Source organism: Oculina patagonica, chromosome 11 (assembly GCF_052425735.1).
Source record: "Oculina patagonica isolate OP01 chromosome 11, crgOcupat, whole genome shotgun sequence".
In the NCBI taxonomy this organism is placed as follows: Eukaryota; Metazoa; Cnidaria; class Anthozoa; order Scleractinia; family Oculinidae; genus Oculina; species Oculina patagonica.
Window position 1 is genome coordinate 14,294,714 of NC_135768.1, and position 143,222 is coordinate 14,437,935.

Sequence of the window (143,222 nt, forward strand, 5' to 3'; positions counted from 1 at the left end):
ATTCCCCGGGGAATTAATTTTACCAGTGAAGTAAGCCTTACATGTTTGTCTCAGTGGTTTTCCTTCAGATTTCAGAAATCTTCTAGATGACACAGCTTCAAAAATACATAACGCTAAAAAGTCGAATATTTCACACTTAACATGCTAGTTTTAAGACCAAAGGATTTGTTTGGTTACCATTTGTAGCAGATTTAAAGCTTTCAAAACATTGCGTGATTCTTGCCTATCGTCATCAAAGCCTTGTGAAAATGAAACTTGCCAACGCCAGCACATTCCAGGACACAAACGTAATGTAAATAAATGTAAATTCTTGCCCGCTAACTCGTATTTTTCTTTCAAAGCATGAAATTTTAGTATTTTCTTTGATTCAAACGCTTCAAAATACTTCACGCTGAATTTTTGAAGTAAAGACCAAAGGATTCGCAAAGATTTGAAAGGTAGCTGATAATAGCTTTGAAAAATTACGTGACGCGAGGTCTAGCCGATCGAAAGTGAAACTTATCATGTCAGCACATTCTTTTAAACCAACGTAATTGTATTTATTATATGGGGGAGAGTGTTTTACTGGGAACTAAACCACTCGTAGATTCCATACGCCACTCCATCCGGGACCCGAGTGGCGTATTTTCCGTATGACACTCTTGCGAGTGACATATCGCTCATTGACGTCACGATTCGCGCCATTTCTATTTTGCTGAATGAACTTGGTTTCGTGTCGTTTGTTGTAAGCAAGCATCGAGCCATCGACACGAAGGTTTAATTTGTTTAACTAAGCAACGAAAAAGAATGAGTTTTCCAAAAAAGTTAAGAATGAGTACACGAAAATAAAAACCTTGACGATTTCAAGGTTTTTAGAGGGAATTCTTCGCAAGGGATTTCACCATTGCAAGATGTCGTGAAGAAGAAAACAAAAGCAGTTGAAAACTATCGATCGGCCATCAAGACTTTGCCGCATCGGATTCAAGTCAAAGTCAGTAATGTTTTCAGTTCTTACGTGTTTATATCTAGTTGACAAGTATTTTGTTTGATCGGAATTCTGTTTCTAGCACGGGTGCTTTGTATTTTCTATGAAGACGAACGCTGATTTGTAAAACTGGCTCGATTATTCGAAAACAATGAAATAAAAATCCGCAACGTCAACTACATCTGGTCTCCATATAATAAAAAGAACATTACACGTTGGCTCAAAGATATGAATTTTATGTTCTCGTGGCAAAAACGATATCCCACTCGTTCGCTACGCTCACTCGTGAGATATCGTTTCTGCCACTCGAACATAAAATTCATATCTTCTCGCCACCGTGTAATATCCTCTATTTATTCAAAGATTCTGTCCCGCTGAATTATAATTCTCTTTGAAAGCGTCGTAATTTATCATTTTCCATGAGTCAAACGCTTCAAAATCGAATAATTCACACTTAACAGTCTTTGTAAAGACAAAAAAGGAGAAAAAGATCAGAGGATACGCAAAGTTGTCAAAGTGAGAGTTGTCATGTCAGCTAGCACATTCTTTGACAACAACGTAATGGTATTGGGAATTTCCCTAGCCTACCGAATGACGTAAGCGTTACAAGTCAGGGCATGTTTGTGAAGGGAATTTTTCTTCATATCTCTAAAATCCTTTCAATGGTACAGCCAAAAAATAGATTACACTTAAGAGAGAAATACTTCACAATATATTTGTTAAGTAAAGACCAAAGGATTCCCTTTACATTACGTGACTCGATGTCTAGCCGATCGAAAGTGAAACTTGTCATGTCAGCACATTCTTTAACACCAACGTAATGGTATTTATTCACAGATTCTGGCCCGCTGAAATATATTTTTCTTTCGAGGCATGAAAATTTAGAATTTTGTTTGAATAAAACGCTTCAAAATCGGACATCTCACGCTAAACATGCTTATTAAGACCACAGCATTTGAAAATTTCCCATTAGTAAGTGTTTTCTAGCTTTTAAACCTTGCGTGACCCCAGCCTGGCCGAGCGGGGGCATCAGTCTGGTCACTGAGAAAAAAAAAAAAAAAAAAAAAAAAAAAGGACGTGCAGAGCAAGAACTGCGCAGCGCAGTTAAAAAAAACCGCTTGCAGAGCAAGAACTGCGCAGCGCAGTTAATAACTTTTCTATATCCCTGTAAATTTTTAGTCGAGTTGCCTTTCAAAAGTTTATGATGTAAAGCTTTTTAAAGCAACACCGTACCAGTAATTCTATGTTCATGGTCAATGTATTCCCCGCGATCTCAACTTTGAAACAATTCGAAGGATGCATATGCGTTTCGTATGCGTAGCTGTAGGTTGCGATTGTGATAAGCACATGTGAGCGGTAATGGTGAATGAAAATAAAATGTTGAAGTATATTTTAAAGAAATGCAAGGTAGAAAGTGAGATGTGTAATTCCAAGTAGTTTTTTAGATAGGCAAACAAAACAACCTTGTCATGTTATCCTCTAACGTAGGTCTGGCAAACTTTCCCGAACTTTTCCTATAAACCAAACCCGAAAGTGTTTTCCATGTGTCTTTAATTAGCTTTTAGTATTCGCGCTGTTGATAAATTTAGGATTACGAGCGTTCTGGCTACAGGCATTTTACCCAGCCACAGCTGTGATTGATTTTGAAATCTCTTTTTATCATTTTCGTTACTTTTACCTCTTCCTTCGAAGTGCCTACATGGCTTTCAAAAACACCCGGTTGTTTCTTTATTCTATGTCGAATTTTGGAAATACCTAAAGCAATTCAGTACAATAAAGACTGGTGTGAAGAAGTCTTTACTTTTCTGTTTATCTTCCTTATTGGCCCAGTTAATGTATATAGAAACAATAACGACGTATTTATTTGCAGTAAACAGTGAAACAGTTTCTCTAGCTGATCTATCAACAAAAGATTGTTTTCGGACTTAATAGTCTAGTGGGTTAGTACCAAATTTTGCGGAAATCGTTACACACTGGACAAAAGCACCAAACTTGGTATACAAAGACCTTTGAACATAAATTTTCCAAAAATCCAATGCTCCAAAAAATCGTCTCACTTGGAGGGCAAAAGTGACGTCATTTTTTACGTCAGACAGGCATTTTTGGGTGTTTTGTGTAATATGACAATGATTGGAATTTAGTAAGGGCTTCTTGACTTTCATGAAGACAAAATAAGCAAAACAGTTTGATAATCCTTTATAATAACTGTCAATTAAAACCACGGACCTGTTTTGAAAAAAGTTGTTTCGATAAACAAACTTCAGCGGATGATACTTACAGACAAACTAGATAAGAACAACCGACTTGGAAACTTGTGTGTGACTGGCATGGTTTACTGCAGCATGCATGGTACGTAACATTGAATTATGAATTAATCTTTATTTCAACACGGTAAAATCATCAGGACTTAAAATTTAAGCTCTCCAAACATTTAAGCTCTCTTTAAGCAAAAATGTACAAAACACAGAATTCAGTGAAACGTGCCGCAATTGTATGGGGAAAAGTTCCTTATAGTGCCTGGAGGATTGCATATCGAGAAAACGATGCGAAATGCCCTTGGGGCTCTGTTGCGTGGTACTGGTTGTTTAAATGATTTGAAGAATCGGCGGATTGGTTTTTGAAAGCAACGCATATTACTCAGACATTACTAATACATTATAAGGCGAGGAAACTAGTGCAAGCTCACCTTAATCAACAGGAGGGTTTTACGAAAAGCTGGGGGCAAGATTACAAAAAATGGCGACACGCAACGACAGTCTTGACAGAAGCATGTGCAGAAACAGAAATAGTTCTGTTGGCATTTATACATTCGCACAGAGAACGAGACAAGAGTATCTTCAAGACCTAGAGCATCTTCAAAAACTTACGTCCCTCTTCTTTGCTTTAGACAACCAGGTCAATTGCAGTCGCTGGGTTAGTGTCCAGCATTTTCAGCATGTTATGAGTCATCCAGGAAACATCTAGGCGGCTTTATGTGCTCGTAATCAATCAAGCCCACGAACAGAAAAAAAAGCCAGAGCTTACGGAGAACCCACCCCGTCTAATAGTGCACTATCAAAGAATCTGATTGGGAAACGACAATACAATTTAAACGTTACGTAAAGAAGTACTGGTATAAAACCACGAAATAAATCACCCGACCATTAAGAGGAATTGACTGCCATTATTTACCACAAGTCTTTTGTCAGCAAATCGAATCAAAGCAAGCGGGCATAACGTATGCCGGTATATCAGTATCCAGCAACGTAAAGGCGACCTTAGCATATTTTTCGCCTATAAAAACCACGCTTTTCCACCTTTTATACGATTATGACAATTTGGACGTCGAGTCTACTCAAAGTAACGCAAGATACCGGGGAAACCGTGTGAATGCAGGGTTGAATGTGAAGTGTTTGATGGTAACGTCCTGATTTACAATCCTAGCCAAACGTTACACAATTGTTTTCAGAGTATTCAGAACAAATCTTTCTGCCATTTCTCAGGCGGGAACTGAAAACTGTCAATTGAGTGGAGGTAGTGTAGGATCGCTGTCTGTCAGAGAGAGCGAGGAATGGCACAAAGGAGAAATATAGGCCTGGTGCTCAAGTAAAAGTTAGTCCCCTATAGGAAAGAACTGGAATGCCCTCTTCGCGATACCAAATACAAAGATGAGTAGTTAAACTTTCTTTCAAAAGATGGGACTCGTGTAGAATGAGAACACTCAAAAGAAAGGGGATGGCACTAAAAGTACTTCGGTAGTTGCAAAGGGTAGCGACAAATTGATGATGGACTTCACTTATAAACATGTATAAAGAAGCAGATATCAGAGAAATAGTTTATTTGTTTGACACTTTTGAAAATGGGCAGAGCAAAATTGAAATTTGAACAGTGGACACGGATATTGGTATTGGTGTTGTTGCACTGGTTGGCCAATTCATTAAATATACAAGGGACGTCTCCGCGAGTAAACTGGCATATCGGTGGCGTTTGGAATTGGTTCACATTTTTTGAGAAGTCAATTACAATTCTGTGGAAATGTAAACATGGAGCAATCAAAGTCAATTCCTGCTTTTCACGTCTTTTGTTAGGCTGCGATACAAATTTGCCTTTTTTGTGAAGCCTTTCCTTACTTAAAACAAAGCAAGTTCGTTACAGTTAGCTGTTCTTCAGCACACTCAGAAACTAAAGAGAGATTGACAGTACATATGTAAATAGAAAACCGAATTACAATAACATTTTAAAAAACTATTTTTTAACAGGAAGTAATTTGTTTTTCATGATGCTTTGCTAACAAAATTTAAAGAGCTGCATACCAGGCTGGGGTTTTGGCCGTGTGTACAGAGACACGGCCTAATAAATTCTTCACTAAAAACCTGAAGGTGGAAGTGGAAAGAAAAGAATTTGCAAGTCAGCGCGTGGCAATTCCGGAGGAGGCGGGAATAGCGTTCAAACAGCCCCTTAAAATCAAGCTGTTCCTCAAAGTGTAGCTGGAGTGGGCGTTTTCCGTCAATTTGGTAAAAGTATCACAAAAAAGGTATCTTAACACTATCCAGACCAGGGGGGCGGAAAGTGCCTGCGCCGACTTTGAACGTTTATAACTTTTTCAACATTCAACCAAACACTGCCAAACTTTGCAACTTTATCTAAAATATATTTGGAAATAATGTGATATGACAGGTTGTTGTGTCATGTTGAGAGATATGTTTTACCAAATTTGCAATTTTTTTGTTTTTATAGATGAAAATTAACTTTAATGCAGTTATTATTACCTTTTGGGCATTTTTTGCACCATTTTATTGGTTTTCAGTACTTTTTAGTAATTTTTAACGGTTTTCTTACGTTTTGGAAAAATTTTCAAATCCAAGATGGCGGATCGAAGATAACAAAAAAGTTGTCGACTTCTGTGATGACGTAATTGTCCTTTCTCGCGATCCATGTTCTTGGAGCATTGGATTTTCTTAAAGCCCATGCTTCAAAAACTACGTGTGCCAAATTTGGTTCTTTTGTCCGGCGCGTAACGATAATTTTGCTAACCTGTTAGACTATAAGTAGCTTGCAGGTAGCCAAGCTTTTCAAGGCCAGCTGCTACTATATTGGCTATTTTGTACTTAACAAGCGCAAAAGGAAAAAAGTATATAAAAAAAGAAAAATACAAAAATGAAAATTAAGTAAATAAGTAGAAATAAACCAAAATGTTTACATTTAGCACAAGTCGATTATAGAGACGGTAACAACTTATACGGCAAATAAGGACAACCTTTTTCTTTGCATCGACAGACAAAAAGATTGAGAACTTTTTCAACGAATCATACCGACAACTTTTAGAAAACATTTTAAGGGTGATCATGACGTCATAGAAGTCACCACGTCAACAGTACAACTCTGTTTAAAGACCCCCCAAAACAGAGTTTTCGCAAATTATCTCGAAAACTAATTCGGTGACCTATTATTTTGTCTCCCGTTTTAGAAAGCAATGATAATACCCTTTCAGATAACACAAAGTGCAACCCTTTCATGTACCCTTGGTGGGAAAATGGTATGCTGTCACATACCTGCAGTAGGGATGCTACATTTATTTTCTTAATTTTATACTTGAATAACCAACCTCGGTCCCAGAATGACTCCTTACAATACTTAAGTGAAACAACCATTTGGTGCGGCTGTTCGAGACATTTATGAGGAGTACCCCTCCCACTTCAATAACCCCTTAAAATACTTAATGTATCGACCGTTCGGTGGGCTTGTTCGAGATATTTTCAAAGGCCGTTTTAAATGCATAGATAACAGTTTGCTCTAGCTTCTTCAGTAAACTCCAACTCGTGAACTTGGCGGAGCCAGCTCCTATAGTCCATTTATTATTGGAAATGCCCTTCCGGAAAGAAAACCACCGGTCGAAAGCAATTCAATGAAATAACGCTTTTAAAAGACGCAGAAAGGCGAATAAAACGCCACACACGAATCGATTAACATTTCATTTAACTTAACTGAAGTATTCGGATCGAGAAAAGCCTAAATATGTTTTGTTCAGTGCTTCATTCATAACCGCCATAGATTTCTTTAAATTCTATAGTTCGTCGATATCGTATGTCAACAGAGATTTAACTGCGAACGCATAGGGTGGTCTGCCTGTGCTTTCGCAAGGGAGAGCCATCCCCGGAGTAATCAGTTCCACTCTGGGGGTCTCAATGGGGTGGTGGCTTTTACGGTTAACAGTTAAAATTTTGGCATTTTTACGGCTAACGGTTAATTTATTTCCATAACGGTTAACAGAAGCTAAAAGTTAATTTCCATTGTTTTAAAAAGTTAAAAATTAATTTCCATTATTGAAAAACATATTTTAGGTCTCAGGGCCATTCTGGGACGATGTAGTGACTAGTTTGGTTTATTTTATATAATTACTGACCGATATTTTACGGCTGACCGATATTTTACGGTTATTCTAACGGTTAAAATTTACCAATTTTTACGCCTAACGGCTAAATTTTTGGCCGTTTTGCGGCTAACGGTTAACCCCATTGAGACCCTCCACTCTGGATAAAATCCTCGCGCTCTCCCCCCCCCCCCCCGAAAAAAAAACATTGCGTTCGCTCAGAAAAAAAGGTCTATGTCATGAAAATTAAACTAACAACTAAGAGAAGTTTTACGCGTGGTGATGTGGTACTTTCAATAGAAACGGAAAATTTCAGGAAAAATAATGGAATATGAAATGAATACGAAATTATTTCATCATCGATCCAGAAAGGAATAAGTACATTTTAAATAAAGAGAGTATTTTAACATACTTTCTGACGAAATATTAAAGTTCGCATACAGTCATTTATCCTCCTTTGTCATAGGACCCTCATAGGGTGAAGTACCCCACGTTTTTAATCAATGTGAAAAGGTTGTATTTGAAGTAAAACCTACACAAGAAAGCTTGAAGGAGTAGAACGATATCAGTATGCCGGAGATAAAGTGTGCGTCTTCAAAACTGAAATACAGCGCTATTTTTCAATTTTCTCCAGAAAACAATGTCAAATGAAACGAGAGGAACTGGGCACTGAAAACGCTAAATTATTCCCAGGCGGCCTTCCCAGGCCTTTGCATGCAATATGGCGGTCGTCTTCTGTTTGTGTTACCAGACGTTATGCCAGACGAACGCCTGTTTCTTGGAAAGAAGGTTTGAAGGGTCGCCATTTAAACTTTGAATTTACGTTCCAATACTTGTGGACTTAAATGGACGAGGTTTTGCTACCAGGGCAATGTGCGAACATGACCGTCATATACAAACTTACGCATGTAAGTTTTCAGTGGTGATAAAAGATGAGTCAAAACAGAAACTCTCAGATCACAGAATTTGTGGATTTTATACGAGAGGGAAACTTAGAGGGAGTACAAAGGATCCTTTTGGAGAATGGCAACAACGATGAGTCGAATCCTTTGTTGAAGAAAAAATTCGGACAATTCAAGGTAAGACAATTAATTTTAAAATTTTAAATTTTAGTGACTCGTGGAAATATTAAAAGCACTGAGTACCCTATCGTGTGTATCAGCTTGTGTGCAGACGCCGGGAAGGAAAATGAGTGCACACAGGCTAGGCTAACGAAACAATTTTATATTTACTGTGTTATTATTAGACGTGTACTTTTTTGGCTAAATAGTGTTGTGAGATTCCTACAGTAGATTCCCTTGTGACATTTCTCAAAAGCATTTGAAGAGCTCCCGATAAGAACGTCCCCTGGACTTTCTGGCTAAATCGAACGTTATCAAAACAACTCCAAATTGCGCATGCCGGTTTGTTTACGTGTGCTAAACACTGTCCTGTGTTGCATTTGGCTGGTCTTTTCTTCGTTTTTCAGAAATAATGTATGCAAAAAAGGCATTTTGCAAGCTTACGTTCTCCCAGTCAGTTAGCAGTCTGAGTTTTCCAATGCATCACGTGTACATCTTTCCCTGCAGGGTTTACAAGCATGTCCTCCACTCGCTGCCTGCCATGTTTCTTGTTGATTTGAGTAGAGTAGGACTGGATACTGCATTGTGACGTAAGGTCACATGTTAGAGGCGGAAGAGTTTGAATTGAGCGAAATGGCGCTTTTGAAAGTAAAACGAAGAAGTTTATAGTTTTAGCTCAAGTGCGGCTGCCAGGTGGTTAAAGGACATCATTAAGTCTGAATACCCGTAAGTTTACAGCATCGCTCGAAGAACTGAGGGATGTTCCTGCCTTTGTTTTGTACAACAGCGCTGTTTAGCGCTTCAGAAGAACGTTGCACAAACCAAGGTAGTTTTGAGCCTGGCAGCATAAAAGCCTAAAACAAAAGTTTCTTGCCGGCAACTTTGTCAATGCGAGTTTTGCAGTGTCCGCTTGGGTGCTGCCGCGACAAAGTTGCCGAGAAGTGACCTGGTTTAAGACTTAAAAAAATTCTTTATAGGTTTGGCAGGGGACGTTCCCTCGCAAAAATTTTTTTCTGTACCTCATTAAATATTCATCAATCAATAAATCAATCAATCGATTCGTGCCTTAGTTTATCTTGTTTTCGCGGGATTTTGTAGATGTGTGATGATGTAAGGAGTGGAATTGAGCGAAATGGCGCTTTTGAAAGTAAAACGAAGAAGTTTATAGTTTTAGCTCAAGTGCGGCTGCCAGGTGGTTGAAGGACATCATTAAGTCTGAATACCCGTAAGTTTACAGCATCGCTCGAAGAACTGAGTGATGTTTCTGCCTTTGTTTCGTACAACAGCGCTGTTTAGCGCTTCGGAAAAAACGTTGCACAAACCAAGGTAATTTTGAGCCTGGCTGCGTAAAAAGCCTAAAACAAGAGGTTTCTTGCCGGGAACTTCGTCAACGCGAGTTTTGCAGGATCCGCTTGGGTGCTGCCGCGACAACGTTGCCGAGAAGTGACCTGGTTTTAGACTTTAAAAAATTCTTTATAGGTTTGGCAGGGGACCTTCCCTCGCAAAAAATTTTTCTGTGCCTCATTAAATATTCATCAATCAATAAATCAATCAATTGATTCGTGCCTTAGTTTATCTTGTTTTCGCGGGATTTTGTAGATGTGTGATGATGTAAGGAGTGGAGATAGAAGTGAGAGCAAGCCGGCGGCACTTAACTGAAAGCAAAACTAGTATAATGTGACAACACGAGCAAACGTATTCAATCAACAATCAGTCTTTATTTCACTTTCAACTCAACTTACAGCTAACGGTAACAGATTACAATAGTCTTGCCCGAAACAACAAAAAGCAGCTAACCGCAGGCAGACTGCCGTGAAAGCTAGCCGCTTGAAACGCTAATGCTAACCCTAACCCTTAAACTTGGGTTTAGCTTTTTAGCCCTAAATTTGAAATGAAACCCTAGCGTCAGACCCTAACCCTAACCCTTGGGGTTTAGGGTTAAGCTTTTTTCGCTAGGGTTAAGCTTAGGGGTTAGGGCTAGGCCTGTAATCCCAAAACTTTAGCTGGTTTCATTGTTTTGCGGAACAAAAGGTTTCCTTTGTTTATCGTTTGTAAAAGAAAAGTCAAAAAGACGCCGCACCAGCAAAAACCTTGTCTTTTTGCATGTGTAATTTTTCAAAAACGAACGAAAGACCAGCCAAATGCAACAAAGGACAGTGTTTAGCACACGTAAACAAACCTGCATGCACAATTTGGAGTTGTTTTGATAACGTTCGATTTAGCCAGAAAGTCCAGGGGACGTTCTTATCGGGAGCTCTTCATTTATGCTTAAGTATTCCAAAGTGCTATGTTATTGACATGAATAGTTTTTCCCAAATCACAGGGTTGATGGGTTGGGGGTTGGGGGGGGGGGGAGGAGGATGTGAGCCAACTTGATGGCATTCCCCAAGGGTTGGAGATTTTACTAGTCAATTCCCCTGGGTTATATTTTCACCAATTTTCCTAGTGAAAATGCCATTGAGTCCCCTTGTTTTACCTTGAGGATGTCAATGTCACAGTGGCCTTGTTCTTGCTATTGTACATTGCATAATGGACTGGAATGAAATGGCTGATGGAAATACCGTGTCCAAATAAAGTTATCATATCGTATTGTAGAACCGTGAGTAAACGGGATGAGTAGTGAGAAGTTAAGCCCCCCCCCCCCATTCATACCCTGCAGACTACATGTACTCCTAGATATATCATAACATCTTGACAACTGGTTGACTCTTGATAACAGGCCCTATTCCACATTGTGTTTTACAGGAAACAGCTCTGCACCTGGCTGTTAAATATGGCCATGAAGAAATCGTCAAACTGCTGTTGGAGAATGGAGCTGATATCCATGCTACTAACTTGGTAAGATATTTTCAAAAGACTGTTGCAAAGCAAAATTGTTTTGTTTTTGGTTTGAGATTTTCCAAAACTAATTTATTTTGTTAATTAATTTTTGTTAAATGTAGGAAAATTTTTCTTAACTTTGGAAAAGTGATAGATTTTACAAATTATGCTTTCATGATGAACACAAATGTAATAACCATGCAAAATATAATTCTTTTCCAATTGATCTTCGTACAGTTGTAAAAGGACTATTTTCTTGTTGTTATATCATGTTTAATTACTTCTTGAGATATTAAGTAAAATACCATGAATAGTGTTGATAATTTTTAGCAAAATATATAGTTCATTTAATTTGCTTTCAATGCCTGACACTTTCCTGCAACTTTGATGACATCAGGCTGCATGTGCGACTGGAAGGGAGTATACATACCTAAATGGGCCTCAAAATTATAGCCTGCCTGACCATGAATTCCAGCCTTTGCTTTCTCCAAAACTAGTGGACAGTGAGCCCCAATGTGTAAATAATATACATTTAAGGGAGGCACGGTGGCCTAATGGTTAGCGAGCTTGACTCCGAGTCGAACAGCCCGGGTTCGAGACCTTGCCGGAACACTGCATTGTGTTCTTGGGCACTTTACTCTCACAGTACCGGTGAATTTACTGCTGGGGTGTAACCCTGCAATGGACTAGCATCCCATCCAGGGGGGAGTAGCAATACTCCTAATCGCTTAATGCTAAGGAAACTGGGATAAGCTCTGGCTGTATGGGCCACTTAGGCTCGGACACAGACTTTATACTGACATAAAATACACAATGAGTGAAATTATGAGAATTATTTTTTGTGCTTCATTGGTAAGTACTACCATAAGTTCACCAGTACTTGTGAGCAAAATGCAACCCGGCCCCTGATCTCATTGCTATCATTGGTACAGACTTCACCTTATCTCTAATAGTTAAACGTATAATGCATAAAGCTCTCTTGGAACTGCCTTATAATTATACTATTTCTCTTGGAACTGCCTTATAATTATACTATTTTTTTCAGCATTTGTGCACTGTCCTACATACTGCTACTGATGGAACTGAAGGCATTAACATAATCATGTTAATTCTCAGATGTAATGGTGTCAATGTTAATGCCAGAGATGGGGTGAGAAGCTATATTTAGTTGCTTAGATAAATGCATGTGTAACAAATTTCTAAGGATTGATCTGATATGATCTAATCAATGCATTGACTAGGGGTGTTGGCCATTGAACACACTACCAGTGTGTCAGCTGGTACTCATCTAACCCTTCATCTAAACAATTCAGGAATTTGAACCCCGATCAGCAATACCAGTGCAGTGCTCTACCAACTGAGCTATCAAGCCAACTGGGAGCTGGTCACTTTGTGAGTTTGTAATATACCTGTATCTAGAAGATGAAGAAATGGGAGTACAGAGATGGTGTAATTATAAGAATATCATCAATACAGGGTACAGTTTAGAGCTAAGCATATCATCATTGATTTTCTTCTGTTACAGTATGGAAATACTCCTGTGAAGCTTGCAGCAGAGAAGGGAAACAGTGATGCAGTGAGGTTACTTATGCAGAACGGAGCTGATGTCACCATAGCTGATAATGTAAATAATGCACCTATCAATGTTAAGCCGCTGGAAGGGGGGGGGGGTTGGGAGGCCGGGCATAGGCCGGCATTTGAACTTATCTGAGACTTTCTGTTTAAATGCCCAACCCCAGGGCATTTGTGGATGTTCAAAAGAGTCACTAAACTTCAATAAAATGTTGTAGGAAAGTAATTAAAATGGTCAAAAGTCCCCACTACGGGCAAACAGTTGCTGTCAAATCCCCTGCCTATGCCTGGCCTCCCCCCCCCCCCCAGCGGCTTAACATTGATAGGTGCATAACTAAGTAACATGTTAATCACATTGTTATAGGATAAAGGATCGAGTACTCTTTGTGGGTGTTTCATGCCTGAAATGTTCCAGGTTGCATTATGAAACTTCATAAAATGATGCTAGAACTGAACATGCAGAGCTGGAAATATGGTAACTGCAGTTGGACTACTTACTAATTAAAAGTGGTGTTCAAGTTACAGGTCAAATTTAAATTCAGGTTAAATTTTTTTAACCTAGTAGGTTATTTTTTAACCCAGGTTAAATCTTTTTCACCTAGGATTGCTTTTTAAGTACTAGGTTTCCCAAATTTTTTAAACTTAAGTTCACTTCAGTTGGTAATTCCATAAGGATACTGTTTCAGTTATTTTTAATTAACATTAAGAATAGGGCCACTGCATGTACTCAGTGATTAGGGTTAAGTCCTAATAGTTTAGTGATTAGGGTTAAGATGCGCTTATTTCAAATGGTTAGCTTTCATGGAAGGTTAGGGCTACATGTACTTCACGGGTTTCGTGTAAAGTTCTGGCTACAAAGTCGTGGCAAAATTTTGCCGAAGTGTTAAAGCGGTTCTTTTCTTTTTTTGAATGTGTTGAACTGAGTGAGTGAACTGAAGTGTGGAAAGTTTAGCATGGTTTGTTCTGACAAATCTTTACTTGTCATAGTTTACGATTTTCGATTTTTGTTTCGTAATAAATTTTCCTAGTTCAGTGGATCATAGCCACTTTGATTATTTGATTATTGATCAGCATGATTGGTCATTCGTTTGATATCATTATTGTAGCAGCAGCTAATAAATATTTGTAGTACTGATATATCAAAGTAAAAGAGCTGGAAACTCTTGTAAACCTCCTTAAATGGCACCAACTCAAGAATGGTTAGCTCTTGAATTATTTTAAGTGTAGCAGTGATATGTTGTATAAAAAATTATGATTTTTATCATAATGTGACTTGGACTTGAATCAAGCTTGGATTTGACTCATCCAACTGATAAACTCGATTCCTTATGTGTACAAGTATGCTGTTTGCAGGTCAAAATTTAAACTAATTCTACCTTAGGCTAATAAATTTAGACTTCTAATTATTTTGGTGAATTATCATTCACTTTAATTTGAATATTTTAATAGGGGGAAAACACAACTTTACATGTTGCTGCCAAGAAAGGCCATGTACAAGTGTTAGAGATGTTGCTGCAAAAACTTGTCAATACAGGAATCATTGGAAAACAAAACAAGGTACATACATGTACATAATAATAAAATTAACAATGTTACAGAAACTGTATACATGCGTCTTAGGTTTTGTTTTTCATGGTGGTGGTGGTAGACATTGCCAGGGTCACTGCATTGTGTCCTATAGTGCCAACTGGGGATTTAATCAGAAATGCTTTAATTAAAACACTCTGACTGTGTTATTTTCAACGTGCCTCCCCTCACCCTTGGAGGAGTTACTAGGTGCTAGCAAATTGTAATGGCAACCAGTAACATATCTTGTCATAAGCCTGCATTGGTGAATTATACAGATAAGGGAGAGCTGGATATGATCTACGATACAAAACACAATTCATTATTTAATATGTTATTAATAATAATAATAATAATAATAATAATAATTAATTAATTAATTAAAATACTTCTTTTATAGGACAAAAACACTCCTCTCCACTTGGCTGTTGAAAGGCAAAATCGACAGGGTGTTGCAATGTTGTTAAATTTTGGTGCCGCTTCTACGATGGATGTGAAAAATGAGGTACAGCAAAATTCATTACTGTACTTGTGAAATCTTCTACAATTGATACCTTGGGACTCGGGTAATAATGGTATCATACTTATGTGCCTAAATGCCTCATTAATAATTTATATATTCCTATAAACTTGTAAATTCTTTGCACATACCAGGTATTTTGAACATCAACACAAATATATTTTAGCCAAGCGTAAACTTCAGTATAACCACTTTTTGAATGCCATCCTGATGATGTTACAATGCGACGTCAACTACCAACTGATACTTTTTGACTCAATACCTGTAATTGACATTTTTGTGGATAAAGACATTTATTTCATTATACAGTACAGATATCTTTGTTAGTGTAACGGAAGCTTTCTCTTTATAATCATATCATTTTTTGGCATCACAGAATGGCCAAACCACAGTTGATCTTGCAAAGGATCATGAAGACAAAGTGATCATTGACTTTCTGAAAGATCCTAAAAAGGCAAAAGAGGTCAGTTTGTTTGATTAGCATATTGAGACTTTCCATACTACTCAGTCTCTCTCATTTCCTACAATTCTCCTTGGAGATTTGTGTCTATAAGCAGAACACCTTGTTTTCTTGAAACTGGCAACTTTAAGAATAACTTTGAATGACCTATCAATATTATAGAAAGCCAAATTGCATTGAAGTTAATAATTATACTGCAAAAAACCAATTTCATGGAGGAGAAGGGATCTTGTGCTTTACGCAAATAAACAATATGCCATCAAATGAATGGCTGTCAAAATATGACTGTCCCTACCATGGTCACTTGTTCTAGTTAAAAGTGAAAAAAAAGAACACTTTCACAACATTTCAGTGGAAACTTTTCAAGCAGGAACAAAGGCCACTGATGATGGCCAACAAAACCACAAAAGAAAGAGAAAGAAAAAGAAAACGAAAAATGCAAAAAACCAAAAAGAAAAAGAAGTGCCTGCACATGTCTTAACGAAAAAACCCGCAACTGAGGCATTTTCCTCAAAGTGAAAGGGAATGCTAGTTTCCAACTTCAAATGAAGCTTTAGGCTGTTTGGCTGCAATCTCCTGGGAAAAGAGCCAGAAATAGGAATGTATAGTCATGTGCATTTTTGTTGAAAATTATCCTAGGTGTCAATGGGAAAGGCAAGGCATTATTTTTCCTAAGCTGCATGACTTTGTCTTATCATTTGCTGCATTCTTAATATCTGCTTTCTTGAATTTGCATTTAGCAGAGCATGGTTTGTAACCGGTTTCCAGATTAGTTATCTGGTGATCTTTGAACCAATGAAAAGAAAGCAAAACTTACCATGTAAATAAGTTGTGTTTTTTTTATTAACACCTAAATTGATGTCTGCTTTGTTATCCATTTTAGTGGTTCCAGGAAAAGCCCAAGCCACTGTGTAATCCACTTCAGTTGTTCCAGGAAAAGCCCAAGCAAGCTAAGACCGCATCTAGACCTGCACAGCTAGCAAGAGGCTTTTCTGTGGAGGCAGATAGTTGTAAGTGGTTTCTTAGGGCCTGTTTACAAGCAGGTAGGGTAACCCTAGTGCTAGGGTTACCCTAGCGCTCGCACATTTCTTCTTTTTTTCATCGACGTGTTTACAAGGCAGCTAGGGTTACTCTAGCACTAGGGTAACCCTACCTGAGCGCTAGGGTTACCCCAGCACCAGGGTAACCCTAGCGCCTTGTGAACGCTCTGCTAGGGATAACTCACCTATACCTGGGACAACTTTATTTTGGCTCCAAGAAGCTAAATATGTTTAAAAATACCGACAAAAACAGCGAATTGTGACCAAGAAACATCGTGTTCATTCACAATTATTTTGTCGTATTTTTGCACTGGAACGGAATTATTTTCGAATAACAGCTTCTTACGACAAAATTTTACAAGGGTAACCGAAAAGTAACCGATGTAAGTTGACCCGGGTAGTAGAGTTACCCTACCTGTGAATTTTTGCTTGTAAACCCGGGCTATCTTCTAACCCTCTTGCTAGGGTAACCCTAGCACTAGGGTTACCCTACCTGCTTGTAAACAGGCCCTTAGCCTGTGTTGGACGTTTGTGGTAATACCTCATTTCTTATTAATTATATGGTTTTTTATGCTATTTACCAGAAGGTTTTTGAAACCATGATCACTTAACTCCATCTTGTCTCATAGTTTGGTTGGTACATCTATAGCATTGGAAGATCAGGTTCAGACATTAAAGGTTCAAATCACAACAAGTTCAAAGGTTATAATTTATTTCATGCTGATCATGTGATTTTCATTTCCTTGTGAGGATTAAACTCCCTCTAGGTATTTAGAGGGCTAGCACAAATATATCACTACTTTTAGCTCTGGTTGGCTGAAAAGGACTGGTTCTCACTAGTAACGGAATGTTATAATCAATTTCTGACGTTACCAACCAACAGCGAAGATTGAGAGACGTACTCCATCCCAGTGCACCATTCCTCAGTGTATAAACCTTATTTGACAACCTATAGCTGTTTGAGTTGTGTGCTTTTTGTTTGTAAGTTAACTTTTTGAATGACTGGAAATAAAATTAAGTTCTCTTTGAATGAATCTGCGTTCAACTGAAGTTGTCATTTGCTTTAACTTACAGCTGCTAATAATCCATCATATCAAATGACTTTGTCATGGCCACAAGAGTTAATGCAGCATCTACCTCAAAACAGTGAGTGTTGTAAAATAGATCCACAGTGCATAAAGGTGTATCCTATGGCCTTTTTTGTTGCGTTTGAGAGAACCTCAGTAAATTTCAGTGGTGCCCCAATGTAACAAACTTAATTTGCAGGTAAAGAGAAAAGTAAAAGTAACATCAGTTTATTTTAACTATGTCAGTTTGCTCGGTATGTACAGTACATGTTTTTAATAAAGTGTTGTCCGACCTGAAGTGACCTCCTGATAGAAGCGAATGGTAAACAGTAAAATTTGTCCCCTTAAATTCGGTGATAAGCCAATAACAAAACATGCAGTGTCCAATGGCAATCTGTTTTGTAACAAATAATGAAGCCACCAATGTGACATTTTATGATAGAAATACCAAAAGCATTGTATAGCTAGTATTTATAAATATTTATCTGTTTCAACTTTCCCAGTTCACGTCAATGCAAATCAAGTGATCATTAACCAACAATACTCAACAACTGTCAATGGTGGTGAAGTTGCTGTAGGACCTGGAAATCAAGTGGTCAATGTACAAGATCCAACTGCTATGTAAGTAACTCTAGTTTTGAAAGCATGAAATGACTAGGAGTATTTCTACTCTCTCTGGATGGAAAACTATAGTTCACCCTAGGTTATCTCGAAGCTAAGTGAAATTTCAAGGTCTTCTAAAAGATCCGAAAAGAAACGTGTGCGAATTTGTTAAAGATAAATTTATTTGGAGAAACCAGTTATTTAATTTGAATCTAAAATTGTTAATTCAAGAACATGACAGCTCGGTGGCGACAGGAAGACGCCAATCGTCATGTTTTGCGTTCATTTCTCTTTTAAAATGTTTTCATCCAGTATATCCTCTTTAACTGTTAATTCACCACCACAATTAATGCAAATTTGATTGTCTGGTTGTAAGTCCAATCTCTTAAAGAGACAGTGTCACAAATATCTTCTAAGTTTTCGTGTAAAATATTCTAGAATTACTAGGATGCACACAACAAAACAACAACAAACAACAACAAAAGATAGGCATGAAATATTCTCCAAGATGTAAATAAACCGCAATCTATGGTTTCTAAGAAATTTTCTTCCAAGTAAAACTGTCAAACTTGAAAACGTCGGTCCGATGTTTTCAAATTTTAGGCCACGTTTTAACAATTTCCAGGACGTGTAAAATACGTTTTAGCAAGGTCAGGCCATTATGAGTGGATTTACAATTCATACCAACACCTTCATGGAATTTTCAAATTGCACAAAATCGTGGTGATACTGCCCCTTAAAGGATCGTAATAGACCCTTAATTGCCCATTGACGATAAACCGCTATCTTCACATTACCTTACTGTAGCAAATTCAGATCAACACTGAAGTCATACAAATGCCGAATCTGATCATCTAAACATTATTGACTGAAAACAAAATTCTCATAAAGGGAATTACAGAAACTGTATGACAAACAGCCAGGAGAATTTTGACTCTGTCACATTTTATTTTAGTGCACGTTCATGGGCTCCACATGCACTATCTGGTGAGAGTCATTATGAGGTAAACGTGACCGGTGGCAATGCAAGTGTGGGTGACTATTCTGTGATCAATGTGAGCACAGGAACACCCAGGTAAGGAATCGTAAGTGACTGTACAAAATAAGATTACTTTAAAAATACATTTGCCAGCCTGCTATGTGTTTTCTTGTAAACACAATTTTATATAAAATGGCTGTTGTGAAGTCTGGATTTGACCAATCATAACAAACACTGAAAACACAAAGTCGTGTAATCCAATAAAACAATCTAGCACAAACGTGCTACCAAGCGTCTAGTGCGGAAAAATGCGCGTGAGTGGTTTTGGTGTACTTCTCACTGCATGGCTGAAAAAAAGGCAGCATTTATGCTCTGATTGTTTAGAAAGATCCCTAATTGCCGGGCTAAACAAATAATAAATGATCCGTGCAGCTAACAATGAAATATGAATGTTTATTTCTATCAGAACCCCAACCAATGCATCAGCATCCTTTCCAGTTCGAGGGGAATCACCAATGGATAAATTGGATACATCACTGCCCCATCAGCCAGCTCAAGAAGAAAAACCTCCAACGGATAAATTAAATGCCTCCATGGCCCGCCTGACTCCAGAGGAAAAATCTCTAACGGATAAATCAAATGCATCATTGCCCCACATGATTCAAGAGGAGCCTCTCACGGAAAAAGCAAATATGTCACCATTATATTCAGTTCCTGAAGTAAGTCCTGCTTAAAACACCTGATGGACCGGTTAACAGTTCTTGCCCTGGTGAAGAGCTGTAGTATACCTCATGAGTATTCAAACTAAAACTGAAGGCAATTTAATACTTGCTGGAGATAACAAGGTAGCTAAAGAGGCTGGGCCTGCCAGGTGGTGATCGAAAGAGGCTACAGAAAATAATGGGATCTGCTAAAGATACTGGAGCTGTGGAAACACAGCAACCAGAACTGTTGGATCACGGAAATATTAAGCTTAGGCGAGCACTGTTTGTGATGTTTGTAAGAAGTAATTTAGTGATCTGTAACATAATGATTAAGTCTATTACTAATGATAGAGTTCATGATAAAATGATAATGTTAATATTTACGTAACCTCAATTGATCTACACTATGAAATTCATTGCAGCTATTCCAAAAAAAGGTGAACGCGCCTAATTCCTCATCTGCGCAGCAAGGAAGAGGTGGTTCTGTAGCTGTGGAGGCAAATAGTTGTAAGTGATTCCTTGCCCTATGTTAGACGTTAAGGTAACTCGTAATGGTTTAGATATTCCTTTCTTTGGCATTCTATTGCAGCTACACTAATAATGGTGAGGTTAAACTATTAGTACAACTTTACAAATCAACAAATTGAAATTACTGTGAGGTCAAAATTTGTTAATTATATGCGCTGTCCTAACAAGGATTAAACTCCCTGTATTAATATTTAGCGGGCAAAATTTTTTTACAAGCAAATATTACTAGAATTATTTTTTTTGCACCTCTGACTGGCTAAAAAAAGACCGATTTTCAATAACAAAATATAGCTTGCATGTTTAATTTAGATATATTAAAAATACAGTTGATGTTGTATTTTAATTCCCAGAGTCGACCTCCTTCAAGCGCCCAGCATTTAGAGAGACGCCCCATCCATCATTAATCATCTTGTATAAGTTTGCTCTTTATGGCTTTTCCAGGTCAGGCGACAGGAAACGTGACCAGTCCGCACCAATTCATCACAGCATCAAGAGAAAATGTAGCTATACCACGTGGTAGTGACGTGGTCACGGCACAGCCTTCACTATCTGGTGAGTAATTATGATGTTAACGTGACAGATGGTAATGCAACTGTGACCAGTGTATTACAGTCAAAACAGCACAAGCGTTCCTATCAAGGGTGAATTAATGAATTAATTAATGGCAATTTGATTTCATTCTTTCCTTTAATATTCCATTCTCAAATTGAATATTTCAATGTTCAAACGGCGAGTCGATTCAAAACAAAATGTTGATTTCATATTGCCTGGCTTCGCGCGACAAAATATCCCTAATTTGCATAAAAACAAAAACTTGGGGTGTATTTATTTGCAACATACGCGTATAGCCGTCGCATTTGCTCGTCAGAATTTTTTATTGGAACGAGCAAATGCGACGGCTATACGTGTATGTTCCAAATAAATTTATAAAATACGCTTTTGGTAAACGACATTTTTCCCACTTTCTCTTCCACCGGCAGTTATTTTGTGCTCTTTTAGTGCACTTAAATCTCTTGCCTCTCTTTTGGTATTATGAGAGGGTTGAAAAAAGCGAGTGATGAACAAAACTTAATGGTGAAAAAAAAACACTCTGTGTGACATTTGACGGTTAACCAGTTGCAGTCGAAATTTTGCAAATTTTTGCCAAATTCCCCCGTGTACGTCGCGTGCAGCCAGAAAAAAAATCCAATCAACATTTCAGATTTGAATCGAGTCCTCGTTTGAACACTGAAATTTTCACTTCAAGAATGGAATATTGAAGCAAACAATGAAATCAAATTTCCATTAAAAAATTCATTAATTCACATTTGATAGTAACGCTTGAGCTGTTTTGACTGTAATACTTTTTTGTTGTCCACCGGGGAAAATATTAGGGTTGCATGGAAATTTAACAAAAATTAAACGAATAAATTCTAAAAAACTGAAACTGAAAGACTAAAACTACAGATATACATGTAAGAACTCTGTTGCTCGAAACAGCTCAACAGACCGTTTATTACCAAGGTTTTGTTTATTCTTTTGATGGAACTAAGGCGACTTACCTTTGTAGGAAAATAACAGTTTGGGGTGATCGCTGCATGTTCCAAACTCACCGACAACCCGGAGGTGGGGCTTTCCATTACAACAACAAGTTACTACAAACTGTGTACCATTCGAGTAAAGAGGGAAGAAAATCGTCAAACTCTTGAACCTTTTCACCCGTTCGACATTGTTTATAAAAACATTCTTGACTAGTAAGTAGTATAACACTCTCGTATATAACTCAATTTTCCGCAAAATGTTGCATGACATGCTATCATTTTTTTCAGTTGTACCAATTGCAGTTGCATTCTTATTTGTTGTAGTTCCTCCTGAAGTTCTTACACGGGGCCCTATTGCTTTGGAAGTTTATAAGAATGCACTTGCTGAAGGTGAAACCTGTGTCAAGAGGGTGCCATTAATGTTGATTGGACAAAACCAGGCAGGAAAGACCAGCACAAAAAAGTCGTTGAAAGGTATATCTTTTAACCCAAAGGAAGACAGCACGGTAGGCATTGATGTGGATCCTTCTCATTTTAAATTGTCTAACGAAATTTGGAAGGCGGGGGAAAAGAATCAAGAAGCCAATGCTGAAAAGGCAATTTCCTTTGAGCACAAAACAGCTCGGTTGATTGTGGATACGCTGAAGGAGGAAAAGAAAGCTACTGAGAAGAAAAGACGACATGTTACAAGTGGAAGAAGCTATGATTCTCCAACGTACGATTCTGCCATCAATGACATGCCAACTTCGAGAGAACTGCCACAATTGCCACTAAGTGAGTCATCAAAAGGCCCAGATCAAAGTCAGACATTTAAAGATCAAGCAAGATGGACTCGAGAGGACTTTGACGTTTTCACTCCACCAGAGCAAGAATTCGAAGAAATCGCAGCTTTAGCCGAAAGGTTACTTCAGGATGATGGGTTGGAAAATGGAGATGTCTATTCAGTATTGTGGGATTTTGCTGGACAGTCAGTTTACTATGTGACACACGTACTCTTTCTAACTGCAAGAGCCATTTATTTTTTGGTTTACGACCTCAGCCAGAATCCACATGAAAGAGCCAAACCTCTGGTGAAACAAGGATGGTATAAGAAATTCCAAGACATGTCTGATCTGAAAACCAATTTAGATTACCTAGATTTGTGGATGACTTCTGTGGCTTCCCTAGCCAGTCAGGATGAAGACGACATTGGTCCTAAAGCGGAGTTGTTGCCAAAGAAACTTCCTGCAGTTTTCTTAGTGTGTACTCATGCTGATACCCCTCATGGTGGTGGTGATCCTCACGAAATGGCCAATGAAATATTTGGTTTTCTAAAGAAGAAACCATACGGTTCCCATTTGCATGATGTGTTCTGTGTGAATAACACTAAATCTGGAAGTGAATCTGAGTGTCCAGAAGTCATGCGTCTACGAGAGGAAGTACTTGCTGTTTCTAATGAGTTACCATACATAAATGAAGCAATTCCAATCAAGTGGCTGAAATACGAAAAAGCTCTTCAAAAATTGGGGAAAAAGTGGATCTCCTTTGACAGCGCAAAACACATCGCATCAAAAGTGTGCGAAATTAATGGCGACGAGGAGATCCGGACATTGTTGAACTTTCTGCATGATATGAGAATTTTGATCCATTTTGATGACACTCCAGAGCTGGATAACTTGGTGATTTTGGATCCTCAATGGCTGATTGACGTGTTCAAGAAGGTGATAACCGTCAGGCCCTATCATTGGAAAGAAAAGAAATTTGAAGATCTATGGTGTAAACTTGAGAGGGAAGGAATCCTTGAGGAGAACCTCGTAAAACATGTATGGGGTAATTTAAATCATCAGAAAGGAACTGTTGGAAGCCTTATTGCCATCATGGAGAAATTCGGTTTGCTGTGCCCTTTGCCTTCTTCAGATGGCTTGAACAGCAAACAGTATCTGGTGCCATCTATGTTGAAGTCACATCCAACAGAAGCCATCATGAAGTTGACTGCATCTGCCCAAACTCCTTCTCTCTTTATCAGATTTGACTCGGGTCAAGTTCCTCCAGGCTTGTTCAGTGGTATGGTGCTTCAGTTCTATCAATGGGGAAAAGAAGAAGTTTTGACAGGGAACCCAAAGTTGTACCACAACTTCGCCAGGTTTTTCATGTCGGGAGATCAACTCGTGCTCAGTCAGCTTTCTGTGCCATTCCTCATCCATTGAAGTTATTTCTCATAACGTTGAGTTGGACGGTTGTCTGCTGAAAAGGACCCTGTCGACAGATTTCGCCTGTAACACCGCAGATTTCACTCATACACGTGCTCTGCGTAGGCAACTCGGTTTAATCCTTGAGTGCATGCGCAATCAGTTTCGTTGGCTAAACAATATGAGATATCAAATGAGCGTCATCTGCCCAGTCTGCTGTGAAGGAGGTGCAGTTGTGTACTGCGACAGGCATGACGTGGAACGTTGTAAGCAAGAGGAATGTCTCCACTTCTGGTCCGAGTCTGAGTTGTGTGATGCCAACCGAAGCATCATTTGCACCGAGTCTGCTTCTGCTCAGAATATCACTATAAATGCTAGGCTTTGGGCACCATGGTTTGCATCTCCAGATGAACAGGTAAAGAACTTCAGCCTTTCTCTTTTTTGTTATTCAACTTCACTTGGTGGAGAAGAAATAACGTGCGATATAAAGGATATAGGATAGGATTTGAAGGTTTTACATGCAATGTAGTTGGATAAATAGATCTCTTATAATTAGACTGTTAAGTGAGCTATAAACACTGTGAACAATGTTGGAGATAGATATTTTGCATATATCCTGAACCCTATCTTAGAATTTGAAATATATATAGTCGTAACGTTGACAGTTTTAACAGTTGAAGGCACAACTTTTTCTGAACGGCCTACGACCCTTTTAATTGCCAACGAGACAGGCGAGCGAAAACGCGAGCCTGTCTCGGCGGCAGTATATAGAGCCGTGCGTAATGTGAGGGCTATGCGGAAAAAATCTCAGAATCGTTCAGCTCGATTTTCGTGTAATCCGGTTCCGGTAGTGATATTTTTTTGACCATATTAGGATGTAGGCGGAAGTTGTCGAAAACACAATTTCCGATGTTTTCAGCCAATCCGTTCAGCAGAATCTGTTCAGCACGTGCACACTTTGTTGTAGTTTGGCCAATCAGCGCGCTACTAATTTGTTTAGCACGTGCATGATGCATTGGCAACTAAAATTCCCAGACAAGATGCGTGTCAGATAACAAAGAGGTTTCAAATCTGTTCGCTTCAAAAAGCCAAAATTCCCGAACTAGAGATTGAAATACGAAAGAAACTTGAATTAACCTTTGTTTAGAATTTAATTTCATTTAAGATGAAGGCAAGAAATGCTTTACAAAGCTTCAAAATTTCCAAAGCTTCGAAAATTTCGAAGTCATACAAATTTGCATGCGTAATTAAGTTAGGTCGGGCTATGAAAACAACAGGGAAACGAATTTGGTGTCGTGGATTTTATCGATCAGAAGAGAGCTATTTAGAGTTTTTTTTCGTTTCTCGAATTTATAAAATAAATGCCCTATACTTCATTTTTTTACTGGAGTGTCTAGCTTTCTTTTCTCGGACAACCGGGCCTTGAATTTTTCTTAAAGCTGTCTCAACAACAACAGTTTAACTTGACATTTGAGACGTCACGCATTGCGCGTGATGAATTATTCTCGGAACGGTGGTAGTAAAATAAAATAAACTTGTTCCATCTTTGGGCACAAAGATGGAACCTCAAATTTGTTGGATACTTACGTGTTGAGTGGATTTAACTGCAGTGTGGAAAGTTTAAAATGATTTGTTTTGGCAAATCTTTGTAAAAGTTTGCTTTTTGTTTCGTAATTTATTTTCCGAGTTCAGTGGGTCATAGCAACTTTGATTAAGACCTTTAGGACTTAAAAAAAAAGCTAACACAGCAGCGATAGCGGCATCGAACAACAATGGCTTGAAACTCTCAAAAACATGGAGTTTAGAAGATTTCTCACTGAATCTTCACTACTTTCACGGTATTATTTTAGAACTTTTTCTCATTTAGCCTTCACAAAATCGCATTTTATTCCAGAAACATTCAAGATTTTCAAAGAAAACACCCAATGTTTATTGATCGGACCAAAATCATAAAGCGTACTTTCAGCCAAACATTTACAATTATCCTCCCTTCTTCTCTCGATCTCCCGTTGTACTCGTTGGCATTTCTACCGATAGGTACCACTAGTTTTTATTTGCTTTTAAATATTTATATTCCACAGGTTGCAATTGATAACTGTGACAGGAGACGTTTGTCTTCATATGAAGGTGAGCGTTTCTGGATCTAGTAGTTGTTTTTCATTCCGCGTTACTGGATTTAGTTCTTTCCTTACCACCTTACCTCCATCCTGCCATCCTTCATTAAGGCAGGTTTTCACTGGGCATAAGCACGAAAACCACAAGCCTAAGCATGAGCGCATTAGAAGAACCAACACACTCATTCTTCTTATGCTGTCCTGACTAGGAAGAAGAACGAAAAAGTTTGTTTTCTTGTGCTTATGCTCATACCACGAAGATTTCAAGTGAGGACAGTATGAGGAGAATGAGTGTCTCCGTTCTTATTATGCCACGTAATGCTAGTGCTTATGCACAGTGAAAACCAACAAAGATATGTGAGGCGCGGTGGTCTAATGGTTATTATTAAAAACTAGCAATGGTATATTGCAATTCCTCCGTTTTGATTGGTTAACAGGCAATGGTATATGAGCTCATATACCATTGACCACAAATTTAGTAGCCGATACGCGTCAATGAAAATAGCTGAGGAGCTCAAATATTGCAACTCTTTGGGCGTTTTTAATAAAACAATTATTCCACTCGCGCTTGTTGGATATGAGATCGCTATAGCCTACTCGGCGCTACGCGCCTCGTTGGCCATCTACCTTCTCATATCCAACACGCGCTCGTGGAATAATAGTTAAGTGTACTAGACTCCCGATTGATCCGAGTTGGAGCCCTTGATGGGGTCACAAGACACTTTACTTTCACACTGCCTCTCTACGCCTATGAGTGGAAATGGGCACCGGCAAACTGTAAGGGCAACCTGAGAAAATGCTGGTAACATGCGATGGACTAGCATCCCATCATCTAGAGGAAGTATCCATACCCCTTCCATAGTTTTCTCCTTGGGTTTGGGAAAGAGCTTAATCACTTCATCGGTTTCGTTGTAATCAGTAACCCAGGCAGCACCCCCTTCCCCTTCGCCAACTGAACCCACCTAACGGCATTGGGGCTCCAGTTTTGCAAAGGCCATAAACTAAAAGACTTCGGTAATCTGAGCATAAATAATCTCTTCGTCCCGAAAATCTAACGCAATACTGAAACATGTCTGAGACATTGAAACTTCATTCTCCTAGCAAATGAAGAAAACGCGCTTGCTGTCCCTGGTGAGGTCCTAGAATCCATTTTGTTGGAGTCAAGTGATTCTAAAGAGGTTGTTAGTCGACTGAATGATAGACTGGAGGAAGTCTCTTTGAAAGAGCCTGATCCTAAGACGAAGGAATTGATTCGTTGGTTTTCAAGGAAAGCTAAAAGTTCAAACAGGCTTGATGTGGTCAAACACTTGAGAGAAATTACACCGGCTGGCACTACAGGTGACTTAATCATTAGCTATCATTGGCCTCACTTAGTTTTAATCTACAAATAAATAAATAAGTTCTTGTGAAAAGTTCTTGAAACAGTAACTAGTGAAAACTAACAAGCAAACCAACTAAGAAATAACACTCGCAATTCTTACTTCAGAAGACAAATAAAAGACATACTGAGATGTATCTATTGTTATTTACCCCCATCGCCCTGTCTCCCCCACCCGACCCCTCTTCCTCTCCCATTAACATTAGGGAGCTTATTTAATAAGCAAAACACAACGGCGATGGCAACGGGAACGTCGCCAAACAAAAGATTTATGAGCAGTTCAAAGGCTCTTTATGGGGCGCGGTGGCCTAATGGTTTGTGTGCTGGACTCCAGATCAAGCGATCCGGGCTTTGTGTTGCATTCTTGCACAAGACACTTTACTCTCACAGTGTCTCCCTCTACCCAGGTGTATAAATGGGTACTGGCAAATTTAATGCTGGGAGGGGGGAGGGGGTAACGCTAAAAATGGACTAGTATCCCGTCCAGGGGGGGGGGGGGTAGCAATACTCATTGTACTCTTATGCTACAGGAAACCGGGGTTGAGCGCCGTAAGGGCCACTAGGTTTGAACGCAGACTGTACTTTTACCTTGCAATGGTTCTGCACGCGCTTTGCCATTCTCAGCAAAGCAACAACGTGAAATAACCAAATTCTGTGTATTTTGGAGAACGTGAATTACCACGGTTTTTTTTTCATATTTCTTTTTAGAGTTGAATGCTTTCTTTATATTTTTAGCTAGTGGTAGTTCTTAAACCGATATAAGATACACTGAATAGATCTTTACAGGAAAATTGCGAGATTCTTAATTAAAATGTAAATTAGTAGATAGTACAACATATTTAATTATGTTACGATAGTTTAACATGTAGTATACGGGGATTTTTTGCGAGTTTCCGTAAAAAATCCGATCAATGAGTGAAATGTTTTCTTTTTTTTCTGGTCCCAAGGTCCATTGTTACCCGAAAGACTTGCCCTTCGAAAAATCCCTTTTAGTCAGGAAAGAGAGCTCACCATTTCATTGAGCGGTAAGATTACAATGATTTCAAATTATCTTTTATAAGATTCCTAAAAAATCGTGATCAATTCCGTTATTTCAGTCAGTCGAGAAGAACTTACCGTAAAAGCTCTATCGAGTACGTCTTAATTAAATCGTGACAAATATGATATCAAAATCAAACACGAGGTGGTGGTAGTATCTTTTTAAACAGCATTTTTTATCGTATCGTAGTTTTAAATTAGTTAGCAGTAAGTTTTTAATAGTGTTGTTTATATCTTCGTTTTTTAATTCTTTTTACGGCTTTTATGTGCATATGTTTGTAAAGCGCCGTAGAACTTTTGTAAAGGCGCTATATAAATTTATTTATTATTATTATTATTATTACTATTATTATTATAATTAATAATAATTTTTTAAAAATTATTATTCTTTTTATTATTATTAATATTATTATTATTGGAAGCTTTAGGGATTCGCCAATTATATCGAAAATTTAATGACCGTTTGAAGCGACATGTTTGACTTGTTAGTTCTCATTTCCAATTATTGAATTATTCGTATTGTGTTTTACAGGGGGAGATGAGTGGAAGATGGTTGCTGAGAGACTAGGCATGACTTCAGCAGAGATCCGCTTCCTTGACAAACGTCTTCTGAACCCAGCTGATGCAATGATAGGTCATGTTGCAAATCTGTGTGCTATAACTGTTGGAGACCTTTATGAATTGCTAGTCGACTGTGGACTGCCTGTAATGGCCGACGTATTATGACCAATCAATTTTGTATAGCAAAACGGTCTGTTCGAGAACAATTCGGGATTAATTGTACGAGTTAAGTGAAAAGATCGGATTCTTTTTTTCTTCCCACGAGTGGCACAGCCAGGAGAGGAAATTGGAAAAAGTCCGATCTGTTCACAAATAAAATTAATCCCTTATTGTGTCGAGAAAAAAAATACCGATTTCCTTTTTATAATAATGCAACCGTAAATACGAGCTTTTGCATCATGCAGATTATCATTTTTATACCAGATACAATGTGCCAGGTGTCCTTTTGGCGTTGTTTCGCTCATCTTGCTTTTGAAAGTCAATGAACACCGTATTTTCTCGTTTAAACGTCGGCTACGAATTAACGCCGGGTTTTCAAGATGAAGTTGTAAATACCCCTCTCAAGCATTTATTTGAGGTATAAAAAGCTGTAGTCGTAATGGCAAGATATATGAATGTCAAAAATAATATTTAAAACCCCTTTCTTAATAACCAGTATACCACCAGGCTCGAATAAACTGCAGGAGTCAAATAACGGCGGGTCCACCAGGCCAAGTTTGAAATAAACGCCTGGGGCGTTTAATCGAGAAAATACGGTATTACCTTTTTATTAAAAGACTTTTTAAAATCTTCCCTTAAATTTGTCGATTGGGTCCGTCAACGTTCATCGTTTTTAGATCGATTTTTGACGATTTCTCAGAAACGAAGCTGCGAGTGAAGCAGACTGGAAATCAATCAGATGCATGTATTTATGGGAGCAGTATTGTAGGTATAAACTGCACATCTTGGGTTGTGTCGTCGTATACGATATTACTACTGCAAGACATCAGAGTTAAAACACTTGTAGACACGTGGCCGTAGCACAGGACAAGGTATAACAGCTGTCAGTATTAAGCATGAAAGGAAATAACCTGATACTTATTCTGCTATCTTTGATTGGCCGAAGAATTATTTCTAACAGTGGATTGATTACTTCTTCGACTTCCACAGAATTCTTTCTAATACCCAAAACTCAGGCACGTATCTATTTATATTTTACATGCTGACTTGTAAGTAGTTTAAGAAGTACTAACTCATTTGTGTCTGTCGTTTCAAATACCTTGTTAGTAACTAATTTTCACTGAGTACTTAGATGCTACAGGGCTGGTTGAAAACTGTGTAGGTAGATGTAAATGCTTGTAGATATGTGTAGATTGTTGTACAGTTTCATAGATGACCGTTTTACAAGAACGTAAGAGATAAGAGTAGACAGTTTTAGATTAAGTGCTTGTAGATAGGTGTATAGACAGCTGTACATGTAGATAGTTGTACATTTGTGTGTGTAGATAGTTGTAAATGCTTGTAGATGCGTGTAGATTATTATAGATAGTTGAAGAGAGTTTAAATAGCTGTAGATACTTGAAAACGCTGGAGATACAATATATTATAATACAGTTATTGTTAGTTGAATTCTACTATTATATTTATGCAAAAGCAGCAATTTTATTGGCTCAACTCTCGCACACTATCAGCGATTATAGTTCACCACTAAATTTTCTCCGATTCTGATTGGTTTAAATTCATCACGTGACGCGATAGTGTTCGTCCGCCGGAGGGCACTATCAGCCCATAGTGCCCGTCGAAGAAAAATGCCCGGATCGATAGTGCCCGCCCGTGACTTTTTTTGTAAACAAGCGTGCCTGCAGACAAAAAACCCAACCAAATTCACTGCATTTAGTGGGTTTCTTGTCTGGTTTTGTTTCGTTTGTTAAATTTCGGCTTTCAATTGAGTGTTTTATCCTGAAAAGTAAAAATAATTCACGATGCTCGTTTTTGTATGTGCGCGCGGAAGAAAATTTAGTGGTGAACAATAAAAACAATAGAGTGTTTCTGTCTCGGAACTATCGGTCTGATAGTTGCCCCTTGGAAATTTGATGTTCTTAAAACTAGCATATTAGCCCGAGAAGCGAAGCTTCTCGGGCTAATATTTGTTTTAAGAACATCAAATTTCCGCGGGGCAACTATCAGCCGATAGTTCCTCGACAGAAACACTCTATTGAGTTTCTGTTTCTGTCTCGGAACTATCTGATAGTTGCCCCTTGGAAATTTGATGTTCTTAAAACTAGCATATTACCCCTCAAAGCTTCGCTTCTCGGGCTAATATTTGTTTTAAGAATATGAAATTTCCGCGGGGCAACTATCAGCCGATAGTACCTCGACAGAAACAATCTATTGTTAAATTATTATTATGCGGCTAACTATTGGCAAAACGCGCAATCTGATTGGCTACACAGGTGCCATCTATTTGTTAATTGTGTGCAGTGACTGAAGGTTGTCTATAGAATGGCCACATTTTCTCGTTTCTCTCAAGTTTTCGAGGAAGCTTAGAAATATTTACTGGATAATTCAATTCCTGAGAAGAATATAGAAAGACTTTCACCATTACACGAGTTCAAAAAGTCAAACCTGTTAAATGAACTGATAGACGTGCGTACACAGCTGAAGGTTTCAAATGACAGTTCACTGAGTCCGCGCGCGGTTTTACTGAAGCGTGAGTTATAATGCTATTTCACATAGAGAGAAATAATTGAAAATCATTATTTGAAGAAAAATGGGTTAGAATTATACGAAAACAATTAGATTATTCGCTCTCGATTTCTATGAAATCCCTCTTTTTTATAGAAAACTCGGGCTCATAAATCTTATTGTTAATTATATTAATGCAATAACAATATTTTACAACAAGCATACAAAACACACCGGTTCTAATGATGAGCGAGAGAACCCTTTCCTAGCATTAACAGCTTTTAAAGTAATTTTGGGGTTTTTAAACAAAAAATAAAAGTAGTTGAGAATAATATTTAAAAGTAAAGAATAGATATGACGTAAGGCATGTAATGCTTAGCAGTTTGTGTCAATTTTTTGCGCTCGACTTGAAAAATGTATTTAAATCTCGCACCTTTGCATTTTTACCCAGTGGCATTTTCATAAAAGGAAATTAAAAAACTCCTTTTCTCTGTCTTGATAATGTAAAGCCTGGTTTTCACTAGCGTCGCAAGCACAAGTGCAAGCATAACAGCTCCTATTTCACCGTGAAAACGGCTTCGACACAAGCAAAAGCACAAGCATAAGGAGCAAAATTTTTTCTTTCCTTGTGCTTGCATTCGTGTGAAAACGAAACAAAGCATAAGCACAAAAAACTGTTTACGTCTGGCTGTGTCTAAAGCACTCATCCCAGATTCTCTCGCGTCTGAGCATTTGAACAAAGTGGCGGAGGCCGCGGTTGATTTTGATAAACGTTTTCCGAGGTTGTTCGGACGAGCATAGGGAATTTAAAGACAAAAACAGAAAAGCGCAAGCGTGGGCTCGAGAAGCAATAGAAATGGAGATGACTCATTTCTTTAAAAATATCTATAACCCCAAATGTTTCGTTTTTTTCCTTTTTTGTAGTCGCTTTCGCCTTCTCAATCACAAGAGTAGAAGAGGCAACAGCACTCGATGCCTGCGAGTTTCTGCCGCCATATTGGCCGAGAGAGCGGAGCCTTCTAACTAGTAAAAACATCGTGTTTTATGCTCATGTCGACGTTCGTTTTCACTTGGCACAAAGTACCTTATGCTTGCGCTTGTGCTTGAGTCGCTGGTGAAACTCGGGTTCTATCTTTGTCATCTCAGAAACGAAATGACTTCGCTATGACTTTTATCACATTATAAAGACAAAGAAATGGAAGTTTTATTTTGTAAGTACAGCGTTATTTAATTTTATTTTTAACGATATTTAGACAGTTTTATTACATTATTTTATTTTGTTTTATTGGAAGGCCAAAGGTTCGTTAGCTTATGCTGAACAAAGGTTCGTACAGTCTGGTTTTGAAACATTAATAAAGTTTCTATATATCAATCTATATATCTATCTATTGAATTTTCGTCTTGAAAAGTCTGCCCAAGTCCCTAAAAACTCTTTAAACTTTTGAATGAGCCTTGAAAATTCCTTGAAATTCTTTCTTTTTCTTTTACGTTGTCATTTTTGGAGAGCAGTTTTCAACGTCCGACAAAAGGGATGTGTAAGCAATAATATTATTAAACTTGTTTAAAAAAACTCATTAAGTGCACATGTTACTTACGGTCAAACATTTGCCGATAAGAGTCCTTAAATGGATTCCGCTCATTCTCTTACCATGGGTAGGCCTTAATATGAAATAAATTACAGTATACTTTGTTTGGCTAAATATCGATTTGTTTTCGAGAAAATCGATAATTCTAAAATCCAGCAAAATTGACGCTTTCGGAGCTCAAAATGTATGCCGAGCTTGTTAGCTTCGCGTCGAAAAATAAAGCACTCTGGGAGAAAAATACCTATTAAATATCGAAGAATAACATCAAATTAGTACGTCGAAAGCAATTTCTGTCATTGAAGTCCTTTTATTTACAAAATATAATTAAATTTATTCGACACACTTTTGATTTAATTCAAAATAGGTCAAACTTATCGCTTTATTTAAGTATGAGCGAAGCGAAATAAATGGCCGAAAATTTGATATTAGACAGATAAATGATTGTTCTCTTCGATACTAAAAGGATTTCCTTGGGAAATGATTTAGTGCGATGCTTTTAGATCTCAAAGTTGCTTAAAATTCGTTAATTTAACCGACCGTGACATTGTTGATCTTATCAACTTTATGTAAACATTCCACGCAAAGGTTAATTTTCCCCATGTGAACTTCATCTGAGTAAAATATAAACATAGACTTGCTTACCGTGGTGTTCGCTGATACATTGTAAATCCTGTTTTCCTCATTTACGACAAAACCTAAGTCCTCGGCGAAGCTGGTTATCTAATTTTCTTGACGCTTGTAACTGATTTCCACGTCTTGAAGTGACAGTTCTTTTCCATGCATTCTTGAAAATAGTCCAGTCTTAACTGATCAGTGTAAACAGGAATACGAAGTACTTTGCATTAAATCAACTTAAAGCTTAGCAGCAGTGGTAGATAAATCGATACGGCCGGCGAATTTTCGTTTCGAAAACCGCCATTTGAGATTTGTCGGCCTTTTGTCCTGCGGTATGCAGATAATTAATTCACACTTGAGTAACTTCCGGCACATGAAATCGACAACCACCGTGACCAGAAAGCACCCTGCTTTTGGTATATTGGTTGAGGCACTATTTTTATTATTTTAATATAAGCTCTGAATGAAAAACTTTTGGGCTGAACTTGTAATTAAGTTTCACTTCAGTTAGCCACGTTCGAGAGAGTTGTTAAATGGTTGCATGAAAGCGCTTTTAACTTTCGGGTCGAAAGTTCTTCTGTTGCGTTGTTTCGCTTTGTTTCATATTTTTTATCCAGTTCTTACCCTTGTTCAGATCCTTGATTAGGCTAAGGCAAAACAGTTGTAGAGTCAACTCTCTCTTATTGAACACCTCTATAAGACGGACACCTGGTGTTGGTCCTTTCCTTGCCGTTTTTTCAGTCATTTTTATACTGTAACCAGCTAGGCTACGTTTACACGGGACCGGACCGGACCAGATCGGCCTCTGTTTACACGGAACCGTTTGGAACCGATCCATGTGTTTACACGGGACCGTTCTGGAACCGGCCCGGAGAGTTCCATAATTGGACCTGCAAAATAGCAGGTCCAGTTTTGGATCCGTCCCGGACCGGTTCCAGAACGGTCCCGGGTATACTGAAGGCCAATCCGGTCCGAAAATCGGACCGGATCCGTTCCGGACAGCAGCAGTGGTAGATAAATCGATTCAGCCGGCGAATCTTCTTTTCGAAAACCGCTATTTGAGATTTGTCGGCCCTTTGTCCTGCGGTATGCAGACAATGTATTTCACACTTGCGTAACTTCCGGCACACGATGAAATCGACAACCGCCGTGACCAGATAGCACCCTGCGTTTTGGTAGAGTATTGGTTGAGGCACCATATTATTGCTATATTAATATAAGCTCTAAATGAAAAACTTTTGGCCTGAACATGTAATTAAGGCTACGTTTACACGGGACCGGTCCGGAACCGTTCCGAACCGAACCGGACCTGTTTACTGTACATGGAACCGTTTGGAACCGCTGCAGGTGTTTACACGCGCGTACGGGACCGTTCGGAACCGGTCTGGAACGGATCCATAACTGGACCTGCAAAATAGCAGGTCCAGTTTTGGATCCGTTCCGGACCGGTTCCAGAACGGTCCCGTGTAAACAGAAGGCCTAGCCGGTCCGAAAATCGTTGCTAAATGGTTGCATGACAGCGCTTTTAACTCCCGGGTCTAAAGTACTTCTGTTGCGTTGCTTCGTTTTATTTTATATTTTTTTGTTCTTACCTTTGCCCAAGTTCTTGATTAGAGGTCAAGACAAAACAGGTGAAAACAAAATCTAAGATGTTATCGTTGGATCCGTCTTCCGTGAATGTTAAAAATATATATATGACCATATCATGTATTGTTGGGGTCCGGCGTAAACAAGGGAAGGTGCCCCCCGCCAGAGCTTGCGGGGAGGGACGAACGCCTCGCCGTCAGGGGACCCAAATGTATTAAAAATATCATAGTCATTATATAAATATTATGTTTTTAAACCTGTTTTCCGGTGTGTTTTTGAGTTGATTTGGAAGCTATTAGGGGAAAGACGGTCCCGATCCGCAGCCTGTTCCTTCGCAAATACGACGGTTGTAATTATAATACGACTCAAGTTTCCAAACAACAAGTGATATAAAGTAATAACTTTATAATCACCTTAATTCTCAATTCCCTAGGCGAACTTCATTAGGAGGGAGTTGTGGAAGCTGGGGTAATCCCCAAAAACGCCGTCCAATGGGTCGTAATTTTGGGGTCCCGATCTAGAACGGGATTTTTAATAATAGACGATATCTAGAACGAGGTATGGTATTTTGAACACACAAAAGTTTCAAAATATCAGCAGCCAAAACGGGGTGACTTGTTTCTAGAACGCGGTATCTTTTAAATGCAAGTCACGTCAGAAGTCCATAACAAACTTCTGATTACGTGTACTTTTCTTCACCTAGCTTTAATCGAATGAAGTGAAAAACACCCTTTCCTTTATTTTTACACCAATATACACCTTGGTGTAAACAGTCATAAATGTTCGGCGTTTTATTATAAATTGTTTACCGTGACTGGTATTACAACTGCATATACATGATATATGGTCCCTTTTTTCCCCACCCATTCCCCACCTTTCCTTCCCGCTTTCATTTCGCCCAATCCTCCACAGGAGAAAGTAGGAGAGCCTGTTTACAGGCTAGACTACACAGAATATATATTTTTAACATTCACGGGAGACGGATCCAACGACGCCATCTAAGGTTTTGTGTACAGCCAACTCTCTCTGAAACGGGTACCTTTCGGGACCGGCTCCAACTCAGTTCGTCTAAAAGAAGTCCGTCTTACAGGGATTTTAACGTCGTTTCAAATTTCCCACTGAAGAAGGGGCAGTAACCCCGAAACGTATGGAAACAGTTATCTATCATCTAGCCCATTTTACATTTACATCTTAAATTATCGTTTACATACACTAGTTATATGCGCTACACAGTCGCACGAGATTTCTGTTAGATATTTCTATGTTACCGTCTCAAAGCCGGTGAATTAGTTACAGTATAAAAATGACTGAAAAAAAACGGCAAGGACAGGACCAACACCCGGTGTCCGTCTTATTGAGGTCTTCATTAAGCAAGAGTTGACTCTACAACTGTTTTGCCTTAGCCTAATCAAGAATTTGAACAAGGGTAAGAACTGGATAAAAGATATGAAACAAAGCGAAACAACGCAACAGAAGAACTTTCGACCCGAAAGTTAAAAGCGCTCAGTCATGCAACCATTTAACAACTCTCTCGAACGTGGCTAACTGAAGTGAAACTTAATTACAAGTTCAGCCCAAAAGTTTTTCATTCAGAGCTTATATTAAAATAATAAAAATAGTGCCTCAACCAATATACCAAAAGCAGGGTGCTTTCTGGTCACGGTGGTTGTCGATTTCATGTGCCGGAAGTTACTCAAGTGTGAATTAATTATCTGCATACCGCAGGACAAAAGGCCGACAAATCTCAAATGGCGGTTTTCGAAACGAAAATTCGCCGGCCGTATCGATTTATCTACCACTGCTGCTAAGCTTTAAGTTGATTTAATGAAAAGTACTTCGTATTCCTGTTTACACTGATCAGTTAAGACTGGACTATTTTCAAGAATGCATGGAAAAGAACTGTCACTTCAAGACGTGGAAATCAGTTACAAGCGTCAAGAAAATTAGATAACCAACTTCGCCGAGGGCTTAGGTTTTGTCGTAAATGAGGAAAACAGGATTTACAATGTATCAGCGAACATCACGGTAAGCAAGTCTATGTTTTTATTTTACTCAGATGAAGTTCACATGGGGAAAATTAACCTTTGCGTGGAATGTTTACATAAAGTTGATAAGATCAACAATGTCACGGTCGGTTAAATTAACGAATTTTAAGCAACTTTGAGATCTAAAAGCATCGCACTAAATCATTTCCCAAGGAAATCCTTTTAGTATCGAAGAGAACAATCATTTATCTGTCTAATATCAAATTTTCGGCCATTTATTTCGCTTCGCTCATACTTAAATAAAGCGATAAGTTTGACCTATTTTGAATTAAATCAAAAGTGTGTCGAATAAATTTAATTATATTTTGTAAATAAAAGGACTTCAAGGACAGAAATTGCTTTCGACGTACTAATTTGATGTTATTCTTCGATATTTAATAGGTATTTTTCTCCCAGAGTGCTTTATTTTTCGACGCGAAGCTAACAAACTCGGCATAAATTTTGAGCTCCGAAAGCGTCAATTTTGCTGGATTTTAGAATTATCGATTTTCTCGAAAACAAATCGATATTTAGCCAAACAAAGTATACTGTGATTTATTTCATATTAAGGCCTACCCATGGTAAGAGAATGAGCGGAATCCATTTAAAGGACTCTTGCCAAGAATTTTCATTTTTGTGTGAAATTTGTGCACATGTCCTCTTAATAATTCATAAAGAAAATACAAAAGAAATTAATGTTTAATCCTTATATCTGATAAAGACACGGCTAAACTTTACATCCAATTTTCTAGGCCAAAATAACCCAAATCTAAATATTAGTGCAAGAATGAGTTGATCTACATCAGAAGATTTTTAAGTCGTTCAATAAATTCGCAGTTAGTGTTTTATCAAGTCTAAAACACTCGGCTGCGCCTCGTGTTTTAAACTTGATAAAACACTGCTGCTCATTTATTTAACATTACGTAAAGTGTTAAATATACCGTATTTTCTCGGTTAAACGCCGGGTCTCCAAGGTGAAGTTGAAAATAGTCCCCCAGGTATTTATCTGAGGTATTATAAGTTGCAGGTACAATAGCAAGATATATGTTTGTGAAAAAAATGTATAAAACCCCTTGCTTAATGAATACCGGGGCGTCAAAAGAGTGGCCACTAGTGGAAATTGAACCAGGAATTCGAAGTGAGTCGATTTGCAGTTTAGGTAAACAAGCATAACATACTCACGGAAGAAGCTTGGATGCGTATGCTGTCATGCGATACGTCTCACACGACGGTATTCCTTACAAATTGTTAGCATTTGATGCAAAGAGTGGTTAAGAATAACGATTAAAATTATTTTATCCCTTTGAATTTGTGATTTATTATTCGCAGAAATTTTAGGCCATTCGGCGGGGAAATCATTGTATAAGCTTACTGTTGTATTAAATGTTATAGTGATCATGTATTTTTGAAGTAATTGCTGGAATTTCAAATGGAATTGAAAGTATTTTCAGATCTTTGTGGAGTTTTACAACAAAATAAACACTGTGTAGTTTTTGGGCGTGCATTTGGGAAATGCTTAAGGTGGCTCGACCCAGGATTTTTCTAACGATACCTACCAACTTTAAACCCATTATACTTGAAGAGCTTAAAGGCCAATGACATATCCATTATATCACATGGATTACCAAAGACTGAACTGCAATATGATATAATTTTTTGGAGATCGGAATGGATATAACGGTGACAGTGACGTCACACAAGTTTTCGCTCAGAGTCGAATTTAGCCCGTTAACGCATTTTCTCTCGAGATCCTCCACGCTACGTATACCTTGGTTGTTTGCCTTTAGCTCTGCGGAGCTTCATCAAAATCTACAAGAGGAGTTTTGAAATATCTTGGAATTTCTATTGTAGATGGTATAATTTATGCGTAAAATAACGATAAGTCTTTATATAAAGAAATTTGCTATTTTTTATGTTTAATAAAAGTCTTTAGCTCTCATTTCTTTTACAAAATGTCCCATATATGAGACCCAAACCGTTAGAAGTAGGTAGACTTACGCGATTTCGAAAAATATGAGAATATATGAATCATAGTGAAGCTCAATGTTGAGCTTTATTTACCATTTCTAAGGCTACTTTCGCGAAAAAAGCGATTCAGATTTTAAAACTCGTCGATGATTCTTCACCAAACTTTTTCAGGGTAGCAATTGATCAGTACACTTCACAATCCCTGAATTTCATGCTCATTGAAAACTTCTAAGGATGTCTAACAAAAACGCAAAATTGAGTAAATAGTGAAGCGATCTCGTTGTTTTGACTAATTTTGTTCTCTGGGATTTCCTATTGTTTAGAATTGACCACAACAGTGAAATGACTACGCTTGGCTACCTTCCGAAAGCTTGAAATGAGAGCTAAAGACTTTTATTAAACATAAAAAAATAGCAAATTTCATTATATGAAGTCAATACTTCTTGGCTTTCCACTGATGAAGGGCTGAGCCGGAAACGTATGGAACTTTGAACTGTTTTAAAGTGCCTATGAAATGAAAACCAAGTTGAACTTATATGAAAGGCCTTTCAAAATGAAGAAAGATGGTGTTTTCCTTTTCCCGATATCTTTTCTCGTTCCAGAGATATTAACGATTTTGTATTATGCAAATTAGATAACTGATGACGTCATAAGTTTGACAGTAATTGGTGTAAAAACACAAAATCAGTAGTATCTCTGTAAATACTAGAGCTAAGTAATTGAAACTTGGCACCAGTGTTGTACCCTAAGAAATACACCACATGTTGCATATTTTGGTGTTGCTATGGCAACACTCTCGGTTCCAGATCTCTTTCATGCGGATATGGCAATCCCGGGTTTTGATCCATTCCAAACCTCATCTCCCACCTTTAGGGTCATTTGGGTATCTAGCGCAATGAGCACAATTCGTATGTTTGGAATGACACCATTTACTTCTTCCTGTAAAGCCATAAATCGTGATATTTGATTCAAAGAAGAAAAGACTGGAACCGAGAATGTTGCCATAGCAACATAAACATATGTACCATGTGGTGTATTTCTTATGGTACAATACTGGTGCCAAGTTTCAATTACTTTGCTTTAGTATTTACAGAGATATTACTGATTTTGTGTTTTTACACCAATTACTGTCAAACTTATGACGTCATCAGTTATCTAATTTGCATAATACAAAATCGTTAATATCTCTGGAACGAGAAAAGATATCGGGAAAAGGAAAACACCATCTTTCTTCATTTTGAAAGGCCTTTCATATAAGTTCAACTTGGTTTTCATTTCATAGGCACTTTAAAGGCACAACTCATTAAGTGAGAACTTTTTTAACTTTGTACTTTTACAAGTGCCACGCAGCACACGGAAATTTATTTCTCCATTTATCATTGATCGCTAAAAAAACTGGGTCGAGCCACCTCAAGGCGCGAGACGGCCTTTCGCACTTCCCAAATGCGCACCCAAAAACTATACAGGCGCCTACTAATACACACGATCGTCTTCTTGACAGGGAAAGATAAACCAAAAGTAGGGGGAGGAGGACGAGAGAAAGCCTGCGGCGCTGTTGTGAGTCAGTGCACTCGACCCTTTTATCTTCTATTACTTGGCATTCGTTTCTCGGTAAACAGGGGCGGATACAGCATTCTTAATGCACAATAACCACTCAAAAGACGGTTGGTTGGAATCTCGCTTTCCTTTTCCTCCAAAACCCCGGATCCCGGCTTTTAAATAAGCCAAATCGCGGATCCCGAAAAACCTATTGGGGTCCCTCTCAGATGGCTTGATCAATTTACGTATTTATCAGCAGATCAAGTGTTGAAAAACCGAACGTTTGATTTTGCTTGATTCAAAATGTTTTGTCAGCTTTCGTTCGGTTATAATTCATCTCATCTTAATCGAACGTTCGATTTGGTTCGATTTGCATTTATTTTTTGGGGGAGTTTGAAGACCGAACCGAATGATTGAGTTCAAACGGGAACGTTCGATGTGATACGCCGGGAAATACATGAAAAAAAGGGGGGGCTGTGCCCCCTCGCTCCCCCCCCCCATCTCCCTTAGATCCGCCCCTGGTTTAAAAGGTAACCAGTTTAATCATCGATCCAGTAAGGGGAATAAGTACATTTTAAATAAATATTTAAACATACTTCCTGACGAAATGTAAAAGGCACCATACATAGGGTGAAGTACCCCACTCTGTAACATGTACTGTATAATTGCATCACTTTTTTTATCAATGTGAAAATGTTGTATTTGAAATGAAACCTACACAAGCCAGCTTGAAGGAGAGGAGTAGAACGATTTGAGTATAAAACTCAAAGTGTGCGCATTCAAAACTGAAATTCACGATTTTTCTCAATTTCTTTTTGGGCCAATGACAAAACGAGAGCACTTACGAGAGGACTGGGCATAGTTTCCCAGGCTTGCGCGCAATTTAAAATGGCGGCCGTGTTGTTTGTGTTATTAGTCAGATGATCGGCTGTTTCTTGGAAAGAACATTTAATCAAGGTTTAAAGGTCGCTGTTAAAACCTTGGATATACGTTCCAACACTTGTGGACCTAAATGGACGAAGTTTTGCTACCAGGGAGTGTACGAACATAAGTTTTAAAGCTGTTGTGCAGAGTAAGCAAATTTCCCATCGTCGTTTTACGTTCTGACGATCAATGGTGTTGAAAGATGAGTCAGAACAGAAACCCTCAGGAAACAGTATTTGTGGATTTTATACGAGAGGGAAAATTAGCCGAAGTCCGGAGGATCCTTTTGGAGAATGGCCACAGCGAGAAGTCGAATCCTTTGTTGAAGAAAAAATTTGGACAATTCAAGGTGAGTGATGTTAAAATTAAGTTATAAATGCAAAAATTAGTAACTTATTATTAAGCATTGATTCCTCTATCGCGGATCTTGTTGAGTATTAGCCTTTGAATTGTGCAGAAAGGAAGTAAGAAAAATAAGTCGTTGGTACACAGGCTAGGCCAACGTAACAATTATTTATTATAACAAGACGTCAGACGTGCATAATTTTGTTTTGGTATCGTTCTGAGGGGGGAGGTACAGAATAGGGAGGAGGGAGAAATGGCCAAAAAAATTAGGGAGGAGGGAGAAATTTTAGCAAAAAATAGGGAGGAGGGAGAAATTGGCACAAAAAAGTAGGGAGGAGGGAGAAATTGGCGCTCCCCCCTCTGTTCTGACATTTTGCTTCACCCTAAGATTCAAGATTCTAGATTTTCACAACAGATTCCCTTTCGTAGCTTAATATAACAGCGTTTATGCTTAAGTATTCTAGAGTGCTATGTGATTTATATGACTAGTTTTCCCCAAATCCCAGGGCTTATCAGCGGGCAAACGAATGTGAGCCAACTTGGGAACATTCCCCAGGGGTTGAAGATTTTTCAAGTCAATTCTCCTGGGTCATATTTTCGCCAATTTTCCTCATGAAAATTCCATCAAGTTCCCCTGTTTTCCCAAGCATGTTAGTCAAATATTGTATAGTGGTCTACTGTACATAGTTCTTGCTGGTGTACATTTGCATAATGGACTCAGCAGCTACGAAAGAATAGGAAAGGAACTGTGTGTAAAAGGCCCAGGGGGCTCTCTGTATATTTTTGCAACCCTCTACTAGATTAGACACCAAAAATCCCTACCCTAACCCAGACTTTTGTTTAGAACTGTATCACTATGAGTGTTTCTGGTCTAAGTTCATGAAATCACTGATCAGTTTCCTGGCAAATGATACCCTATTCTAGACCAAAAATCTCTGGTTCCTATACCCTATCCTAGACTTAACTGCTTGAAAACCATACCCTTCACAGCGGCACATACCTATATAGCTCATATATGGGAGTGTAGTCTTGCTGTAATAATGTATACTAAATGTGTGATTTATGATAGAATTGTAGGGAAAATAACCCCTCTTTATCACCCTGGGAGCAGTTAAGACCCCCTGCTGTCCATTTCCTACAGACTTCTACATGTATATCATGATCTCTTACAATTAAGGGTATGCCCTTGATGACAGACCCTATTTTATTTTACAGGAAACAGCTCTGCACCTAGCTGTTAAATACGGCCATGAAGGAATTGTCAAGCTGTTGTTGAGGACTGGAGCTGATATCCATGCCACTGACATAGTAAGATATTATGATTGCTAATTATATTCAAAGCAAATTTGTTTTGTTTGAAATTTTGCAAAACCAGTTGCTTTTTATTTTTTCTTACATGTATTTTGTCACAGGCTGAAAGAAAGGAAAATAAGTTAAGGTATCACGGAAGGAAAATTGGCGATTTCCTTCCAAGTGAAATTGTGTGCAAACCATCAATGGTAACCCCAATAAAGTATATATTTTCTGAAAGCTTATTGAATAAAGATTGTACTTTTGGATTTTGTATTGATCATATAGACCATAATAAGCAACGTCAGCATTTTGTTTGCAATTATGATGTTGCGCAACATTAGGTTTATTTGAGAACAAATTTACGTGAGAGCCTAAACTTTTATGTGGAATTTGTTCTACATATGTTGGTCTAAAAAACGGTGTCTCAGATTTTTCTTTTCTTGCTCCTTTAATTTTTTATAAATTTTTAAACTTTAAAATGGCGTTTTTAGGGCTTCTTTAGGATTAAAAATTCATAAAAAATTAAAGGAGCAAGAAAAGAAAAATCTGAGACACCGTTTTTTAGACCAACATATGTAGAACAAATTCCACATAAAAGTTTAGGCTCTCACGTAAATGTGTTCTCAAATAAACCTAATGTTGCGCAACATCATAATTGCAAACAAAATGCTGACGTTGCTTATTATGGTCTATATGATCAATACAAAATCCAAAAGTACAATCTTTATTCAATAAGCTTTCAGAAAATATATACTTTATTGGGGTTACCATTGATGGTTTGCCACAATTTCATTTGGAACGAAATCGGCAATTTTCCTTCCGTGATACCTTAAATAATCAATGAAACTGGTTTATAAAATTCCATATCAACATCTTTACCTATTGTAAACCTTTTACATGTAACTCAAAGGGAGGCACAGTGTGGTTTGTGCATGCCTCGAACTGGGTATTGTTGTGCTAAATTATGTTCTCTGTACAGGGTTCTTTTCAGTCTAGGGTTTAAATGGTACCAAGGAAATGCAGTAAGGGCAACCTGTCAAAATGGTGGGGGATAACATGTGATGATGGGCTAGCATCCCATCCGCGTCTGTGCTATCTCTCCCACATTATAATATTATCTGAAGCAAAGCACGTGTAAAGTTCAGCGACCAAAGACGACAGAAGAGGCGATTCTTGTACGAGAACGAAAGTAAACAGTTTTACTAAGTACACAATCTAGCGACCAAACGAAATGTTCTAGCGAATTCGTGAAGCGCGTGTGCAGAACAGCGACCAAAGACGACAAAAGGGACGATTCAATGCGAAAACGAGACTAAAATATCGTCGCACCAGTTTCCCGGCCGAGACTTGCCCCTGCAAAAATCAATCGGGGCGGCCAATTTGGAGCCCATACACCTGCGCGCGCATTACGGCTTGATTCATTCCGCATAACAGTGCACAGGCATACCAACTCAAAAGACACAGGACGCAAAACAGAATTAGGCTTGCGCTCTCCTTCGTCGAACGCAATAATGCTAAAACTTACCAAGTTAAGTTAAATACTAGTTCTGATGAGCTATTTGGCTTCTCTCATTTCCAGTTCTCTTTTTCTTGCTATAACAATTTTTATTTTTTTTCCAGCATAAATGTACTGTTCTTCATACTGCTGCTGATCAAAATGAAGGCATTGACATTATCACATTAATTCTCAAATGTAATGGTGTTGATGCTAATGCATTAGATGGGGTAAGAAACTATTGTGTGGTTCCATAAAATGCCCATACTCCCCCAACAGAAGGGATTGGAATTTCCTAGTGGTGGGAGGTCTTATGAAAAATCCCTTCCATGGGGGAGGTATGGATAATTTATGAACTACACAGTGAACTTAATGGATGGCAACCTTTCTCATAAATAGACCAGTAATGTTAAACCATCAAGATATTAGTTTCAAGTATCTCTACAACAATTAACTCTTGATTTGTTTGTTTCCTAAATTTTGAGTGGTCTTTAATAATGGTTTTGTTTGGCTGTCACAAAGTTAGTTTTTTTTAGTATAATTATTATCAGGTGTTCATTTGCCACCAACGATGGGATGTCCAAATTAAATATGGACATTAAAGAGAGGTCAGAGAACAACACATTACAAGCAAACATATCTATTTACCTTTGCCTTGAAAGTTGGTTCTAAACTTTGTTGTAGAACTTATTGTCTGGATGCTTCAACATGATTGGTCTGTTTATGGAGAAATATCACACACCACTCAGTTTAAGTAGTCGTACCTTTTCCAAAGTATAGAAAGCTAAATTGAAGGTGCGTATGTAAAAACGGCCGCTTGAATTTCTGGCTAAATCGAACTTCATCAAAACAGCTCCAAATTTCGCATGCAGGTTTGTTTACGTGTGCTTAACACTGCAGTCCTGTGTTTCATTTCGCTGGTATTTTCGTCGTTTTTCAGAAATAATGTATGCAAAAAAAGGCATTTTGCAAGCTTACGTTCTCCCAGTCAGCTAGCAGTCTGAGTTTTTCAACGCATTGCGTGTACATCTTTCCCTGCAGGGTTTTCTAAGCGTCTACAGAAGGCGAGAAACCATTTTACAAGCATGTCCTTGACTCGCTGCCGCCATGTTTTTTTGTTGATTTGAGTAGAGTAGGACTGGATACTGCATTGTGATGTAAGGTCACATGTTAGAGGCGGAAGAGTTTGAATTGAGCAAAATAGCACCTTTGAAAATAAAACGTAGAAGTTTATAGTTTTAGCTCAAGTGCGGCTGCCAGGTGGTTAAAGGACATCATTAAGTCTGAATACCCGTAAGTTTACAGCATCGCTCGAAGAACTGAGGGATGTTCCTGCCTTTGTTTTGTACAACAGCGCTGTTTAGCGCTTCAGAAGAACGTTGCACAAACCAAGGTAGTTTTGAGCCTGGCAGCATAAAAGCCTAAAACAAAAGTTTCTTGCCGGCAACTTTGTCAATGCGAGTTTTGCAGTGTCCGCTTGGGTGCTGCCGCGACAAAGTTGCCGAGAAGTGACCTGGTTTAAGACTTAAAAAAATTCTTTATAGGTTTGGCAGGGGACGTTCCCTCGCAAAAATTTTTTTCTGTACCTCATTAAATATTCATCAATCAATAAATCAATCAATCGATTCGTGCCTTAGTTTATCTTGTTTTCGCGGGATTTTGTAGATGTGTGATGATGTAAGGAGTGGAGATAGAAGTGAGAGCAAGCCGCCGGCACTTAACTGAAAGCAAAACTAGTATAAAGTGACAACACGAGCAAACGTATTCAATCAATCAGTCTATCACAACAATCAATCTTTATTTCACTTTCACCTCAAATTACAGCTAACGGTAACAGATTAAAATAGTCTTGCCCGAAACAACAAAAATTAGCTAACCGCAAGCAGACTGCAGTGAAAGCTAGCTGCAAGCAAACTGGCGTGAAAGCTTACTGCACTAAAAGTGCGATCTAAGTGTCGAGGCTGACTCTGATCCTAAACTTAACTTGAAACCTTAACCCTAATCCCTTGGGGTTAGGGTTAAGCTTTTTCGCTAGGGTTAAGCTTTTGCGTTAGAGCTAAGCTTTGGCGTTAGGGCTAAGTCTGTAACCCTAACCTGAAACTCTAACCCCGACCCTAAGGCCTTGGGATGGGCTTTTGCGTTAGGGCTAGGACTGTAACCCTAAAATTTTAGCTGGCTTCATTGTTTTGAGGAACAAAAGGATTCCTTTGTTTATCGTTTGTGAAAGAAAAGTCAAAAAGACACCACGCCAGCAAAAACCTTGTCTTTTTGCATGTGTTATTTTTCAAAAACGAAAGAAAGACCAGTGAAATAAAACACAGGACAGTGTTTAGCACGCGTAAACAAACCTGCATGCGAAATTTGGAGCTGTTTTGATGATGTTCGAATTAGCCAGAAATTCAAGCAGCCTTCAATTACCGGTAAGCAAGTTATATTTCCAGATGAACTTAATAAATACAAATCATACAAAAACAACACTTTTAGTGAAGACAGTTCTAATAACAATTAAAACTTGGCACAAATTTTTGACAAATGTTTTGAGAAAGTTCCAAGCGAAGGGGCTAAGAGGGGAAATTGTACTATCTTCAGGGTTGTCATTAAGGTTTTTTTTTGTTACTTAACATTGACGTTATCACCTGAAGAATTTCGCTCTGTACACAAGTGTAACATAATGCCAATCAACATCTTCATGTATAGTAACTTTTGAGTGAACTCAGCCGTGACAGGTGTTACAGGTTACAGCTCTTATAATGACAGCCCTGATCTTGATTGCTTTTTCTGAAATTTCATCTGTGATGCCAGCAGATCTTCAACCGAATTCAAACAAAATGATGCCCTTTGTATTTTGAATTATCTAGGAAGTAATGTTTGGGCAGGGTCCATAATTTGAAGATGAAAAGAAATTCTACTGGCCCAGCTATTACATTTGTTGAAAACAGTTACTTGTAATTAATTAGAAACTATTGACCAAACATTGTGGCATCAATTAATATGCATGTATTTGTCATTCTTTTGTTGCAGTTTGGAAATACTCCCATTAAGCTGGCGGCAGAGAAGGGAAACAGTGATGCAGTGAGGTTACTTATGGAGAATGGAGCAGAGGTCACCATAGCTGATAAAGTATGTAACAAACTTGTCGATCTCATTGTTCTTGGTTTCTAGATTAGAGTCTGTAGGTATTTCTCAATGCCTGAGATGTTCCCTTAAGAGGGTGGTAACTGAAGGGTATTTTCATGACCTGTGATTGGCACTTTTTATTTCCCGTGAAATGTGACAGAAAGAAGTACGTACTTACGTGCAGTTGCCAATAGGTCCCAATATAGTGACTGAGGTGGGTGGGCAGGGGCAAACTGAATGCAGAATATGCTCAGCATGGCCATTCCATTTCAAGATGCAAAAGCAAACCACAAGGGAAATCTACTTGCCTTTATGGAAGCAACTCAAAAGGTGCACGTTTCAATGGAATGCCCACTGGCTCATGGGAGATCTCCCAGTAAACTATAATTATTGCTTATCTCATTATGATGTAAAAGCTTTATGAACTGGTGCATTCTTAAGCTGGAAATTGCAGTCACACTACTTTCTACACATCAGACATGTCCTCCTACATAAGCCATATGTGTCTTAAATGTAAACTAAGTCACTGTTAGGGTAACAGTAACTTCTTACCTCTAACTTTTTAGGTGAATCATTAAATTTAATCATGAACAATCACTTTGAACATTGTAGGGGGAGAACACTACTTTGCATGTTGCTGCAAAGAAAGGCCACATACAGGTGTTAGAGATGCTACTCATAAAAGTAGCCAATACTGGAATTATTGGAAAACAAAACAAGGTAATTTTTATAGCCAGAGTAAAGTTCTATTCATCCATTCAGGGGGGAGTTGCAGTACATGTACCTGAGTATAATTATATGTGGTTGGCATGTAGCTTCATTATATTAATTATATTACAATATTAATAAGTTAGAATGTTGGACTCCTAGATTAAGACTGACCACTGTGCCTGGCCATGGTCATCATGTTTTATATTATGTTCTACATGTATGTGAAATTTAATAAAATCCACAACATTTCGATATAAATTATGTTGCAAAAGAAATGGGACAAAGAGAAGAAAACCACTACAGAAAGGGGAAGCGGGAGAAAAAGGTACAGGAAGCGGGAGGTTCAGACCCCCCTGCCCCCTCCCCCTATTAAGAACAGATTATCTTGCAATTAGCATGTGTAGGTAAGGACAAATAAGGGAGAGTTGGATGGACAATTCTATGTTACATGTTTTCTGATCTACAGTGGAACCGCAATATAACGAAGGGCCAATGGACTGGCAAAATAAGTTCGCTATAACGTTCTTTTCCATATGCTTTACTATTACTGGGGCGAAGAATATCGTTCATTATATGGAGGACTTTGCTATATAGAGGGTCGTTAAATCAAGGTTCCACTGTACAATGAAAAATTGAAAAACAACTCAAGATGAACTCTATTTGTAATGATTATCCTGTAAATGCTCGAATTAGCGCCTGGGGTGCTTATTTAATTTTTTAAGGCAAGAGGTGGGCGCAAATTGGAAGGGGGGCACTTATTTGAAGGGGGGCTTGTATTTCGTTTATCAATTTTTTGCCTCAAAACGATACTGTCTTTATTTCTAGTGAATCCAAACTGTAACGTAATAACATTTAAAAAGTTCAACAACTAGCAAATTATTTTTTTGTGAAACTTGAAACGTTCTTGAGACGTTTTTAAGCTGCCCGTCAAAAATGTATTGTATTTCAATAGAACAGTTCTAATAACTGGCGTTTTCCATTGTGAAATGTTTTGCATAAAAAGGAAAGCCTGCGGAAAATGTTCAGTTGTCTTCAATTTAAAATGGATATTTCCATTGAGGAAATGAGAAGTAAACCTGTGCGACTTTGAAGAGCATTATTTTTGTTCTATTTCATATGTCACGTTCATTAAAAGTATTGTATATCACATTTGTATTGGTTTCGTATATCAATTATGCAATTCAGCCTGGTGACTGCCATTTAATTGTTCTTAATAAACTTATCCTATCCTAATGAATAATGAACCTAATTTTTCTTGGGGAGGGGGAAGGGGGTGCTTATTCAGTATTTTAAGCTTAAGGATGGAAACTAATTTGAAGCCGGCGCTTATTTGAAGATGGGCGCTAATTCAAGCATTTATGGTAATAATTGCTTATAAAATCTTTTGTTCTCCTTCTTAGGACAAAAAGACTCCTCTTCACTTGGCTGTTGAAAGCAAAAGTCAGCATTGCGTTGCAATGTTGTTAAATTCTGGTGCAGCTTCTACAATGGATGTGAAAAATGAGGTGCAGCAAAATAATTATTATTCACTTCGTTCTAGCTCAGTAGTACAGTTCAATCCTGATTTCTCAAGCAATTGAACCAAAAGCCCTTTCCCTTGATTTGCTTCCACTTAGTCAAACACTGCAATTTAACCCCTGATTCCTTGCACTCCAGATTTTTCAAAGCAATTTTGCTTATTCCTAAAAATTTGACTGTGATATAGACTAATGTACTAATTCATTCTTAATGCAGGTGCATGAACCTTTGTGTGTTAAAGGTAAAATAATTGAAGAGTAACAGTGTATAAAATAAAAGTTGAAAAGTTTAAGAGCTGAGATGAATAAATTTCAACCATCAACCCTCATATGCAACAATAGAGTCCATTAATGCCATAACGGCACACATGCATTTATACCAATATGGAGCTATTTACATTCTCTGTCACTGCTACTTGAGTTTAGTTCCGCTGAATGTGAATATACATATGTTAACCAGCCAGAACTTCATGTTTCAGTGGATGAGACCTTTTTTCTTTTATTAATAATACAATACATAACTGTATAAAGTTGTGCTGACTGAGTTATAATATTATTTTATGATGTATTGATCATTTTTGTGGTGTCACAGAATGGCCAAACTGCAGCTGAGCTAGCGAAAGATGAGGGAGACAAAGAAATCATCAATTTTCTGGAAAATCCTCAAAAAGCAAAGGAGGTCAGTTTGTTTGATCAACATTTATTTTTTTTAATGGAACTCTCCGTATTAATTCTCTCTCATTTCCTACCATTTTCTTTGTTTTTTTGTTTGTTTTAATTTTAATTAAGGTATTTTCCCTAAAGTAAGCTGTTTGTCTGATCAGTTGCTGTGTTTTCATAACGTACCTTTTTTAATTTTATGTACAATTTGGTGAATGTAATAAATTTTTGATTGGGGTTATGATTTCTTTGCACAGTCTGCACTGTAAATTATGTGGATTAGGGGAGCACTGCTTTTAATCAATGACATGCTGTTATAACAAGTGATCACTTGACCAACAGAAAAAGTGAAAAGTAACTATAAAATGATGATTAACCACTGCCTCGCGAATATGGAGGATGGGTGCCTGGGATACCCGGGAGGGCCTCCACTGAGGTCAGCCGGCCCTCCCCAGATAGGATAAAGCTGCCAAGGCTGGCAATCCCAACAAAACAGCCATGAGCCCCCACACACAGACACCCGTCACACTGATTAAATCAGTGGAAAAATGAATTTATAACTAATAAAAAGAAGCAGGAAAGGGAGGGAGGGAGGGGAAAAACTCGCAAAACATCCCTGAAAACCCTCCATTGAACGAAGACCTGACACCACGCTGTCATGTCCGAGAACGCAACGCACTGAGCCTGACAAGAGCTAGTAACCGCTGACCACCAGGACAGCCGACTACCCACTCGTTGTGGTTAACTTGGTTAAATTGCTTTATTTAACTTGGTTAAATCGCATTTAACCTCATTTAACCACTGCCTCGCGAATATGGAGGATGGGTGCCTGGGATACCCGGGAGGGCCTCCACTGAGGTCAGCCGGCCCTCCCCAGATAGGATAAAGCTGCCAAGGCTGGCAATCCCAACAAAACAGCCATGAGCCCCCACGCCAAGCCGAAGGGATCTCTGTGCTGACCACCAGGTCAGAACAGAGCAAGGGGCTCATGGCTGAGAAGCCATAGCCCCGAACACCACCCACATCCCGAGGCACCCATCTGCATGATTAACTGATACAACACTATCACGCCACACCCGCTATAACGCCAAACACGCTAATACGCCACACCCGCTATAACGCCACACACGCTATAACGCCACACACACTATAACGCCACACACACTATAACGCCACTACAACGCCTAACTGCAAACAACTGCAGCATGCTAAACCCAAGCTAACAGGCAGATGTAGAACCCCTAACGCCCTGCTATGCCTGGCAACGGAACAGGCAGAGTGCACTGTAGTAATGCTAGATGCCATGCTATGCCTGACAAAAACAAGGAACAGTAAACCCCCTTGGAGTCCCACTATGCATGACAGACATGACACATCGGGCAAGCTAAAGCTAAGCTAACAGGCAGATGTAGAACCCCTAAATGCCCTGCTATGCCTGACAACGAAACAGGCAGAGTGCACTGTAGTAATGCTAGATGCCATGCTATGCCTGACAAAAACAAGGAACAGTAAACCCCCTTGGAGTCCCACTATGCATGACAGACATGACACATCGGGCAATGAGTAAACATGACCCACACACACGCTAAAACAACACAGGCCACACATGCTATAACGCCACACACGCTACGCCATTACAAGGCCTAACTGCAGCTTGCTAAACCCAAGCTAACAGGCAGATGTAGAACCCCTAAATGCCCTGCTATGCCTGGCAACGGAACAGGCAGAGTGCACTGTAGTAATGCTAGATGCCATGCTATGCCTGACAAAACAAGGAACAGTAAACCCCCTTGGAGTCCTGCTATGCATGACAGTCATGACATGACAGGCAATGAGTAACCATGACACACACCACACACGCTAAAACGCCACACACGCTACGCCACTACAACGCCTAACTGCAAATAACTGCAGCTTGCTAAACCCAAGCTAACAGGCAGATGTAGAACCCCTAAACGCCCTGCTATGCTTGGCAACGGAACAGGCAGAGTACACTGCAGTAATGCTAGATGCCATGCTATGCCTGACAAAAACAAGGAACAGTAAAACCCCTTTGGAGTCCCTCTATGCATGACAATCATTACACGACAGGCAATGAGTAAACATGACACACACCACACACGCTATAACGCCACACCTGCTGCAAACGTTACGCCACTACAACGTCTAACTGCAATAGCTGCAGCTTGCTCCCAGTCATAAACTATGTAAAATATCATTAAACTATATCTAACCCCCCAAGCAGGACACATACTAAAAAACACCATGCTAAACCCAAGCTACCAGGCAAATGTGGAACCCCCAAACACCCTGCTTTGCCTGGCAACGGAACAGGCAGAGAGTAATCAAGCTAGATGCCATGTTATGCCTGAAAAAACATGCAAAAACTGTAAGCTATGCCTGAGCACAAAAAAAAAAAAAAAAAAAAAAAAAAAAAAGGCCTAGATATACGTGTGCCTAAGCTTGCCCACAAGGTACAGGAAACTGTAAACCACTCGAGCCCCAAACTAATGCCTGGCTAGACCTGTAAGCAAAGTAGACCTTATGGAAGCTATCCCCGTGAATGCCCTGCCATATCAAGGCTGAATAGGTAACCAGACACATGCCTGCCTGAGCTGACCTGTAGGCTAGGTAATCATACAGCGAACAAGGAACCCCTAAGCACTACGCACAGTAAGACTACAAGCACACGGACTGGCGCACAGATACAAACGCGACTGCACACCACTAACGGTAAGTGCCAGAGCCCGTCAAAGTATGCTGATAAACACCCCGCCAATACCAAGCTAACGCCAAACAAACCCATTACTAGCTACAGACTCTGTATCTCAAAGTACGCTAATGAATGCCACACCACGCCAAACAAAACGCCTCACCAGCTACAGAGCAGCTAGCTCCTGGTTGTTACTAAGTTAAATAAGTATATAAAAACCTAATTAAAAATATATATATATATATATCCCCGTGAGAGCCCTGCCATGGGAAGGCTGAATAGGTAACGAAGCCTGAACTAAACAAGCAAAGTAACCCCCAAAAATGCTACAACAAACAACAAACTAAAACGGACGACAGTACCCCCTTAAAATGCCCTGCTATGGTTGAACGAAACAAGTAAACAGTAAGCCCCTTAAGATGCCCTGCTATGTCCAAACTAGACGGGCAACAGAAATCCCCTGCTATAAGTCTGCACAAAATGGGAACCAGTAATCCGTGAAGGTACCCTAGTGCCATGCCATGCCTGATCTAACAAGGCACCACTATTAAAAAACATACCATGCGGAGCTCAACTAAGCAGACAACTATAAATCCCGAACTAAACAAGCAAAGTAACCCCCAGACGGCTACTACATACCAAACTAAAAACAGATGACAGTTCAACCCTAAAATGCCCTGCTACGCCTGAACTAAACAGGTAAACCGTAAGACCAGTGTGAAATGCCCAAGAACATATGCCATGCTACTCCTTGAGCTAACACACCCCAGCTGAGGGATCAAAGACATGATAAAGACCCGGGATAAAGATAACCCGCTGCGATAAGTAGACAACAGCAAAACCCGTAACACTGAAAGAAATGTGCCACTACAATGCCTGAACTACAGTAAACATACAACAGCGAACATACTAAAAACTCAATAACAATGCCAAAACCGGCACAGCAAACACTAGCTAAAATGCCAAGCTACCCCATATGAACTAAAGCAGACAACAGCGCACACACTAAAATGCAATACTTGAATGCCTGATCTAAACATAGGCACGCTAAGCGTGCAGGAGTTATTTTTTCAATTTATGGGGTGGCTTGGGGTAAAACTGGGTGATTGTCCTGTTGGGATGGTTTATGCCATGGGTTGAGCCATTTGTGTATGGCGGCCCACGGAGTCACTTTTTTGCACAAAATTTGCTTGCAAACAAAATAACTTTTACGTGCATTTTGATACATCAGAACTGTTTTATTCAATACGTAAATTTTCGTCATTTAATTGAAAAACAAAAACTAATTCAATTATCAAAATGTCACAAAATGGCACGTTCTTATTCTGTTTAAGCGGTTATTTTGTTGCTAGCTTTGTAGCAACCGTAACGTGTTACTTTTGTTTGTTACGGAATATTTTTGGATTTTTGCCAAACACTGAAACATGATATTGTTGTTTTTCCTCACTTTTGTAACATGAGACCTTTGTTTTTTAAAAACGAACGTAACACGATACCCTTGTTTTTCTCGAAAAAGCCACGTTTCCATACAGACATTGAACGAAAAGTACTATAATAAACGAAGTAATAAACGCATCAAATCAAAAACCACTTTCTTCGGGAAAGTTCTTTAAAGCGCAGTATACCTGGAGTCTTTGTTTCCTGTCAGAACTGTTCAACAAAGATTTTCGTTCATTCACAACCTAAATTCTATTCAACAAACAAGAACTAATTGAGATATCAAATTGTCACGGAATGGCACGCTCTTATTCTGTTTTTGCTATCGATCGTAGTTGCTTTTAACAGCAAAGTTAATACTTGTACCGGTTCATTAAATATTTGAACGAGATGTTTTACAGTTGATTTCAGTTTACTTTGGCCGCCCGCTTTGCGAAGTTTGTTGGGAAATTGGAAACTTTGTTATGAAGTTGCCAATTACGTTGCGAGTTTGCGAATCAAATTGCGAACTTCGATAAGTTCCCAACTGGGGCCCGACTGAACTGTCGAAGTTTTGGTAGTTGAGGAGAAACAAGACATGTTGCTCGAAAGTCATGGCGATTTCTGAACTCGAAGATTTTAGAGCTTGTCAAGGAAAGTTGAAGTAGCTTGAAGTGCAAGACAACGTTTCGCATCAGCGATCACGTAAGTGATTTGCCGATAAATAATTTTATGCAGGTAGAAATTTGGTCAAATTTTAACTTTTTTGTATGAAAACACATATTTAACGACTTCTGTGAGGCATAATCTTCACTGTCTTCAATTTCAAGTCTTCTGCGTTTGTAAACCGGATGAAACTGGATGGTTTACCCATATGTAAAATTGATTTTAATCGAAGCCGACGCGACGCGACGCGACGCGACAGACTAATTTGTTCGAGACAACATGTTTACGGCTCGCTGAACATAAAAGTTTTTTATTTTTATGACATTTGTTTCCAACAGTTTAGCGTATCAAAGCCGTTTTTGATAACATAATTATAGAAGGTTTTATTAATTTCGGACCTAAGTTTGGAACTTTGTATTGAAGCTCACAATTTGATTCACAAACTCGCAACCTATTTGGCAACTTCATAACAAACTTTCCAATTTCCCAACGAACTTCGCAAAGCGGACGGAAAAAGTAATGACAACATTATTCTTCAAATCTGCTTTGTGCAAATGTTATATGTTATTTTTACCACGGTCAGGAAAGCTAGCCTCTCCAAACGTAGGCTCCAATAAGACGAATAACAAGTTAGTGTTGGGCCTTTTGCTCACGGCGTGTGCATTGTAAGCAGGCGAGCGTTACGAAAAAAGTTTTTAATCCAGCAGGGTTAAATCACAACTCACCGATTCCGCCTCCTTCTAATCTAAAAACTTCGAACGAAATTGCTGACTACAACTGTGTCAGATTGCTTCCCCTTTATAAACTACAATTTGATTGGTTCCGATAGTACCTGAAATCTGATTGGTGTGACAAACACACATACTTCACTGACTGATTACAGGGCTAGGGAACATCACGCCGACTAAAGAGCTATTTTTAAAAAAATAACTCAAAAAACATAGCAAATGCATAAAACGATGTACTACCAAGCCCGAAATACAAAAAACAGGCAGTAAACATGGGCAAACAAAAAGCCGTACTACAATAGGCCCGCATAAAATAATGTTGTGCTAAGCAAAACTAAATAGGCAACACGCAAAAAGCCGTACTACAATGCCCGCATAAAATAATGTTGTGCTAAGCAAAACTAAATAGGCAACACGCAATAAAACTAACAAAACGACTATGTGCTGTAATAATTATAGTCCCTACCTCATATGTTACATAGAGCAAACGAGCAACGCAGAAAAAACGCTCGCAAACTACCGTAACTGATTTGTAGAAAATGATTTGCGCGGGAAAAAACGAGGACCAACACGGTAACGCGATAACACGATACCTCCAGGCATGACCAAGACCAACGCTACAACGGAGGTTTTTTAAGCCAGAAGACTGCAGAAGAACGAACAACGGAGCAACATAGCCGCTGGCAACGACGAGCAGAACAACAAATGGAAAGCTAAACCCAAACAGGCAGCGTGGCCAGCCGCTTGTACGTCGACGCTTCTGTGTATATTCGGACCATGAATAACTATCAAACCGACGTCGGAGCGCGGAGAACCACCTGGAACGCATGGAAACACGGCTGCAAACTACGTGCATGTAAAAGAATTGACAAACTGGGCTAGAGGCCCGTGAAATCCTTCCGTGAACGCAGAAAAAACTCGCAAAACATCCCTGAAAACCCTCCATTGAACGAAGACCTGACACCACGCTGTCATGTCCGAGAACGCAACGCACTGAGCCTGACAAGAGCTAGTAACCGCTGACCACCAGGACAGCCGACTACCCACTCGTTGTGGTTAACTTGGTTAAATTGCTTTATTTAACTTGGTTAAATCGCATTTAACCTCATTATATAATTATAATTGACTTTACCTTTGACTTAACCTGTTATAGTCAAATTGTTCACTTTCGATACAAGTATGAATCAAGCACGGCAGGATATGCTAGAGTCAGGTGTGCTGATTATTATCTGATAAAGGACCAGTGGTTAAGCACATCTAAAGGGATATAAAATGGGTGTGGTCAAATCCACATGACATTGATTTGACCCACATGAAAACAATGCAGTTGGAGTTTTAAATTTTTACCTGATTTCTTAAAATTTGTGCAAGTCTTCAAAAGAAAGCCTTGAATTTTTATCCTCTTAAAAACAATTTGTTCTCTCTGACTGGTGCTTTTAACACTAGAAAATTACCAGTATACATTAATCCATTATCTTACTACATGTAAGTTTCATACTTGTATCAGTGAGCAAATTTCCACTTTTTTGGGTTAACAACTGGCTGATACTATAAAATCCCCATTTTTAGTTCTTGCAGAAAGTGGCCAAGCCACCTACTAGCTGTACATCCATGCCAAAGCTGGGAAAAGGCGGTTCTGTGGAGGCAGACAGTCGTAAGTGATTCCTTAACCTGATTATTAGATGGCTGACTAAATGTCTGATGAACTGAAAAGTGCTGGATGTGCAATGGCGGATCTAGGGGAGGGGACCTGGGGACCCGGGCCTCCACCTTATTTTTAAGCCAAACTAAGGCACGAAGGGCCGAAAAAATTATTTTCGAGAGTGGGCCTCCCCCTTATTCCAGGGTCTAGATGATCAGGCCACCACTTACATGTACCTGAAGGTCTGGATCCACCACTGATGTGTCACTTAATAAGATCATGCAGTGGATATCAGATGGCACATAGCCAACAAGGCACCTAATGCCGGCCATGTTGGCTTTAACCATCTCATATCATACAATCATCATGAGCGGAATAATTTATTGTTATAACAAACAACCGTGAAGTATTGGTAAATTTTGCTAATTTTATTTTGTAAATAAAGAGTACTAGTGAAAGAGACAATTTTTGACTACCATATTTGTCAGCATACCGGTACATATACATGGCTGATATCCAATGGCTGCTAAGCCAATCAAAAATCTGGAAACACATTGTCTGATGCTCCAATTTTTAACATTCTAGAATAAATTTTTCTTCTATTTAAATTTGTTAACTGACTGATTATTGACTTTTTATTTACAGCCATAGTTAATGGATCACACCAAGTGAGTTTGCTAGGACAGCAAGGATTACAACTTCCACCAAATGGTGAGCTAACTTTGTGTGGCACGATTTAAAAGGGTCTGCAATGCATATTCAAGGATATCATGGCTCTTTGTCTTGGGCCTGCACTGACGTCAAACAGCATTCATGTAATAGTGGCTTAACTGAGTGACTTTTCCTAGAACTTATTGTGGATCATTTTGGTGTGTCAATTGCTCGGTCATGTGACTATATGTTTCTATGGCAACCATGTTTTCAAAGGGTGTTTTACCTAGTTTGGTGTTTTCTGAAGCTTATTATCTTTTTTAGTGAGATTTTGGTTTTATTTCCAAAATCTTTGAAATTAATATAATACTTTGTTTTAATCATTTTTTTACAAAACAATTTTGGAGGATTTGACATTAAGATAAGCAAAAGTGTAGTTTTGAAACACTCCGTAACCTGATGTCATAATTATTGCAAGTAACTACCACTAAAAATAAACAATGTTAGATGCTTTACACACCATTTATGTTTGATTACTAAAGTCCAAGCTAAGTAGATTTAACAAATGAAACATAAAACCACTTGTATTCTGTATTTCATGGCATGTCACTCAAAAGAATTCTATAACCAGTTCTATTTTAGTATTAATCAAAGATATACGTTTATCAATCTTTTAGCTATCCCAGTTCAATTGATTGCAAATCAAGTGACCATTAGCCAACAGTACTCGACAATTGTCAATGGTGGTATTGCTGCAGTAGGACCTGGTAGTCAAGTGGTCAATGGACTAGATCCAACTGCTGTGTAAGTACCCAGTAGACAAATTATGAGAATCTCATCTCAGGGAAAGCGTCTTGACTTAAAATTCCCAAGTCGTATTATATAACTTTAAGATGTATCCAAGCAGAAACGAAAACTTTGACCCTGGTATATTATATTTTTAGGGCGCGTCCACAGCCTTTACCAGAGAGAGATTTGGTCAGAGGTGAGAGTCATTATGATGTAAACGTGACCGGTGGTAACGCAAGTATAGGCGACCATGCCATGATCAATGTGGGCACAGGAAGTGCAAGGTAAACAATGGTAAATGACTGTCACGGTACTTGTAAAGCTCTTGTTAGTAAATCTGTTACACTCCATTATTTAACAAGGACCTTTTTTATAAGAACGTCGAGGCTAAAAAAAAAGGCCAAAATTTAAGAACATCCTAAGAATATGCCCAAGGCTGAAATTGGGTCAAGAACGAATTTTATATTAACTTCCTATTTTTTGTAAGTGACAAAAATATGTACGAAATGTATATATCTTGATTCAAATCCTGACCTGAAACTAAAATTGTCATCACTCATTTTTGACGTGAACATGTACATTTCGGTTACGAATAAAATTAACTGCAATACTACTTTGTTTTAAAAATTTAAAAACGAAGAACATTTTGAGAACATTTTAGGCTCAAATCTTTGAAAAAATTGAGAACATTCACCCTCGGTCGAAAATTAGACGTTTTTATATAAAAAGAGTGAAGCTTGCTATTTTTCCTTACATTCTTGTGAAACTTGAAGACTAGTAGATGGCGCGGTGGCGAGAGCGCTTGCCTCCCATCAATGTGGCCCAGGTTCGATTCCCGGACCCGACGACATATGTGGATTGAGTTTGTTATTGGATCTCGTCTTAGATCAGAGGGTTTTTCTCCGGTTTTCTCCCTCCAAACAAAACCAATTCGATCGGAAACAAGCGCTGAAAATCGCGAGTAAGCCAGGTCACAAGTGGTTCTGGTTCGTTACTTAACGAAAAGAGCAGAATTAAAAAAAAAAACCCAGCATGTTTACTCTGATTTGGTATGGCTAACCTTGGTTAAATTATAAAAAAAAAACAGTGCTTTAGAAAACGATATATTAAACACTGAAATGCTCTTATTGTTGATTTTTTAATATTTCTATCAGAACTCCAAGCACTGCTGGAAGCAGCGATGTTCCATTTAGTTTTCCACAACCTGAGGAGAATGGAGACACTAGTCCAGGTTCTGCTACCGGGGCATTTCCCTACGGAGAAAGCTCAGGATTTCCTACGGAAAATCTAAGTTCCTTCGGAGCCACTGAGTCATTGCCCCATCCAGTTCCTGAGCAATCGCCCATGGAGAAAGCAAACACGTTATTGCCCCGTCCGGTTCAAGAAGAATCTCCCCCGAAGCAAGAAAATGCGTCATTGCCTCAATCGGTTCAAGAGGAATCCCCTAGTGAGAAAGCAAGCTCCTCATTGGCCAGTCCGGTTCAAGAAACATCTCCCACAGGGAAAGGAAATCCCTCTTTGTCCCATCCGGTTCAAGAGGAATCTCAGAGTGAGAAAGCAAACACGTCACTGGCCAGTCCGGTTCAGGAGGAATCTCCCTCGGAAAAAGCAAACACGTCGTTGGCCAGTCCGGTTCAAGAAGAATCTCCCACGGGGAAAGGAAATCCCTCATTACCCCATCCGGTTCAAGAGGAATCCCTCACGGCTAAAGCGAATACTTCATTGCCTTATTCAGTTTCCGAAGAAAACCCCACTCAAAAACCGGATGGAGAGGCTGGACCGAGCAGGTCGTCCACTGGTGAAAGAACTGCAGAAAGTATTGGGCCTGGAGCTGTGGAAAACAGAGCAACAAGAACTGTCGGTTTAGTGAGAAATGACAATGCAGAAGGAGCCATTGCTCCTTCTGATGCTGTTGGAGCTTCTGGAGACAGCAGAACTCTCAGTAATACTGAGGCTTTTAACAAAACAGGAGCTTTTAGTGCAAAGTCTTCTGATGGTACCTCCTTCAAACCTGGTGCAGCATTGGGTCAATCGTGGCAAGAAAATCTAGGAAGAAGACCTCCAGAAAGACCCGGCCCTGTGTCTCGTTCTGTGCCAAAAGAGGGACAAGATCTATTATGGAAGGAGGTCAGTAATTCTCCATCTAGAGAAATGTCAGGTTTGGATCAACTGCGCACAGAATTTGAATCGCTGAAATTGTCTGGTGAGGTAGAGTCAGAACATGGGAAACGCCAGTGGACTGATGTCGTTACGAAAGGAAAGAATGCTGGCAACAGTGATCTTGTACTTCATCGAGCTTCCCTGGCAAAGAGCTCGGGACCTTCTTTGCTGTGTAAAATTCCAGACAAGCCAAAATCGGATGCGCAACCAAATACATGCGTCAGTGTTTCCCAAACCACGGCTTCCTCTAATGTTGGTGCCTATAATAATTTTTCACTGGATGGAACAGCATATGGCTTGAACAGCTCGTCAATGTATGCTCGCTCTTCTTCATCCAGCAAGGAATCCCCACACAGAAAGGAGCGACCTTCCAGAGAAGATGCGATTCCCGATGGGACCCTCCCTGCTGGCACAGTTTCGGATCGAAACGAATCAATGCGATTTGCCCGCAATGGTGAAGCCTTGAGCCCCAGTAATCAGGCGAGAGACGAACGTTCTCCTGATTTAAGAAACAGCTTAAGCAGTGAAATGCAATCGTCAGCAGGTGGATATTCTACCAGCAACCAGCCTGTAGACGCGAATCCTGAGGATGACCTTGAAGGTAAAAAAAGATGTGACAATGAGTGCAACCTCATGTGAACTTCTTCAGAATTAAGGAGTGTACTGTGGACGCTTTTAATAATAATGTTGTATTTTGCTAAAGTTTTATAAAAATGCTGCGCTTAGTGTTATTTAAAAGAAGCACTGTCATCCCGCTTTGCTCGAAAATGTAAAAAATAAAATGTGTAAGCATAGCACACGCAGAAGTAATGACCCCAAGATCTTGGTACCTTTTAGGGGCATGCTTAAAAATTTCGACGGTAACTTCAGTCACTATTACCGGTATATGGAAGTATCCTCCTGTGGGGAGGACAGAAGTGCCATTTGCATAAGAACACACTTGTTTTTCTAACTTGGTGTCACAAGGGCATAAAATAATGCATGTTGAAAAGTATGCTTGTTCTTCTTGTGCGTACGTGAGTCGTGGCGATTCCTAGTAAGGACACCATAGAAAAGTGTGTCAATTTTCCTTGTCAGTGTCTAATGCTTGTGCTTAGTTTTATGCTTACGTCGCCGGCAGCTTTTCTCAAAAGCTTATACTCCTGTCGCTAGTGTCACGGGTTTTAAGAGATTTTCAAACGGCCACAATATATATTTGTATCACAGGAAACCTAAAACTAATGGTCCATTTTTATTAATAATTGCTATATTGAAGCTGTTCAAAAGCGTCTTTGGCTGCGGATGGCTAGGATGGAAATTGATTACAACTTGAAAAATTGAGGCTTAACTTTTCAAGTTGTTTTCGCGCGTCTTAAAAAAAATCGATATTTTTAGCCGTGGTTTGATTTCTCTGCCCCCAGAATAAAGTTTTATCTTCCATCAGATGTTCAAAGATGATGTTTTTCATGAGTTACGTTGTCTAACACTTATTTCAGAACAGTTTAGACCAAAAAAATCCCCGTGACGTAGCTCCACTAAGAAGCAATTCTCTAGGCTTCAACAAACGTTTTGAAAAAATTGAAGTGAATTCGGGTGTAACTTGAAAACGCCAGCTTCGCGTTTTCCAAGTTTGGACATATTGTAATCCATTTCCATCCTCACCATCGTTAGTCATTCTCACTTCTTAATGGATTCCTGTCATTTGCCGACAACTGTTGCATGATTATTGTGTTTTCTATGATTTGGGGATGTTTCTTAAGTTCTCGGAGTCGTGATGAAGGTATAGATAGCTGTACTTCTTTTATAACGAGAAGAACGAATGATAGTTATTTTAGTATCTACCGGTAAAAACATTGTTGAATAGATTCTAAATAGTTATTTAAAAATATGTTATTTTTATTTATAGGCATAGTTTAAGTTGATTTTTAACTTTATTGGCTTTATTTAGAGATTATATTATATCAACCATACTCTTCCCCAGTCTCTTATTGTGCTTTTCTCACTTGGTGGAGAAGGAATGGAAATGGAAATATGAAACGAAAATAAAGGGACCAGGTTTTCATTGTAAGTCCAAGTTCATAATCTACTCGGGTAAGCTCAGTCGGGGGAATAAGTGCCAGTTTTGGCAAATCTTCGTTGAAGCACTCGAAGAATTTCCGAGTTATTCCATCCAATCCAAAACCAGCGCGAGCGCTCACGAGTACGTCCTGTTGCTTAGCAACTTCTGGGACGAAAACCGCGGGCTCAGTCACTTCTTTGAGAAGTGATGTCGCCATCAACTGGAACTTGTTCTCCCGACTGAAGTTCGTGACTCGCTCGAACAAAGAATTATTGTTTTGACAAATTATATGAGGAGAAACCGTAGCACGTTACGTTACCTTACAACTTGGAAGGTGACAGTTGCAGGTTTATTTAAAGTTAGAGGTGATATTACGATAATATTTTGCATACAGTAAACTCCTGTTATAATGTGGTTATTGAGGGCGTTTTGACTTTCATTCGGACCTTGGTAACCCGTCAATACGCCCTCGACAAAACGCCCCCTTCATAGCATACAGAAAGTAATTAATTCACGTAAAAAAAGAACTCTCGAGGGAAAAAATGGCTTTTTACTTTCTCGCTCTTAAAGGAGCAGTGTCACCATATTTAACATCATTTTTCTGATTACTTTTAAAGTGAAGCCGGAAACATCGACAAACGAGAATCTTGAAAAACGTTTTCAAGATCTGTTGTCCGTGACGTATTAAAACGTGCCGCGCCGATTGTTTTAGTATTCAAGTAAGCTTATTCCACGTAAAAATCCCAGGAGCGTTTTGTTTTTGGGGGAGAGGCGGGGGTGAGATTGAAAAGGGGGCTGGCGTAGTCTATATTCAGTGAATCTTATGTCAATTTTGTCTGATGTCCGATATGCTGCTATCGTTTCAGTAATAAACTCGACGATTTAAAATTTTTTAATCTAGGTACCTGTCGATGATGGCATGATTGGTGTTACATCAAGAAAACAGAATCCTGTAGTTGACGATTTTCTCAATTCTCATTACATTTCTTTTTGACATTGTATTGATATTGATTGATAGCGTTAGGAGAAATTATACATAAATCTGACATAAGATTATTTGTTAATGCTCTGTGCGTGCCAAGTGCAGTTTTATAATAGTACTTTATCAATTTCAGCTGCCTTGGCACAGCTGGGAGTCATAAAGAATTAAACACTAGCGGAAAGATTTAAGAAACTTTCATCGCTTACAGTTGAAAAGAAAACTTAATAAAGCATTGAAAAAGGTTCTGATTTTTAACAACAACGGGCGCATCAAGAAAGTGCTATCTATCTAGATTTCCTATCGCGAGGAAAAGGTTAGTCTATTTGGAAAAATTGATATAGTGAAAAACGGTAATTTGCTGCCAAGGTTGTCGTTAAAAGTGCTGCTAAAGTAACGCCAAGATGATCTAGAAATATGCATATATCTGCACTTTATTTCCATCTGGCATCGGGTTTTCGTAAACAATATTGAAAAAAAATCGCTGATCGATTTGTCGACGCAATGTTAATTTGAGCTTTTAGACGTGAGTAAACAATGGGATCCGTACCAAGCAGGACTTTACAAAACAGCGAGACGAACGGAAAGAGTTGTTCTAGCGACGAATTTTCAACCAAGAAGCAGAGAAAAAAAGCTAAGAGTGCAGTACCTCATATACATATTGCTTCGCCAACCAGCCGCAGGAAAGCAGCATTTATCAAACACGAGAAGACACAATCAACAGAAGATATTGATAAAAACAAACTTTGGATTCATTGGGCACCGCGGAGGTCTTCGTGGCCGAATGCAGAGAAAATAAAACACAAAAATGATGAATTACCAAACGACGGATGATGTAAGAAACAATACTATGATAATTATCGCTGGCTTAACTTCGTGTCAAGGCCGAGCGCCGTTTTAGAAAATGATTGGTAATTCTTTTGTACACGCTAACCAACAAAGCAATCATTTGATATGGTAAAAGTGCCTGTTTAAACGACGCATATTCAAGGATTGGATATTGTGAAGTTGAAAACAGAATTTCAAGTGGGTGTCACAAAGTGGGATTTGCGCCAAGAAGTCTGCGAAACTACGAAACAAGTTAAAATTTACCGTCGATTATTACAGTTCAAAAAGCTTCCACGAAGAAATTGAAATATTGCATCTTAATGCTCTTCAAATTAATCAAGAAAACAACAATCTGGCAGAGCAAACAAGGAAATTGTATAATTGAACTTTGATGCTTTTTGTTTGGAGAAATCATCAGATCTTTGGTCCTTAATATAAAATTTAGGATGCTTTCTCATGAGTCTCCTACAATTATGACCATACCAAAGAACTTTTTTTTACTTATCGAAACTTCTTCGCCTTTAAGTGAACCTGGATGTTTGAAGTAGTTTCACTGATGTTTATAAAGCTCATAGTCAAAATAAGCCTTCTCGAAAAGGAAAATTGGTTTCAAACAGACCCTGAGACTTTTAATTAATGTTGTAGCTAACCTCGTACCCAGATCTTCTCAACCCTCGTAGAGAACATCTGGTAAAGTCGGATTTTGCTCGCGCCAATGTGTCAGAAATCTGACACACAAAGCGACTACGCATGTTCGGCAATTTAGTGGAGTAAAAGTTCACTTGGCCGTTTATATAAATAGGCCATGAACTACTTTTCTATACACAAGGAAAGACAAGTGACACAACCTTGAGATAGAGTTGCGGAAAAAGAGTCACCGACTCGTGTTTTGCTGATAAATACAAATCCTCAATCCAGCTGTTGACGCCGGTGAAAAAAAAGGCGCGCGCTGTGTTTGACTCGTACAGGACTACAGGCTAGCTGTATGCGTCAAACTTGCAAAGTTTTTCACCCATCTCTTTACTCACGGAAAGGGTTATTTTTTAACAGATTGTACTACAAGCATGGACTTGAAACTGTAATAGTAGCTAATTCACTTTAATAACGTTCAAAACAAGAAAGCATTTTTATAAAAGCCTTAAATCCAAATTTTTTCTTACTAGCTAATACACGGTGCACGCGTGCAAGACAAAGTCTACATCAACCGCGCACAAATGCTGATACTTTTCATCAACCAATCAGAATGGCGAACTGAGCGGACTTGACCAGATGTTTCTTACGAAGTGAGTAAACATCTTGGGTACGAGATTAATGTTGCAGCTACTTTTGGATGTAAACTTTCAGTAAAACATTTTCTTTTTCAGCACATAAAATACGCGCGTTTGGTGATTTAATAAAATGTCAAGAACTTAGATAAAGTAAATTAATTTTTTTTATGCCAATGTCTATAACGGAATAACGTTTAAACGCCCAGTTTTTAACTGGTGGTAGAATCAATTTGAGAAAACCCGAAATGTATTAAATACAAAATCAAAGCTTCTTCGGTGGAGACGCATTTAATAACCATGACATTTTACGTAGAGATTTTAAATGCCATGGCTCAAGCTCTTTATCTTATTAACTTTCAATTGAAATCTCCATAGATATCACTTTTTAATAATAGTTTTGTGTGATATCACCTAAAAATTACTTAAATATCATGCGAAATTGCATTTAAAAAACACACTGTTTCGGGCCGTCAAAAATTTCAAAACGTTTTATCTGCAGAATAAAGACTGTCATTGTTGTCTGGAACACAGAATATTTAATGGCCAGCAGTTATTGAATTTTTAATGACGCGTCGCATTCAAATTCAAAGCAAGTTCTTCAGAAACGAGACGCGATTTAAAAAGGAATAAAAACTCTATAGAGCAGTTTTCAATTAAGTGTCGTAAAACCAAAACCAAAGTAATCACTCTAGCCAATCACAAAGAACACAGACAATCCAGTAAACCAATCAAAACTCGAAGCAAATACATGAAGCCGGCACGAAGCGCGGGAATTGGTTTTGGTTTTACATCTGATTGGCTGAGAAGTGGCGCGAGAGTTTTAAGCGTATAATGCAAAACTTATGGAAACGCGAATTACTTTCGACACTCAAGTGAAAACCGCTGTAAAGGACATTCTTGCCAAGAGCCCCTCGATTCTTCTGGCCGACGGATTTAGGTGACAAAATTACCCAGGGGACATGGGACGGGAGTTCTAGGGTTGTCCACAAGTTGTTCAAATAAAAAAAATTCTTTCACTGAGAAACATCGTGAAGATATCGATGACGTCATGTTTGCTGACAAGTTGGTAGTATCTTAATGCAAAATGAGCCGAAGGTTGAAACATCTTTGGATCTTATTCGAAAATCTTCAGCAAACTTCGTATTCTCCTCGGCAAGAAAATATGAAGAAAATCAGATAAAGAAATCTTCGGTCTAGAAATTGCTCAAAATGCAAAAAGTTGCTCAAAATATGAAAAGTTGCCGGGCAAGTTGTAGACAGCCCCTAGATGGGACTCCTCCCCTGTCCCTCTGTGGTTCCTTAAGTACGGTAGTTTTGTCATGGATGTTAGGCGATCTAATTAATATAATCTAAAAGAGATTGGTTCGACGAAGAGAAAGAGACATATTTTTATAGCATAACTCAAGTAAAGCACAAGTTCTGATAGGTTAATTTAGTGTTTACTATTTGCCCGTGGTTGAACACTGACGAATGCCTTCAACTTAAGTTAGGGCGCTGATGTGACGCAACATGGCGCAAGCGATCAATGCAGAAAAAGGAAAGTGTAACTAATACACGAGTTTCTCTACTTTTCTTTGATTTTCTACAAAAAAAATTATACGGGGAGGCTCTGCCCCGACGTCCAAAACTTAACTCGTAAACCATTCATTTTTGACAGAAAAGATAACCCTTTATTCGTATATCTTCGATAGAAAATGACACGCGTTTGACATACCTTTTCAGGGAGCGCAATAAATGTTTGTATGTATACCTAGAAGGGTTACTGCATCTTTTTTCTTGATTTTTCACCTGAATAACCTCTTAAAATACTTAGAAAATGAATCGTTTTTTCGGTGGGTCTGTATAAAATATCTCAAAAGACCCTGAAATTCCTACCCTTTTATATTTACAGTTAAAAAGGTATGCCCTTGGACCGCTCGGCGCTTCCTCTTGTCTTGTCCACGCGAGGTGCTATTCTGTGACGTCACCGGTCAGAGTGGAGCGGCCGAAAACGACAAGCGACTAGGCTGGAAAGCTAATATTTCTAACATAAAAATAGTTCTTCATTTTTTAATCCTATCTTTCCGCTTTTTTGAGTGAACTTATGGCACAAAGAAGGCCAGTCAATCCACTAAAAGCAGTTGCATGAGAGGGGACGGGGGACTCACGGCTATCGTAAAAATATCTCCTTTGTCCTCCCAGGCCAATCTATATGACGTTTAAAGATGTTGCCATGGAAATAATTACGTCAACTTTTCGGTTTCACTGACGAAAAAGCGGCGAATCAAAGCAAAAGAGAATTCCTTTTCCGAACAGATTGCTTGTGGTCGTTTGAAAGGGAAATTAATAACTTCGAACACATCCTTTAAAGTTAAACAGCAATGGGTGTTGCTGTCAGTCGTGGAAATCGTGTTCAAACCTCAACTGAGACCGCAGAAACGTTGATTTCTCGCGAGGAATGGGAGAGGCAAGGGAGAGAAGTGTTATCAAGGCTGCGAATTATTCCCCCCGTGCAGCGAAGGAGAGCGGAGTCAGTTGGATATCCCGCACAAGATGGCATCATTTGGGTTTACTGGAGACCGAAGGAGGCCAGACCACCCCCACCAGTAGGATTTCTTACAGCAACACCGGGTGAATTCAACTTTGATCAAAACAAGAAAAAGGAATGACTGAAAAACTGTCTTTCGGACCATGTCCGTCTTTGTTGCTCGATGTTCTAACCGAGCTTACGTGTAAAATAGTTGTGGGAAGGCAGTCGTTGTTTGAACTGTCGCAAAGTTATTGTTATTTACATGAACTGTGAGTCTAGATTACCGCCAATGAACTTTGCAATGCGTTGTTCATAACCGTGAGTGAAATGTTTGTATGTGATACCCGCTTTTGTATTTGTCATTTTTGAGAATACTGTTAAAATTTTGAATCTATTAAAATTACCTTTACTTTGAATTGCGTTCTGGTTCGTGAACAATGATTTTCCTAGTACAAATGCGAAAAAGGCGCTCATTCAAACAAACTGCGCTCAGTAACAGAATTCAGAAAACAGGGTGATAAAATCATTAAGGTACAGTGTAATTGAAAGTTTTGTTTCTCTATACCGATCGCGATCGAAAGCAATAAAACGTAAAGAATAACAAAAGGAATTTAATAAAAAGCATATGAATAACGAACAGAACGAAAAGCGTTTTCTTTTTTGCCTAAAGCGCTATTTTATTGATTCGTTAAGTTAGGTTAAGGGGATGAATTTTTTCGTAAATTTGCGCAATAATGAGAGAAAAGGTTTGGACGATAAACATAATCTAAACGTTAAATAGGGATTGCTATTAATTAGGCCAAATTCAAGCTTTTTTATCGGAAATCTTAAGTGGAAAAATCCTTCGCTTCGGTCACTCTATTAAATGAAATTTCTCAACATTCATTAGAGCGGCATTGTTTTTAATAATCCATGGTAGCATCAAGATATGTTTAGTCAAAATGAAAAAAAGAAACATGACTAACGGTTTCTGTAATTATCAGAGAGAAATTTATCATTGTTCAATAATACGCAGTGTTTTGATTCTTTCGGTGGATTTCCTATATCAATTTTTTGCGAGTGAAAGGGAAGATGAAAAAACAAAAACAAAACAAAACAAAAAACAGGACAGAACATATGGTAGAATTGCTTATTACGCCATATCTCTCCAACAGTTGACTGCTCATGATCACGAGTCAGCGGTTTGCGACAAAGAGTTGTTGCCAAGTAACAAGATTTTATCTCGTGACGTAGATCTGGGGCACTCGTTGGGCAGCTGCCGAGAAACCCGAAGACTCCGTGTTCCATTCTTCGAGATTGGCGCCAAGCTGCCGAGATAACATACGGAGTGCTAGCGTGATTTCTGATTGGATAAAAAAAAACCCGGAAAGAATTTGAGATCGTCTACGAAGGTTTATCGAAAACGGTTCATTTATCCTCAACTGAATTTCTTGAATTGCCGTTAAAAATATCTACAGTGATCCCTGCTAGGGGTGGAAGGGGAGAATAACAAGCTAAGAAAAGAAGTGAAACTCTGAAGACGGTTTTCTCCTTTTCAGGGGAAATAAAAGGGCGCTACAGTCAAGCATACGGATCAGAATGGACAAATTTTTCCAACAAATACCATAACATATGTATAGAAACTAGTTAAGAGAATTCGATGAGAGATCAACACCAATGGATCCATCTTTGAGACGACGCCAATGCAGAATTTACTTACAAATGGTTGAGACTTCTGGTAAAAGGCCGGTATCTACTTTAAATTGACAACAGTATGACGTCACAGCCTGTTGGTCTAAGCCAAATCACGAGCGAATTCGCCATTTTGATTTTGCAATTTTAAACATTCAAGCTTGGAACATGTACACAATTGTGCACAATTCTGTGGGTAATGTTGAACCGTATGACCCCGGACCATTGTGAACGTTAACAGTTACTAACAGTTACAAACAGTGACCGCCAACAAAATGCAGCGTATTTCCATGAAAATAATTCAATAAATAACATACAATTTCTAGATCCCAAACCTTGTTACAGCCACATAACAAATATACTTTGATTGAAGTGTCGAGAAGTGATAGACAGAATCTTACCTTACAGAACAGAACAGTCAACTTGATATTCCATGTAGATTCTTTGCTCCCTCTGTATAATATCTCGCCGTTTAGTTATTCCTGTTTTTCGTGGAAAACACACTTATAACCGAAACTACCTTCGAAAAGCGAAACCAAATGGCAACTTGGCATAGAGCTATCACATCCCCATAATTAATTATGCATACATTTTGCGAGTCTTGATAATTATGATAAATATGCGTAGGGCTGTAGGAAGTCTTACAAAAATATTGCTTGTTTGAGCTATTGTGAATTTTCCGTTTTTCATTTTTATATTGTCAGTTCCTTAGAACATTTTCTAAACTGATTAGCATTTATCATCCGTTTCAACGCGGAGCAATCACAAAAATGTATAAGCCATGCGGGAATTTTACGTAGGAAGTCTTACAAAAATATTGCTTGTTTGAGCCATTGTAAATTTTTCGTTTTTCATTCCATGTTGTCAGTTCTTTAAAACATTTCCTTGTCTGATTAGCATTTATCGTCCGTTCTCAACGCGGAGCGGGCATAAAAATGTATGAGCCAATGGGAATTTTCTGCATACTCCCAGAACTGCTTAAACGCCCTGTCCACATGTATCTGTTTTGGTTTGAGAACGCAACTTTTTCTTTGCGGGTTGACCTTCTATCCACACGTTTTGGGATAAAACGGTGAACAAAAACGCAACCTTTTAAAAACGGTCTCCAGAGTGGAAATTTTTGAAAACGCCGTTTTCGCGTTTTCGTGTGAGGTTGATAACGGAACTTTTTGACGTCGCAGTAGAGAGATAAGAGATCGAGATTAAGCATGGCGTTATACGGCAAACGGCAAACGGCAAACGCCTTTCATTTCGTTACGTTTGTATCGAATTCTAAAATTAATCCCTCATAAAAATAGGGAAAGGGAAAAAATCCCACTTTCAAGACAAATACAAAACTACTCATTTTCGCATACGAACGCCAAACGGCAGACGGAAGAAATTGAATTTTTGCCGTTCGCGGGAAAATTAACGTTATGCTGAATCTCTCTATTAAGCATGACGTTATACGGCAAACGCCGGCAAACGCGAGCTTGCCTTTTATTTTGTTACCTTTTAACCGAATTCGTAAATTTCTTCCTTATAAAATTAGGTAAAAAAAACCACATTCATGACAAATACAAAACTACTCATTTCCGTGTACGAACGCCAAACGGTAGGAAAAATAAACGTCATGCTTAATCTTTCTAGTATCTGATCTCGCACCGGATAAGATTGTTCACTGCCATCTTGCCTTTCTTTTAAGACCTATAGCATACCTTATGTCAAAATTTTCTTTCAGATAAAATGTTCAGGCCTGTTATTTCAGAATACGACTACAACAGTAGGGCCTTTTTACAACCGGTCTCGAAAAACAAAGAGTTTTAACTCTAAAAATCGTCTCAACAGAGGTCCACAAGCAAGAAGACCTCGGAGGTTCTAAGTTAGATCAGTATGTAAAAATGCTTGGTGATACAACTTTGTCGATCAATGGAAGAGAGGGAGAATTTTAGAATGATTCAAGGCCAATCCGTATAAAAGAATCCGTTTTCAAAAAGAAACTGATGGCGTGGACGGGCGAAAACGATTCGAAAACAATACGTGTCGACACGAAATTAAACGAAAAACGGGAAAAAATTTCAGTTTTCAAATAAAAACTTTCTGCATCTTGTGTACATATTAAACAAAATAAATATGATGTAGGTTCAGTGGATGATAAAAGAAATAAACCCGGACAAGTGAAATTTCGTTTGATGTTCAAATCAGTATTTAATTCCTTCATTTTGCTTGCCAGAACTTTAGAAGTAAATTTTTTTTTCATATTTCGTAAATGGCCTTTGCTAGCCGTGAAGACCGTTTGTGGAGTTCATTCCACCTATACACCTTTATGGAACTTAAGCTTTGGAAATTCCCTCCAAGAAGAAGGCGAAAAATCCAAGCGACAAAACATCCAAAAAGGGTCGGGGGCTGGGCTGAAGTGTCATAAAATAGCCCCTTCAGTTTTAAAGCAACACAAAGTACCTCGAGGCACCTCGAGGCACGCTTAGGTACGATTATTAGAGTCCACAATAAGGTTCTCAAATCCCGCCTACCCGCTTACTTTTTCTCGCAAATCCCTCTATTCCGCCCTTCTTTACGCCCGAATCACGATCCCGCCAAATTTTTTAAAGAGTTTCTTTGTTAAAAATTAAAATAAACGTCACAAAAAGACTAACCATCATAATCATGCAGTGGGTAGCTTTGGTGTTTAAGGTTCTCAACATCGCTGGTGGTATTTTTCTTCCACGTGTCATTACAAAATACATTATTTTTACATTAGATATTCTCAGTTCTGTTTTTTTTTTTTGGAAAACAATCAGATGAATTAAGTAGGAGGATGTTCTCCGATTGTTTCTTAGAACTGAGTTCTGGTCGCAATGTTTCGACTGCTTTACAACCTTGTCTTCATCCGGCGATAATTAAGGTCAGTAGTGACCTTTTCCTTGTAACTTTTAAACTGGGTCTCCACACTTTAAGGAGGCTCACAACGGTTTCCAGCTCTTTTTAGCTCTTATTCTTATTCATTTTGTGAGTGTCTGTCCAATCATGCAAGAAAAAGCCACAGACAGGGAAAGTTTCCATGTCCGGAATGTAGAGCCGAAATCGATTTACCCGAAGGAAATTGCTTCGACAGTTTGCCGAGCAGTTTTTTTCACAACAGTTTGTTGAGCCTCCTTGCCGTTCGACGGAGTGGTGAAGGTTGTAACATCACTTGTTCCCAATGTGGAAAAAACAACTCCCAGATGTACTATTGTTTTGACTGTGGACAATTTATGTGCCCAGACTGTAACAACGCACACGACGATGGAGATGATTTGACGATGATTGGAACGCCAAAAATATTTGTATCGAAACATGGTGGTTCATGAGTTAAGTTGTCTCTCTGGCCGTTCTGTGGATGGATTCCGAGACCTGCCAAGGCAATTTGGACAACTTTTGACTTCCAAAGAATGCGTTCGGTGCAGTATTTTGCTGGTAGGATTGGGTGGCTCGACACTTATAAAAAATGTATGAAATAGAGGTGAGTGGACTTGCATTTCGCCGAAACGGCTGTATTACCCAGGCATTCCTTTCGGTCACCAATAAGGAAATTACGGGTTTGCAAGCATTGCTCTAATCGAATGGTAATTGCTCAGTCTGCAGAAAGATTGATGAGAAGTTTTCTTAGTGAACGGAAAGAAATTGGTTTGAAGTTTGCTGCTAATGTACACTTTTGGATTCGGAATTACTTTTTCATTAAAAAAATTGGAGACAAAGATGTGCGTTTTTTGTTGTTGTCCCATGAAGTAGAAAACGGGCATTTTCGGATTTGCTGCAGAACAAACAACCATATACAACGGAAATCTGGAGCTGTAGTCAGTTAGTTGGCTTTTAAAGCTTCGAAAATTATCACTTCGCCCTAACGAGGGCTCATTGCTATCATGTGTCCAGATATGTGAAAGATGCAGATTTTTTAATTACTGCTGGTATTTTCCACGCATATATGCGTTGTTAGGATCTAAAGGGTTAAAGAAATCGTTCGAAGGGCACAGGGTCACGCCAGTGAAGGAGTTTAAAGAAGAAGATTACGAAGCCTTGCTTAAGCGGCGAGAAGCACTTTGCTCGCAGCAGTTCCACAAAAATAAAATCGCGAAATTCTTCTGCTTTTCGTGTCAAGATTGTGTTTGCCAAATTTGCATTGTCACGGATCACCGAAATCACGAAACCGTTTTACTCGACAAAGCAGCCCACGACGAGAAACCGAACATCATGTCGGGCGCTGAAATGATCAAGGAAAAGATAAGCCAGCTTCGTGAAGTGATTGGACAATTTAAAGAAATGATTTCTGAGCTGGAAAATAATGTCGCAACCGCTAAACGTGGAGTCTCGCAAGCTGCTGAACAAATGATCGCAAAGATTCGAGAGCGCGAGCGAGAGGCGATTGCATCACTCGAGACTACACGCGTGACGAGATTCGAGAGAATTAACTCAGCTATGCAGGAAGCAGAGTTCCTGGTCAAACAAATGAAACAAGCGGTTGAATTTGCTAACACTCTGGCAGAGAGAAGCTCAAGTTCGGATATCATGCAAAACAAGGAAACCTTGAAGCAGCGATTTGAAGTCCTGCGTGCAATTGAAGTTCCTTAACATAGCGAGACCACGTTCGTCAAATTTTCCTCGGCTTCTGTAGAGGGTTTGAAGTTAGGTTTCATTGAGACAATCGCAAAGGTAGACGCAAATCGTTCCGTTCTTGAAGGACTGGGTCAATCTCTTCAGGCTGGTGTAGAAGCAGAGTTTACGTTATGCCCCAAAACATCTGAAGGGGAGCTGAGTAACCAAGCTGATCTCAAAGATCAAGTTGACGTTCTGATAGAACCCGCTAAAGATGTGACAAATGTAATGGTTAGCGAGAAAGAAGACGGTAATCTTCAGCTGAAATTTACTCCGAAAGTACCGGGCGCCTACAGCATTGAAGTGAAGATCAATGGCGATAAACTTCCGACCTGTCCTTTTACTATGCAAGTGAAAGAACGTGAACTTGTTGTAGTCGGTGAGTTGGACTTAAAATTCTTTCAAGGAGACGTACCAAAAATGTTATCTGGAATCGCTGTAAACACGGAAGGCAAGATAGTTGTGACAGATAGCGAAGAACAGGGTGTTTATGTATTCGATAATGAAGGCAACTGTTTAAGGAAAATTAGCAACCAAGGATCAAATTCTCGACAATTCAAGTTCCCAGCTGGCGTCGCTTATTTAAACGATAACGAAATTCTGGTTGCAGATGAAGGGAATCAAAGAATACAACACATAAATATCCAGACAGGAACTGTTGTGAAAAGCTTTGGAAAATGTCGTGCGGGAAAAGGAGAGTCTAAGATTCCAGCTGATGTTTGTTTGGATGATGAAGGACACATTGTTGTAACTGAGTTTCTCAATCATAGGATAAATGTGTTGTCAAAGGAAGGAGAAACTATTTCCATATTTGGAGACAGCGGCCAAGAGAAACTCAATTGTCCAAGAAGCTGCATTCCTTACAGAAACATGTTTCTGGTATCTGATACATACAATAACTTCATTAAAGTTTACGATCAGTCAGGAACGTTTATGTACAAGTTTGGAGCGCGAGGGAATCAAGACGGAAAACTTAACTTGCCACACGGCATGCTTGTGGACAAGTCCAATAATCTTCTGGTATGTGACTGTGACAATAACCGAGTTCAGCAATTTTCTTTAGACGGACACTTCACAGGCAAAACTATCGCTGATTTACCAAAACCTGTTGGAATAGCAACAGCACCAGATGGACGTATTCTCGTCACTAGTCCAACAGCTAAAAAAGTATACATATTGAAGTAGATCAGTTTTAATGGTCAGTATTTGTAGTTTGTAGCCCTGTTTTGAAATGCGCGGTCTCTGCGATGACCATATTGTGCATTTTCTGGTCTTGAAGTCATGTTTCTATATGGCGAAATTTACCACAGTTATAATATGAACCAATATTTAGTAAATAACGTCACGGTGTCGCAAATGCTATTGAATTTGGGAAAGCCAAAATCACGTAGTACACATGTTTAAGAGATCGATTAATTGAATTTTTCTTAACTTCCGTGCTGTATTTGAAAAACCAATATAGGAATTTCAGGTGGCGTAAGTAGTTTGATATCTGTGAAATAAGAAATATATATATTTTGAGCTTTTATTTAGATTTTTTAACAGAGAAATTTTGAGTTGACTATACTAAATGATTCTACTCAGCCCTTCAAACAAAAAATGTTAGTTAGTGTGTCATATTGCTTATAATTAAGTAGAATTCTACTACTATACTAACGAAAATGCGACGTTCTGATTAGCTGGGCTACTCGTATACTATCAGCCGTTAGCGTAAGAGTACGCGCGAGCTCGCAATGTTTGGCAATTCATTTTTTGAGCTAATTATCTTATTGTTTGAATTAGTGCATGGTACACATAAACAAAGAATAAAAAACAAAAGTATTACTAACTATTGCGTAATAATAAGAACCAATATGAAGTAGTAGCGTGTATTATCCTTTTATTATTATATAATAATAATAATAAAGCGCAGTAGTAGCGTGTATTATTATTATCCATTTCGTGGGATAAACTTGCTATGCTAAATGTAAAAAAATATTTTTAAATTCAATTTTTTTTGTAGCAGTGAAAGGAGCTATTATTTTTTGTAAGCTTCTAAGAACTTTTAGATGCGTTAGCTTAGTACAATCTAATTTTCAATGTTAAAACTGTTTTTTAGTACTGTTTAATAAAACTGTTTTAAAATTGAACCAAACTATTTTTTAACTTTAATTTCTCTTTCCTAAATTGCTAATGAAACTTGAAAGCAGACGCTATGGGCGGGTGAGCTTTGAACGATTTCTGCTGTGTTTAGTCCATCGTGCAGCACACGGACAGTCCTGGTGACGAGATTGTCGTTTCCGATAACCTTTCGTATAAGATTTTGATATAACTTGTCCTCTATCTAGCACGTTATATACAGACTACACGACGTCAATAATATTACAAGTACTAATTAACAAGAAGTCACACTTTATGGTAGAGGTGGATCTTGACATTTTGTTCTTTCTTACGGGAATACAGACGGCCACTACAATTGTGGACAAAACTAGTTATAAGGCAAACGAATCTCACACATTTCTTTTTCCAAATGTCTTGACTCAAGTGCGCGTAAAAAACATTTTATCTCCATCTCAGTGTTATTTTATGAGGTTTGTAATTCATCCTGTGTTGTGTTCACAACACGAAATCATTGAAAACAATAAAATGTCTTTAAGTGTTTTTCGCTACCGTCAATCAAAGCTTGAGATGTCTTTTCAGTATTTTCATACAACGACCATTCTTACTGTATTCTTCTGAAGCTGGCTGATTTTCAAAAATGACTACCTATGCACTGTACTGTACAATAGCAAGTAAATCGACAAAACTGAGTTAAGTACTGTATTCCGGCAAGGACTCCTGTAAATTGGTAGTGGAATCCACATTTCAAATGGCTGAAAGAAGTTTAAACTCTCTACATATTTTCTTGATGTTTTAATGCAGTGTATTTTCATCTTTTTTTTAAAACCAATAGAAAACGTAAGTGACGCCATTTGCGTTGCTCCTTTTAATAAGGCTGCCCTAATAATGCTGACAACTATATAGGTGAAGAATGCCACATTGAAGAATGCCTTGCCAACGAACACAACACAATGACCCGGCCAGGCGTTGTGCCTGACCGGCGTTAGCCAGGCTAAGACCCAGACCTCCATCACGCCGCGCATACGTCATTAGCAGCGGAACATTCCAAGGCTGATAGAGCTCCCTCGCTTTCGATATTCCATCTTAACCTCCTCCTCAGCGACTAAGCTATTTCGATTAGATAACGGTACAACAGCCAGCTCGGCCTCTTCTCCGATAGCTTTAAGATTATTTTGTAGATCCTCTGTATTTTTGTTAGAGAAAGTCGCATCTTGCACTCCATTAGCATCGCATGTCGATTTATTCTTGTTTTCTAACAACTCACTGTCATCCGCGGTGGTTTTGCCATTTATAGATTTGGACGCGTTTTTTTCGCGCAGTGAACGCAGAACGCGTACACTCACCCCATACTGCTCAAGAACAGTGTTAATAGAGCAGAAAATACTCGAGACAAAAGCGAGACCGACAAAGGCTAAAAGTACGAGAACATAGTCTGCGTCTTTCTCGAAATGCGGCAAATAGTCACCAAACCCAATCGTGCTCAGCGTTATAAAAGTAAAATAAAAGCTTTCGATATAACTCCACTCTCCATGCCTGACTTTTACAATTAATGACATCAATGGCAGCAAGAAAAACACAGTTAAAATGATCGTTGTTACTGCAACTTTTAACTCCACTTTTTGAGGGTGTGGTCTTTTTAGAAGGCCTTTCTCGAAGGTTGTAATGAGTCTTGTGAAAAGTTCCGTGATCTTGTCCCCTACGGCTTTGAGGGTCAAGCAAGTCCCAGGGATACCCAGCAAAGCGTACAACACGCAAAACAGACGGCCTTGAACTGTCTTGGGGACAATATTTCCATAGCCTACAAGAGGGAATAAGAATAAGAATAAGAACTTTAATAGTAAACTCCCCCAGAGGGCTTTTCAGGAACAAAATGTAAAGGGGAAGTCACAAAAACAACCCACGGTATCAGTCGTTCAATGTTTTACTCTCAACGTTAAAACATGCGTCGTTAGCGCAATTCAGGAACAAGCTGAGGAAGACACTTTTAATGAACTGTTATTAGCTTAGGGACTGGTCAATAAGTACAGGGGGGGTGGGCCGGAGCAGAAAGGGGGTGGGTCATAAGTTTTTGAGCCCTCGAAAAGGGGTGGGTTATGTACTTTTAATCTACACGTAGGGGGTGGGTCATCTTATTTATTCACTAACTTTTAACTATTATAGTTCCAAGAAAAGTTGTATGCATCAGTATATAAAATTGATAAATTTCTCCATGTAAGCAGTTTTAAATAAATTTCTAGCCATTCCAAAAGGCCCAAATATAAAAATTTCCCGGGGGAGCATGCCCCTGACCCCCCTAGATGGCTTGTAATCATATCATCAGCTTTACCTGACTCTCTTCAACCTGCATAGATTCACGCTGGGCTTTAGGCCTTTTAATACCAATAAACTCTTTTCTCAAACAATTTGCAAATATGAATGATCGGCAGTGGTTGTATTTTATGTTATTAATTTCTGTATAAAAATATGAACTCTTCAATATAAATTGATTATGAATTAACATCAAATACTGATTCAGTTTTTTGCATATGTTTGTGTCTAAATTTCCCCATGGACTTTACACACAAATATGTGGAAGAGTTACAAAAGGCAAGTATAAGAAGTGATAAATTCATCCTTCTTTGGTGTGTCAAGAAATGGAAAAAGACATACATGGAACTGCAGTGTCCATGAGGGAAAATGTCTATGTAAGGAATTTCACTTTAAAAGCTGAAGTCAAATAAAAAATCTCCAACCCCTAACAGATGATAAAGAAATGATAGGTCCTTTGATTTTTTTTTAGCAAAGGGGGTGGGTCATGTAATTTTCAACCCCCTGTCAAGGGTGGGTTAGTCAGTTTTGAGCCAGACGGAAGGGGTGGGTCACACATTTTTGAGCCACCACTTTTCCAATTGCTCCGGCCCACCCCCCCTGATACTTATTGACCAGTCCCTTAATTTAGTTTAACTTTAGGAATTTAATTTTTGTAATTAATTTTGAAATTTTATTTTTTTTTACCTATATATTTATTCATTCACTCACTTATTTATTTAATTTTTTATTATGTAAATATTTCACTGAAAAGCCCCGTGGGGACGTGAAATAAATGTATGTATGTATTGTTCTTTCAATGGTGAAATAATATCACCCAGCAAATATCATTTGTTCGTTCGTTCGTTCTCTGTTTTTTTTGTTTTTGTTCGTTGGTTCGTTCGCTCGTTCGTTTTTTTGTTCGTTATTTTTGTTCGCTCTTTCGTTCGTTCGTTCGTTCGCTCGTTCCCTCACTCGCTCGCTCGCTCGCTCGTCCTCGTTTTTTTTTTTTTTTTTTTTTTTTTTTTGGTTCGTTCGTTCGTTCGTTCGTTCGTTCATTCGTTCGTTCGTTCGTTTTTTTGTTCGTTCTTTCGTTCGTTCGTTCGCTCGTTCCCTCGTTCGTTCGTTCGCTTGTTCTTTCGTTCAATCAATCAACCGCAGTTCGTCAGAAAAACTTTCACCGAGTAGTTTTCAAGTAATCGGCCTTAAAAGATCACAAAGAGTACATGTGACCTTTTTTGACGTTGCCATGGAAAACATTCTTGACGTCTCTTGTTTCTAGTCCTGTGCATTGATAAATACTAATACGAGTTTACATTTCAAGTCATCCGCCTCAGTGTGCTAGCTGTAATAGAACGGGAAGATCTAAAATATTGCAAGCCACCTTAAATAATGGCAGTCAAATTAAACAAAATGCATTTGTAGAATACTTTCTATTACCATCGTTCAATTTACCCTAACAGAAGTAATTGACAGCTTTATTGACAGCCAAGCGAAGCATAAACCTGCGAACGAAAATGTTTTGCGGCAAAGTACAGAGACTCGCGCAAATTGACTAAAACTTTACCAGGAATGTTTTAAAAGCCTTTCTGTGTCCATCTCGAAACAAAAATTCTCTGTCTGATCTCCAGTCATTTGTTTTAATGTTGGTTCTGAGAATTCAGTGCTTCGTCAAGACAATATCACCTCGTCGGTGAGTTGTCTAATTTGTTCGGTATTTGACAATGTAGTATTCGATGTTAAAAGACACGGCGTGTTCTATTGGAAATACGCGAATCTAATTGGTTCTCCCGCCGTTGCTGATAGAACACAATTGCGCGCGTGTTGCTCTTAAATGGAAAATTGTTCTTGATTTTTGGCTTAAAAATGCATTAATTGTAGGCTTTGACTGCAATCCCTTAGAGTGTCTATTACTGAGAACAATTTTAGACTACTCGCCCTTTTTCATGCTTTTTATATGAGCGATTGTCAACTCGGCCGCGCCTCATTGTCTATTTTCTCATAGAAAAATAGGGCTAGCCTAGTTTTAGATCTCTTTAGCTTTTTTTTGCGCCCCCAATTAAAAAAAAAAAGAAAGAAGAAAAAAAAGAAAAAGAAAAAGAGGAAAAAAAAGAAAAAAAAAAAAAAAAATTGAGCTGTTAATTAGTCAAAAACAGATCCAGAACGATGAATTTCTTCCACAAAGAAGGTGGTTGTGCGATCCCAAAATTTGAGACCTGAATAATAAATCAACGATGTATGAGACAAGATCAGCTTTTTCATTAAAATGATTTAAAACCCAAATATCGATCCTTAAAAAAATGAAACAAATTTGTAAGACAAATACAACGTCAAGGACTAATAGGCAAAAAAACGAGACAGTGAAAGTAGGGGAGTGACTTGTTTTGACTATCTTTATACAAGTTTCAATTAACTTCAACAAGTAACACTTACCACCGAAGAATGATATGAATTTTCTAGTCATTTTACGGATAAAAGTATTTCTTTTATATTTTTTGCAGAAAAATTGGAAGTCATCAAGTCGTAAAATAGAAAAAATGTCAGAAGGCTATTAACAACATTTTGCATTAGCGAGTGGATTAATAATACATCATTGAAATTTGTGCCAATACAAATCGTTATTGAAATTGATCTGTAATGCATCTCTTAACTGTTTTAGCGCCTTTTCTTTGATTTGAAATTATGCAACAGTTTATCTCAATTCCAGCCAAGCATCTTTGTCGTTATTTATGATCTGTTGCAAATCAATTTCTCAAGTTTGACATTGTTTAATCTGGCTTAATGTAAATTTCTCTTCAAACTGGGATATCGCAATATTAAATATATATATATGGCTAATTGCAAGAAATTTTCCATGAAAAATGAAACGCATCTTTTAATTTTCATTATTGGCCACAAGATGCCTTCAAGAAAAAAAAAATACATCGTAGCTTCCTGCTTAACTTGAAGAGCTTTTAACATTATCTTCTTTATTATTTGTCCGAAGGCAACCGTCAATATATAGTCGTAAACAGCTAAGTGTTAATCCTAAATGCTTACAGAATATATTTTAATGTAGTGTGATACATACGCCCTGGAAAAACGATGTAAAACCCACTCTATTCAAAATCGTCCCCATTAAACAATCGAAAATATTGTGTAAAACACCTAAAAAACGTTAAGTAACTCATATGTTGTTTATAGACAAAACGTGACCAAGATTAACGAAATACGTTTCAACATTTCAAATTTTCAAACATTTCAAACGTAAGATTTTCTCATTAAGTACATTTGCTAATCCTACCTATTGTTGTAACAACCACCATAGCAAATAAGAAAGAATTTCCAAAATTCCATTCAAGAAAATCCTCGTTTCCCAGCGCAGTTGACAGAAAAGTTTTCGACCAGCGCTCGGCGTCGATTTGTGTTATGTTGTATTTCCTTAAAATTTCCATCCTTGTGTGTTGAATCCTTTCTATTTCTTTGATTTGTTCCTGGCGTTCAATGGCTTGGAAAATGGCTGCGCCGGCCAAAACATAGATTGAAAATAAAACCATTCGGATGCACAAAACTTTTGTACTGTCGGAAATCTCCATTTTGATGTTGTTTGCACGGCAGCTCTTTGCATTTTAATAGCCCTGTCTCAGTTGGGGAGGTAACAGCATATGCCGATATGCTTTGTGGTTAATAACATCTTATATAAATATTTTATTGCATTATGTGTCGAGATCCACCATTAAAACTAGCATCAGGTTTAACATTTTCCAAACTTGTAATACAACCTTTTCAATAAACTGGTTAAAATGGGCAAGTTATGGAAACGAAAGCATAGAAAATGCGTAAAGGACGATCATTTTTACAATGAAATATCGAAAACAAACATAACATACAAACAAGACCTTTTCCCTTTGGTTAAAAAACAATTAAACATCAAGCTCTTTTTTTTTAAATGCCGGCCGGTTAAAAAAATGCATTTCAGGTAGTCTGGCGGTTTATGCAGGGGAAATCAAATAAATTGCAATATTCATTACCTTTTAAATATCACATAGGCAGAAAAGAAAAGATAAAATGGACTCACGTAAGATTTTTAACAGAAAAATATCCAAATTAAGGATGTGAACATGTGCGCAACATGAATAAAAGAAATCAAAACTCGCACAGAGGAAAATAACATGTGGTTCTTAGCGACTTCAAGAAGTAAAAACTTAAGTAGCTGTCATTTCCGATTGTTTTGTTTTTCATATAAAAGCTTTTATGCCTTATACGAACTAAAAAATGGTTCGCACGTGATAAAAGCCCCACTGTGGTTTAATACACACAGAGATATCTCTGTTTGAAATCTTTCGCAATTTACTCATGACAAAACTGGCGCGCATAAACAAAAAATCATTTTCATGTTTTCCATTTATAATCTTTTACCTTTCTTGCTCCCCTTTGTTCAACATGTAAAACACTGACTTTTGTTTTGTTTTCTGTTTAACTGTCAAGCGTTAAGCTCAACAAAAAAACAATAATGGCACTTGAAAAGTAAATATGACAAATGAAAATGCAAATAAAATTAATGGAGTTTCGGTGTGCTGCAAGCTCTATTTGCTCAAGTGGTGTGTCCGTATCTTAGTAACGCCACCGTGTAGTCTTTGTAGCCAGATCTATCACATAATTGCTTGATAATTTATCTGTATTTATCAATTAGAAAGCGGCACTCGGGCATGGAAAAGTGGTCTGACTTTTGAGCTTGAAAGCAGCCATCAGCTGGTGACCGGCCAAAGTCAGATATCACCTTTTATTATTTAACAAATTGTCTTGATGCCCATATATGGTCAAGGACGCCCTTGTAATTTGTCATCCGTTCATAAGAAATAAATAATCAATAACCTCCATTTGGCGCAGAATTATGCACTGATATTTGTTCGCGGACATTATCTGTTCCGTGAAGCGAACTGTTTTCTCAGAGCGAAGCTCGTGGAAAACTGTGATCAATATTTTTTTTTTTTTTTTTTTTTTTTTTTTTTTTTTTTTTTTTTTTTGCCTGGAACAGGCTAGCCCTGATGAGAACGAGAGTAGCCGCCATTTTGGTTTTGAACCCAAGAAAAGAACCTGGAGACGAGGTTCAACGACGGTTCAACTGGTTCAACTTCACTTTGAATTTCCTCAATCTCGTTCCCAGGGTCTTTCTTCACCGCAGACGATCCTGGACGCGAGGTCGCCTACAACCTTGCGGGAAGAACACAAGAAGGCGGCGAGAGTGTAAACCCTTACTGATAGTTTCTTAAACAAAAATAAAACCTTTTGGGTTTATAAAATAGCTTAGCAAAATAAGTTGTTTTCTTTTTAATTAACACTCCTGCTTAAAAAACCTTGTGGACAGGTGTTTCAAAACATATATAAAACAAATCATGTCCCATTCTGTAATTGTGATTTCCGATTCAGCAACAAAATTATTACCAACAAAGGTACTATCATAGAGAAAACGCAGTAGTACATTCTGTACGCAATGTAATTCGGCGAGTTGGCCAGCCGACACAGAAGTCTTGTTGGGTTCGATTGAAACCTTCTCCAGTCGACAAGAAATACCAGGCATGCAATGGCGACAGAAAGAACCACAACCACTAAAAATACCAAAGTTTGCTTTCTCGCCATAGATTCTAACTCCTCGCTTGAACAGAACACGACCCAGCAACGGTGTAGTGATACAAGACAAAGAACTAACAAGCCTGTACAAAGAAACAACATGGTTAAAATTCCTGTAGCCTTGCAAAGCACGTCGCCATATTTCCATTTTAACTCCAGTAGTGAAGCAACCATCAATGGCATCGTGATAATAGCGGTGAACATATCGGTGACAGCGACGAAAAGTAGGCTCATATTTCCTGTATAAGACTCACTGGGTTTACGGAAACTTAGCACCGATAAAAGCCCGTTTCCAATTAGAATTGTGGAGCACATGCCAATAATTCCAGCCGCCTCAAATGATAAAGCCATTGGCGAGATGTCGAAAGCTTCCATCTCTTCATCTCTGTCTGCGGGTACTTCGTTGGAAAACGGATCGCTCATGTTGAATTTGTCAGCTTCCCTTCGCTAATTCTCAGTCTTTTTCCACAATTTCCTCAAACAAAATTTTGTCTATTCATGCTGATTAAAATAACGTTGTTTTGGTTCCCTTTTGTCACTAATTTGAATTAAACAGTTCGTCCTCTTATTTTACGCTCTGATAGTTTTCAATGTAAACTTGAACGGCAAATAAAAATTCCGGGTGAGTTTTCGTTTGACTTAGTGGTAAATTATTTATTTCATTCAACTTAATTCCATTTTAAATGTCTAAATGACTCAAAAACCTTCCAATTTACGCCTTTTAGTCTAGGCAATCGTGTTTAAAAACATATTTGTTTCTCGTTTCATTTTCAAGACGAGTCATCCTTTTTTCATATTTACGTTGAAAAAACACGAAAACGTTTCCGACTCTGGCTGTCTGTGTCTATTCTTGTTTGAAAATAATCCCCATTTCGACCCCTCGTTTACAACTGCAATTTAATTTGGTGACTTTTGACACGAATGTAGCGATTTACAAGTTAAACTTCACGTTTTAGGATAACATTGTCACCAAACTACTGGTACAGTATTCAAACACCGTAGCAGATACCAGTTGTTTGAAGCGCGGGCGTCAGTTGACGTCACGGTTTTCTGAGCCAAGACGAACGAAACCGAATGTTGAACGAAGTAGATACGAAGATAACACAAAGTCAAAACTGGGTCGCGAGAATCGCCGACTTTCATTTGAAGATGTTTTGAGCATGCGTAAGGGCACAATACATCTCTAAAACGGCATATACTAAAACTTGAAACGGCAAAACGAAACGACCCAAACAAGAGAAACCCGTTACCATTTTTGAGAGCTAACCGTAAACAGGCTAACCTGAGCGTCATTTAGGCTAACCGAAGTGCTTTTGTTGGTCGCCGTTTCGTTTCGGTGGTTTCGCCCCTTTTCGTTTCGGGTTTAAGTACAAGCCCTCTAAAACAAAATGCAATTTCCTCCACTAATTTTTACTTCATATTTGAAGCTGTTGTCAAAACTTGCAAGAAAATGGAAAATTCAACAGTTTCAATTGTTAGCTTCACAAGAAAATACTGGCAACTAATTGAAAACAATTCACTTTATTGAATACTTTATTTACTCTTTTTGTAGATGTGCAATATTCAGTTATACATTTTGTCTATTTCACTGTTATTTAGATTTCCTCGCCCAAACTAATCTAAAAAATTAATTACTTATCGTTAAATATTTATATTATTTCGATAATATACAGCCTTACAAAGGCAAGAACTTTGAAATTACTACGTTTACAAAAGTCCAGAAAATTCCAGATACTGGTTTTCAAAATTTCGCCAAATGAGAAGTTCAGATGCCGACCAATACTTGACATTTTAGCGAAAATAAAACCTTGGCGAAAATAAAAGATATTTTCACATATCGAAGCGACTCCACTGCGAAATCTGCCAAGAGAAGTTGTGCATGCGCACTCCATGGAACTTCCACTGAACGCTGCCGTCAATCACGGTTACGAATGCCACCGAATATTACCGAGTTACGTTGTCGGCCTCGCTCGCGAAACTTCGTCTTCAATCGGTATTTAATCCACTTTTGTTACAAATGATTGACGGTAACTTTTGAAAGCCAATCATTGGTCGACATTTGAATTTGACAGTTCCATTTTTTCTGAACAGCGTTGTTTGGTAAATTTGCGTTTAAGTTTTTCTTTGGGAAGAGCGATTAACTCTTTTGTACTTAACAAAAACTTGTCGCTTGTTTGTAAGATTAAATACCTACATAAGCCCATGTAGCAGTACTTTTATTTGAGCCCTTTTAGCCCCAGATTCTAGGTATTAATTCTCATTGCAAATACTGTATACATTTCTCTGTTTGACAATGTATAAATGTTGTAATGAGAAATTCATTGATCACCAGCTTCGGAACTTAAGGGCACATTTAAAAATAACTTAAGGTTACTTTTTCATAGCTTTTCCACGTCGATTTCAATAATCCCCTCGCATATCTTGTGTATAACACTGTTTTAAAATTATACGTTCTTTTACTCAATTTTGACCTTTATGTTTCAGATTAAATTCAGTAATATTACGACTCTTTAGCGCTAATACCAAAAAATATATTTACTAATATTAAATTCCATTAAGCTTGTCAGCAAATTTAAAGAAGATTATAGTGCTTCTGTAAAGAACAACTTGTTTAGACATAAATGTTTCTCTTGAAGAATGTTCTGAGAAAATAAATTTTATCACCATTCATATTTCTTTTCTTTAATGAAGACTTAAATAATTGGCGCCACTTCCTTTAGTAATAATTTAAAATTAAAATTTATTTTAAATTCGGTTTTTTACTCAATGTACACATAACACTACATACAAAATTTTGCAGAGTACGTGACCGTGATGAAGGAAAGCGTGACAGTGTCACGACAGCTACAATCACAGCTGGAATATGTTTCAAGCCCATAAAGGTTTATGATTCAATTAAGCATGACGTCATCATACGGTATCCTCCGAGTCGAGTTTGTGTTTCCGGTAAAATTGGTTTATAATGTTCGTAATTCGACCCAGTCCCTCGACGCAAATCCTCATGTCCCGTACGACATCTTTGTGAGGGGCCACGCCCTTTTCGGTGGTTCCAAGGGAGGTAAGGAAATCTGATCGGTACGGGACTGCCTTAACCGCCAACTAAAAATACATTAAAGAATACGATTAATTTGTTAACTCTTAAGAGAGGCGAGGGTAGAAGGAATTAAAGAAATTTTACGGCCATGGCAGACAAATGGCGTATTTACATGAGCCGTGCTGGCTCTGCCAGTTTGCCGAGATCTCGGCACTTCTGTTAAACGTAACAAATTGGTGATTGTAAGACAACCGGGTGCCGGTTGGTTTTGGGGGGGTAATTTTTTTTTTTTTTTTTTTTTTTTTTTTTTTTTGAAAATTTTTTTTTTAACAAAAAATTCCCCTAAAAAATATAAAAAAAAATATAAAACCACCAAAAAAAAAAAAAAAAATAATTCCAGACCCATAATAATTTCTCTGAAAGCAGAATTCGCCATATCAAGGTGAATCTATTTATCTGTCAAGACTACACAATGACGGCTTGAGAAGAGACCGAAATTAAAACCAAAAACCAAATGGTTACACAAAGAAACGAACGAACTAACTAACTAATGAGCGAGAAAGAGCACGAACGAATGAATGAATGGAAGACAAATGGTTACCGCAAAAACTCCTCTGACTACCCAGCCATGATATCTTCGAAGAGTCTTGCCGTATGCTGTGCCTAAAATACAGGTTACAATTTAGCGCAAAATCAAACACAAAAAAGAAGGCTGAGAAAAACTGACGTTCCTCTTTGCGCTCAATTTTTCTCCACTCGAGTGACAACCAAGATTCGATTCGAGGAATTTCATGTTGATGACGTTGATCAATCGAGTGTCCCTGATTGGCTATTGAATTTTCGCGCGCAAGTAACAACCAATCAGATACACTCACGGATCTGCATGTTGAAGACTTTTTTGGGTCGAGTCTAAGACATCCCTTGAGCGAGGAAAAATTGAACGCGCAAACATGGGGTTTGATGTTATAATCTTTAGAAACAAATTTTTGCAGACTATAATCCCTACCTGCTGCTACGGCGAGATCTTTTTCCCCTCGAACCACTTCACCAAGAAACACCTGCATGAACTCTAAAGCTCTAAAAATGAATACAATAGGACGACATTAGACACTTACAAGAGTCATGCACACTTAATGCAAGAGAGTTCAAACAAACGAGCACCCCAATTTGGGTGGACAAGTGTCGTTTGTTGAAAATCTTCGTTTGTAGTACCGAAGATTTCGCGAGTCTTATCACCAATCGGAAAACCACACGAACTCTTACGAGCAGCCCGAAAGTTGTGACGTCAACCTTTCGTAAGCAGGTTACGTCATGTTACCTAGCAATATACCTGCCAAAAACCGCGGGCTCAGTCGCTAACCAATAAAATAAGGATTTGCACTTACTTACCTTTTGAGCCATAGCAAAGCGTCGGTGGCAGAATTTTTCACCGTACAAGTGTTGCTTTTGAGTTCTTGGTATACGATATTTTGTAGAGTGACGAACGCTTTTGGGTCTGTGGCGTGTTTGGCTTCGAGTTTCTGAAACAAAAGTGAGAAACAGATTTATATCGCACAATTCTACAAGCTACAGATCACATTAATGTTTCTAGTGTGTTTCTAACGACTGTTGTTAAACCAAACCAAAGTCACCTCTGGAAAATGACAATATACACAAACAATACAATGAGAAAATCAGAACTCGAAGCAAAAGAACGCAGCCCATGCCAAGCGCGGGAAAACTTGAACCCTTTTCTAAGCGCGGGAAAACATGCGCCCCTTTCCAAGCGCAGGAAAACATGCACCCGTTTCCAAGCGCGTGAAAACGTGTACCCGTTGCCAGGCGCAGAAAACGCGCGGAAAACAAGTCATGATTATTTTTGGTCTTGCTGATTGGTTGAAATAATGGCAGGTTTGTGCTGATTATGTAGATCACACGCACGAAGTTTTGTAACCAATTAGAGAGTTGAGCAAACGTTAATCTAAGGGAATGAACATAATAACTTTGACAGTAAATCGAAAGCGCTAAAAACAAGCAAAGAAAAAGTTTCCATATTCTTACTTTTATGTTGCCACTGATATCCAACTTAACGGGAGCAAATGCAGTTGACCCGAGAACGTCTGCAAAAAATAGCAATCAATCAATCAATCAATCAATAAAAAAACGTGATATGTAATAATTTACCATGATGATCATGATTTATACAGCGAAACGCAGCGAGATAGTACTGTACTACAACGTAACTGCAAAATCTCCGCCACTCACAAGCTGTGCGCCTCTGCTCAGCTGTATAGTCACTGTTTTCACGTACACTTTTTGAGTGTCGGGATATTCTGCATTTGAGACTGAAAACCTTTCCTGTGACTACAGTACTAATGTTTAAGAGGGTAGTAGCCTGTTCCACACGTTCGGTTAGTTAGAGATTGGCGCGAGGAACGGCAAGCCGAAAGAAGCGCGACTATAACCTTCGTCTTTTTTTCTTTTGCTCACTGCTTTTTGGCCTCCCCCACCGAGGGGGGCGGGGGGGGAGGAAAAAAAAAAACAAACAAAAAAAAAAAAAAAAAAAAAATGATAATAATAACGATAACAGGGTACACGGCATCTCCTACTTACCTAGAAACGGAATAATACAAGAACATGATGAAAGAAACGGTTTCGTGGGGATGCCATTATCTGTACCAAGCTGGATACTTTCAAACCTACAGATAAAGATGAAGTTCAGGCCACGGCTGGTCAGTAGAGTGGATAACGCTATTCACCGGTAAATCACTATCCAGTGGATAGCGTAGTTTACAGGTAGTTTATACTAAGTTTTTTTCTGAGGACCCTACAGCTGTCGTTTAACTCCTCAGTCGTGCGGGTAAATAGCCAACTGGTCTGCTTTCCGCCAGTTGGGAATTTAAAGCTTGTTATGTTTATTTGAAATATTTCTTTCGTCTCAGTTTGAGTTGCATGCCTGAGAACTATCTTGGCGTAGCTAAGTGCATTAACCACTGTAAATAATATATTTTTTAGATGTAATTAACCCGGTTTTTTCCCAAACAAATGTACCATTGAGATGTCTCTTATGGCCTTTTACCATAAAACAGCAGCTTTCAGAAATAAGGGACATGAATGGTCCATCAAAATTTACAGTGCTCGCAAAATTAGGCTTCTGCTCGGAATGCTCGCAACATTTTAGTATGTGCTCGTTTGCTCGTGGTCGCATAGTTCCACAAGTACTTGCAAGCTCTGTTTTTAGTGTAGGTAGCTTTTTGAAAGGCGCTCGTTGCTCACAAGGCTTACTTTTGTCAATGCTCATGCTCGCAAAGAAAAATGCTGTGCTCGCATGACCATTCGATACCTCTAGAAATACAAAGCCTGCAGTTAATTTTAACCGAATAAACTACACCCAGATTTCCTGTAGTTGATTTGCTGTTACCTTACCTAAATTTCGCAGCGCTAAAGAACGTTTGTGGCTCCTCTTTCATTTCCTCTGAATTGGAAGTTGACGATTGTGAATCAAGGGAATTCCGAGATGATTCAATGTACTTTGCCTTGTGGTTGAGGGCAGCATTGGTTGACACCCCACTAGCTTGTACATGCCTGCGATCAATGTGCTCAGAGGAATTTGTTGAAGAACGGTTCCCAACAATTTGGCTGGGAGTCTGTGTTGACGGATGCTTAGCACTAGATGATGACGTTCTCTCGCTGTGGGCCAATTGATCACTTACTGTTGATAAGCTGGGTGGGCCTGAAATGGACAAATAAACGGTTTTTATAATTTTTCTGCTCCACGTGCAATCATCTTACTTCACATAATGGTTGAATTTCACAGCTTCTATTGACTTATCAGCTGAAAGTTTAAATATGCGATTTTACGCTAACAAGGATGATTTGTGTTTAAAACAGATAATTCTAATTCAAATAGGGCTTCACAATGGTGGTCGTTACTAGATTTTCATAGGAACTGCGACATTAAGAGAGCTTTAACTGTAGTTCTAATAATAATGTATGGACACCAGCTGAGTTAGGAAACTTTTTATTATGATACCAGACCTTCAGGTGTATATATTTTTTATGTTAAACGATATCACTAGAATTATAAGAATTGCTAAAGGCTGGTGAGGATAAGTTCAATAATACAATAATATTTACATTTGGCCAAACTGTCTCATACGACCTGAGCTTATCCCCGTTTCTACATCAGTCCCTGATGGGATTCAAACCCATGACCTCTCAAAAAACGCCTGCCTGGTTCAAATCCCATCAGGGACTCAGATTTTTTTTTGTCCTGCGCTCATAACATGATGAATATTACATCTGGGAGTATTTTGATCTCCTTCCCCTGAATAGTATGCTAGTGGGTGCAGGGTTTCCCCAGCACCCATTTATACACCTGGGCCCAGTTGTTCAAGAGTGGATAACGCTATCTACTGGATAAATCACTATCCAGTGAATAACTGTCATACAAATCCTATTTCGCTTAATCCACCAGATAGTGATTTATCCGGTGGATAGCATTATCCACCCCTTGAACAACTGGGCCTGGTTGGAGAGAGCTACTGTCAGAGCCCTGAGGTGTCCAAGAACACAACACATTGACTCCTGCAAGAACATTAACCATTAGGCCACTACGCTTTCCAGGGACTAGTAGGTAGGTAAGGCAAACTCTGTTTTGGGTCTTGTGGCCCATCATGCCAGAGCTTATCCTGGTTTCCATGGCATTTAGCGACTAGCAGTATTTCTACTCCCCCTGGATGGGATGCTAGTCCATCACAAGTGTACCCCCAGCATGAAATTTGCTGGTATCAAGTTATACACCTGGGTGGAGAGAACACTATGTAAGTCTAGTGTCTTGCCCAAGAACACAACACAGTGACCCAACCAGGCCTCAAACTCTGACTGCTCGACCCAGAGTCCAGCGTGCTAACCATTAGGCCACCATGCCTTTCATCCAGGGGCTAGTAAGGAGACTAGAAGGTTTGTTGACTGCAGGATTGCTACTCACCATTAAACGTAGAACTTAATGTGCTTGCTACGCTTGAAGTGGGTGATGGTGGGGGTGAAGAAGACCTACTAAAGGAAATACATTCACAATAAGTTTAATAATAATTTTCAATGTAAACTACTAAATGAGCTTAAATCCATTTGAGTTCATTAACAACATACCTGTGACCTTCATGGAGTAATTGTTTTCTAAATGCACTGTGCTTTGTTGCTGACAAAGTCTAGAGAAACAAAATATACTATTAAAACCCTTAAAATTTCCACTGTTCAGTAGTTCTTTACCAAGGAACTAATCCCCTCAGTGGAGACCTTGGAATTAAACTAACAAATAGAGGCAAGTGCTTTCCCAATAACCCTTATGCATGTTTATGTCAACCTGGTTAGTTTCACCACCAAGCCTCGCTTTCGCAGTGCAAACTTAAAAATTTTATCATAAATGAATTCCCAAAGCAGCAAAGATGAAAAGAATACCTTCGTGAAAACTGCATGAAGGTGGCAGAGGGTTGAGAATAATTCACGTAAACAAGGTTTGGTCATAGGGAGCCCACATGCTTATTTGTGAACTGTTCATGCTAATATTATGCAATCTACCAACGGAAAATAAAAAGGTATAAATTAACTTGCCTGTTGTCTCCATGAATCAGTTGTAAAGCCAAATGGGATGAGAGATTTCAAGTTGGGATTCATTTTGCGCCGCGATCGTGCGATGTTTTTTACCGTTGAAATGTATTACATGCGACGCCACTCGAACAATCGTTACACAATGCTGACATTCAAACTGTTAATAAATTAATAACCAACGGTGAAACGCGAGACGTTACCCGAAACCTCGTGACAGCACTGAGACAATGATGAAACGCGATAGCCATATTAGCAGCATTGTGTAACGATCGTTCGAAGCGGCGTCACATGTAATATATTTCAACGGAAAATACATCGCACGATCGCGGCGCAAAATGAATCTCAACTTGAAATCTCTCATCCCATTTGGCTTTACAACTGATTCATGGAGACAACAGGCAAGTTAATTTATACCTTTTTATTTTCCGTTGGTAGTTTGCATAATATTAGCATGAACAGTTTACAAATAAGCATGTGGGCTCCCTACGCTTGCTCCCCAAAAGAGAACAAAATGCTATTCAAAATTTTATTTGACTGTGTACTCTCACCTTATTCATGGTAGTGGACGGTGATGAAGGTGACGAGGAGGAGCTTCCTGTAAATAGTATATAAGTAATGATGAGTCAGCAAAAACAACATGAGGTTATTAATTGCATACTGACACAGTAGGACCTATAGAATTTAACATCAACAAGCTCCAGGTTAAGAGGAAATTCAATATAGTAGTGTGTCATGATACCGTTTCACGTACAAATTTTAACCATATTCACGCATCACATATTCTTGAAACAGCAGGTTTCATGAATCACGTGTCTTTTCTAGCTATTTTCACGCGTCATGGACTAATTCCTGCCCTTTTCACGTGTCACGCATAAACCCTTTGCTACCCTCAGTAGATGGGTATCGCTGTGCCATGCTCTAGCTTTACAAGACAAGTTCTTAACTGGAACCCCCAAGGTCAGAGGTAAAGAGGAGAAGGCAGAAAACCTGGGACACACACGTTATCCCTAGAATGAGGACTCTGGAGAGCTGTCGTTTTAAACCTACATGTATGCTATGGGTGGAGCAACAAGCCAAAGTTAGTAAGCACACACTGAGTAGAGCCTGGAGCCAACTATGCAAATTGTACACACATGCCAAGGGTTAAAAGTTCCACTGATTGGGCTATCTCTAAAGTGTCTTATGTGTGATTTGCACATGCATTTTTTTTACCAAAAAAATTGACAGATACATGTTTGATAACATTAACTCACCAAAATTACTTTCTGCCAAATCCATACAGTCACACATGTTTTTGAGAAACTCGTCACAAGTTGCAGACAGCATAGTAGCAGCTTCTCCAAATTCCTTGGGAAGAAAGTCAGATAACTGCATTTTATAGTACCGGTAGGTAATAAAAAGAAGGGGGGTGAATAGGTTTGCAGATTGACGGATTTGGCCTTAAAATACATTGAGTGGATTCATCATTGGATTTTGAAAATACAGTGGATTGTGGATTAGCTGAGAATTTTGGCCCAGATTCTGGACTCTTCATGCCAGGATGTTCGGATCGTGGATACTAAACAAAGTTCAAATCTCTTTAATTTGTTGGTCAGTCTTCATTGGTATGTTGGTGCAATTGTCACGAAAACAAGTAATAAAAAAGAAAATAGTGACAGATTGATGGATTTGGCCAAAAATAGCATGGATCAGTGGATTTGCATACCCCTATTCACCCTCCCCCCCCCCACCCTCAAAAAGAGATTATTCAGCAGGGTGTTCTATAACACAGTTGGCATTGCCGAGTGCCATCAAGCACATTGACTTTAGCAAACCGTTATTAAATAGTTGATCCGTGCAGGCAGCATTTTCCAGTGATATGTGCTTTCTTGATTTTTTGTTAAAATTACCTGATTGTCTTCTTTGTTACTGCAGAGCAGTTTGATGGTGCTGATCTGTTGCAGTAACAAACTGCGATACATGTTCAGTTCTTGCATCTTCTCTTTCAACTGGTTAACAGCTGAGGGAAAAAATGATGGGATATTTATATGTATTAAATTCATTCCTCTGCACTGAGATTTTTGTTAAGCTTTGCTTATGGGTTGCTTATTTCTGCATTAATAGCAAATTTAATTTTGAAATAAAAATGGGGGCTCCCCATACTCATTCAGGAGCAATCGCACCTCGTTTATAGACAATAATTCCTTGTTATATCATCATGATTATATTCATGATCAATGTAAATTCACATTTTCTGATGACTGTTTCTTATTTGCACTGTGAATTGGAATATATTTACTTTACTGAAGGGAAGTTTTTGCTCAAATCAAAACAAGAGAAAAAAATGTCACCAAACTCATTTGAGAGAAAATGATTCTTCCCCTCTCTGGTGCATAAAGAAAAAGCAGGCATTATGGGTGCATACTTATCACACATAAACTATGCGCAGTAAGGATGCACAATGCAATACTAAGAAAATGTTAACTATGACCTACACTGCTACTCTGATATTTTCTACTTCTTCCAATAGGAGTTAAACCCACAATCATAATTATATTATAAAATATTAAACAATTTGTTATCAATAGTAAATCTTCATTTGGTGTGGAAATATGCACAGATACAGCATGTATTTTGTCCTTCTAAAGACATTTTCTGTTCCGAGATGCAAACAGTTTTCCAAGAAGGAAACGCAAACTGTGAAGCATATATCCACTTACATTCACCAGGCATCTCTGCATGTGATCCGTTATGCTTCATTGTTGTAAGGCACGCCTTTGCTGTTCCTAGTGCTACTAACCACTGTTGTCTTTCAGCGGGTGTGGCTGCCCTGAGGTAGATGTATTGGTCTGGTGGGATCTTAAGATCAATTCTCACAGTGTCTGTAGGATGGACTGTATACAATACAAAATAAAGGCTATGGATTATTAACCAGCTCAAAGACATAAACAAATAGAAAAAAACTTGTTAAAAAGTATACAAGTCATGTGCAAAACTGTCTTTCTAAAACTCCATATAGAAACATAAATATTAATAATAAAATAAAATAAACACGGTGGTCGGTTGCTAGGGCTTTTTCTCCCGCACCTTCCAAAACTAAGAGTTTTAGGCCATAGACAGAAGTAGAATGCATCGAATGTAACGAAACTTGGCAGGAAAGTAGGCTGATAAATTACCTATTTATTGGTGTTTATTTCATCTCATTTGACTGCTATTGTGACGTCAAATATGATGTCCAAATTTGGCATCAGAAAAAAATTCAGGAAAGAAATGGTAAAAAATTGATATTAGTTTTCTGCATAGAATTCTATGATTTCTGGTGAAAACCCCACCTCAATCGGATTAAATGGCGTAAAGTTACAGGTAATAAAAGAAATTCAAATTTCCCGCCACATGACCATATATGGTCAAACTTTAGGGGTAGTTAAACGCGAAAATAATAAATGTATGCGCAACGGAGAAAAGACAATGCTGCATAAAATCAAAATCGCAGTTTTTTTAATTTAGCATGTGTGAGACTATGACGCGTATTTCGTCGCGAATTACGTCATAATGACGTCATAATGACGTATTTCGTGACGAAATACGCGTCATAGCCCCACATATGCTAAATTAAAAAAACTGCGATTTTGATTTTATGCAGCATTGTCTTTTCTCCATTGCGAATACATTCATTGTTTTCGCGTTTAAATACCCCTAAAGTTTGACCATATATGGTCATGTGGCGGGAAATTTGAATTTCTTTAATAACCTGTAACTTTATGCCATTTTATCCGATTGAGATGGGGTTTTCACTGTTTATATTGTTTTTCAGTAACAAAAACACCCGTAATATTTTGAACACTGCTTTACCGATTTTTAATGTTGTTACTAAAAATAGGTGTCACTTACGTCATCATACTTCCAAGAAAAGCCAAAATACCTTTACAGTTGTAAAAATTTAAAGAAAAATGTCCTCCAATTAATATGTTCTTATGTCTTGCTTCATTTAAAATATAAACTTCTTCTCTGTGAGCTAAAAAAAAGTTTAAGAATCTTCAGGGAGAAAAAGCCCTAGCAACCGACCATCGTGAAATGGCTACATTTAGAGAGGATGCCACATCAGCACTAGCTGGTTTTCATGCAGGTCCTCTATCCAGGTCAAATTGGAATTTGGAAATGTTGGCTTTTCAGGAAGGAGAAAAACCAGAGGACCCGGAGAAAAACCCTTGGAGCAAGGAGAGAACCAACAACAAACTGACCACTCAGCAAAGAATGGTTTTCTCTTCTTTTCCTCACAACGTTTTCTGAAGGAAATAAAAAAAGCATTTTCCCTGTGTTTCTACCAGGTTGTAGAAACATTCGTGAAATTTTGGGAGAAGTGAAAAAAGCTGTGGAAAGGCTTGCTTCTAGCTTCTGTTTCTACTGAAAATGTTATTTTCTCATTCTCCCAACCTTCCACTTATGTTTTGATAAATCAACAGCAACATGGAATTGTTTTTGCTTATATAAGGAAAAATACAAGGGAATGCAGGAATATGACATTTCTGTACAAAATGTTAAACTCAAAATCAACTGCAACTTTCAAGCTAAAGGGTGATAAAATTACACTTATTTTTAAAAATATTTTGCATTGTGATGTCAATTCTAAAAAGGATGTAATTAATCAGTAAGTGACACAACTTACTCGGAAAGAAAATTCAAGAGAACCTATGACCTTCTGCACACCGGTTAGATGCTCTGCGTGCCACTCGCAGTGAGCTTCCAACTGTACAGTTGGCTTGACGTGAAAGTCACATGTATGGCAATGTAACCAGTAGTAATAAAACATTATTTTTGTAATAACAATACAATTTTTCCTGTTATAACTTGGTGCTATGGAAATCAAACTAAGTTCGGTTTGCAATTGTCCTTAGAGTGTGTGTAGGTTTATTGTCACTCGTTACGTTACTCATTACAGCTAACCTGAAATTTCACAACAAGCCATTTTGACAGACCCCCTGCTTCCAAGACCAACTTCTTCCTGCGACTTGTAATACGCCAGCACACCAACTTCTAGAACAAACCATCTTGGCTGCCAACCTAAGGATGACAAAATGAAGTTCAAAATAAATTATTATTAATTGAAGCAAACAAGATTTATTTAAAAATAAGAATAACTCAATGGGCTCGCCCAATCTCCACACACTGGGTTTGCCCACAGACTTGAAAGTTAGAACCACCTTGTACAGCATAATAAACAGTACCACATGAAAGTACTGCTAGCTTTTGTCTCTGGTTTTGTTGCCTCAATAGCTTTCATTTGAATGGTCACACACTAGGTTTCCATCTACTGACTAATAACTTAGTAAGATCCTTCCTGTACTGCATAATAAACAGTACTGCATAAAAGTAGTGACTGCTCAATACTGAGGTTTTCATTCACTAGATTTTCTGATCCACAGACTTAAAAGTTGAGCCATATAAATTGACATGAATTTTGACTTTTGGAGTAAAGGGTCATTCATGGTGGACTATTCTCTAAAGACAAAGGACCACTGAAGCTGAATTCTTAGCTGTGTATAGTTCTGTATAGTTTAGTCTTTAGAGGAAGCCAATTTTGGTTCTTGATAAAAAAAATCTTGGATCGCAGTAACGACAAGGTACCAGTAGTCTGTTCAGGCCATTAAAAAACAATTATCCAGGAAATCATAATTGTACTGAGCAACTTTTGATTGTAACCCTTTTTACCATAAAAAATACACTTGAAACCCGATAACTCAAACCCTCAATAACTTGAACCTCTCGCTAACTCGAACCTTTTCTGATTCCCCTCCAGGTCATTTTCTACTTATTGTACCCTCAGTAACTCGAACTCCCGATATCCCAAACCTTTTTCTATTACCCTGAAGGTCGAGTTATGGGGATTCAACTGTAGCATTTATGATGAAAAAATGTGGTGTATAATTACAATCCAATTTTAATGTAAGTCACACTGAAAATGGTTTTCTATTGTAAGAAGCTCAAAATTTGGGTAGTGTAGCAGAACTCGTAAAATCCTGATGTGTGTGGTGTTCCTGGAACCTTCAGTTTCTTGAATGAACTTCTGATTTCTGAAACCAATTTTCATTTCCCTTGGACAGTACTTCTCTGTATTAAAATTTTACCCCCGATTTCTTGAAGTATTTTTCGTTTCCCCTAGAGGTTTGAGAAATTAGGATTCTACTATAATTCTGGAAAATAATTATTTAACTGGTGTTACCAATCAATGAAATTTCTGTCCTTTTGGAGGCAACATTTAATATTCTCATTAAAAAATTTCCTGTTGTTTAAGAACACCATGTGACCATGGCCGCCATAAAAATGCTCTGACTTTACTTCTTTGGGGTTGGGAAAACTTTCCCTGTGCCAATTGGGAGCTAGGAAATCTGGATGCTTTCCATTTGACCAAAAGTTCCAAAAATTTCAAAACCAGATCAAAAGCTTTTGAACTTTCCTGAGAAAGTTTCCAAAGATCTGATAAACTGCTAAAAAAATTTCCAAAAATTCTGTGAGCTAAATCTGATTGTGCTGCCCTATGTGCCACACAGGCATGATGGGCAGTAAGTAAGTAAGTAAATTTATTGAATGGAAATTCCTGGGAAGAAATGTTCAAAAATTTGGCTATACCTTGTGAGGTTGTCCATTTTTTTGGAAATTTCAGAAAAAAAACTATTCATTCAGGTACTGCCAACCAAAAATATTGTAAGTTCCATTTGCCACAGGAAATTTCTAGAAATTCGAAACAAATTTTCAGTGAAGGGAAAGTGCCCCTGAAAAGGCCATTTACACAAAGAAAAGGCACTTTAAGGCCAAACGTCAAACTTCACATGAGTCGAACCTAATGCAAATGACCAAAAACAATAGGTTATTTGCTCATTTGCATTTGGTTTGACTCATGTGAAGAACGGCGTTTGGCCCGGGCCTAAAACGGCTAAAAGGTTGTCAAGATTGGATTTAAAGTGTTTTGGTGCCAAGAACGCAGGATTCACACAATTAGCCACTTCACAATGGATTTTTAAACAAATGCCTTTAACAAAAACTTTCTGATTGCCACTTAATTTCAGTGTACATAAATTATTTGTACGCTACAATGGAGTTTTTCGCCACCTACAAATATGTATGACAAACATGAAATTGCAAGACACAATGAATAAACTTCAACAAATACATCCATGATCCCGCAAATCTACGACTTTGCAAGATTTATAGCAAAAACGATGTGGTTCCGTTTGATAATTAATGAATAATAGATTCCTTTGTTTGATTTTTCCCCAAATGATAAATAAGTTATGACCACGGGTAAATTATCTCGCATATCAAAACCGCGGGAATTTCTACAATGTATACTACGCTAATCTCAATTTTGACAGTGTGATAAATTCTTAGAAATAATTTTTGCCTTAGGAGCAACAAAATATTGGGAAGAAGACAATAAATTCAATAGACGCGGTGTTTGAATAGTGAAACGTTTCTTTGACAATGTGACAAAATCGATTTAGCGTATCGTAGGAACACTAACTTTAGCAAAGCTCGTAAGCTAATACATCTCTACAAGAACACAAAACTAGCCATTCAATTTTGCCACAAAGGCAAAAATAAACACCCGAGATGAAACTCTTAAATTTCAGCGGAAAGATCAACACATTCTAAACAATAACAAAACAGAAACATGGATTAAAAATATTACAAACCGCTCAAGTAGTTGGTCCATTTCCACAAAGTTCCCTCCATTATCGACATTTCTTGATCTTTCGTTTTCCGATCTGTGATGCAGCCTTGAGATATAGTCGTACTTTCGGATGAAAGCTAAAGCAGTCGTCGATCTACCTTGGTTTCTGTTATCTACCCTCAAGTTCCCGACTGCGACCATTGACGAAACAATTCTTTGTCCGCCATTACAGAATTTTCAATTGCAGTCGTGTTACGCTTGCGCGAAAATGTAAACTTCCTGTTTTTGTTGCATGCTGGGAGTTTTGCAACCACTTCCGGTAACTTACTAACTTGTGCAAAATGAGACGGATTCTGTTCCGGAATCAAATTATCCTCGAAAACCAGGGGGAGCCAGGGAAAGGAAAACTAAAACGAGCGGAAAATCAGCGCATTTTATAAACTTTTTTTTCCGTCCAGTAACTGCTTGGTCTCAGCCTCCACTTCGAGAATAAAACCGTCGAATACTTGCCCGCCATTTTGACTAGAATTTTTTCCCACGAAACCCGTCAATCAGTTTGCGGAAAAAATACAGTCAAACCCCGTTATTTCGAACCGTCAGGGGAAACCAAAAATAGTTCGAAATGGCGGGAGTTCGAAATAGCCGATAGCAAATTACTGAAGATAAAATTCAAAGGAAGATGAGTTTTAGTTCAAAAATAGCGGGGATTCGAAATAACCAAATTCGAATTAGCAGGATCCAATTCCAACTGTATAGACAAATGTACAAAAAATTTAAAGGGTATTAAAACTGGAGGCTTTCCAGCACAGCCACATCCGTCAAATCTGGAAAATAGGCAATCCTTTCCTTAGTATCTTAACTTCACGATTCATAAGTTAATCAGAAGTTAATTTTTGAAAACAAATATTTGCCACCGGATTCCCATACAAACACTGTAAATTCTGACGGCGTTGCCTACCCGTCAAGATGGCGTTGAAAACCGTGATAAGGCCTATGGCTTGAACAGTAGTAGAACGCGTATAACTGGGATAAATCCTCATCTCCAGACCGACATTGGGACCAACTTTTGGAAATTGGTAAAATTTGCACTGAGAAGGGGTACTAAAAAAAATGGAGTACCCAGCCTTCCCTCCCCCAACCCCTCTCGGCCACAACTCCTCAATCAAAAAATTGTGAATGCTAACCTGGAAGTTACATGTAATCTATTTATTAAGAGCCAATAAGAGAATTGAAAAATATATCACTTGCCACATAATAAACTTAACTATTTACAGAGTCAACAAACAAGTCAGTTTCGCGATATAATTTTTCACTTGCAGTCGAACCTCTTTTATAAGGTTGGTTGACATTTTGGCAGCGTCTCTCTTCTCCCTGGTTTGTTTCAATGTCGGTTTCAACATTTCGTCGGTTGACATCTTGCTTCGCTCTCTCCCCCCCCTTTTTTTTTTTGTTTTTTTTCCCTTCTTCCCCCCCTCTTCCTGGTTTGTTTTAATGTCAATGTTTACACTCACTTAGCTGACATTTTGCTCCACTCTCTCTCCTCCCTGGCTTGTTTCGATGTCGATGCTTGCATTCACTTGGTTTACATTTTCCTCCTCTGTCTCTCCTCCCTGGTTGGTTACAACGTTGGGCGCAGCATTTATTAGTGATCCAAACATTTTCTTTTCAACCTGTTCAGCTTCAGCGTGGTTTTTTTTCAAAAGTAACTCGATAAATGCAACACGAAACTGTCTTAATCTGACAGAATAAATAAGCGGGTTGATAAAAGAGTTAACAAGCACTAAAGACCCAGCAGAGAAATAAACTGCATAAATTGTATCTATCGAGACCCTGTCTTTAAGAACGTTCTTGATTATTCTAAAACTAATTATCGGCAGATAATTTGAAAACACAGATACAACAATAGTAGTGGTCAGTTTTAAGACTCGTTTTTCCTTTAAGAACTTTTCTCTGGCTTCCACTGAAACTTGTTGAGCTGCTATTTGCCTTTCATGTCGACGAGCCTCACCATAAACCACTACACTGCTGATTGCAATTAACACCATAAATATAACTACGAACGAATTTTGGATCAACAGAAATATGTCACGGTCGATGAAATATAAAATGAGTACCACAGTAGTAAAGATCCACGCAATGGCAGAAGCGACCAGCACACGAGCTTTGGTGACAATGTGTTCATAACTGTAGCTTTGTTTAATGGCCAGGTACCGATCAGCACTCATTAACACCAAGTGGACAAGTGAAGAAAAGCTAAAAAAGTTCATCGAATATTTTGCTACATTTTGCAATGGACATGCATCGCTTGTGGTTTCGCCTTGTAATGTTGTTATCACAAAAGAAATGTAAAGTGGCTGGACAAAGATTCCGACCATCGCATCAGTTGCTGCTAAGCATGCCAGCGCTATGTTGGACATGCTTTGCAGTCGCGCCTTGACCTTCACGGCGATCATCGTCAGTACGTTCAGTACAATGGTAAAAGGACAGGTCACAACGAGGATGATGATGTTGAAGACGATAACACTGTAGGCTGGTGTGGAAAAGCGCTCCGGTACCCCGCCGATGAAATCGTAAACGCTACATTCTAAGGGGGTCGTGCCAGTCTGGGTGTGTAGGCTCGAATTCATCTCGGTTTCTCCGCCACGAATCTCAGCTCCGATCGTTTGTGAACTGTTAACTACGCAAGAGACTTCTTCGATCTGTTTGTTTTTAAGGTTCTGATGTTTTTTCAATGTTACTGTGTGAACTAAGTTTGGCTTCCACGTGTTATAAGTGGCTATGGCATTGTATGTATTTGTGGTGGATTCATTTCGTATCCTTCAGTTTCGCACTACATTTTCGTTAAAAAACACTTTTACTAATGAACCTTTATATATACCTAAACATGATTGGAAGTGCAGTTTAACTGATAACTTTACTAATTGGTAAATTCACAAAAAGAGTGAAGCCAAGGTTAATCGAGTATTAGAAATAGTACTTAAATGATCGAAAGACCACTCGCCTTGCCAGGCTTAACTCAAAGTGGTCCTAGTAAACAGGATGTAACAAACAATTGTTTCTGTGTAAAGATTTTTCCTTGTTTAAATCTTTAACTGATTAACTGGTTCAAATGTTTTTAAGCTGGATATCTTGTCTCAAAAACTTGTCGTTAATTAGTCTAAACTGACATTGATAACAAGGTGAAATGAGTGAAAATTCTTATCAATCTGGATGTGAATATACCGTTAAACTCATATTCAGTCTTGTTCATTTATCCATGGTTTTATATTACTAGTATGTTGGCGTGAGAATTTTTTGAAATTGTCAATCGTTCCACGTTATGTTAGGGTCGTTTGGTAAATCCGGCAGTGCTAAAAAATGCCTAATTGGCCTGTAATTAATGTTTGGTTTATTTTGGTTATTTTTTCAAGGCTGAACTGAAAATTTGGCAAGATAGCTACAGACTACATAAGTTTACAGGAATAAGGTTTTGGTTAGAGTTAGATTTCAGAGGTTTGAATTTGAATAGTGAATTTTATATCCTTTGATCGAAAAGGGTTAAGTATAAAATGTATGAAGCAGCGGAAGAATTAAGCAAATGGCCACCAAATTGAGTGAAATATAAAAACAACCCATTAAAACAGCGAAGGATCATTTTAATAATACAGCAAATACAAAAGAAGGTGGGGATGGACAGAAATCTAGAAAATTAAAACGGATAAACCGATTGCAATTTGGGTTCTGAAATAGAAGTAATTTGTTTGCTAAACATAAGTTTAAAAGCGAGTATTTGGCAATTAAAAAATAATAACTTTAACAGTTTTACCAAGTGTCCTTGATAAGTAAGTGGAGTTTTCGAACGTTTGCATAACACTGAGAAAACCTTTTCCTTTCTAGGTTAAATGAGTTTTAAAAGATCTAACTGGCTTGTCAGTATGGAATAATTTCACTTATTGTTCACTTTTTTAGTTCGATACTGACTCAGTACTTGATTTCTTGAAATGTTTTGAAACATTGTGCTAAATGTTTTGGGAGTTGAAAGCAAACCTTTGTGTTTTCACAATCCGAGCTTCATTAACCTGTGATTAAGCTAACAATTCAATTTTCCGTTTTTGTTTAACAAACCGATGTCTTTGCGAAAATTTTACAACTGAATAACTAAGCTCGAATCGCTTAATGTTAAAATAAAATTTTAATTACTACTTATAATAATAAAGGTTTATTAGTAATTCCAAATACAAGGTTGGCTCTTCTATGCTCAAAACTACAATATGCTATAAAAAGGCTATAATGGAGAAAATATTAAAATAAACAATACAATAATAGAATAGGGCTCTATAATTACTATCCAACAAGTCTGCGCTCCTAAGAATTAAAAAAAAAAACATTAAAGCCTGGTTTTCACTGAAGACCCAAGAGGAAGCGCATGCACAAGCAAGCACTGAAAAACGGAAACGTAAGGACTTAGATTAAAAACTTTTGATCTTTGATTTTCCGCGTCCGTTGTTCGGCGTTTGTACTCAGTCTTGTGTTTACACTTCCACTTGCGTCGCTAGTGAAAGCCATTTGGAAAAGGAAAAGCGCTAAAAAAAAACAAAAAAACAAAAGAATACTTTGCGAGCAGTTGGTTTCCCTACGCAATTTACCGCAACGAAAAAAAAGTTCAACGTGAATCAAGATAGAACTGTCTAATTCTTTATTGTACAAAATTAAAATGAGAAGAAACTTCCCAAAGTCAAACTTTTTTCCGTTTTTTTTTTTTTTTTTTTTTTAAGGAAACATAAAATACCACTCAGAAACATTTCGAAATGAAATCGCAAGTTTATTGAATCTATCCGTAAAACTTACAAAAAAATGAAAACTTATAGCACTACAAAAGCATCTGTTTTCTAAAATGGCGGATTAAAAAAATATATTACCTAGGCCTGTAACGAAATTGTGCAAACAAGTTTCAGAAAAGCACTGGCGAAAGCATCAAAAAGCAGATCATTCGACGATTTGTTTCTGTTGTTTGGTCTTCTTAGCTACTCGTTCAATATGCAAAAAAAACTGATACTCCCGAGCTTACCATTCACAACTTTTTTAAAAGATAGAATTATTTCAAACAAATCTGTAACTCTGCAAAAAGTTTTGTTTTTAAAAATGTGACTTACTACTTAATAAACTTTAAGTTTAAGATGTCTGCCTCAAAAAGACAGGCCAGTAGCTAGGACTTTGCTAATAATACAAAAGAGTTTTTGCAGTAAGTGTTTAAAAGTGTTCTTGGAGTGCATAAAAAAGTTGTATTAAAACAAACGTTTCGGGGAAACCCGATAAAGGGGTTTCCCCGAAACGTTTGTTATAACTTTTATGCACTCCAAGAATACTATTAAACACTTACTTTGCTAATAGAGCAGTTTTCAATTGGTTGTAAAACAAAAATTATTTTTTAGGTTATTTTTTTGGGGAGTTTTTTTTTTTGGGGGAAAAATTTAACAGCTCAATGAAAGGTCAAGAAGTGATTTCAAATAAGGCGTATTAGGTTACACCCGCTTTCGGTGTTACGTGCATAGCTATCTTTCTCTTGGCGTCGTCTTTCGACGTGAGGTTTGAAATGAGCCAATCAAAATCGATGCATACTGGTGTTGGTTTTGCGCAAATGAGACCACAAGTTCAGACGGTCATGCTAGTGGGCTGTGATTGGCGGATTTCGATCCGTCTTGTTTGTTTAGCATGTAGAAAGATGGATGTCAATAGAAAGCCGCTATGCACGTAACACTGAAAGCGGGTGTAAGTAGAAGATAGTTTTAACTTAACTATATACACAAAGCCGGATACCCGAGCTGAAGTTTATATTACACTGCATCTACAGTTCGGCACGTGTCATGATTTTGGCTTCATTGCATACCTGTAGATAGAGTGTAAAGATGCCTGGTTAGGAAAAAATAAATAAAAATAAATTACCTTTATTAAGACATGGTGAGGATTAAAGCTATGTGCTTGTGGGGCCGTGTATTTCTGATCGAATTGTAATTTGGAAGAGTTGGTTTTTGTGGAGGGAGGAAAACCGGAGGACCTGGAGAAAAACCCTCGGAGCAAGGACGAGAACCAACAACAAACTCAACCCACATATGATACCGAGTCTGCGAATTGAACCCGGGCCACATTGGCGCTCTCACCACTGCGCCATCCCTGCTCACCATAAGAAACATAACTAGAGGAGATGACTATTATAGAGTTCTAATTGGCGTTACCAAAGTTCAACACAGCAAATCAACTCTTATATTGCCACACTTGCCGAGTGTAGTCCCGGATGGGGAGGGAGAGAGGAAGGTGGGGGGGGGGGGGAGGGTTTTAACTCAACCTCATGATCCAAACCCTTACCCTTTTATATACCCTTTTTGACAGAGACAATTATTTCATATAATTTTTACAGCAAATGGTCGATAGTCATCCTGATGCTACAGAAAGCGAGAAAGAAAAATGCCCACAAAATATTTACCTAACGGGATGTGGAAAATTTATTTCAGAAATCAGATTATTTTGCAGACTTATTTTTTTAACACCATATGTCAGTGTTATTCACCCCTTCAAAATTATGGAAATAAAGAGTGAAGCAGTCTTTTAATTTTCAACCATGTTTGATTTTCTCTGACCCCATTATTCCACTAAGAACATCTTAGAAGCACATAGGTACATGTTAGAATTTAAACAAACCACTAGTGTGACATACATTTTAACTCTGTAGAGTTCACCAGGGAAGTTCTTCTGTACTTCCTCCTTGATCACAGTAAGTGAGGACTTTGAAAACAATTCCTTAAGCTTCCCATCTGATCTGGAAAAATAAGTAAACAAATAAATGAACCAATTTATTGCTCGACTATGAAAGACGTCAAATGGCTATATAAAGTCAAGAGAACACGCAAAATAAATTAGACCATATTACACTGTGCTATCCCGGTTTGACCAGTTTACAACAAAGCGAACACAAAGTGACGTTGACACGTGGGACGAGAGGTACACCAGCAGAGATCACAACATATCAGTGACATCACATCACTTTTGATTACCCTCGGATTTGCAGAGAAGCTTTAACAGCTAATATATCTCTGAGCATTTCACAGTACACAGCACAATGTGCAAAGACCAGACCACAACACCGGGAACTCCATGCCCTACTCTTTACGATAAGTGTGTGGGTTCTTTTACGCCCGCTGCTGAACGAAACACTGAAGATGCAGGAGATGGGGCCTATGGTTTATTGTCCTTATCTGAGAAGACTAGAATGTCTAACCATTTGTAGACGTCATCGCAATGGCAGCACATTCTTCTCATTTATTTTAAGGCCCCGAGTATTGGTCTGGTCTGCGACTCGAACCCTACATGTCCTCTAGCACAGTAGTCTGGGGCTCTACCAACTGAGCTAACTGAACTAAAAAGAACCAAATTTTGGACAAAAAGACAAAATAATTAAGACTTCAGCACCTAAAATTGACAAAAGTGATCCTAAAAACAAAGAAACGAATTAAGACGGATAGCAAGTTCATTCTATCGGGGTGGGGCACTGCTACCAAAACAAGGATAAGCTCTGGTAGTATGGGCCACTCTGGTCCACATGCAGACTTACATTACTAAAGACAGTATCATACATTGTTTCTGTGTACCTAGTTACGCTGCTGTCCTCAGAGTCCATATCAACTCCAGTCTTTGTAATATTCTCTTTGACACATATCAATCCACCTGGTGACAGCCCTGACTGACATCGCTCAAAGAAATCCACAAAATCATCTGATTGAAACAGAAAATAACTGTTATTAGCATGATCCAGTGGCTGACTATTGGCAAACTCTGGCTACACAGGTTCCATAAACAAAACCAAGTCAGGTGACTAGGAGCTAAAAATGGTATCAGACTCTTGGGACTGACTGGGAGAGTTAACAAGTTTACTTAACTCACCGTCTGTCAGATGTCCTAACACCCACTGACACCAAATCACACTGTATCTTCCTTCTTCAGGTTTAAAATCCTACAGAATAAATAAAAAAATCAAAAATACATGACTGTTAGATTAATATTATTACTGTTATAATAACATGTTTTTTGAGATATCTCTAATTTAATATCTGTAGGTGCAATATGACTCTAACATGTCTTCAGTGTCTCTTTACAGTTGTAAACGTAAGACTATTATCAACAAAAGTGAAGTCACATAACATATACATACATGCATGTTGTTGGAAGGGAAATCTTGACATTTTGTTTTTATATGTAATTTGGCTTTTAATACCTTTGGTGCCAAGATGGTCAAACTTTTCTATGTTGTCACCATTTTAGGACCACATTAAGTGGGTGAGTGCATTCAAAGGGCCTTTAAAGATGATTTCCAGTCCGTACTGCGCAATCTCCGCCTGCAATGTTTGTGAGTCTCACAAACAGAAGAATGTTTACTAGCAAAAATAAAAATTCCGGGACAAAACTTACCTTTTTCTTCATTATTAACGCCAGATATCCTTGCAAAACAATAATAACGAGTAAAAGAAGCTCGACGGTATTTCAAACGGACGTTTTAGCTCATCGTGAATTCTTGAACGAAACGATCCGTAATGGCGAACTAAAAAACTTCATGTACGCTATCACCGAAGTGTAACGTTTCAACGAATTCAAAACAAAAATGAAAACAAACCCTGAGTCTGCGCAGTAGGGACTGGAAATCATCTTTAAAGAGAGTCCTAATGAGGTGTGTGGGTTATTTTGGCCTAAAGGTCTCTTTACATAAGCCCAATCAACCAGGCTGTGCCAGTTTGCAAGATTTCCCGTGTTTCCTGTGTTTGTAAAAAAAAAATTAATTCAATACTTTCACATGAGTAGGCTGGCTAGCCCAGTTACCAAGATCTTGGTTTGCGACCGAGATCTTGGTAACTGTATTGGAAATCTTTGGTTACCCAACAAAAAAAAATAGGTTCGTTTCTGCAACAGGGCAGGCTGGACGGCATCATTTTGCCTTGTCTGCCAATCTTCCTCAATTAAGTATGTACATGTATGTCATTAGCTGCAGCAGTAAAACTACAAGAGCTGTCAAAGCTACAAAAAGCACGAATAGGTGGTGCTTCCTTTGCACATTCTTTCTGAAAAATATGTCATGCCCAAACCCTCTTTGGGTTATACAGGCCATGTTTTGCACCTCTCTTCATCTTGGCAATTGGGTTCGCCTGAATTTCCCAGTCTTACATAAACAGGACCTAAGAGGGCTAAACCACTGTACCTGCAGTCCTTGAGGAAAAAAGTTTCCTATTCTATCCTTTTTTTCTCCCTGTAAGAACGAAATAATACACTTTTAATACAATGACCATATCATGCCACTAAAGAGTTATGCCATATTTTATTTGACTAATTTATATCAAATTATTTCCATGGAGCATTTTAAAATGATCATTTTGCCTACCAGATAAGCTTTTGCTTTTTCCAGAAAATCAGGGTTTTGTTCAACCATGTCCACAGTGTCAAATAATGGTAACAGCAGGTTCTTTGTCACTCGACCAATGCCAGCACCACAGTCTGCAAGCAAGAAAAAAATCAAATAAACCTTCAAGTCCATTCTAATCCTGCCTAGAAGGATTTGTTACAGCCAGAAAGTTGAAATCATGCTTCTTGTACGTCCCTAACAACAATATTAATTATAATATCACCAGGCTAGGCAGGCAGGTTCCCTAACAATTCAGTTAACCATTAATATACAGTCATGTACTCCTGGGAGGAGAGAGAAACCAAGAGTAATAAATTAATTTAAAGTGCTTTTTTCAAGAAGTCAACATAGAGTAGCTTTCTTTTGAGTGTTGTAAAACCTAAAACCAATGGGCACAAACAATCCAGTTAACCAATCAAAACTTGAAGCAAACACATGTAGCCACCAAGAAGCACAGTGAAGGGTGTAGACAAAACGTGGACCCCCCTTTCTGGACCCCCTTCAGACCCCCTTCTGGACCCCTTAAATTTTCAGTAAAAAATTAATAATTAAAAAATATATTAATAATATTAAACAGGTCACACAACACACCTGTTTGATCGGCGAGTTCAATTTCCTTGGTTATTCCCGATTGAGGAAACTAAGTAACTCCTTTTTTTTCGTCTAATTCCGTCATGTATTTGTGCAAAAACTTCCCAAAACGTCGAGAAAATTTTGAGCCGCCATATTGGATTTGCGCTGACCAATATCCCCAGGCTTCGACTACTCGCCCTCGCATCTCCCTCGCGTCCTCGCGCGCAACATTGGGAGCTGTGTGGACGGTGAGTGATTCATTTGCAATTAAAATCAAGCGTTTGATGTGTTCGCAGCCCTATTTTAAAACGAGAAAGTGGTACAAAAATACTCTTTTTTCAGGGCGACGGGCCTACACTCGTGACTCCTACGTTTGTGACATCTGTACCTTTGCATTTTTGATCCGCCCCTGAAGGGTTAACACCACCAACAGTTTGTGCCAAGCCACAGAATGTCTAACATTCTCACACATGAACAAGTTGCACTAGCAACTAAAGAAAACCAAATACCGGCAACTGATGAGATCGACATGGAGGATCGAAACCATGGTCTTGCCTGGACTGAACCATATTCTGGCATATACAAAACGCAAAATAGTCAACAGAATTGCACGTGAAAGATTTCAAATCTATATTTGAATCATGTGGTGCCAACGTAACGTAACGAACAAGGGAGGTAAAAAAATCCTAAACATCGAGCTAAAAAGACAGAGCGCTCGATCAAAGTAATGCAAGAAGCATAGCCTTTACAACACAGAATGTCTCTCTGAAACCAACTTGCAGCTTTTTCATAGTAAAGCTGAAACAGTCTCTGGCGAAGCCAGACCAAGATAATCTGTGATAAGACAATACATCTTGCAACAGTATTGATTAAAATGCCGGGCCTGGCGTCAATAAAATGCAAGTATTTTACATTTTCACGGAACATTTCATATCTTGTCTTTTCAGGGCGAACATTTTGAGAGCCTAAAGCATACCTTGCAAATAGAATTGAGCCAAAACAAACTGAACTAGCATAACATGTGGCAGAAAGGGGTCCAAAAGGGGGGTCCACATTTTGTCTACACCCCACAGTGAACAAGTCTGATTGATTTTGGTTTTACTTCTGTTTGGTCAAGAGAGTAATGCATGATTTTTTAACCAATTGCAAAACAAAGTGAAGCACAACCAAAGCAAATTCAGAGTACTTTCCACACTCAGTTAAAAATTACTCTAATACTACAAACCTGACAAGGATAAGAAAACAGAACATTTCATCTCAAGTACTGCACACTACCAGTAATCATTTAGGTCAATGCCAACTTGGTGCCAGGGGACAGGTAACAGGTAACATCTCAAATAAGCTGCCCTTTGTAAAAGGAGATATATTGCTATGTATTTAAGACGTATTTAAGGAAGGCATCCACACACTCACCTAAGGCAATGGATGGTTTTATTTTTTCAGTTGAAGGAGTACCATTAGTTGAAGAAGGCTCAATACGCCTCACCTTTGCAGGTTTCTTCTCATCACATTCATCCGGCAGCTAAACAAAAATGAACACTATCATCAACATCAGGAATACAATTTTTTTCAATTTTCCTACAATATTATTATTGGTGAAGAAATTATTCAACATGACACGAGCGTGGGACAAAGAAAAAAATCTGAGTCCCCAACGGGAATCGAACCCATGGCCTCCCAGTTACCGGTTGGGCGCTCTAACCAACTGAGCTACGAGAGACTCGTTGTGAGCTGGGCCATTTACTAGGTTGATATATGACACGCGTCCTGCATACTGCTAGGATCAGCAATGTCGAAATCATCAAATGTGTAGTAAATAATAAAGATGGTAAATTTCAAGCTCGGTGATAAATAGTGAAGAAATTATTCAACATGACACGAGCGTGGGACAAAGAAAAAAATCTGAGTCCCCGACGGGAATTGAACCCATGGCCTCCCAGCTACCGGTTGGGCGCTCTAACCAACTGAGCTACGAGAGACTCGTTGTGAGCTGGGCCATTTACTAGGTTGATATATGACACGTGTCCTGCATACTGCTAGGATCAGCAATGTCGAAATCATCAAATGTGTAGTAAATAATAAAGATGGTAAATTTCAAGCTCGGTAATAAATAGTGAAGAAATTATTCAACATGACACGAGTGTGGGACAAAGAAAAAAATCTGAGTCCCCAACGGGAATCGAAACCCATGGCCTCCCAGTTACCGGTTGGGCGCTCTAACCAACTGAGCTACGAGAGACTCATTGTGAGCTGGGCCATTTACTAGGTTGATATATGACACGCGTCCTGCATACTGCTAGGATCAGCAATGTCGAAATCATCAAATGTGTAGTAAATAATAAAGATGGTAAATTTCAAGCTCGGTGATAAATAGTGAAGAAATTATTCAACATGACACGAGCGTGGGACAAAGAAAAAATCTGAGTCCCCAACGGGAATCGAACCCATGGCCTCCCAGTTACCGGTTGGGCGCTCTAACCAACTGAGCTACGAGAGACTCGTTGTGAGCTGGGCCATTTACTAGGTTGATATATGACACGCGTCCTGCATACTGCTAGGATCAGCAATGTCGAAATCATCAAATGCGTCGTAAATAATAAAGATGGTAAATTTCAAGCTCGGTGATAAATAGTGAAGAAATTATTCAACATGACACGAGCGTGGGACAAAGAAAAAAATCTGATTACAAATCCGGTTGGAGATAAATGTGTGCAGAGACCTGTTTGGCTAAGGAAAGGTAAAGCTGCATAGGATCAAGTATCCCATACTGCCAGAGTTTATCTTGGTCTCCTAGGAGTATTTTTGTTTCCCCAGGATGAGATCCTACTCCATAATGAGATAACAGTAAAGTCAAGCAAACGTTAAACATCTTATACTGATGAAATCAAGTAAGAACTGATCTTTTTGTTATGTTGTCATGTCAATGTTGTGACATGTCACTAAGTAGACACCTTTAGATCCACCTCAACTGCAAACTGCAAACTGCTAGCAGTCACGTGACCAGCACTTGCGGTCACTTTGAGGTTATTTATAGACATTTTTGACAGCAGAGAGTAGGTTTTCACGTAAGTCATTTACCTACCTCTAGTCAGCTTTTCATGGGCTAGAAGTTGCATTATCCCACATAGAAATGTTTTTGATATACAAAACAATCATTATTTTATCTTAAATCATGTTTGGTGTAGAATTTAAACAACAAAAAGGAAATAATAAAATTATTTTCTGCCATCCAAAAAACAACACTCTAAGTATCGATGAAATTCAGCAATGGCCATATTTGAAATATTTCCCGTTTTTTTTTTGTTTATATTTGCTTCAGTCTAAGTGCAGAAACTGTCACAACCTTTAAACCCCAAACCTCAAACCGTAGCTTGTGGTCAGCAGTGGACATGAATCTTAAGGTCTCTAGTGTAAACTAGGCTTTACCCTTTACCTGCAAACTTTCTGGAATAATATTGCTATCTGAAAAAATTAATAATCTTAAAGCATGCCATCACAAATAGGTGAATTGCTGGATTCTCCTGCAAATGTAACATAACTCTGTTGAAAATGCAACCCCATTACCCTTAATCCAGTTGTGAAAATGGGACCCTATCTAGAGACACATCACCATAACCCTATTTCCAGGAAGTATCCCCTCCCCCTTTGCTGGGCACGGTGGCCTAATGGTTTGCAGTCCAGGTTCAAGCCCTGGCTGGGGTCACTGTGTTGTGTTATGGGTCAATACCCTTTATCTCATAGTGCCTCCCTGGGAGTGCCTCTCTCTACGTACCCATGTATATAAATAGGTACAGGTGGAATAGGGGGGAGTCCTGCAATGGACTAGCATCCCATTCAGGGGGGGGGGGGAAATAAATTATTCCTAGCCGCTTATTGCTACAGAAACCGGGATAAACTCTGGCAGAATGGACGGAATGGCTCGAGGCTTCCCTTTCCCCTTCTGGCATTTAGGACTGATTAATGGGAGAATTTGATTTTGTGATCAGCTCCTAGGTTTCCATAGCGTGTACATGAATGCCTAACGAGAAACTATAAGATCTTGATAAGGTAAAAAGGATGTACATATTATTATCTAAAGGCTTACCTCTAAAAAGTTCTTTAAAAATTTCTTTGAATCCTTGATGTCTGTAGGTGAAATGTGAGCATAACCTCCTAACATCCCGTTCACTGTTGCAGGAATATTCTGACAAAGTTAAAAGGCATAAATGAATACCTGAAACATATACCTACCATCGGACGTCTTCGGAAATCTTCGGACATGATCGTGTTGTCTTCGGAAATCCTGGCAGTCTCTGGATAAAAATCTCATGCCTCTGATCATGACTCAGAGCAATTGGGAGAATAAGTGCCGGGTTTGGCAAATCGTCGTTGAAGCACTCGAAGAATTTCCGAATTATTTCATCCAATCAAAGACTAGTGGAAGCACTTACGAGTACTCAGAAAGCAATCCAAGTACAAATACGTCATGTTGCTTAGCAACTTCTGGGACGAAAACCACAGGCTCAGTCGGGGTGGTAAATGGTCTTGCAAAAAATGTGTGACTCGCAAAATTTTAGCCAAATTTCAGGGTCTTGTCGTTTGGAATTTTTTTTGATGCCATCTCGGAGTCTCAATTTCTTTTGCAAGGCTAAAAAGGTCTTGGGCTCGCAGAAAAGATGCCAGGTTCACCGTCTTGCAAAGTCTTGCATTTACCATTCGACACCCCTTCAGTCACTTCTCCCCTTTAGTCACTTCTCGAAGAAGTGATGTCGCCATCAACTGGCACTTGTTCCCCGAATGAAAAAAGTCAGCAAGTATATATAGAAACACTTTCATGAATACAATCAAATAGCGCACGTGTCCCCAGCAATTAAATATGTATTAAAACTATTACACACGGGAATTGCTCACTTTCCAGTAATCTGCGGCATCCCCATACCATTTTCCTCTATCTTGCATTTCTGCAGGGACATCAGTTTCAACGGAGGCCATTCTAAAAGGCAAATATCCACAAACTTCTTTGTATCAAAACAGTACTTGTAGGCAGTTTTTATAGTCAAAATTTTAGTCATTAAACCATGATTCTCACCTCCTTATTTCACTAGGTCTGGCTTCGTCAAGCAGAAAAGCAGATCGCCTTAAATCAGCTGATCGATGTTACCTATTTGACACAATAACAAGCCGCAAAGAACCCTACTGCATCTAAACAACTGTTACAATGGCCGCCATATTTGATCATAGCGCGGGAATCGCCGACAGCGGGGGCCTGGAACGTTTTGCAAATAGGACCTTCATATATTCAAGTTGTAATGTCCTCCGTAAAAGTCACTGAATATTTTACGCATTTCTCGCAGTTGACAAATAGACCAAATAATTCTCTGCACCTGCCTAATTTTCCAGTTATTTTCAAAGACAAATTTATCTGTTTTGATTTAAAATAGTAATGAAAAGTCTCTAATTTCTGCATCACATTTTGTATTTGCCGTTTAACAGGCTAATTTCACATTTTAAATTTTTTTGTGGTAAAACAGCAATGCGTGCATTTTCATCCTTCCAAGTTTCACGAAAAAAGAATGATAACGGTTCCAATAGTAATATAAATTATTTTTTGTGTTTTGAAATCTTTCAGGCATAAAAATTCTAAAAATCTATTACCAGTAATGGGCTCCTGCTATTACATTCGATATTACATAACCGTACGACATTCAATTTTTTTTTCAAATTTATTCCAAATTTGTCAGAATTTCCAAATACACTATACAAATCAAATACTTATCAGTTTTTGAAGAAGGATTAAGCATGGATAGTAAACCATGGATTAAGGTTGCCATTGGGCAAAAGGTAAACAATTCCATGTACTAAATTGTCAATTCAGTGGAAAGAGTTTTTGGGAAAGTAATTCGCGTTTGCTTTGGTTTTGCATTACTATACTTAGTAAATGGTTTAAAAAACATGCGCTATTTTAATTGTCAACCAATCGGAAGAAAAACCAAAACAAACTGTAACTGACTCGCATAGGTTTTAATGATATGATTGCAGGCTGTACCTTAACCCTTTCAGTGCTAAATTTCTCCAAAAACAGGGTTTTTTTCTACCGTTAAACTGAATTTTTGATGCTACGATCCTGAATTTCCCTTAACTTTGCTTAAAAAGCACTTTTCCACAATGCAGCAAAAATGTACAAAATTGTACTTTGGCGCATGCGCATAAGCCAAAATTTGGACTTTTTTTGCTAAATTGTTTGCATTTTTTTTTCTTGCTCCTTTTCCTTTCGTTTCTCTCGGCTTTGTCATTTCCACTTCTTTCTACTGTATCCGTCCTTCCTTTAGACCAAAAAAGTTTTGATTAAAACATTGGTAAACCCTGAAAAGAGGACCTCGATCTTTTACAGGTGTTTTGGCCTGTTTAAGCACCGATTTTGCACCAAAAAGTGATTGACTTTTTCTCAATTAGCTCTGTCAGGATGCGACCGATACGCAAAATGAATAGTTCTTTGAAAAGGTCAAACCTAGCTCTATCAGATGCTTATCACCAAAATCTGCTGACTTTCAAATTGATGACGTCACAAGTGGTTCATTGACTGCTCCTCCAAATGTCGACAAAAGTCGACTTTAGCAGTGAAAGAGTTAATTGGTTTCATTGATTTTTTTGCGCTTAAGTCTATTTTCACCGTTGAAATTGGATTAGATGATTCATAGACGAAATAATTGCAGGACTACTAGTTGTTATTAATACAATGCCGGATTCACTGAGCAGACAGAACATGAAGTTGAACAATAGACATGTTTAAAAAATTCCCACGCGCATATTGCTATTATAAAACTATGGACTAATGGAAATGAATACGAGTCAACGACACATTCGAAAAATCATATATTTATCATACACATTTTGATTCATTTTACGTTCTTATTACTGTCAGATTAACCGAATTCACGAAGAGATATCCAACTTAAAACCTTTGAGCAATTATCTTTTGAGTTAAGCAACAGAGATTTCAAAAAGGAAATGAGGTTTTACTTAACTGCACAGAATAGAAACAGTTGTTTCTAACCACAGGTAGCCCAAGCTCAATATCTTGACTATCTGCTGAATATTACGTAACGCTCAAAATATAAGAAAATTGGTATGAGGAGAACGGTTGTATTCATGATCAAACATCTGAAAATATTTAGTTAAGGTCTTTGAAATAAAACAAAATATCTTACCTCGCTTCTTACTTTCAGGCTTTTTTAGCTAACCGCTCTCTCTGTGTACCATGCCCCTTTCCCCAGAGTCGGGCCTACGCTCACGCGACAACCAATTTTTTTCGGCATGATGGTTTTACTAAATTGTCGTACACATGGTGCTCCCTTGGGCGCGCGCTGGAGCTCCGCTAATAAATTACAAGTAGGCAGCTTTGATGATGTTACGTAATGATGATATTTTCTTTCTTTTAATTTATCATTTATTTTATGTTATTTTCTTTATGTTGAAGGTATCTAAAGCGTCACAAAAGTTAACCTGTAAATTTTACATTTATGTTCAATTGAAAAATTATCAGCAATGCAAGCATTTTTTATATTGATTCCAATTTTCTTAAAAACAGAAAAGATAACGACCCCGATCAACCATTAGCATATCGAATTTTAGTAATTTAAAATTCTTTGGTTATAAACACAAGAGTTTTTCTTAGCCGTTCTGTTCTGAAATCTTTGCATAAAATTCCTAAAATCTAAAATTACATAACCGGATATTTCAGTTTTCACAGATTTCGATAGTTGATTCAAAATTTGCCAAAATTTCAAAATGCTCTATACAATTCAAACACAAACCAGTTTTGAAAGCTAGAGAGGGATTAAGGGGGGGGGGGGGGGGGGGGGGCAAACTAATCAGAAGTAAAACCACCAAAACAAATAGCGACTTTCTAACATATGTCAGTTTTTCGCGTTTCGTATACATGTACTTGCTTCGGGTTTTGATTGGTTTAAGGGATTGTCTTTAGAATTTTCTGAATGCTTAAATAACTTTCTAAATTTCCACAAAGGGAGCATCATAAGCTTATCCTCATTTTTAACTAAAAGATCTGGCATTCCTCAGAATTTATCGATTTTACCTAACACTGCTATGAAAGACATGGAATTAAAGAACTGGCGATCTTATATGAAACAATTCCGTAAACGCAAGTTGTTCTGTAAAACTGTTGTAAATTATTTTGTTGATTTGAAGGAAAAGGAATAAGTCCACCAATGAAGAAACACTAATTAAAGGCTAATTATTTTTAACACTTCAGGATTATTCTGAATACAACTGACATGATGTTAAACAATCGGTATGTTCAGAAAATTCTCACACCGTGTGAAAATAAAGGAGAAATATGAGTGTTAAATGGCAATTTTTCGACATGTTACATTCACTTTGATTCATTTTCCTATTCGAGTATTAAATCAGTTCAATTGACGAAAAAATTGGATGGATCCAACTTAAAAAAATGTAGTAATTTTCAGTTTGTGCAACTAACTAAATCATATTTTATATACTCATGTGAGATCACAGAACAAAACTGAAAATAAAACTAAAACATTTGTTCAATTCGAAACTGTTGCTTTAAGTTTTGTTATAGTTGCTAATGATATCGTTACAAACTGTACCTTAGTATGAAACATCTTTGGTGCTTCAGTCCATTTTCACTGATGAAAAAAATATTTAAGTTTCAGAGAAAGAATGATTTAGCAAGAAGTGATTACAGCCCAATTATTTTTTAACACTGCCGGATTTAAAACCGACAGAACATGAAGTTGAACAATTGACATGTTCAAAAACTTCCCACGCGAATAAAGTTGTTATAAAAATATGAATACAAAATCAACGGCAGTTTCGATTCATTTTGACTCTTTTTTACTTTGATACTTTATTATTACTGTCAGATTAACCCATGCAATTCACAACAATATATCCAACTTAAAACATTTGAACAATTATTTTTTGTTGATTAACGTAACATTCGCACAGAAACAGTTGTTTGTGACACCACAGGTAGCCCAGGCTCCATAAGTGTTCGTACTATGTTGTGTATCGAGTTACGTTACAGTCGAAATAATTTTTATAAGGATTTATATGGGAGGAAATGTGCGAAATGTGTGCCTCCAAGCATGTTTAGGAAAACATAAATGTTCAAATTGAAATGTTATTCGTCAGTTGCGAATAAAGCGTTAAGTGTGTAAAACGAACAAAATTAATCCACCACAGGTAAAAACAACACACATAGCCACTTGGATACATCTGAAAGTCAAACTTAGTTCGCACGGTACTGTTGAAAACACATCGGAGTCTCAATAACAAACAGATCGAAGAAGTCTCTTGCATAGTTAACAGTTCACAAACGATTGGAGATTTGAAGCGGAGAAACCGAGATGAACTCAAGCCTGCAAATCGAGACTGGCACGATCCCCTTGAAATGCAGCATGTACGTTTTTATCGGTGGGGTTCCACAGCACTTTTCCACGCAAGCCTACAGTGTACTTGTCTTCAACATTCTCATCATTGCAATGACCTGTCCTTTTACCATTGTACTGAACGTGCTGACGATGATCGCCGTGAAGATCAAGGCGCGACTGCAAAGCATGTCCAACATAGCGCTGGCATGCTTGGCGGCCACTGATGCGATGGTCGGAATCTTTGTCCAGCCACTTTACATTTCTCTTGTTATAACAACACTACAAGGCAAAACCACAAACGATGCATGTCCATTGCAAAATGTAACAAGATATTTAATGAACTTTTTTTGCTTTTCTTCAATTGTCCACTTGGTTCTAATGGCTGTAGATCGGTACGTGGCCATCAAACAAAGCTACAGTTATGAACACATTGTCACCAAACGTCGTGTGCTGATTGCTTCTGCGGTTGCATGGATCTTAACTACAGCCGTGCACATCTTACTGTTCTTTGACCATACCTTGTTTGTGCCTATCAATAATTCGATCCTAGCTGCATTTGTCGTGTTAATCATTGTATGCAGTGTAGTGGTTTATGGCGAGGCTCGCCGACATGAAAAGCAAATAGCAGCTCAACAAGTTTCAGTGGAAGCCAGAGAAAAGTTTTTAAAGGAAAAACGAGCGCTAAAGCTGACCACTACTATTGTTATAGTAGTGATTCTAAATTATCTGCCTATAATTAGTTTTAGAATAATCAAGAACGTTCTTAAAGACAGGGTCTCGTTAGATACAATTTATGCAGTTTATTTCTCTGCTGCGTGTTTTATAGTACTTGTTAACTCTCTAATTAACCAGCTTATTTATACCGTCAGATTAAGACAGTTTCGTGTTGTATGTCTTGTATTTATCGAGTTGCTTTTGAAGAAAAACCACGCTGAAGCTGAACAGTTTGAAAAGAAAATGTTTGGATCACTTAATCCTGCAGCCAACGTAACCAACCAGGGAGGAGAGATAGAGGAGGAAAATGTCAACCAAGTGAATGCAAACATTGACATTGAAACAAACCAGGGAGGAGAGAGAGCGGTGCAAAATGTCAACCAAGTGAGTGCAAGCATTGACATTGAAACAAGCCAGGGGGAGGAGATAGCGGAGCAAAATGTTGTGTGTTTTGTAAATAATATGTAAAAAGTTATCTTTGTAAAAAGATTGTTATTGATCATGTTCATCGTGGTATTTAAAGTACTATAATATAAAAATTAAAGTTAATGAAAATCGCAGCTTTCTTGTGTAAATAAGTGATGCTAGAAATCAGAAAACGGCCGATTCAAAATGATCTCGGCACTCGCACTTGTTTCCTTGCTGGGTCGTGCATGTAACATGTTAAAAGAAAGGACAATAAATAATCTATTATGTATTATTATGTGACATCATATCAGAGTTCATGAATGAAGGTCATGAGGGAGGGACAGAACGGGATTACATGCAGTATACAAAGCGTATTTGGAAAAGTGACTCAAAACTGATACACTTCCTTACGAGGTCCTGACGAGGTGTCTTCAAACGTGAATGATAAAGTAAGAATATTAAAGAAAACTTCGGCAATTTAGGAGTTTTTTGTTAATAACAAAGTATGGCTAAACTTTTTGAAGCTGCAATTTCTCTCCAAGATCAGAACGCACGGTCAGTGTCCAGTTCTCGCCTGGGTTTTAGCGCACCGGTCAACTGTACATATCCTTAATTGGAAACACGGGGGTGGTTTTTCGGGGTGACATGAAGTTATTACCAGGGGCTTAACTGCCCCTGGGAAGTTATTCTAAGCGGACTACAATCCAAAAACAAAAGTCTTGGGGCACTTCCCCGTTTAGAGGAAAAATGGTCTTTGTCCTCTTCACCCCCAATGCAATGTTAATTTCTCTCTTTCCCCCCCCCGTTCCTTTTCCGGCGGGGGGGGCCGGGGGAAAAGGGGGTTGTAAAAAGGAAAAAAAAATTTTACCGGGGGGGCAATTTTTGGGGGGGGGGGGGGGGGGACAATATTAAACAATGACTTCTTGACTCGAAAGGACTTGTAACTGGGCACTATTCCGTAGTGTTCTTAGGACTTTTTATCTCAACCCTCCTTCCCAGCGCTTTTCCCTTGGTAATTTGGAACGGGCGTTTTTTTTTATTAGGGATTGTCAGTAGTGCCAATTCGGTGGTGCTGTATGTTTAGATTTGTTTTGTTTTTTTTTTTATTTTTTTTTTTTTTTTTTTTTTTTTTAAGTTCTCAGCTAGGGGCAGTTTAAGGGACTGTGCCAGGGATTTTAGCAAAATTTAGGCATGGAAAATGACCAGCAAATTCGTTGAATTATAAAAATAACCTCTTAAAACAGTGAAGGAACATTTGAATAACACACCAAATACAAAAGAAGGTACGGATGGCCAAAAATGACGAAGATTGAAACGGATTGTGATATGGGTTTTTGAAATATTGTTGGGCTGATCAGTTTTTAAAGTTAATCTTGTTTGCTTGTAACCAGGAGCCAATTATAACGTCCGGAAGACACATTTGGTTGCAATAAATTTATGGATTTGTCATTTAGATTTATAGATTAATTTCTTTACAAACATTAAGTTTGATAGCGAGTATTTGGCAAAACGTAATAATATAAACTTTACTCAGCCGTGGCACAGTCCAGCCTTTAAGTCGTTAATGTAAATTTTTGCTGCGCCGATTGTATCGCTCCCGGGTTGACTTTGCCTCGCCCCACTAACAGTGAAATAATCGCCCCTGGGTTTCCGAGGATGTTGCACATGTGAAAGGACACAAACACATTCAAATCTACGAGAAACTGGGGATATTTATTAAAATTCATTAAGCTGCATTATAATTAACATCAAAATGCTAAATCGAAAAATGATTCCTAAAGCCTAACACTGAACAATTTCTCCTTTCGAAAGCTGTTGCTTTTGATAGTTAAATATTTAAATGTCTAGAGCTCTCCATGCTTAATTCCCTGAAACTCGTCGTGTGAAATGAAGCCATCCTTATTTTTGTCTTCCTCGTGGAAAATTTCTTGCATCAAATTATCATGGCTTTCGTCTCCTTCGCCTTTTGACATCCCCTCGCGCCTGAGATAGCCAGCAACCTGTAAACAGAAACGAAAATTGAGGAATTTCATTATATTTATGCCTTTGTTTCATGCAAAACCGTTTGTGTAATCCAGTGGCTGATTAGAGCGATGTTTACTTGATTTTCGAACGTAATTGGCGTTTGCTCTGGTTTTTGCATTACGTTTTGATTGGTTTAAAAAACGTGCGCCACTTTTTTAACCAATCAGAACTAAAATCAATTAACCAATCATGACTCACTCGCACTAGTTTTCCCGCTCTTCGTGGATGCTAGCTACATGTATTAACTTCGAGTTTGATTTGTTTACTTGGATTGTCTGTGTCCTTTGTGATTGGCCAAAGTAATTAATTTGGCTTTGGTTTCACATAATTCAATAATTATTGTAAATCGTTCTGTTGGCAAGTTCGCAATCTGATTGGCTACCCAGGCAGCTTCTATCGATCCATATAAAGCTAGAGCGCGGTCTGCGTTAGTAAATATTAGTTTTTCGCGCAAGGGTCGATTTTCTCCGGTATCAGTGTATTTAATTTTTCAGTCCGTTTCAATTAATATTCTAGCATGGTTTCTAGAGTTCAAAAGTATCCATACCGCATTAAACCCAACAACAATGCTTTATTTTTTTCCTATGAAAATGGTTGGAAAGTGTCATGGACCCTTTGAGAAGCGAAGAAACTTGAAAAGTCAGGTTTGCGTTACCAAGTATGTTTGGCCACATAGGCTGATTCAGATTAGTGTCTTATTCACTGTTATTTAAAGATTAATAATTGGTCAATTTCGTTAAGGATTTATTTCATATTATGAAACAACTCCTGGATACAAATATCAATTTTGAGAAATTCAAAAATTTCTTAGTTTTCGACCTTTCTTTGTATAGTGGAGTTGGATGACAAAATTTGTTTCGCCTTACCTCTGAATGTGAAATCAGACCATCACCGTTAACGTCAATCTCTTTAAACATGTTCGGTCTGCCGCCATCCTCTCCAGGGTCTGAGATTTTTACGAGCTCGACATAAAACACCAAGAGCGCCCTGGGGGGAATTTTGTCCCCGACGGGATACTCCCCATATCCGTATTGATATGGGACGACAAGCTCGCGAAGTTCCCCTTCACACATATCCTTCAAACCCAGATCCCAGCCAGGAATTACTTGACCCTCGCCCAGAACGAACTCAAATTCGCTAAAAAAAAGAACCATACAGAAACAGTAGTTAAAAGTTCTAAGCTGTTGGAAAGAAGATCTGTTATTGTCTTAAAAAACTTTATTTAAACGGAAAGCGTACAGAAACAGTCGCTGATTCGAATACCTTATTGTTACTTATTTTCGCGGGACTTAATTTTCGCGATTTTCAAAAAAATCGATATCGCGAAATTAAAGACCCGCGAAAATTTATTTTTTACGTTTTATCTTTCATTGTATTTTTTTTATGTTAATTACGTATTTTTGACCAAATCGCAAAAATTAAGTCCCGCGAAATATGCCCGTTCCATTTTCGCGAAATTAACTTCCCGCGAAAATAAGTACAGTTGAATCCCGATAACTCGAACCTTCAAGGGAAATCGAAAAAGGTTTGAATTATCGGGGGTTTGAGTTAGCGAGGGTAAAATTAGTAAGAAAACGACCTGAAGGGGAATCAAAAAAGGTTCAAGTTAGCGGGAGGTTCGAGTTATTGAGGGTTCGAGTTATCGGGATCAATTGTAACAATAAGGTATGTAAGACCTCGAAGCGAAACATGTGAATTATTGCCAATCAGAGCGAAAGAGAGGTTGTTTGCGGACCAAAACCCCTCAAATTTAACTTATGTTGCCAGTTTATTAAATAAAAATGCAAGCATAAACTCTCAGGGGAAATTTCTTTTATAAAACATTATTCATGATTTTGTGTTGAAAAGCATTCGTCACTAGTCTCCCTAAGAGTCACACGGTCATGCCAACTCAGCGCTTCACAGATTCAGCAGCCGCCTAAATTGCACTTTTCACTGACAGCAATTTGCTTTGCGATTATTTTTCAGCAGAAGTTATCCAAGCGCGAAATTAAATGCTATTTTTGCAGGAAAAAAGGCTCAAATTTTATTTTTCTTTGCAAAAATAGAAGATAAAATTTAATTACAAGCGAAAATAATTTCGCAAAGTCGAACCGTACATTGGCCTCGTTCAGTTCTAATAAGCTGAAAGCTCTCTTGCAGTTATTAAATTTATTGTCAGAATAAAACGCTCAAAGAAACAGAAGTATGATAATACTGGGCTAGTTTTACGTGGTGAGCTATTCACTGATCTTTGCTGTGGCAAATGCGATCTAAAAAGCCTTTTCAAAACACAATGAAACTAAATTTTTAAGAACGAGTACTTTCGATAAGGCAACTATATTAAATGATCGGAAAAGAACTCGGAAGAAATCGATGACCAGATAGAAACTTTCCATTAGACAAGGTTATTAAAGGAGCGCTTCTGTTAAATTCTCGATAGAACAACGATTTTAACAAAACCTTACCTGGTTGACAAAACAGGAGTTTGGTCGATGAGCGTATTGTTGTATTTCACCAACAAACGGTCGCCATCTTTCGATTCTCTTGGACAGTGGTCTGGCTTTCGCATTATTCCAACCGACAAATGGTCTCTTTCCTGCTCGGCTTTTTCATGAGCGAACGCGCAAACAAACAAACCGGCTAAAATTGTCAATCCAGTGAAATTAAAAGAAACCATTTCGACCCGCGTTAAAGGAAACAAAGAAGTTTTTACCCACGCGTAAAAAGACTTCAATATGTCGCCGAAGAGCGTGGAATAGTGTAGTTCGTGTACGCTGCAAAAGCAAACTAGAGCAGAGCTTTGCAGCCAGATGATATGACAGTGAATTTGAATTAAGTCCACGTAGAGCGAGAGCCAACTAAAATTGCTAAACGTGGACGCGGGTGCAATTAAAATTCATGTCGTGTTGGCAAACTGAAACATTCGTACCATGAACCGCCATGTTTCCTAGAAACGAGCGAATGACTATTGTAAATGGCTCGGAGCTTTTCTATTCGTAAAATTCTCAAAACTCCATACAATTTGTGGCTTTGGGAAAAGCTTCTTTATAGTGAAAATTGCGTTGAAAGTTACAATTAAAATTAAAATATGCGGAAAATTCTCAATTGGGAAGCCTCGGCGGCCTTATAATAGACACATTTACAAAGAAGTCTGGCCGCGATTCTTAAGCTTACAATGACTTGAGCTACAAACCTTAAATAAAAGGGAACAAATAAAATAATCCTTCTTTTAAGAAATTTGGCATAATTATTTGATTCGTGAAGCAAACATTTTAGTGAAGACTGAACTTTTTCAAACCCCGAGAGTTAAATTCTAAGTACAAGTTCTTTAGAAAGTGAAAACGTATTAATTTTTTTTTGTATTCTAAACTTTGAAAATCTTTTCTCTTTAACAAAGGTCACGGCTAACAACATATAGAACAAGAAACATTACGAAAAGCCATTTACAAAAGGTTGGCAATTTCAGATCGCCGGTGTAAACAATTTCACGGTGATTTCGTGTAGTTCCAATCCGCCGGGCGAAGAGAAGTCGCACGAGCAAAACACAACGAACGGCACAGCTCAAATCACAGCAAAGGTTAAAATCTGAGGATTTCAAATTTGTTTTCACGGTGGTTTCTCATTAATTTATTTAAGGAAACATTCTAAGATTTTCATACAAGACTTTATTGAGAGTATCAAAGTATTTAATAAACTACTCTATAAGGGAGCTTGTAAATCGACTGTTTTCCACGGTCCTGGGAAAAATTTCTACAAAATTAATGCGCTTTTTTTTTTGTTTGTGTTTTCAGTGTTTTTTTAAAGAAATAAAAACCATTGCTTGCGTATTACCAGGGTCTGGAAGGGATTTTCGGGATCCGGGTGAACAAAATACGGTGCGGGACGGGAAAACGCAAAATATTTTGACGGGATTCGGGATTTGACTGCTCTCCGGGAAGTGGGATTCACCAAAATGGACACAGGATGCGGGATTTTTGCCTGTCTGTCAGGAATCGGGAAATCGTCACGACCCAAACAGACGTCTAGCAGCGAAAGCGAATCAACCAGGGAGCGCAAGTGGTGTCCGCTCAAACCAAACTATAGATAAGACGCCGGTTGAGGCTTCCTGTAAACCATAAGGACACACGCTACAGGACCGACCTTCCCCTGTGCGCTTTTCTCCCGCTCTGAAGGGAACAGCGCCCTGTGGACAAGGTTGTACAGGATGACCCATCACGCCGGCTACACGCTGTCATATCGTCCACAACTGAGGAGAAACCATTCAACGCAAGGGCAAATCTACACCTTGCAGTTAATAGCGTTTGGAGAAATAAGTATTTTTTTAATGTCTTTTTGGGGAAAGAAAAAACGGGACGGGATAGCGATTAAAAAAGTGCGGGATTCAGGATCGTAAAAATGAAGCGGGAATGCGGGATCAGGACCCCCCCCCCCCTTCCAGACCCCGTATTGCAGAAAGCGTATTTCATACAGAATCTGTAAAAATAGTTTTACTTTAATTTTGCTTTGCTCTTGTTTAACACTACGATAAGTTCTTTTCAAAGTTCACAGTTCGTCATGTTTGGTCTGTTTGGGCCACCATTCCAATAGCTCGCTCACGGCATCCCAATTGATGACATTCCAAAAACTCTGCACGTATGCGGCCCGGCGATTCTGGTGCTGAAGATAATAGGCATGTTCCCAAACATCTATAACTAGGATTGGCAGAAGACCGTGTTGATTCAAGGGGCTATCTTGATTTGTGCTGCCACGGATTTTAACACCACCATTTTCAACATCCAGGCAGAGCCAGGCATAACCCGAGCCAAAAACTTCCAAAGCAGTGTTCTCGAAGATTGACTGAAAGTTCGAGTAACTCCCAAAGGACTCGTCAATGAGCTGGGCTACCCTGCCAGAGGGTTTTCTCTCTTCATTGTTCGGGTTTGGAGACATGATAGCCCAATACAGCGCATGGTTAACATATCTGAAAAAAGAAACAGATATAAGCTGATCTGAATGTAGCTTTTTAGCTACAATAATTGATATAAGCAAGGGTTTTGATATACATAGACAAGTAAAAATAAACGATAATAACGAACGACGTTTCGGAGTCGTCATGACACCATTTTCAAGTTCAAAAATGAAAAGAATAAACTGTCAGAAAAAGTTCGCTTAAGATTAACATAATAAAATATGCAATGTCACGCAAATAGTTTGGCTCGGATTGAGTCTGATTGGACATTTAGAGATGGTGACAATTCTCTGATTACTAGCATTTCATGCACTAAACAATCAAACTTATTCTTGCACTTCTTGATGACATGAAACTGTTTGTCAAGGTCTTTTGGGACAATACAGTGTTTGTCTCTATAATGCTTGCCAATAGATGATGTTTTGTTCTTGTGCTCGTCCACGCGCTGATGTAAATGCCTCAGTGTATATCCTACATAACTTGCATCACACAAGTCGCATTGAAATCTATATACAACACACTGCTGGTTTACAATAGGTGGTTTCTTCTCTTGTACTTTAAGCTTTTGTTCGATTTTGTTGCTAACAAAAACTGGTTGAATGACTGTGCGCGTTTTGTGGCTTAGGTCGTTGAGTTGTTTCCGTACAAAATCTGCAGAATCCTGATCTTTGAAGGGTAGTACTATCCGAACTGTTGGACTCTCGCCAGTGGCTGGTATTGGTTGTCGATCTTCGGTCTTTGAACTAACAAAACAACGGACGGTGGTATTGATGAGCTGTTCCGGATATTTCAGCCGGGAGAACAGTGCTTTCAATCGGTCACATTCTTCGGAAAAATATGTCCAACACGATGATAATCGATATGCACGATCAAGCATGGTTTTCAGGAGCCCTCGTTTATATCGAATATCGACATGGCTCTGATAGTGGAGCAAAAGACCTGTGTTTGTAGGTTTTATGTAAACTTTGGTCTCGATGTTTGGGGCTCTGTTCAGCAGTTGCATACCAAGAAAGGGAAGCACCCGAAGATCGACAACCAATACCAGCCACTGGCGAGAGTCCAACAGTTCGGATAGTACTACCCTTCAAAGATCAGGATTCTGCAGATTTTGTACGGAAACAACTCAACGACCTAAGCCACAAAACGCGCACAGTCATTCAACCAGTTTTTGTTAGCAACAAAATCGAACAAAAGCTTAAAGTACAAGAGAAGAAACCACCTATTGTAAACCAGCAGTGTGTTGTATATAGATTTCAATGCGACTTGTGTGATGCAAGTTATGTAGGATATACACTGAGGCATTTACATCAGCGCGTGGACGAGCACAAGAACAAAACATCATCTATTGGCAAGCATTATAGAGACAAACACTGTATTGTCCCAAAAGACCTTGACAAACAGTTTCATGTCATCAAGAAGTGCAAGAATAAGTTTGATTGTTTAGTGCATGAAATGCTAGTAATCAGAGAATTGTCACCATCTCTAAATGTCCAATCAGACTCAATCCGAGCCAAACTATTTGCGTGACATTGCATATTTTATTATGTTAATCTTAAGCGAACTTTTTCTGACAGTTTATTCTTTTCATTTTTGAACTTGAAAATAATTGATAATTATCTTATTTGGAATAACCAGAAAGAAACTTAATTTCAGGCCAAGTGTTCCTTTCTGTGAGGTACTTCAAAGACTCAGAATCCAGATCAAGCATTCTGGGTTCAAGCCCTGGCAGAGGTCACTTAGACTGCGAGCAGGCTCTCTCTTTGGGGGCAGTGTAATTGCTTCGGGGGCAACGACGTAAGTGAAGCCAGCCGCTGGAACTCTCCTTTGCCCTCAAGGCGCTTACATTCCCCCGAAAAGAGAGCCTGCTCGCAGGCTAGGGATCACTGTAAGCAAGAGACTTATTCTCACAGTGCCTCTCTCCACCCAAATGTATTAATGGGTGGGTAGCTGTAATCCTCTGCGATGGACTAGCATCCCATCCAAGGAAGAGCAGAAAGGCTCCTATACCCCAATCACACAAAAGCTAAAACAATTTAAAATTGTTTTCTTTGTTGAAGTTGCGAACTGAGGTTTGTCGACTTTAAATTTAGCACAATGAATGCAGAAGTAAGAGCTTACTTGAACTCGACCTATGTAAAACTTAATCTTTCAGTTTTCTGCTGCTGATTTTTATTTTGTTAAACCTGGGTTAACCAAACGGGTTTTCCTGTAGGTGTGAATGGGTCACTAGTTGCTTTGGAATCCAGAGATAAGCACTGGCCTGATGGGCCACTAGGCTTGAACGCAGACTTTTACCTTTTAACTACTGAGAAACAACCTTGGCAGAGAGAGGTGCTGTGAGATCAAGTGTCCTGTATATGTAATACATAAACCAATAGCTTGCAAAACATAGATTTCTTTTAAGAACATGACAACTCGACTTACCCTCCACCATTGTTCCTAATTTTGAGTCGCCAGTCATAAGGTATATGTTGGATGTTCTTCAGGATAGTTGCCATGGGCTTAGATGACAACTCTGGTGTTTTGCCCTGAAAGATTGTCCAAGAGTTAATGACTAAGGGATTCTCATATCTGACCCTATTAATATGATTTGCAACTGGATAGTTTGGTTTAGCAGGACTGTAAATAGCAAGAGGCAAGACCCCCCCCCCCCCCTAAGCAAGATCTTGCCTTGTCTATGCGTAAGTCTGGCTATGGCCCTTTTCAGCTGTCTATTTTCTCATAAGATTTTGAAGTTCACAAGGGCAGAATTATGAGGGACACTAACTTTGCTCATGTATAATCTCTATAATTTGAGAATATTGATGCTGTAAGAAGTCTATTTCTAAAAGTAATAAACATTGTATGGAAATCACTTTATTATGCTCGGCTTGGTAGAAAAGTTTTGAGAAAGATGACACCAACACAAGCTACAGTAACAACTTGGCAACTTGGCACTTGGATGCTCTACCTGTGTTGTACTACTGGTTACCTTCCAGCATCCTGTCAGGTTCTCTTACCCCCATCCTCCAAAAAAAAAATCGCTGGTACCTAATTTTACTTGTGGATATAGGGAGAGGCACTAAGAGAGTCAAGAGGGGATTGTGGTTGTAGCTTTACGTAAATCGTTATTGCTGTTTTTCTAATTACCATACATATTTACAGGGCTTAAAAATGTTCAAAAACTTTAAAAAAGGTAAAAAAACTGAACAGGGGCAACATGACAATAATGCTGGGAGGCAACCTGTAAAAAACCTTTCTCTGGTGGATTACCATCCTGTCCTGGGGAAAGAAGCGAAAAATAAAACCACAACTTACGTAATTTAGAACTAACTGGAGTAAAGTGCTGGCTTCTTGAGACACTAAAACCTTTTGACACCCTTGCATCCTTCCTTGCCCCCTCCCCCTCCCACACCGTTCCCTACCCTAGTCACACTAGTCTTTAAAATGAAAATTGAACCACACAGTTTTTCACAGCAAACTCATTTCTTACAACATGAAACAAAATGAAGTATTTAAGCTTTCTCTTTGGTACTTACCGATTCCCGCCAGCTTTTCAGCGCTGCATTAAGCTTTTTAGTGTAAGCTGCGTGGTGCCCCAAGTGATGCACTCGCAAAGTAGCTTCGTCGATGAAAGGTTCCAAACCGTCATAATTATACGGCAAGTCCGGCAGAGAGTATTCCTCTTTGTATTGTGTGATTTCTTCGTAAGGAGTAGCGCATTCGATGCTGGAAAAGCGAAGAAAAACAACGATAAAGAAACAAAAGAAACCCAACTTTTGGACGATGGAAGCCATGTTCGCGTGCTCATCCCAATCCTCACGCGGTCTAAAGAGGTTTGGCTGTCAACTGGGTTCAAGCTACAAGATCTTTTGTTCGGCGCTTGTTTCTAAATCCAAAATATTGATCTATCTGCAAAGCTGCACAGGTGCAGGCAACATGTACCGTGTATCGCCTCTGTTCTGTGCACTGTTTCTTTCTTTCATATCCATCGGTCTTGTTTTCTGTTCGGATAAAGAGCTTGTTGGTCATCTGAAGCCGTTCGGTCAACATAGAGAACCCGATGTTATCACGGAAGAACTGCAAACAGTACCTCATCCTTCGGAGTTTTGGAGAACTTATGTGTCACAAAACAAACCTGTAGTCTTTAGAGGAGCTGCAAAGCACTCCAGGTAAAGAGAAACAACTAGAATTTTAACTTAGTTGTTAATTTAGAGCTGCTTTTGTGTCTGAATGGTAGGTTCGAGGAAAACTACCGTGGCTCACGATGTCTGAAACCGATCGACTTTCAAAACTTTTTGGAGTTTTTCTGCAACAAGCTATAGTGCACTGAACTTGTTTGGGAATCTGTGAGGCAAAGCTCTGAAAAAACTTGCATATAAAAAATCAAGGCAGAAGAGAAAAGGGAAAAGGGCATAGAGAGAGAATGTTCTTAGATCTCATAGCCGATAATGCGTTATCATTGCTTCCGTTCTAGCCCTAATGGGGCCATTATAGGACAAACTATAAGCTCAGTATGGCATAAAATATACAGATTTACCAAAAGACTTATTAAGTATATTTTGTGCTTTTTTATATATTTTTTTTTGAAGGAAAACCAAATGGTAGAGTTTGACTTTTTTTTATCTTTTTGTTTAAAAGTTGTTGCCTGAGGGTAAATATTTAGTAAGAATTTATAATTAATCCTATTCAACAAGAGTGTCAGTTTGGTAACAGCTGTTAACACACTTATTTAGCTCCCATTTAAAAATATTTACATTATAATCATTGAGAAACATGAAAATAAGAACCATTGCCTCATTTGTTTGTTTGTTAATTAATCCAGATCATTTGCAGAAATCTCGAATTTCAGCCGATACTAAACCAGTTGGAGTTAAATTATTCAGGGAGATGTCAGTTTCCCGGGAGATTGGATTTTTTACAAGATTTCTTTTTTTTAAATTTGTAGTGCCACTGATAAAAAGAAAACTGAAAATTACCTCCCAAAGAACTGGTCAACATGCATATTTTCAAGACCTTTATAATTTGTTACAAAAACATCAACTTACATACGATACATAGCTCCAAAAAAACTGCAGTGTGTTTCAAAACTTCCTTCCACCCCACTTCTCACACATGAGCAGGTGCAAAACAGAATTCGTCACTAGCATTTCGGCGAAACATGGAAAAGATCAAGATCATGATCAGCTTTGGATACACAATGAATGGAATGAATATTTATTTAGCTTTTTTCAAAGAAAACATTGAGGTTTAAGCTGTAACTCCCCTCCCAGCCTAAAAATTCTTCCTCAGGTATTATTTTAACCCAAAATCTCAATGTTCTTTTAGGCTGTAACTCCCCCTCCAGAGGAACGGTGGCCTAATAGTTAGTGTGGTCCGGATTTGAGGCCTGGCCGGGGTCATTGTTTTGTGTCCTTGGGCGAGAGACTTTACTCTCATAGTGCCTCTCTCCACCCAGCTGTATAAATAGGTACCAGCGACATAATGCTGGGGGGGTACCCTGCAATGGACTAGCAACCCATTCAGAGGGGAGTAGAAATATTCCTAGCCGCCTAATGCTACAGAAACCGGATTAGCTCCGGCAAGTATGGGCCACTTGGCTAAAGGCTTCCCTTTAAACCGCTTCAACCTGAATTTACAGAGCACTCAACTGGCCCACCCACCCTGCCCATGAAAATTTCCTAAAAGCCATCTGGTGGGGGGGGGTAGACAATTTGTGGATTTTTTCATAGAAGAACACTACTTTAATTTACAACTTATATATTTTCAGTGCATTTTTTTCATTTCTTGCTGAAGGGCATATGACCTATGGACAGAAGAATTTTTAATGTCAGAATATGGGGATCTCACTGTACGACTTGAAGCACGAGCTGAAAGTAACGACAGAGCACCAGTTGGTGATGCCGGAATTCTTGGTAGGACTACAATAAAACATTTCATACAGAACTACCAGACTCTGGATGCTTATGTGATTTCACAGGTTCCCCAGCCAATGGAAAGAGATATAGGAATACCACCATGTTTAAGGTAATGGTATGTGGCAATAAACTCTCAGTTAATAATAATTATTAAAAAATTATGTCTTCCTAACTCATTAACAGTTCATCCAGTTAAAACAAAAGAAATCAAAACTATGATGGCTGTTTAATTTGGATATCTGAATCTATTAATTAGCATATATAGATTTATACAATTTTATTCTCTGTTTACTCCTTACTTTTAGTTTTGATTGAGAAGATATATCACACTCGGGCACTGTTTTATCACATTTCCACTGTGTATCACTGATACTATTTCAGTGTTTGGAAATTTGATGAAACACGTCATTTCGTGTTTGATATAATTACTAACCATGCTTGTCTGTCTGACTGTGTGTGTGTGTCTGTCTGTCTCTCTTTCTGTCTGTATGTCTGTCTGTCCTTCTGTCTGTCTGTCTGTCTGTCTCTCTTTCTGTCTGTCTGTTTGTCTCTCTTTCTGTCTATATGTCTGTCTGTCCTTCTGTCTGTCTCTCTTTCTGTCTGTCTGTCTGTCTATCTGTCTGTCTCTCTTTCTGTCTCTCTGTCTGTCTGTCAGTCAGTCAGTCAACAAAAATAATAAGTTACACATTATTTAACATGGCTCATTATGTTCATTGCCATGGAGCTTTTGGAAATGGTGAACATTACATGTATATAAATTCATCATCATCATCATCATCATCATCATTATCATTAATCACAATAGTATTAGTAGTAACAGTAGTATATTTACTTTATTTCAGGTGTGGGTCCTTTGCTGAAGCCATCCAAGAAGTCCATCTGTTTCTCAGTGCCCGTGGCGGCCAAACCAAACTACACCAGGATCCTTACAGTAACATACATTGTATATTTAACGGCACAAAAGACTGGCTGTTGGTTCACCCAGATCAAACAGATCTTGTGTACATGTCAGATGATTCCAAGTTTGAGTGGGGAGGATATTCAGAGATAAATGTTGACTCTATTGACTTGGAAGAGTTTCCAAAGATTAAAGATGTACATTACTCTAAAGTGACAATGAATAAGGGTGACTGCATTTTTATGCCTGGAGGTGAGGAATATGGTAATGTTTTCTGTAATATATTAAACATGAGAGGCAGTGTTTCATCGGGATATCCAAACACCAAGAGAGTTGAAAATACAAAGCACAGCGGAGTATTTTTGACAAAATTCGAGGTGTTTGGATAGCCGATGAAACACTGTCTCGAGTGTTTGATATATCTTCTCAATCAAAACAAAAACCAAGGAGTAAACGGAGAAATAAAATCGTAAAAATCTAATGCTAATTAAAATCGGGTGTCCAAACCACCATCACGGTTATGATTTTCATTGTTTTAACTTTATGAATTATTAATGAGTTAAAGAAATTCATATATTAAATGAGATACCTACTGTACTGTCATAATGCCTGCAGAGGGCAACAGCCACAAAGCCTCTTCATGGATTGCTTCTGCACGCATTGCATGCCCATGTGGCATTTGCACCAAAAATCTTATAGCATGCTATGCTACTACGCTCTACACGTATTACTGCAGCTCCCAAAATAAATGTGCCCTCAAGCCTGGTGCCCCAGTTGACCAGTCAGCTTACCCCCCGTTTCTGTAGCATGAAGGAACAAGGAGTACATGCATGAGAGGCACTGTGAGAGTAAAGTGTCTTGACCAAAAACACAACACAGTGACCTCAGCCAGGGCTCGAACCCAAAATGCTTGGTCCAGTGCACTAACCATAACGCTCACTTAGGCATCGTGTCTCCCACAAGCTCCTTGGATAGGGATTATATTGTCTAGTAATGTTGGTTAAATATTGTGTTTTTGAACAGGTTACTGGCATCAAGTGCGTTCTTGGGGTTACATGAATTCTGCTGTGTCCATTTGGTTCTCCCAGTTGAAACAGTTTTCGGACAAAGGCTGCGATGAAGCACAAATTACTTTTACACCCATGAACCAAGTGATGGTGTTATGGCAGTTCTCTGGGCACGGGAATCTTACTCAAGGCCACATGGATATCCACATCGTGAAACGGTTTTTGTTGACTTTAACTGACAGTGAAGGAAAGATCCGGCTTAATGACTTTGTTGCAAAGTACTTTGATAGTGAAAGTAACAAGAGAGATATTATGAGAAAAGATGAACTGGAAAGAGCAAGAAAGGTAAGAGACACACAGACACCATATAAGGAACATGAACATTCAAATTCTCCTAAGTGATCACCCTAGATTTCTAAGTGTAAGTTGGGAGAAACTGATTTGGCTAAAAGACAAATTCTGCTTGCTGATTGCTTGCTTTATTCTCATCACCTGAGTATGTGACTTTGTTCTGAAATTTAAGGGAGAAATGATCACTTGATCAGTTGACACTGGAAAGAAATGCTCATTGGCCAAGTGGCCCACCTAGTGGGAGCAGTCGTGGGAACATATAATTTTCAGTTTTCACATCATGGAGTGACATACCGTAATGATTCGATTTAGCGCCCTCCTTCCAATAAGCGCCCCCTTTCGAATAAGCGCCCCCCTTCGAATGTGTTTTTGTTAATAAGCGCCCCTATTCCAATAAGCGCCCCCATTCTAATGAGCGCCCCCTATTGTGGATAACTGCCCCTAATGAAGGTCATCGACGTCGAATAGATAAACGCATGAACATTTACCGTACCGTACATGTATATATTTGCTGCTAAAATGAACAGTTCTTTTAAAAGTAGCTGAACTTTCAACAATTTGCTACTATTACAGTTTCTGTCATTGTTAGTTATCTTAATACTTATTTTGTTTTGAATATTTGGTTGTTTCTCGAAAAATTAAATAAGCACCCTGTCCCGAATAAGCGCCCTGTCTCGAATAAGCGCCCTCCCTTGAGGTGCCAAAAGTAAATAAGCGCCCCGGGCGCTAAATCGAATCATTACGGTACATGTAGAGTATTACTACTCCCCCAAGCTAGATAGGATTCCATTGCATGTTACTCCCGGCACTTTTGTCCAGTTGCCCAACTATTCAACAGCAGCCAAGTGCCCTCCTGCTGGGTGGAAAAATGCAAACTGCAGTTGTAATAGTAGTGTCTGTTCCAAGTTAAAGGCACAAGATCCCATGTCCAGGCGGGCCTTATTTAAACATCAGAAGCCATTGTATTTAAGAGACAGTGTCATGAGAAATCTTCTAAGTTTCCATGTAAAATATTCTAGAATAATGAGGACGAACAACAAAAGAAATGCATTAAATCATTCTCGAAGAAGTAAATAAACTGCAATCAATGGTTTTTAATGAAATTTTCTTCCAAGTAAAACTGAAAACACCTTTTCTACCAGCCTGTACATCTGAACCACGTTCTAACAAGTTTTAGGACTTGTAAAGTACATTTTAGCAAGGCCAGGCCACTACGAGGATTTACAATTCATACTAACACCATCATGGGATTTTCAAATTGCACTAATTTAAATCTTGGTGATACTGGCCCTTTAATAACAATAAGCTGATATAAGGCCTGTCTATGTGATTTCTTTTCTTTCCAGTTGGTTGAGTACCTTGATCCTGATGGCAATGGTTACGTCACTCAAGAATACATACAGAACCTTACTATTGAACAGTTGAAGGAAGTGCTGTTATTTATTGATCCAACTGATGTGTCAAATACTGAAGAATTTGAGTACAGTCACATTGATGCTTATGATATTGAGTAAGTTAGCCCATCCATCCATCATTGCTATGCCTTTCAATGGCACACAATTCTGAAGTCCAAAGCCCATGACTATACTGTAGAATTCCGGTTATAAGCCCTGGGCTTATACAACTTCGTAAGGGGTTTTGTGTGGGCTTATAAGCGGAGGGGCTTATATCTGGGAGGGCTTATAAGCAGAATGAAAAAATCATTTCGAAAGGAGCCACGGGAGTGTTGATCAAAATACGTTTTAAGTTAAAAACGCATAATAAAGCAACATTTAGCCATGTTCAGTACTGTCATCTGGTAGAGGGGAGCTTATATCCGGGGGGCTTATAATCGGATGTATTTTTTTTGTTTCCAGGTAGATGGGCTTATAACCGGGGGGATTATAAGCGGGGGGGGGGGGGGGGGGGCTTATAACCGGAATTTTACAGTAAACGATTGCGTTTTTGGCTGTCATCAATCAAATTATTTCATGGTAACAGCCAATGAATCTTGAAAAAAAAACCCAGAAACATAGAAAATGGATCAAAATCTACCAATTACAAACCAAAAATTCTGTGACCTTTTGAAACAGATGAACTGAACTTCTGTTTCCTGAGAGGTCTCCTTAGAAGACTGATGGCAGGAAAAAATGTAACAGTTGTTTGAGTATAATTCATGTTAAAGAAAATAACAAAAAATGTTTAAGTAATATTTTCAAGTCGTGTTGTAAGTTTCAATCATACTTTACAAACTTGGCAAAAACCACGTAACTTACATTTCATGTGCTTCTGAACTCTTTACAGAAATTTGCTAACTCACTGCCATGATAAAAGAGGAACCTTTGACAGAGAAAAGTTCATTTCAAGTTATGTGGAGGTAAGGTGACCTTCCTTGTGGTGGGTGTTATTGTGTTCCGGGTACCAAAAATCTTTTTAAAGCCACTGCACAGGTTTAGTTCGCGGCATTATTTACTTATTGATTCTTTGTTTTCTTTTCCCAAGGATCTTGGAGGGACTCCAAGCAAGGCAGCCGAGGTAATTACTACATTCAAGTGACTACTTTATCTATTTTATATATAATTTTAATGTAATTTGCTACATTATCAGTTTGTCAACTCAGGGACAGCGGAACAATTTTTTAATTGGGGGGGGGGGGCTGACTAGTGACTTTAAGTGACTTGAAGTTCTCTTAGTAAATCTCTATTTTTTTGGAAATATTGAGGGGAAGGGCTTAAGCCCCCCCCTCCCCCCAGCCCCTTGGGTCTGCTGTCCCTGAAACCATGAACAAGGTGCAAAGATAAATTTTTTTTTAATAATTTTCAGAGCTGTCCTTTGCATACGTGGCAAATAGCAGTCTTACAAAGAGCAGTCAATAGTAAGTTGCAAGCAACAATAGGTACGCAATGTGTGCAGAGAGCTATGCAGCAGTTACTATAGCCTTTTTGTGGAGGGGGGTGGGGTGCAATAAAGTGTTTTGCCCAAGAAAACTCAGAGTCCAACACGCTTAAACTATTAAGCAATGGCATCGCCCCATCGGGGTAGGCTAGTGAGGAAGGAAGAAACATTAGCCCCGGTTTATCAGTCAATAATTTTTTTGCTTCTTTTCTTAGATTGTGGAAAATCTTGGAGCACACAATCAAGATGTTACCCTTTCGGACATTATAGGGCTTATCCCGCAAGCCTTACACAAGTTCCACAGTTCCAAAGTACATGATCCTTCATTTGAAAGAAAGATGTATCAACACCTACACAAGCACGATGAACTTTGATCAAATACAGCAACTCTGTCGACACTGATCTGAACAATGTAAATTCTCTGCAGTTGGTTGGGTGACTGGGATAATTTTAAGATATAGTTAACAATATTAGACTATAAGCCTAAGCTTTCTATGAGAAAATAATAAGTGCCTTGACTATCACTTGTAAAAAAATGAGAGAGTACACTCTTAAGGATTGCAGTCCAAAAGTTACATGTAATGCACACATGTAACCATGTTCTGGCAGCAACATAAATAGACAAGAATTGGAGAACCAATCAGCTTGCAGAAATAGAAAATGCTGTGTCTACTAAATTAACTACTGGCTTTTTCTTTTGCTGTCAGTTCCTGTGTTCTTATGACCTAGAACTGTTTTACAATTAATTTTATCTCAGGGTCAAATTGCTGATCATTTTAAGGGTTGAAATCATGTAATAATAGCCTGCTCTTTTGTATTTAAATTACAAGTGGTCCCAAGGATTTTTTTAACTCAAGTAAAACTCAAACTTAAGCTACAAAGTGGCAGAATCAAGTTGCATAATTTTCTTCTATCACTGCTTTTGCATTATTAATTTAAGAAAGAATCAATACCCACTTTTTAAAAAAAAACAATATTGTAGCCTGTTGGAAACTTTACAGTTAATGTTTTATTGACTCTAAAGTTTTTCAAGCAATGGAAAGAGTGGTAAATATATTTTTTCATACACTTCTACAAAATAAATTTCTACAGTTACAGTAACAAAAAAAATATTGTATTGTCTGAATTAAGTCACTAAATATAGTCAATACAACCAGTAAAACAAACAAAAATCATAATGTAAATGTATTTTAATTATTTATTTTGCCTAAAAATGCTACTTGTGCTTAGAAAACAACTAACTGGGCAAATAAGTTAATATTATACAGTATACAAAATGGACACAGAATGGTGCTAAAATACAATTTTGTAAAAGTACTTTTAGGTTAGGAGTGTGTTGATAAATTCTAGAAACCTTCCATCTGTTTGGTCTGTTGGGAATTTCTTTATCAGTGAAGACTGTAAAATTAAAACCAAAAAATATTTGTCAATTATCAAGAAAACAGTGAATAAAATATTGCAAACACTCAACATTGTTCCAGAAAATATCATACCCCCCCACAAAACAAAGGTAGCCTCCAACAGAGATGTTTAGGTCATGCACAACACAACCCTTCTTCCCATTAGCTTGGAGAAACTTTGCATGACAACGGAACCCCCTGTCCCCTCCTCCCCCCCTGAAAAAAAGGGGCAGAGGAGACTTAGGGCCTCCCAACATGAGAGCCGAGATGAGTTTCGTCCTGAGATGAATTTTATCTCACGAGTTGAATTCATCTCGCCCATGCTTACACTACATTGCATTTCATCCCAGGAAGACTGTTAACAAGGCGTTTGACATCACGTTTCATCCCGGGATGACATTATGTAGACAGCAACAAGAAAATGACCAGACACTCTAATGTAAAGAAGCCCTTAGATTTTGTGAAATGCTCATAAAATGTCAACTATGAATTCATGGCATCAGTTGCTTAGCAACTTTGAGAACTAAACTATGGGCTCATAGAGTGGAATTCACCATCAGCTGTTACATTAATTTCCCCATACTGAGTATTAGGCAAGTTGAAAGAACATAATGTACAGTGGAAGTCTGATTTCTCAAACCTCCAGTGGAAACAAAAATTGGTTTGAGAAATTGGGGGTAATCTGAGGGAAACGACCTTTGGTTCAAGTTATTAGGAGATATGAGAAATTAGGATACTACTATGAAGTCCACAATGGACTCGCCATTAATCTGTGTTACCTTCACTTTATCAAGGTATGTTTGGCTGCCATGCCAAGGGTTGCTAAAGTTGATAGTGTCTGGACTACCTTTGTAAAAACTCCACATCCATCTCTGAGAAATAGAAAAAAAAGTTGCACTTTTACTAACATTGTACATTGAAGGGCCAAGCTTCTCTGTCCTTATCAGGTAGATTCTGTAATTCATGCAGTGTGTATATTTACACCTGTATGGCTTCAAAATCTAATCATTTTCTGATCCCAGAGCCCTCCTCCCTGTCACAGACCAGAGTAGAAGCAGAGAGTTCTGGAACAAGACCAATGTGAAAACATGATAATCTTGAGGATAAACAAGCTGAAACAGTCTTATTTTGACATACGAGTTAACATGTAATGTGATAGTAAATGTAGTTCTAGTTAGTCTACAATTTGACTGTTTTAACAACGAGCTAAAAGTCATGTCATAGTTTTCATGGTCTCACCACTTGTTTTTGTCTCCTCTATTAATTTTCCCTTGTGACAGCAAAACTGCCAGCTATGCAGGCTTAACATGACACTGCAGTATTTTCTGAGAAATTTTTT

General features: G+C 38.5%; 11 protein-coding genes and 2 pseudogenes across 13 annotated transcripts in view; 4 read left to right on the plus strand and 9 right to left on the minus strand.

Moving 5' to 3' along the window:
* The first annotated feature begins 8,204 nt into the window (after positions 1–8,204).
* On the plus strand, positions 8,205–30,683 carry LOC144630309 (uncharacterized; annotated as a pseudogene). The gene is made up of 19 exons (XR_013566501.1): positions 8,205–8,392; positions 11,120–11,212; positions 12,240–12,344; positions 12,720–12,818; positions 14,216–14,323; positions 14,733–14,837; positions 15,229–15,315; positions 16,196–16,322; positions 17,427–17,507; positions 17,923–18,040; positions 18,978–19,097; positions 19,468–19,720; positions 20,128–20,212; positions 20,675–20,785; positions 22,078–24,336; positions 26,003–26,048; positions 27,137–27,373; positions 28,361–28,438; positions 28,984–30,683. The product of XR_013566501.1 is annotated as an uncharacterized LOC144630309 (transcript).
* An 11,063-nt stretch (positions 30,684–41,746) lies between these two features.
* Positions 41,747–62,461, plus strand: LOC144629654 (uncharacterized). Its single transcript, XM_078487886.1, has 12 exons — positions 41,747–42,268; positions 43,480–43,572; positions 45,178–45,282; positions 48,074–48,172; positions 48,782–48,889; positions 50,281–50,385; positions 50,990–51,076; positions 58,150–58,234; positions 58,868–58,933; positions 59,551–59,677; positions 59,818–59,946; positions 60,817–62,461. Exons 1-12 carry the CDS (start codon positions 42,122–42,124, stop codon positions 62,459–62,461), a joined length of 2,796 nt encoding a protein of 931 aa, XP_078344012.1. The 5' UTR covers positions 41,747–42,121.
* A 12,851-nt stretch (positions 62,462–75,312) lies between these two features.
* Positions 75,313–76,908, plus strand: LOC144630358 (protein meiotic P26-like; annotated as a pseudogene).
* Positions 76,909–78,487: 1,579 nt separating this feature from the next.
* Positions 78,488–83,702, minus strand: LOC144630180 (potassium channel, subfamily K, member 16-like). The gene is made up of 2 exons (XM_078488478.1): positions 83,393–83,702; positions 78,488–79,621 (listed from the first exon to the last, which is right to left on the minus strand). Exons 1-2 carry the CDS (start codon positions 83,682–83,684, stop codon positions 78,852–78,854), a joined length of 1,062 nt encoding a protein of 353 aa, XP_078344604.1. The 5' UTR covers positions 83,685–83,702; the 3' UTR covers positions 78,488–78,851.
* Positions 83,703–85,482: 1,780 nt separating this feature from the next.
* On the minus strand, positions 85,483–86,142 carry LOC144629656 (putative G-protein coupled receptor 63). Its single transcript, XM_078487887.1, has one exon. The coding sequence runs from the start codon at positions 86,140–86,142 to the stop codon at positions 85,483–85,485; it is 660 nt and encodes a 219-aa protein (XP_078344013.1).
* Positions 86,143–87,241: 1,099 nt separating this feature from the next.
* On the minus strand, positions 87,242–102,231 carry LOC144630000 (pleckstrin homology domain-containing family A member 8-like). 2 transcript variants are annotated; one of them, XM_078488263.1, is made up of 15 exons: positions 102,013–102,231; positions 99,266–99,382; positions 97,042–97,215; positions 96,232–96,341; positions 95,596–95,689; positions 94,891–94,937; positions 93,884–93,942; positions 93,723–93,787; positions 92,159–92,465; positions 91,346–91,431; positions 90,794–90,852; positions 90,143–90,273; positions 89,760–89,830; positions 89,355–89,416; positions 87,242–88,818 (listed from the first exon to the last, which is right to left on the minus strand). In XM_078488263.1, the coding sequence occupies exons 1-15, from the start codon at positions 102,059–102,061 to the stop codon at positions 88,630–88,632; spliced, it is 1,620 nt and encodes a 539-aa protein (XP_078344389.1). In that variant the 5' UTR covers positions 102,062–102,231; the 3' UTR covers positions 87,242–88,629. The 2 variants fall into 2 exon arrangements, with proteins under 2 accessions (XP_078344389.1, XP_078344388.1); XM_078488262.1 differs by having other exon boundaries at positions 87,243–88,818; positions 93,723–93,790.
* Positions 102,232–103,501: 1,270 nt separating this feature from the next.
* On the minus strand, positions 103,502–104,617 carry LOC144629657 (melanocyte-stimulating hormone receptor-like). The gene has a single exon (XM_078487888.1). It carries the CDS (start codon positions 104,615–104,617, stop codon positions 103,502–103,504), a length of 1,116 nt encoding a protein of 371 aa, XP_078344014.1.
* A 2,830-nt stretch (positions 104,618–107,447) lies between these two features.
* Positions 107,448–117,203, minus strand: LOC144630403 (N-terminal Xaa-Pro-Lys N-methyltransferase 1-B-like). Its single transcript, XM_078488770.1, has 10 exons — positions 117,053–117,203; positions 116,875–116,956; positions 116,069–116,167; positions 113,398–113,506; positions 111,391–111,503; positions 111,211–111,258; positions 109,905–109,974; positions 109,613–109,736; positions 108,682–108,783; positions 107,448–107,856 (listed from the first exon to the last, which is right to left on the minus strand). Exons 2-10 carry the CDS (start codon positions 116,953–116,955, stop codon positions 107,832–107,834), a joined length of 771 nt encoding a protein of 256 aa, XP_078344896.1. The 5' UTR covers position 116,956; positions 117,053–117,203; the 3' UTR covers positions 107,448–107,831.
* A 6,992-nt stretch (positions 117,204–124,195) lies between these two features.
* On the minus strand, positions 124,196–127,366 carry LOC144629903 (peptidyl-prolyl cis-trans isomerase FKBP2-like). Its single transcript, XM_078488150.1, has 3 exons — positions 126,974–127,366; positions 125,393–125,663; positions 124,196–124,501 (listed from the first exon to the last, which is right to left on the minus strand). Exons 1-3 carry the CDS (start codon positions 127,183–127,185, stop codon positions 124,346–124,348), a joined length of 639 nt encoding a protein of 212 aa, XP_078344276.1. The 5' UTR covers positions 127,186–127,366; the 3' UTR covers positions 124,196–124,345.
* A 1,614-nt stretch (positions 127,367–128,980) lies between these two features.
* LOC144630402 (superoxide dismutase [Fe]-like) lies at positions 128,981–133,232 on the minus strand. Its single transcript, XM_078488769.1, has 3 exons — positions 132,975–133,232; positions 131,881–131,984; positions 128,981–129,468 (listed from the first exon to the last, which is right to left on the minus strand). Exons 1-3 carry the CDS (start codon positions 133,230–133,232, stop codon positions 129,051–129,053), a joined length of 780 nt encoding a protein of 259 aa, XP_078344895.1. The 3' UTR covers positions 128,981–129,050.
* LOC144630409 (uncharacterized) lies at positions 129,533–130,429 on the minus strand. Its single transcript, XM_078488776.1, has one exon. The coding sequence runs from the start codon at positions 130,331–130,333 to the stop codon at positions 129,686–129,688; it is 648 nt and encodes a 215-aa protein (XP_078344902.1). The 5' UTR covers positions 130,334–130,429; the 3' UTR covers positions 129,533–129,685.
* Positions 133,233–133,304: 72 nt separating the features above from the next.
* On the plus strand, positions 133,305–141,435 carry LOC144630359 (uncharacterized). The gene is made up of 8 exons (XM_078488718.1): positions 133,305–133,607; positions 135,232–135,462; positions 136,196–136,503; positions 137,275–137,603; positions 138,956–139,119; positions 139,893–139,965; positions 140,091–140,123; positions 140,699–141,435. The coding sequence occupies exons 1-8, from the start codon at positions 133,375–133,377 to the stop codon at positions 140,855–140,857; spliced, it is 1,530 nt and encodes a 509-aa protein (XP_078344844.1). The 5' UTR covers positions 133,305–133,374; the 3' UTR covers positions 140,858–141,435.
* Positions 141,436–141,718: 283 nt separating this feature from the next.
* The window catches only part of LOC144630351 (MPN domain-containing protein-like), a 17,047-nt gene continuing 15,543 nt past the window's right edge, over positions 141,719–143,222 (minus strand). Inside the window, exons 12-13 of the mRNA XM_078488710.1 lie at positions 142,663–142,755; positions 141,719–141,881 (exon numbers count right to left, since the gene is read on the minus strand). Of these exons, the coding sequence (XP_078344836.1) occupies positions 141,804–141,881; positions 142,663–142,755 (171 nt within the window). The 3' untranslated portion in view covers positions 141,719–141,803. The remainder of the gene's footprint in view (positions 141,882–142,662; positions 142,756–143,222) is intronic.

Coding starts and splice junctions, on each gene's coding strand:
- LOC144629654 (XM_078487886.1), top strand. CDS start 42,122: ATGAGTCAGAACAGAAACCCTCAGGAAACAGTATTTGTGGATTTTATA. Junction 43,573..45,177: donor ATATCCATGCCACTGACATA/GTAAGATATTAT, acceptor TTTTTTTTCCAG/CATAAATGTACTGTTCTTCA. Junction 50,386..50,989: donor CAATGGATGTGAAAAATGAG/GTGCAGCAAAAT, acceptor GTGGTGTCACAG/AATGGCCAAACTGCAGCTGA.
- LOC144630180 (XM_078488478.1), bottom strand. CDS start 83,684: ATGGAGATTTCCGACAGTACAAAAGTTTTGTGCATCCGAATGGTTTTA. Junction 79,622..83,392: donor GGTGGTTGTTACAACAATAG/GTAGGATTAGCA, acceptor TCCCTCTTGTAG/GCTATGGAAATATTGTCCCC.
- LOC144629656 (XM_078487887.1), bottom strand. CDS start 86,142: ATGAGCGATCCGTTTTCCAACGAAGTACCCGCAGACAGAGATGAAGAG.
- LOC144630000 (XM_078488262.1), bottom strand. CDS start 102,061: ATGTCGATAATGGAGGGAACTTTGTGGAAATGGACCAACTACTTGAGC. Junction 89,831..90,142: donor GCTTTGCTATGGCTCAAAAG/GTAAGTAAGTGC, acceptor ATTCATTTTTAG/AGCTTTAGAGTTCATGCAGG. Junction 88,819..89,354: donor TAGTCAGAGGAGTTTTTGCG/GTAACCATTTGT, acceptor ATGTATTTTTAG/TTGGCGGTTAAGGCAGTCCC.
- LOC144629657 (XM_078487888.1), bottom strand. CDS start 104,617: ATGAATTCGAGCCTACACACCCAGACTGGCACGACCCCCTTAGAATGT.
- LOC144630403 (XM_078488770.1), bottom strand. CDS start 116,955: ATGGCCTCCGTTGAAACTGATGTCCCTGCAGAAATGCAAGATAGAGGA. Junction 111,504..113,397: donor AAAACCATCCATTGCCTTAG/GTGAGTGTGTGG, acceptor TCTTGCTTGCAG/ACTGTGGTGCTGGCATTGGT. Junction 108,784..109,612: donor GAGGACAGCAGCGTAACTAG/GTACACAGAAAC, acceptor TTATTTTTCCAG/ATCAGATGGGAAGCTTAAGG.
- LOC144629903 (XM_078488150.1), bottom strand. CDS start 127,185: ATGGTTTCTTTTAATTTCACTGGATTGACAATTTTAGCCGGTTTGTTT. Junction 125,664..126,973: donor ACTCCTGTTTTGTCAACCAG/GTAAGGTTTTGT, acceptor TCTTTTTTTTAG/CGAATTTGAGTTCGTTCTGG. Junction 124,502..125,392: donor GTCTGATTTCACATTCAGAG/GTAAGGCGAAAC, acceptor TTCTGTTTACAG/GTTGCTGGCTATCTCAGGCG.
- LOC144630409 (XM_078488776.1), bottom strand. CDS start 130,333: ATGCTTGATCGTGCATATCGATTATCATCGTGTTGGACATATTTTTCC.
- LOC144630402 (XM_078488769.1), bottom strand. CDS start 133,232: ATGGCTTCCATCGTCCAAAAGTTGGGTTTCTTTTGTTTCTTTATCGTT. Junction 131,985..132,974: donor TGAAAAGCTGGCGGGAATCG/GTAAGTACCAAA, acceptor ACAATCTTTCAG/GGCAAAACACCAGAGTTGTC. Junction 129,469..131,880: donor ATTAGGAACAATGGTGGAGG/GTAAGTCGAGTT, acceptor TTCTTTTTTCAG/ATATGTTAACCATGCGCTGT.
- LOC144630359 (XM_078488718.1), top strand. CDS start 133,375: ATGTACCGTGTATCGCCTCTGTTCTGTGCACTGTTTCTTTCTTTCATA. Junction 136,504..137,274: donor CTGCATTTTTATGCCTGGAG/GTGAGGAATATG, acceptor GTTTTTGAACAG/GTTACTGGCATCAAGTGCGT. Junction 140,124..140,698: donor CTCCAAGCAAGGCAGCCGAG/GTAATTACTACA, acceptor TTCTTTTCTTAG/ATTGTGGAAAATCTTGGAGC.